General features: G+C 38.4%; 4 protein-coding genes across 5 annotated transcripts; 3 read left to right on the top strand and 1 right to left on the bottom strand.

The window, feature by feature from the left end:
• Positions 1–30863: 30863 nt before the first annotated feature.
• Positions 30864–33889, top strand: LOC104113880 (uncharacterized). Of its 2 annotated transcripts, none has more exons than XM_070196083.1 (4): positions 30864–30962; positions 31712–32577; positions 32671–32817; positions 33429–33889. In XM_070196083.1, exons 2-4 carry the CDS (start codon positions 32341–32343, stop codon positions 33738–33740), a joined length of 696 nt encoding a protein of 231 aa, XP_070052184.1. In that variant the 5' UTR covers positions 30864–30962; positions 31712–32340; the 3' UTR covers positions 33741–33889. The 2 variants fall into 2 exon arrangements, with proteins under 2 accessions (XP_070052184.1, XP_070052185.1); XM_070196084.1 differs by lacking the exon at positions 30864–30962 and adding an exon at positions 30997–31095.
• A 2408-nt stretch (positions 33890–36297) lies between these two features.
• LOC104103459 (uncharacterized) lies at positions 36298–39002 on the top strand. Its single transcript, XM_070196082.1, has 2 exons — positions 36298–36568; positions 37529–39002. Exon 2 carries the CDS (start codon positions 37556–37558, stop codon positions 38660–38662), a length of 1107 nt encoding a protein of 368 aa, XP_070052183.1. The 5' UTR covers positions 36298–36568; positions 37529–37555; the 3' UTR covers positions 38663–39002.
• A 1267-nt stretch (positions 39003–40269) lies between these two features.
• On the bottom strand, positions 40270–42321 carry LOC104103591 (probable galacturonosyltransferase 13). The gene is made up of 2 exons (XM_009611503.4): positions 41671–42321; positions 40270–41009 (listed from the first exon to the last, which is right to left on the bottom strand). The coding sequence occupies exons 1-2, from the start codon at positions 42151–42153 to the stop codon at positions 40728–40730; spliced, it is 765 nt and encodes a 254-aa protein (XP_009609798.1). The 5' UTR covers positions 42154–42321; the 3' UTR covers positions 40270–40727.
• Positions 42322–73116: 30795 nt separating this feature from the next.
• On the top strand, positions 73117–73854 carry LOC138905568 (uncharacterized). The gene has a single exon (XM_070194091.1). The coding sequence runs from the start codon at positions 73117–73119 to the stop codon at positions 73852–73854; it is 738 nt and encodes a 245-aa protein (XP_070050192.1).
• The last annotated feature ends 70325 nt before the right edge of the window (positions 73855–144179 follow it).

The raw sequence follows: 144179 nt of genomic DNA, 5'->3' as shown, positions 1-144179 counted from the left end.
TATATATATATATATATATATAACACGCTTCGTTGTACTACTTTAACTACATATATAGCATGTTATATATAATATATGTTAGTGTATTCATTATTTGTGTTACAAAAGTGTTAATAAATTATATTTATATTATCTAGATAGTAAATATGAAAGTAATTCGAAAGTTTGACCAATGTTGACGTAATAACCGACCAACTTTGGTCGGTTATTTTGCAGAAAATAACAATTACCGACCAAAGTTGGTCGGTAAATGCTTACCCTACATTAACCGACCAACGTTGGTCAGTAATTTTAAATATAAATTTTTAAATATTAAAAAACATTTTAAATAATAAAATAATTATTAAAATTTAAAAAATTGGGTCCAGATTAACGACCAACATTGATCGGTAATCCAAAATTTTCTTATCTGACCAGCTGGATCAATTTGTTGACCAATTTACCGACCAACGTTTGTCGGTATTTAGTTTTAAAAAATGTAAAAAAATATTTTTTCCAGTTTCCGTCCAAGCTGGACGGTTTTTGGTCGCTTTTTTTGACCGACCAATGTTGGTCGAAAATATTTGGTCAGTTTTTAGCAGATTTTTAGTAGTGATATACTAAATCCAAATAAAGGTCAAGTTTTAAGTCCAATTGTCACGACCCAAAATCCAAACCTGTCGTGATAGCGCCTATCTCGATACTAGGCAAGCCGACAACCTCATTAATCCACAATTTCTTTTAAGTTTGAAAATATAATATTTAAAGTCAATACAAAAAAACTTCATTAATATCGACATAAAATACTCCCAAAACCCGGTGTCACTGAGTACATGAGCATCTAAATGATAACAAAGTCTGACTAATAAAAACACTGTCTGAAAAATGTAGAACAATACAACAACCGAAAAGAAGAGAGTCAAGGTCTGCAGATACCAAGCAGCTACTCGATAGTCTCCACAAATAAAGCTCCGAAAAACTAGCAACCGTCGTGTCCGGAGGTACCTGGATCTGCACACGAGGTACAAGGTGTAGTATGAGTACAACCAACTCAGCAAGTAACAATAATAAATAAGGAACTAAAAGTAGTGACGAGCTTCACAGCTGAGTCCAATGGTAATTTCCAACGTAAGATTTAGGGCATGCTTTCATGTTCAACATTTAGCACTCAACATTTATTTCATATCAAGTTCGACTGAAAAAGAAGATAATATCTTTCAGAAATCTCCAACACAATAATATATGACAATTGTAGTGCAATAAGAATGAAATCATAAGCATCCTCCCAGGACCACAGTCACTCAACCATTTCATTCTCTCAGCACTCATCACTCGCACTCAGTAGGTACCTGCACTCACTTGGGTGTGTACAGACTCCGGAGGGGCTCCTACAGCCCAAGCTCTATAATTCGCACGGACAACTCACGTGCTGCAAGGACAACTCATGTGCTATAGTATCAATATCTAGATCCGCACGGACAACTCACATGATGAACGGATAACTCATGTGCTGCACGGACAACACACGTGCTATAGTATAATATCTCGCAATCAGGCCCTCGGCCTCACTCAGTCATAAATCTCTCCAGTCTCTCGGGCTCTCAATAATCATGAAATCATCCCAAACAACAATGATATGATGCATCAATAATGAACAATAGAGACTGGGATAAAATAAACAAGTAAATTGTGACTGAGTACAAAATAATAATTAAGCAGATAGTTCAACATGTACATGACCTCTGTGGGTCCCTACAATGCCAACACATAATCTAAACATGATTTGTAGTTCAATTTCTCTATTACATGGAAAATGTACAGATAACAACAGATTATTCAATTACACAGTTCCATGGAATTTGACCAAGTCACAATTCCTACGGTGCACACCCACACGCCCGTCACCTAGTATATGCGTCACCTCAAAACCGATCACATAACACATAAATCCGGGGTTTCATACCCTCAAGACCAAATTTAGCACTGTTACTTATCTCAAACCGTGTAATTCTTTATTCCGCTATATCTTTGCCTCGTGAATTGGCCTCCGAAAGCCTCGTATCTAACCACAATTAATTCGACTCAGTCAATGCCAATTATTGAAATTAATTCCATAAGGAAATACTAATTTTCTAATAAAATCCGAAATTTAACTCAAAAATTGCCCGTTGGCCCCACGTCTCGGAATATGACGAAAGTTATAAAATATGAACGTCCATCCAATCACGAGTCCAACCATACAAATTTTACCAAATTCCGACATCAACTCGACCCTCAAATCTTCAATTAAAATCTTTAAAGATTTCTATCATTTTCAACCCAATCTTTACCCATTTGAACTCAACAATCTTTCCAACACCTTATTGGTATGTGTATGTATAAATAATACTCTCAATTACCCAAGAATCATACTCTTAATCACCCATCATTTACTCCAAACTCGAAATTAAAGAATTGGGGAAAGAAATTCTTACCTTTTTGAAGCCCTAGCAAGATTTTTGTGAAATCTTCAAGCCTTGAACAAAAATTGATGGATAAATGACTAAATCTTCACTTTATCTCTCTAAAATGCTCTCACCTCTCTCTAAAATATCAGATGAAACCCTTCAAAATGACCCCAATAGTGTTTTATAAGAATAGGGTCGGGTTTATAAAACCAGAAAAATGAAGCCCCGAAATACACTCTACGGTCGCATATGCGATCGCAGAATTGATATGCGGTCTGCATATCGGCCGCAAAAATTGGTGCCCAAAACTGGGGGGTCGCCTGCCTGGGTCTGCGGTAGTTATGCGGCCAGCAGACCTGTTCTGCAGTCGCATAATGCACCGCAGAACTGATCTGTGGTCGCATAATGCACCACATATCTTCCTCCAAGCTGCCCCGTCTCTGATTCACTCTGCGACCATTATGCGATTCGCAGAGTGATCCTGCGACCGCATAGTGGGCCGTAGAAATGACTTTTTATGGCAAAAATTTTCCTTTACTCCCTAGTTCATTGTTCAACCCAAAAAAGTCCGAGCCGCGGCGAGCTCTACAACCTTTGTACTAATTAATCTACCTCGACACCACAACACCTTTTCAACTTAAGTTCTAAACCTTGGAACTAAGTGTTCCACATCATTCCAAAATCTCACCGGACCCCAGCCGATTACTCCGGCAAGTCGAATAACAACTGTAAGGCATAATTTGAGTAGCAAATAGAGGAACAGGGTTATAATACTCAAAACAACCGGTCGGGTCATTACACCAATATGAATTCAAATTAAAGGCTAATTGTATTTGGGGTACTCTATTTGATGGACTCCAAATTTAATCTCATTTCACTAGGTCAAGGACCAAGTGGCAACTACTTCATATTAAAGCCCAATCTAATGCGATATGTCAAATTACATGGCACCAAGTCAATTGAGGTAGCCAATAGAATCCTGCCATATGTCGAGCGACGTGGAATCCCAAGTCAAGTCAAATGGCTAATCCAAGCACGCCAATTATAGATACAAGTGATTGATTCATAATTAAACAAATCAATCAATCAAAATAAATGTTGTTGACTTTATCACAGCTTTCTATAAATACCGAAGGACACCATAAATGCATCAAGGAAGTTGAAAGAAAGCTGGAGAAGCTTTGAAGGAAGCATTCAAATCTTCATGTACATCAGCGATCTTCGTCCGTAATCAAATCCAACAACAAAGTGCAAGTCAATAATCCAGGCGAGCGGTTCTGAGTTTTTCGTTTGTGGCAACTAAATCTCAAATCTAGGTTCATGATTGACCTATGCTAAACCTTATTATCATGTCTGTGTAAAAACATAAAAGCAATCCATATTCTTAGGCAAACGAGGCTAGTTAAATAATAATACAATATTGAAGTATTCCAGGTGTCGAATTCATATAGATCAGGATGTAATCACATCTAGGGTTAAAACCTTTTTAACCTAAAACCAAATAGAGCAAAGGTTAATTATTGTTGAAGACTAATTTAGCAAGTAGAAAATTATCAATATTAAAAGGATAATCTAGGTCATGAAACATGATGGGGGAAGATTCAAGTCATGCACTTGAAAAGCTTCGTGAGGCGCAAGATAAATGAGATTCCTTTATAAGGCAAGTGCTTATTGCCAAAGATCTGCAAGTATCATCCGAACTATTGATTTTTATAAATTGATTAAAGAAGTTCAATGAGGGATTAATTAAATATAAGTACGAAGTTGCTACAAAGTTTTTCCTTATATATGTGAAACCATACACTTCAAGAATTGACAGCTTGAAGATGCCGTTAGGCTATTAACTTCCAAAGTTTCAACAATTTGATGGAAAAGGTAATACTAAACAACATGTTGTGCACTTCGTAGAAATATACAAATATTCTGGGACTTATGGATATTACCCTATCAAGTAATTTGTCTGCTCCTTAAAAGAAATTGCCTTTGGTTATTACACGGATCTCGAGTCTGGTTCCATTAATAGCTGGGAGAAACTTGAACATGAATTTCTCAACTTCTTCTATAGCATAAGGTATACTATCAGAATTATTAAACTCATAAACACACATAAATACAAGGATGCACCAGTCATTAATTTCATCAATCGATGGAGGAATACAAGCCTAAACTACAAAGACAAACTTAGTGAAGCTTCTGGAATAGAAATGTACTTCCAAGGAACGCATTAGAGACTTTGCTATATCCTACATGGAATCAATCCTAAGTAATTTGAAGAATTAGCTACACGTGCACATAATATGAAGTTAACCATGTCTTCAAGTGAAAATCAAGAACCGCCTATTTATGAACCTCGCAAAGGGAAGGATAAACAAAAAGTAAAGAAAGGGAAAAAGTTTGTGCCAAAGTCTGGGATCAAAGAATCAATGAATGTTAACGCCTCATCACTGAAGGCCACTACAAAATTGAGCAAGACTCAATGTGTAGAGACAATATCCTTGCAGTGTAAGCCCGAATGAAGTTAACTTTTAAGGAAATGCAAGGGAAGGAATAACTGTTCTTAGACTCTAATGTTCTGGCAATTTTTGAAGAACTCCCTGAGTTGAACTAATTGAGTCACCTGAAATGAAGTAGCCAAATAAAGCTGGGAAGGTTGATGATCTAATTTTTTGCAAATATCATCGGTTGATTGGCCACCCTATTGAAAAGTGATTCATATTAAAAAGTCATGGACTTCGCTGGTGAAGGAAAATCTTCCTCGATGATGAGAAGGAAAGTTGGAATCAAGTTTCTCTCACCTTTGGTTTGCTTGATCCCATAGTTCTTTGCAACATTGCCAAAGACATGAATAGGAAGACATCATAACTGCATAACCACCAAAGATGATTAGATTTGTTGGATTTAAACTATGGATGTTAGCATATCATTGTTCGTTCCTATGATGAATGAAGTAATAGTGGGAATAAAAATCTTAGAGGATAGTGAATTTCATATTGATCAAATTGATGAAGAAGGTTAGATTCTAGTGAGTCGATCTTATTGAGAATAAATCACCCATAGTAATAATATTCACGGTAATAAAAATAGAATAATAACGTAGAACCGAGATACGGAAATTAACAATAATAAAAGAGTGACAATGATACCAAGATTTTTACGTGAAAAACCATTTTGAATAAGGGAAAAAACCACGGCCCCGGGACGAGCAACTGATATCACTATAGCAAGAAATTTTACACTTTGTAGGTCTGAGTAAAATACTTCAAAGACTACTACAACACTCAAAAGAAATAACCCTCTTTTGATATTCCCACCTTCCTACAATATCGCTCACTTTTTATTTTTCTCACATATTATTTTCTTATACCATGTCTGTAAAACCTCACTCTTTCTTTCTCTCTTTGTTGGTGTGTAGAAATGAGAGTTGAAGCTCTCCTTTTATAGCCGAAGCCTCACTCTCTAAATTCTACTATATTTGATAATTTGCACACACTTTTTCTTTTTTTCTTCAATGTTGACAATTCAACAAAGTTGGCTACCAAACCAAAGAAATTCAACAAAGTTAGCTACCAAACCAAAGAAATTTTCTTTAGGCACATGCCTATTACTTTGGCTATTGAATGAGATGGACCTCATTAATCTCCCCCTCCAGTCTCATTCATCTAGAGGAGGTAGCACTGTCTTCTAGTTTGAGTGCATGCTGACAAGATCTTTGCATAGCTCGAACTTGTCTCTTGGTACCACCTTGATTAACATATCAGCATGATTTTCACTCATGTGAATCTTTTTGACCTGTAAAGATTCGTTTTCCACCTGCTCACGAATCCAATGATATCTCACATCTATATGCTTTGTTCTTACATGGTACATGGAGTTATTGCTCAAGTCTATTGTACTTTGACTGTCACAATAGACGACATACTCATTTTGATGCAATTCCAGCTCTTGAAGAAACCGCTTGAGCCATACCATCTCCTTGCCAATCTTAGTAGCGGCAATATACTCCGCTTCAGTTGTAGAGAGTACGACACACTTCTGCAACCTCGACTGTTATGATATAGCTCCCCCTGAAAATGTAAACAAATATCCAGTAATGGATTTTCTGTTATCAATGTCATCTGCCATATCAGCATTTGTATAGCCCTTCAAGATTGGATCAGATCCTCCAAAGCACAAACAACCTCCCGTGATACCTCTCAGGTACCTGAGTATCCACTTGACTGCTTCCAATGTTCTTTTCCAGAATTTTCAAGAAACCTGCTAACAACACTAGCTGCATGAGCAATATCTGGTCTAGTGCATACCATTGAATACATCAAACTTCCAACAGTAGAGGAATAAGGAAATTTGGTCATGCTTTCCTTTTCCTCCATTGTTGTAGGATACATCTTCTTGCTTAATTTCAGATGACTAGCAAGAAATGTGCTGACTGGCTTAGCATTCTTCATGTTGGAGCGTTCCAGTACACGTTCATTATACTTCTCCTGAGACAGCCATAACTTTCTGCTTGTTCGCTCTCGAAACTATCTTCATACCCAGAATTTATTGAGTTGGGCCAAAGTCCTTCATATCAAATGACTTGGACAAATCTCCCTTCAACTTTGTGATCAGCCCCTTATTGTTTCCTACAATTAACATGTCATCCACATACAACAACAAAATAATAAAGTTGTTGTCAGAAAATCTTTTGAAGTATACACATGGATTAGAATATGTCTTTGTGTAAGTTTAACTTTTCGTGAATGAGTCAAACTTCCTATACCACTGCCTTGGTGCCTGCTTCAACCCATAAGGACTCTTATTCAGTTTGCACACCATCTGTTTCCTTTCAGCTACTTCAAATCCTTCTGGATGCTCCATATAAATCTCCATGAAGAAATGCAGTTTTCATGCCCAACTGCTTCACTTCATGATCTAGGCTAGCGTTTTTCTGTTCGAAGCCTTTAACCACCAATCGAGCTTTGTATCTAACCATCTTGCCATTTCTATCTTTCTTGAGTTTAAAGACCCACTTACATTTGAGTGGTCTTTTACATTTTGGAAGTTCAACCAGCTTGTACGTGTTATTTTTCTGCAAAGATTCCATCTCATCTTGCATGGCTTTCATCAACTGGTTCTTTTCTGGATTAGACAGCACCTCCTTAAAACTTTTTGGCCCCCCTTCATTATTGATGAGGACATACTCTATGGAAGGGTACTTACATGACTCTACCCTTGGCCTCTCTGATCTCCTCAGAGGTTGAGGTTGTTCTTCTTCCTCAGTGGGGTACTCCACTTGCTCGACATCATCATCAAGTTGCTCCCCCTGCTCAATAACCTCACCAGGTTGCTCCCCCTACTCGGCAACCTCGTCGGTCCTACTTTCTACACTTGTGGGATTGTTAGAAGTAGAAAGAATAGTAACAAGGTTAGGAATTATACCATTCTTGGCCTTCTCTAGCATATCATCAGCAGTTCTAATTTTACTTTCTCGGGAGACTACATCTCTACTTCTGATAACCTTCTTCTTTACAGGATCCCACAATTTGTATCCAAACTCTTCATCTCCATATCCGATGAATACGCAGGGAACAGATTTATCATCTAGCTTTGTTCTCTGCTCCTTTGGTACATGTGAAAATGCTCTGCAACCGATATCTCCCTATTGGTCCAAACTCTCTCTGGGATGTCAAATGCCAACGGAACTGATGGACTCCTATTGATCAGGTAACAGGTTGTCTGAACTGCTTCACCCCAGAATGACGTGGGTAGTTTAGCCATTCTGATCATGCTTCTCACCTTCTCCACAATGGTGCGGTTTGTCCTTTTGGCTACGCCATTGTGTTGTGGGGTTCCAGGAACTGTCTTTTCATGTTTGATCCCAAGGCTCGAACAATACTCTTCAAATTCACTTGAAGTGTACTCACCTTCATTGTCACTATTGCGCCCCATTTTTCTCGCGAAAAAGTGGGCTTTGTCATCTTGACAACTCCTTTTTAGAATGGGAGATAGAGTGCTAAAGGAGAAGAGTCGCCACCTAACGATATTTAAGGTGCGTTAGGGCACCTATTATGCAGATAACTTTGTTTTACTAGTCAACGCCACTAAAGATCGGGTAAGGGCTCAAGTTACCTCAAAGAGAAGGTGTTAGGCAATCCTTGAGGTCCACAACTGTGGGTCCCAGTCGAACTTAAGATTATGTGGATTACGAATAAGCTAGGTGATCAATAAACAAAGGGAGTTTAGAAGTCACAGAACTTTATTACAACATGATTAATACAGATCTTGGTGTGAATATAGGGATACAACTATTTAGATCTAATAACAACATATAAAGAAGAAGGGGGTCCTAAGTTTTTTAGCCTAAAGGATCACCCCGTACAACATAAATAATACTTTGTAACTCCCTTAAGATGGGGTGTTACTCATATTATTCAGCGGGCACACACTATCATCTCCTGCTACCCAATTACTATGTTAAAGTTGTTATCTAAAAGCATTCTAATTGAATTATAGGTCGTACCCTATGCGTGCACTACCCGTCCCATACCTATGGTCCAGGAGAGCATTAGACCTCTATTTAGGGTGGTTCTGGACTTAAACTTAGGCTGCTCAAAATGATAAAACTAGGCGACATACAAAATACAATGGACTTTAAATATGGCAGTTAAGGGGGCTCAAGTTTGCCTCCGCACTTAAGTAGTAAATGCACGCCAACACATATGCCAATCAGGAATCTGCAGAATCCTATAGACATGCTTTCTAGGCGATCAAAGTATGTAGGTAATTTCAGATACAGGATATAGCTTATAGACAGAATCATGCGGGTATTATAAGTAATTATTAAGAGTTTTAAGTAACCAATCCTATATGTATGATGCCTAGGTGATCTACGCAGTTGGGTATAACGGAATCTGCTGGGAAAAGCCTCAAAATTATCCAGATTTTCCTAACGGTGATGATCAGGAACATTGTTTAAGTAGTCTAATATTAACCAATTAACAAGCAATTATTTCCTATAGGCAGGATCTCTAACAGTTGATGATTAAAACTCATTTTATTTATACTTAGTCCTATAAACATGATTTCTAGTGATCAATGCGATACAATAACGAATGAAGTGATGAACATCCTATAGGCATGATTTCTAGTAAATAACTAAAATAAATTGATAGAAAGCTCGTTACCATTTGTTCCTATAGGCAGGTTTCTAATGCATTTGAAAGTAGTCATGCAAAGTGAATGAGTGCTCGCTTCCTATAGGCATGCTTCTAATACATTTTGAAAGTAGTCATGCAAAGTGATTACTTCTTATAGTCATGCTATAAACACGCAACAGTAAACGTAGCATCTGAACTGATGATTAATATCAAACAAGTAGTGTGTGTGCTTCTCCTAATATCATGATTTCTACAGTGCTCATATAATCGAACAACACATATAGCAAACACATTGCCAAGTCCTATAGGCATGTTATCTACCTAATTTGCATGTAGATATTGAATACTACCCATTCGCTTCTTACTAACAACCCCAGTTGTTTATACAAAGATTATTACAGGCCCAATAATGAATAAAGTAACAATATTACATAACCGTGAACAATCCCACAATAGGCCCAAATAAAGCAAATAAATACTCAGCATTGCTGGCCCTCTATATCTCTTACACAGCGTACCCAGGTTTTCAACAAAGAGCCACATTCAATACATGACTCAGAGATTCATAGAGGAGTCCAGAACCAGTTTTTCCAACCATGGCACCAAGTGTTGCGCCATTTAAATCAGCCAATTCAAGTACACAACACATAACAGGGGAAGTAGAGTGAATAGGAACAGTTTGAGATTGAGGGAGTGACTAAGGACCAAGCCCTAGTGTTTCAGAGTTCACAGGGGTCTTAATTGGACCCCAGACAGTGCTCACACTAGGGAGGCCAATAATGGAACCTAGATAACCTTGGCTTTCAGCCGGCTAAGAATAGAAATTCAGAATATCAGGATAGCAAGTAAGGAAAATGGACAGAAATCAAGTAATATACCAAATTGAGCATACAGTACAACTGGTCAAGCAGGCCAGTAGATTCAACAGGGTTTATATAGCAAAGTACCACATAGACAACCTCATTGCACTTAGGGGAAGAAAGCAGATTTGCAGACATACATATGTTATCATGTATAGATGCATGAAGTTGAACTAGTTGAAACCTAAAGATCCCAATTAAGTTAAGTCTAACCTAATGCCATATTAATCAGTTTTTAGACATGATGGAGGGACACACATGGTGATAATCACAGAAAGGATAGGGTAGCAAATGAACCAAGGCATATTGGAAAACATATTAGCAAAGGAGCAAAGTCATAGTTAATAGAAAATGGTCTTAATACAAATTGAAACATATTGTACATGCAGGACAAACATTGCAGAGATTCAGAGCAGTAAAAGATAGAAAGCTCATACCAAATAGCACATGTAGATATTCTGGGATTGACACAATAAATTAATTAACTAAGAAGGTATAAGTTATGCCATAAAACAAAATGGTTCAAGTAGGGCATGGAAGATAAGTTGTTGTAACTGTTAAAATCTCAGTCAATAACTAATGGGTATGGGGCTAATATTGAGTGACACAATAGCAGGGGAACATGTTATAATCAATACAGGAAGTTCTAGCACAAGTGTGAAGCATTCATTATAGAGATTAAGGACAAGGCAAGCAAGCAAGTTTAAGGGAATGTCCAGGCACCAATACACCGGTTAAATGAACTTAAGAGAATCAGATTATCCAAATTAGACTCAGCCAATCTCAAAACTAGCAGCAATAGGTGTAAGTTAGATGCTAAAGAGACTTAGAATACAGTAGACTTAACAGAATCGCGCACCAAATAATCTAGAAAATACATTAAGCTATGCATTTCAGAGGTAAGAACACATTTGAATCAAAGACACATAGGGATGAAATTGCAAAGTCAAGTAGCTTACCAGTTAAATGGACAACAATAAAGAACAAAAAATTCACAAGAACCCAGAAATATCAACGCGTCATAATTCCCAAGAGCTTCAAAAGAAACCCGGGCAAAGCTCGCAGAAATAGAAAGTTCGAACAGTAGACTCCCAGTGGCCTTGGCTTTCAGCCGGCCAACACAAAGCACAGAACAAGATAATGAAGAAATTAACAGAAGAAGCCTCAAATTTTAGTGAGATTATCGTGACCAAAAAGGGTCTCCCTCAAAGGGGAATGAGGAGGGGTTCATATAGCAGTAAAATTGGATGGACAAACAAGGAAAATAACTGATTGAACGTAGATAAGGAAAGAAATCAAGTAAACATGAACGAAGAAATGGGAAAAATCTTGCATGAGAGCCACTAGAGTAATAGGAAAGGAAAAGTATCAAACTCCAAACCCTAGTTAGTGTTTTAAACTCAAAGTCGGCCAACTGGTATGAAGAATCCAGTTCATTTCGTGTATATGGATGGTATATCATCCAAATCTTCAAGATTGAGTTGATTCTCGTTCGATATAGAGGTGGTGTTTTGCCAAAATTAGGCAAATACCTAAGTAATACCAAAATCGCATAACCAGTACCCAAAGGATCCATATATGGTAAACAAACAACGATCGAATCCCATTATTAGTGGGGTTAGGGGAGGGAATTAAAGGGAGGCGGCTAGGGTTTCTGTGGAGAGGAGAAGACAGGGTGTGAAGGCGGATGCAAAGAGACGAATTGGGTCTCTAGGGTTTAGGTGGGGAAGTAATTAAGAGTGGGGGAAGAACGAGGACCGTTGATCTTGAAAGATCAACGGCTGGGATTTACAATGAACGGGGCGGGTCGATTGAAACGGGTACCGACCGGGTCAAATTTAAAGGGTAGTTTGGTTTTAGGCTTGGGGTAATTGGGCTAAGCTTCTAGGTTAATTTGGGTTCGAAAATAGGTTACAATTGGGCTATTATTTAAATATCCCAAAATTTATCAAAATAATTTATAAAAAATATTTAATAAATAAATGAAAATATTATTTATACACTAAAATGATCAAAATAATAACTTTGTATTATAAAAATATAAATATGTTATTTTGACACAAATAATATAAAAATAAACAGCAATTGTGTATGAATATAGGTTATTATTGCAAAATTAGATAAATAGCTTTAAAATGCTAATGTAATTATATGAAATAAAATAAAAATATTTGATACATATATTATAGGTGAAAAATAATAATTTAGGTAACTAAGTCATCAAAAAATAATTTAAAGGTAAAATTAATAAATATTTATATAATTTAAATGGAAGAAAATTCATTTAAGAGCTCTAAAAAATATGAAAAATAATAGGAAATGCTTGTATGGATTTGTAAACTAAATAATGATGCATAAAATACTATTTTGAAGGCATGTATATATTTTGAAAAATACGAGGGCAAAATTGGGTATCAACAGCCATTTCGGAGACACTTTAGCTTTTGGCTTATCTCCCTTTCCACCGTAGCATGAAACTTTTGAAAAACTTGAAACACCTGATCTTTGATTTTCAAAATATAAACCCATAATTTTCGTGAAACATCATCAATAAAAGTAACAAAATATTTATTACCGCCCATCGATTCAATTTCCATAGGACTACAAACATCAGAATATACCAAATCAAGTATATTCAATTTTCTTTCAGACAATATCTGAAATGAGACTCTATGCTGCTAACCAAATAAATAGTAGTCACAAGGTTTTACCGTTGTACCTTTGGCATAAGAAATGAGTGATTTCTTGGCAAGAATCTGCAATCCCTTCTCGCTCATATGACCCATCCTTTTGTGCCACAAATCTACAGAAATCTCATCTTGTGCCGCGTTCAATTCACCTTGGCATATTTCTGCATTTGTCCTGTACAACATGCCACGAGCAACTCCCTTTGCAATCACCGATGATCCCTTGGTGAGTCTCCACTTTTGATTTGCAAAATAGTTCTTGTATCTATCTCGGTCTAAAGCAATTCCCGAGATCAAGTTCATCCGCAAATAAGGTACATGTCACACGTCCTTTAGAACCAATGTGCATCTGACATTTGTCTTGATACAAATGTCACTAATCCCCGCAATCTTTGTGTAACTTGTGTTACCAATTCACATAGTGCCGAAATAAGCTGCTACGTAACTACAAAAAAGATCTCTTACCGGTATGGCATGGTAAGATGTTGTTGTATCAACCACCCATTCTGACTCTGGACCTGATAAGTGCATGCATTCCTCATCCTCATTTATAAAGAGGACAACATTATCATTGTTTTGCACCATAGCGGTTGTGTTGTCGTCATTCTTCTGGCCACTGCTTTCACCTTTGCCCTTCCTTGGATTTGGGAAATCTCTTTTGAAGTGACCTGGTTGATTACAATTGTAGCAATTTCTAGTTTTTGATTTGGATCGATTCTTAGACTTCCCACGAATTCCGGATCTACCACAGTTGCTCGAACTCCTTTGATAACTCCTGCCTCTGCCTTCTGTGATGAGATCATGTCCTTGATTTTCATGATTCTTTCTCATCTTCTCATTGAGTAGAAGAGACGATGTGACATCTTTCAACTCAATGGTAGTCTTACCATGAAGGATGGTTGTTGCTAAATTATCGTATGAAGATGGCAACGAGTTCAATAGCAAGATGGTTTTGTCTTCTTCCTCGATTTTCACTTCGAGATTGGCAAGCTGTGTGATTAGTCTGTTAAACATATTTAAATGTGACAAAAAATTTATACCTTCACCCATGTGTAGGGCGTATAGCTGCTTCTTCAGGTACAATTTATTTTTTAGCGTTTTGGACATGTATAGGCTTTCCAACCTTGTCCAAATGCCACATGTAGTGTTTTCATCAATGATGTTATTTACCATATCATCTGATAAGTGTAACCTGATTGCACTAGCAGCTATTTCATCCAAGTCAGCCCAATCCTCAGCTTTCATGGTATCAGGCTTTTTGGCATCAGCATCTAGTACTTTGTGTAAACCTTGTTAGATGAGGAGATCTCTCATCCTTCTTCATCATGTTGAGAAACCACTATCTCCGTTAAATTTTTCTACATCGTACTTTACTCCGTATATTTTTGTTTTTCACCGAGTATAGTACTACCAATAGTGAATAGTATTTATGTGAACGAGCAAAACTTGGCTCTGATACTAGTTGTTGGGAATAAATCTCCCATAGTAATAATAATCACGATAATAAAAACGGAATAATAACGTAGCACCGAGATACGGTAATTAACAAGAATAAAAGAGTGACAATGAAACCAAGATTTTTACGTGAAAAACTATTTTGAATAAGGGAAAAAATCATAGCCCCAGGACGAGCAACTGATATCACTATAGCAAGAAATTTTACACTTTGTAGGTCCGAGTAAAATACTCCAAAGACTACTACAACACTCAAAAGAAATAATCCTCTTTTGATATTCCCACCTTCCTACAATATCACTCACTCTCTATTTTTCTCACAGACTATTTTCTTATACCTTGTCTATGAAACCTCACTCTTTCTTTCTCTCTTTGTTGGTGTGTAGATATGAGAGTTGAAGCTCTCCTTTTATAGCTGAAGCCTCACTCTCTAAAGCCTACTATATTTGACAATTTGCACACACTTTTTCTTCTTTTTCTTTAATGTTGACAATTTAACAAAGTTGGCTATCAAACCAAAGAAATTCAATAAAATTGGCTATCAAACCAAAGAAATTTCCTTAGGCACATGCCTATTACTTTGGCTATTGAATGAGATGGACCTCGTTAGATATGAGGTCATGTCCCTAGAAGACTTGAGTAGTGGGAGATTTGCAACTGGTCCTGAAGTGGTAGAACCTCGTGAGGAGATACAGAATAAAGAGCTCACATAAAGTATCAAATAAATAGGTGATAAGAATAATAATGGTAAAAAGACCCAAGAAGCACATAGAAAAGAAGCACTTACAGAAGGTAAAAATAGAGGAAAATGATCTTCAAAAGCCACATCATCCAATGTCATTGGGAGAATTCTTGAAAATATGATTGCACGTGAAAATATTTCATGATAGCATTAACTATTGATGGATCTAGAGTCAACATTCTCCCAATTCGCATTGTGAAAGAACTTGGCATCTTGACATTTTATCTTGACGGATGAATTATCTAAAAGTCATATGTTAATTCAAGTATTTAATAAAAGGGTAAAGAGACATAAGTGATGTCAAATTGGATGCCGCCATAGGAAATATGCATTCGAGTACATAGATGCACATGATTGACGCAAAGACATCATATAATATTTTTCTTGGTAGGCTATGAATGCACGAGAAAAAAGTGGTCCCATAAACCTTATTAAATTGAGGGCCCATAAAATTTTCCTAAAGACCCTTGCTCTTTAGCTTGTGTAGTTTAAATAAGATAAATTAAAATGTTGATAAGTAAAGAACATAAAAAAGGTGAAAAATTATCCGGCTCAAAAGTGCAAAAACCACGACCTACCCCGCAAGATTTAACTTCAACTTCACTAAGAATAAATAAGCTAAAATAATTCAGAATATAACTCTTATAATCTAAGACTAACCACCAAGCCTTCTCGTAAACAGTTCCACGACTATTACACAGTTCTAAGTTAACTCTAACTTAGAAATATAGAAATTTCACAAACTTAACACCATTAAAATTTTCAATAGATCAGAGATTACAACTCAAAAGCTTGTCATAATTGAACTAGGACACGACTCAAGTTACACATATGACTGCTAAGAACCAACTACTCCAGCCTTATTCTTTACGCACTCTGGGATGAACAGAACTGAACTCTCCAAGAATTAAATTTCTTGAATTTGTTCTTTCTGAATGCACAATCTTTTGTTGTGTCAAAAAGTATTCCTGCAAGGCATATGAGAACGATATATATGTAACGACCCGACTGATCGCTTTGAGGATTTGCATTCAGTTCGGTGATTTGAGGTCATGAGCAGCTTCGTACGGTATATTATGACTTGTGTGTATGGTCGGTTTTGGTCTTCGAATTGTTCGAAATTGATTTGGAAGAATGATTCTTAAATATGAAGCTTTACGTTAAAACTGTTAACCAAGTTTGACTTTTGTGAATTTAACCTTGGATTGGAGTTTTAATAGCTCCATTAGGTCCGGATAATGATTTTAGACTTGGGTGTATGCCTGGATTTGCATTTGTCTATTTCTAGAAGATTTTGGCTCAAATTGGCAAAAAATGACAATTTGAAGGTTTGAAAAGTTCATAAGTTTGACCGGGAGTTGATTTCGATGTTATCGGATTCGGATTGTTGTTTCAGGCATTGGAATAGGTTCGTTTTGTCATTTGGAACTTGTATGCAAAGTTTGGTTTCATTTCGAGTTGATTTGGTAGGATTTGGATGCATTCGACGAAGTTTGAAGGTTTGAAAGTTAATAGAATAATCTTGATCTTCAATTCTGTCACAGCCCGAAATCCACAAGTCGTGATGGCACATATCCCAACCCGTTAGGTAAGCCAACATTCACATAATAACAATAAAATTGAATAAACATGGTCTAACAACTCAACAGCGGAAGAATATCAAAAAGTATCTGAGAATAAAACTATAATACTACTACAACAAATCCCAAAATCTGGTGTCAATGAGTGCACGAGCACTACTGAATAACAAGATACAAGTAAAATCCTCTAACATAACTGTCTGAACAATAGAACAGTAAAGATAGAGATAACTGAAAGAGAACTTCAAGGACTGCATACGACATAGAAGTTACCTCATAGTCTCCCGAAAGCTGGTAGAAACTCAAGTCTGAAAATCACCCCGACCAGATGTACCTGGATCTGCACACAAAATGCAGAGTGTAGTATGAGTGCAATCGACCCTATGTACTCGATAAGTAACAATACTAACCCTGGACTGAAAGTAGTGACGAGCTCAGAACAATAGTCAAATGTCAATATCAATAACCGGTAACAATTCATAATATATAAGACATTCCATAGAAAATAAGTAGATCAATGATATCATGTTCAGCTTGTTCACATTTTAGACATTTAGACATGTTTTCAAGTATAACAGTTAAAGCGCAACACGGGTAAAGCATTTTATTTAACAGTTAGCATGTGGAAGGTACATCTCTATGTATATATGCCAATTAACAATGTCACAGTGGATTCATCAATACTCACACTAAGCATTGTACGGGTGCCTGGCATAACTACCCATCATCAAAGCACGTATATAAAATATTGTGCATGTGCCCACTACTGGCATGTCAGGCTCCGGAAGGGCGGATCCTGCTCAAGTACTAATCATAATCATTGAGCCCAATAGTGAGGCCTCGTGCACGCGTCGCCCCAAAACAATAACACTTAGCCCAATATGGGCATGTCGTACGCGTCACCTCAAAATCAACACCAAACCGGCTCTCTGGCCCAAAATCAGTCATTTACCATTCAAGTCTCACATAAACACATCTCTTAATACTCGGTTTAACAGTGTTACCCCCAAGCAGTATTAACAACATGTGAGGGATCAAATAAGAAATACAGAGATAGGGATATCATATACTGATATAGTATCATGACGGAGAACATATGTACAAATAAGGTATATAACTCGAAAACAGTAACAATAGTCCTATCAAGTCTCAAACTGTTAGCACTTAACCTAGACATGATGTCTAACATGAATCACAGTTCAAATAACCAAACAAGTAGAGGAAACGCGGGGGATAACAAGGTATAATAAAAAAGCCTGGTAATAGCCTAAAGGCCTCTCCAAACCATGAACACACCAGTGCACCTACACACGTCTGTCATCTAGTACGTACGTCACCCCAATATCTTTTATATAACGTAGTTCTCAGGGTTAAATACCCTCAAATCCAAGTTTAGGTATGTTACTTAACTCAAAGCGCGCAACGCAACCCTCCATAAAGCCCTTGCCTCGCGAATCAACCTCCGAACGACTCGAATCTAGTGATAAATAACTTAATACCATCAATAATAGCTATAGGAAACAATTCCAAAAGATAAAGCTAAGGTATTGAATCAAATACGCAAAGTCATCCCCGGGCCCACACCTCAAAACCCGATAAATTCACAAATTTCGAATACCCATTCAATTACGATTCCAACCATACTAATTTCATCCAATTTCATCCACAAATCGACCCCCAAATCACTCAATCTCACTCTCCAACCACATTGTCTAAAATCCCCAATTTTTACCTCAAATACACATAAACTAGGTGTAATAATCATTGGGTAATCAATATTTATCAATAATAATGTTGAATCTTCACTTATCTCTTCAATTGTAGCAAAATCCCTCACAAAAATTGCTCTTAGTCGAGTCCAAAAACTCTCCAAATGAGAAAAACTAAAAACTTCGAAATATAATATTGCCAGTGAAACTGCACCTACGGTCACTTATCTTCATCTGCGGTCCCGCTTTTATGGAAAAGTGGCCGCATATTTGGTCCCAGACCTTCCAGCCATTATCCGCTTCTGTGGTCACAATAATGCCTCTGCGCATGCGCACCTGCGCCTCAACGCCCGCATCTGCGGAAACCCTTGAACACACTCACTCTACTTCTGCTCTCTACGCCCGTATCTGCAAGCTCACAGATGCGGACTAACCTTCGCACCTGCGCATTCCCCATCCCCCAGCATCTTCCGCCCCTGCGATGGCCTGACCGCTTCTGCGGTCTCGCACCTGCGACCAAATCCTCGCAGGTGCGATTGCTCCAGACTTGCAAATCTTTAGCATTTCACTTGAGACCCTCGAGACCCTATCCAAACATACAAACAAGTACTAAAATATAATACGAACTTAGTCGAAAACTCAAATCGCGTCAAACAACATCAAAATCACGAATCGCACCCTAATTAAAGCTTAATGAAACTAATGAATTTCCAACTTCTAAAACCAATGCCAAACTATATCAAATCAACTCTGGATGACCTATACTTGTTCATACTAGTCCCAAAAGACACAATGGACCTATTCTAACTCCCGAAACCAAAATCGGAATCCGGTATCTATAAATCAACTCTCGGTCAAACCTTTCAACATTCCAAACCTTTAACTTTCCAACTTCTGCCAAAAAGCTTCAAATTAATCTACGGACCTCCAAATAAATATCCGGACATATGCCTAAATCAAAATCACCATACAAACCTATTGGAACCATCAAAATTCTATTATGGAGTAGTCTACGGAAAAGTTAAACTCCGGTCAACCTTTCAACTTAAACCTTCAACCTTGGGACTAGGTGTCCCAATTCACTCCAAAACATCATTCAAATCAAACCAACTACCCCGGCAAGTCACATAACCACAAACTAGCATAGAAGAATCAATAATTAGGGGAACGGGGCTACAATACACAAAACTACTGGCCGGATCGTTACATTCTCCCTCTCTTAAACAAATATTCATCATCGAACGGGTCTAGAATCATATCTGGAGTCTCAAATAGGTGCTGATATCTGCTCTTCATCTCACGCTTGGTCTCCCAAGTAGCCCCCTTAACTAGTTTGTGTAGATTCGTCAGTATATGCTTGAAAGAATTAGAGATGTATAGTCTTATACTACTTGTCTACCATATGGCTTGCTTCTTTCACATATTCTTGAAGTGATGAAGGTGGATTTGTCAGTCTTTCAATCAAAAATCATCTCTAGCACTTATGACAAAACTGCCTTTACCATGACGGGATACACTCGGTTAACGATGCATGGGTAAGGCGAGTAAAAGCAATAGATACATCAATTCCACCAGCACAGGCAAAGGGAACTACTATTCTCGCTGCAAGAAAATTGACTACTCCTGTCCATCTATAGCAGATTCAACAAGGCTTGGAAGGACTAAGGGACATGCTCACCAACATGCAGGGTCAAGTTGACAAGATCAAGGAAGTAACCAAAGTCATAGGGATGGATGTTGCCAAGTTAAGGATGGATTTAGAAAACACCAAGAAGTAAGGAATTAAGGCTTTCCAGAGTGTACCTGAGAGGATTGACAAGTTCTCCAAAGAAATTGGAACCTCTTATGACAACTTCATCATCAAAGTCATCGACACCCTGAAGCACTTTCGAGGGAGAAACCAAAGTTGTGATTGTCTATTTGCTTGAAATATTTTCTTTTGCCAAAATAATTTTTTGGGTATGTATAATCTGTAAAATGTTATGTCTCTGATATGGGCATGAAACTATCTGCTTCTCCTTCTTTAATTAGAACTTATATATTAATTTGTCTGTATATATGCGTATTCTTTGTTTTGCATATCTATGCTTGTCTATATGTATATTTTCCTTTTTGATTGATGTCAAAGAGGAGAAAAATAAGAGTTTTCCAAGGCGTAAGACAGGGAGGTGCTGTAGAGTTTTGCAAGGTATAAGAAATGGGGAGCATAAAAGCACATTTTTGTCAGGGAAGTACCATCTATATAATTAAACCTTTTTTGTGATTATCATAAAAAGGGAAAGAATGTTAAGTCCATATTTTATAAGTTTTAAAGATGACAAAAGAATCTTGAGTGATACTAATTTCATGGCTAACTTGTAGGAAGAATGGAGCAAGAAAAGAGCCCAAAGGAGATATCCAAGGAAGATCTAGAGAAGGAAAAAGGAAAAGATATCAAAGAAGAAATTAAAGAAAGTTTGGAAAACAAGAAGGAATAAAAAAAAGTACTAATCAGACAACTCAGCGCACAAGAAAGTCTGGATGCCTAGAAGGAAAGATCGAGCAATCAACTCACATGTTTGACTTGTAAAGAATCCAACTTGGAAGATCTAAAGAACATCATGAGCATAGGAAAAAGAAGTAGGGAGCACAAGGAAGGAGATTAAGTTTATGATATCAATCATGAATCCAACTCACATATACTAACTAGATTCATAGGCATCTGTCACGATCCAAAATCCCACAAATAGTCGTGATGGCACCTAACCTCTAAGACTAGGTAAGCCAATCACACTATGATACAAAATATAGAAATAAGATATAATAAGTTTGAATTTAACATAAACTGCAGAATAAAGCCTCAACAAAGCCAAAACATAGGTACATAGACCGAACTTCCCAAAACTAAGTAATACAGAGTCATGAGCTCTAAACAAAATACATAACGAGTCTCAGTGAGTACAAAATTTGTTTAAAAGTATTACAATGGTATGAAAATAAGAGAGAGGGGACTCCAAGGGTCTCGACGTCCATGAAGCACTACCTTGCATCCTCCCGAGCAGTCAAAGCTCACTCTCGAGGACCGCTACCTCCAACACCCTGATCTGCACAGAAATATACAAAAGTGTAGTATGAGTATGGAAAGATATGTACTCAGTAAGTATCTAAACTAACCCCGTAAAAGTTGTAACGAGGTTCAAATCATGTGATATTCACTAACCAGAGAACTTGTGCAATAAGTCAAATAATTGGCAACAATAATATGACGAGATGTAGTACTATTTATACAACAAAACAAGAGTTATCAACTCATCATGGGTAAATCACATTTGAAAAAGAATTTATCAGTGAATATCGGAGGCATATAGTAGCATGTTAAAAATAACGTGAAATCATGTAAAGTGCATAACAAGCATGAAGAATTCACTTTCTTATACAGCCACATATGCATAATCAATAATGGTACCCTTATTCTTCCACATGTGCATAGTCACGAACGCCACCCTTATTATGTCATATGTGCATAGTCATAATCACAATCGCACGGCAAAAAACCTTGTGCCAACACCCAATCAATTCGCCCAACATGTCCACGTGTGTCATAATCATAACAATATAATGTGGAAAATTACCATCAAAGACATATGCTTATAATTTTTCTACCAGGTAAACAAGGACATGATAATAATAAAACACGGATGACTGTTCAACATATAAAGAATGACTACGGCTAAATAATTTAGCAATGATTCAACGAATACCCATTTTGGCTAATTAGGAAATAATAATCCTACACACTAGCATGAGAGGATAAGCTCGTGGAGTCACACAAAGAATAACACATGTATCATAAAGAGAATACAATCACATCAAGGCACAGTAGAAGCTTAGAGTCTGCTCCGGTTATTTTTCATAGATAGCACCGGCATATACGCTCATCAACTCGCATATACATCGCATCACATACACTACATTTAGATAAATAAGGTCCAAGCCCAAGGGTTATTCCCTCACACAAGGTTAGGCAAGATATTTATCTCAAACAAGTCAAAGTAGTACTCTAAAAAGTCTTCCCATGCGAATCGACCTCCCAACGGCTCGAATCTAGAGAAAAACAACTCAATAACATTAAATAAAGCCATAGGAAAAAATCCAAATAATAAAATTTTGATCTTTATACAAATACATAAAGTTAACCCCGGCCGCCTCCCGGAACCCGACCAAACTCAAAAATCTTGGTTACCCATTCCAATAAAAGTCCAAAATATACAAGTTTTTTCCAAATTCGACTTCAAATTGGCTCCCAAATCTCCAATTATTACTCTCCAAAATTATGGTCAAAACCCCCCAAATTTCTCTTTTAAATCACATAATCTATGTGTAATAACTCATGGGGAAACAAAAAAAATCAAAATCAAGTAGAAATCACTTACCCTCTTGCATTGTGTGAAAATCCTCTTCAAAAATTGCCCATTTTAAAGTCTAGGGTTCAAAATATGAAATAATGGGTGTAAATCCCAAAATTACAACACTTATAAGTCTGCCCAGCGATACCCTTTGCGAACGCGACCACTGCCTCGCGTTTGCGAAGCACAAAAATTTATAGCCTTAAATTAACTCTTCACGAATGCGGCCCCCAGCCCGCAAACGTGATTCACAAACTCCACAGGCCTATGCAAATGCAGTCCCCTTCCCGCGAACGCGAAGACCAAGCACCTGACTACCCCAGCTTGCCTCACTTCTACGCGAACACGACGCCCAAGTCACAAACGTGAAGGCCAAACTGCCTTACCCATCGCGAATGTGACCCTACTGTTGCGAACGTGAAGAAGAAAAATCCTGCACATCTCAAAAGCACTCCACGTCGTGATCTAGCCTCCACAAACGCAAAGAAGGTCCTGACACCAGCAAAATCTACAACTTTTCAAAATGCCCCGGTTGGTTTGAAATACACCCGAGCCACCAGGGACCTCATCCAACCATACCAACAAGTATATAAACCATATATGAACTCGCTCGAAAGCTCAAAACATTAAAATAACACCCATAACCAAGAATCGAACACCAAAATACATAATGCATTCCTTCAAGTTCAATAACTTCAAACATTCACAACCAAGCGTCTGATTCAAGTCCAACTAACTCGGAATGAAACCAAACTTTGCACACAAGTTTCAAATGACAAAATGGACATATCCCAATCCTGGAGCAACAATCTGAACCCGATATCCTCAAAGTCAATCACGGTCAAACTTATAAATTTTCCAAACCTTCAAATTGCCAACTTTCGGCAAATTGAGTCAAATTAACCTAGGAGCTTCCAAATCTAAATCCAAATCCATACATACGCCTAAGTCCAAAATTATCATATGAATCTATTGGAACCAAAATACAAATTCGAGGTCGTTTACAACAAAGTCAAACCTCGGTAAACTCTTACAACTTAAGCTTCCAAAAATGAGACTGTGCGTCTCAATTCACTCCAAAACCTTTCCGAATCCACATCAACAAACCCTGTAAGTCATAAATTATCAAATACACATATGGGGGACATCAAATAAGAAAGTGGGATACGACTGGTTGGGTCGTTACAGCATCCCTTGCGTCATTCTCTTAGAATAAATCTGCCTAAAAAGGAACTATGATAATCTCGTCCTTCACATCAGGTGAAGACTTTTTGACTAAAGAACATCAAGCCAACGGTCAAGAATCGATGCCTATATAAAAAAACATGAAGACATGAAGAGAAACACACAACTTTATTACAAAAAAATTTCAATATCTTTCAAGTTCTTAGTCAACCACTGTATTCTTGAGTTTACAAGTGTCATAAAAGATAGAAAGAGAAAAGAAAATAGTTGAGAGGTTGTGTCATTAGACAAGAAGAAGCTATGAAAGATAACCAATGTGTGAACAAAAAGTTACCAGCCATTCTGTAACTCCAATCGTTGAAAGACCAAAGAGGACCCTTCTAACCAAAAGAAATTGGATGTAGGTGTCTATTGGTACACGAACCAGTATAAAAATTATGTGTCTCATTTATTGTTGTCATTTGTTTTATTGTCTTCATCACTAACATTATTCACCTGGAAAAAGAGTCAACTAAGTCTAATCTTAGACAACTAATTTTTAGTTTAACACAATTCACCCCTCCTCTTGTATTTCAAACTGCTATGTGGAGTTAGTAAAGTTTTGAGGCAAATCTTACAAGGGTAGGTCGTGATATTTACTCCCATAAGCAAGGAGGTTTTCACGTAAAAGAGATGTGTTGTTTCATTTTTGCACTTCACATTTTGTTTATGTTGGTTTAGGTTGTTCAAAGAACCATCACAAAAATCGGCCATGTCACGACCCAATTCCTACCATAGACCATGATGACACCTAACGTTACCGTCAAGTAAGCCAATAATATATTATCACAACAATCAATCACTCATAATACTTTTAAAATCAAGTAACGAAAATAAATAAGCGGAAGTAGATCTAGAAATCATGATAAAATGCCAACATCTTCGCCGAGATATGAAGCACAAACAAAAGAAAAAGTTGAATGACATAACATTAATACAACTATAAACATACGTCTAACATCGCAAAATCTGGTGTCACAAGTGCACCAACTTCTACTAGAATATATAAAACCAATATAACTATTGTCTGGAATGAAACTAAACAAAATACAATGAGTATAGGGGAAAGATATTTTGGGTGCTGCGGGTTGAAGCATAGAAGGCAGCTCACCACTAAGTATCCCAGTTGGTACGCCTACGCGCCCATGTGGCTACCAGATGTACCTATCTCAGTACCTGCACAATTAGCATAGAAGTGTAGCATGAGTACGTAAATCAATGCGTATCAGTAAGTATCCAATCTAACCTCGAATAAGTAGTAGCGAGAGGCTGACATTGACACTTACTAGTGGTCCAATAATCAATGTACATAAAAATTAGACAGGTAAGAAACATGGAAAATAGTAACAAACAGTTAAATATGTACAACATATATTCCAATAATAGAAGTAGGTACGTATCCATCAAAATACTTGGGTACACATAGACTACCGATCCCATAAGAATGATGTAACATAATCCGGCACAGGCGAACGATCTGATCCCATAAGAGTATTGTTGAGGCGAACATTCCGATCCCATAAAGGTGGTGAAACTTTCAACGGGTCACTAGCCCGACTCAGGAAGATAGCGGGTTAAGTAATCACGAAACTGCCGATCAAATAAGCACAACATGAGGATATGTACATAAGAGAAATTATAACTCTATGTATACTCCCCGCTAAGTTCTTAAAGTAGCGGAGCTCAGTAAACTATGCAAGTCCAATATCAAGCTAAGTCATAAATTGAAGCATTTAAAATGATAGGAATAACTCAAGTAGTACAACCAAAGCATGGTGTGAGTTTAAGTCTACCCGGACATAATCAAGAATCTAGCATAAGCATGGATGCTCGTCACTTCATACGTGCGTAGCTCCCAAAACATGTAGCACGTAGCAAATAGAATACCTAAGGGGATAAGTTCCCTCTTACAAGATTAGATAAGAGACCTACCTTATTTTCAAATTCGATAAGCGGCTCCAACCCCCTCTAACACCTCAAACTAATGCCAATTGATCCGAATCTAGCCAAAAAATGTTTAAACCAATCAAAACATACTCAAAATCCGTAATTTAACTATTAGGAACAATTCTCAATCCCACACTAAAAGTTTATAAAAGTCAACTTCAGGCCCACACGTCCAGATTTCAAAAATCTCGAAGATAAATATAACCCATAAAATCATGAACCTAAATATATAATTTATTTTCAATTTCATGTTCAATTTTGTGGTCAAACCTCCTTTTTACCAATTCTAGGTTTACCAACAAAATTCCATAATTTTTAATAATTTTCATGTACAAATCTATATATAACCCATGTATTTAGCACACAACAAGTAGGAATCGCTTACCTAGTAATACTTGATGAAAATGGCTCTTCAAGAAACCACAAATCACCCAAGCAAAGAGAGAATAAGATGAAATGAGCTAAGTCCCAAAATTTAAACTTATAATCTGCCCAGGCCTTCCTCTTTGTGTTCGCAGACACATATTTGCATTCGCAAAGGCCACCACCATCCAACCCTTCGCGTTCGTGGACCCTTAGTCACATTTGCAAAGGCCAAGTCCTGCCAGCCACTCCGTGCATGTACGCGTTCACGGAGTCACCATCACGTTTGCGAAGAGGAGTCGGGTCCTCCATCGCGTTTGCTAGACCTACTTCGCTTTCCCGAAGAGCAACAGCTACCCTCCTTCTTCACTATCGCGGGACCTCCTTCGCGATCGCAAAGCACACCAGAACTATCAAAAATTTGCCAATTTTGAACAAGCTCCAGGTAGTCCGAAACTCACCCGAGCCACCCAGTACCCCATCTAATCGTACCAACAAGTTCATAAACGTAATCTGAACCTATCGAGGTCTCGAAACACAAAAAATAATATCAAAACTAAGAATTGCGCCCCAAACCAAACTATTCAACTTTCTAAACTTCTAACTTCTTTCAACTAACTCCAAACGCGACTAATCGTACTTAGACAATTCAGAATGGAACTAAATTTTACACACAATTCTAATATGACAATACGAACGTATCCCCAGTCTTGGAATACCCAACGGGGTCTAATATCACTAAAGTTCACTCCAAGTCAAACTTAGCAAACTCTAAAACCTCTAAAATGCCAACTTCTAACAATAAGTGTTGAATCGCTCCCGGACTACACGAAACTCGATCCGAACATACTCTTAAGTCAAAAATTACTATACAAACTTATTGGGACCTTCAAATTCCGATTTCGAGGTTGTTTACTTAAAGTATTGACTTAAATCAAATTTGACCACCATAGGCCACTACAATGGAACTAAGTATTCTGAATTCAACCCGAACCCTTTCAAAACCAAACCAGTTATTCCCGCAAGTCATAAAACAGATTAAGCACATATGGAAAATCTTAAATAGGAAAACGGGATTCTAGGAAGCAAAACGACTGGTTGCGTTGTTACAGGACAAGACACAATTCAACCCCTCTTCTTGTGTCAGGAAGGTCTATGAGTGATATACATTTAACATATACAGTATCTATCACTTGTATGTGTATTTCACGTATATATCAATACGCGTTACATACACACAACATACAGTCACTAACAACCTTCGATATCCACCAAGGATATATTTTGTGAGAGTTAGAAGAAACAATTTTGAATTTCAAATTTTAAAAAGTTGTTGACTTTAATCATAAGCTAAATACCCTCACACTAAAAATATTTCAATATATATTTTGTTCTATCATATAGAAAACGCAGTATTTCAAGTAGGTATGGAGGTGTGATTGAATAGGTTAGAGTTTCTGTTGATCCAGATATTTTAGAGGATGACTGAGATGAGAGTAGAGTATGAGGTGGGGACGATAACGATGTGCGGGGTAGGGATAGTGGAGGCATTGTTACATATTGTTTTGAGCCATGGTGCAAAGTAGTCATGTTGGGTAAAGAGATATTAAAGAAGGACCATAGGTGGCTGAATTTGGGGCAGTGGAAGATTATATATGAGGAATGCCGTCCGTATATAATACATAGGTCGGGGCATGATGCTAATGAAATTTGTTATATATAGTAATCTATAGGCGCATAATATCTTTGTAAATAAAGTTTCAGGTATAGAGTCAAATAAAACTAGCTTATTTTTCTAATCATTGATCTACACAAGAATGATTAATAACTTTGGAGAGTATTGCTTAATAAAAATTAGCAAAAATCAAGGTATATGATATCATGAATACTCGTAGGAAGTAACAAAGGGAAAAAATTACCTGGAAAAGAAGCAAATTTTCTCTACCATTTCTTCTAATGGTAAAGGTTATGCATATTACTAATTCGTAATTTATTATATAAGCTTATCAGACAATTGTCTTTAACAAATAAGACAATTAATTTGCAACAAAATTTGGTAATAGTTGGCTTTATTAACCTCACAGTAGAATCATTATTGCAGATTGAGAAAGCATGGGAAACCAAAAGCTTACTAACACCACTTTGTAGCTAATGCTAATGGTAGGGGTTGAACATGCTAAGTGGTGCTATGAAATTTATTTCAGTTTCAACATTTTGTAGCCATCATTTATTATAGGATCCCAATTAATTAGCCAACTTCATTGTGCATTTATACTGGTAGGAGTTAGAAACGCTTAAGTGATGATAAAAAATTCATTCCAATTCTCACATTTTGTAGCCATCATTTACTATTTAATAGGATTTCAAATTAATTAGCCAACTTCATTCTACATAAACAATAGACTACACTAAATACTTGGCAGATAGATACATGAAACTTCACGTCACTTCTCATTTTAATAGATTTATTTATTGGAAGATAACTTTACTATTGGTACAAAAATATTAGTGAAGTAGAGGGGTAAAAATATCATTCAGTTTTTATGAATATTTTAGTAAATTAATTTTATAACTTAGGTTTTTTTTATTTTTTATTTTTTATTTTTTTTTGCTTTTCCCTTCATTTTTTTCTTTGGATTCCAATGGCGGCTATTAGAAGCGACATTTCACAATCCTATCGATCCAAGTTGTATATGTCTAGGAGGATTCAAGGCCAGGCTTCTCTTTTTAAATTAATCATAATTGAAATACCTGTTATTTATTTATTTATTCATTTATTTATTTATTTATTATGTATTTCACTTTTTGAGCATGCATAAAAAGGGAAAATTCAATCTGCTTCTAGGTTTTCACTTCCCAAATGACTACTTTATTTTTCTCAGTAACTTTTCGTGATAATAAACAAATGTTCGTGATTCATGTGTTCTTGAGAAAACATAAATAAGAAGATAAAATACATGAGTTGTAAAAATTAATTTTTAAAAACTAAAATACAACATAAACACAAAAAATAATACACTCAAAACCCTTTCCGGAACAATTGCAATACTCAAAAGTACTGAACAAATAAAATTATACATACATAGCAATAAAAGTGATAACTTCAAAAAAGTACTCAAGAGCATAACATAGCATATAATCACACAATTAACCGACTTCTACGAAGACTTTTTTAGATAAAAAAAATTATTTGAGTCTAAACGAACACAAATAAAATAATAAAATTCACAAACCGCTTTACAAAGTATTTCCCACATTTCAAGGCAAAACAAAGAACATAAAATTTACTAACAAAAAATAGAAACTTGAAAAGACATACATCAAGACAAAAAGTGCCACATAGTAACATCAAAACCAACAAAATTCACAAAAAAATCAAAATAATTAAAACAAACTTTCAAGGCTAAACCGACATAACACAAAATTTAAAGAAGAAAATTGGGACTTGAAAGGAAAAAAAACTAAAGAACAGAAAAGAGCATACCCTCTACTTCAAAAGAAACAAAGAACATAGAGGACTTGACCATGTCCCTTTTTAATTCCACTAATTCAATACAAATAATGAGACTATAATAGTGTCTTTGCTCTCCGGATTAGACAACTGACTTTCAAAATAAAATGAATTAACCCGAGAGACAATGAAAGGACATTGCTCCTTGTAATTCTCATTTATTCAACATAAATTCTAAGATTATAGAGTAATAATAGTAGCTTTTTCATTTACTATTTAAGGTACTTATTCTTAAAATGCACACTTCTTCAAAGACTACATTAATGATAGGTACGGAATAGACTATTATTTATCGTGAAATGTATTTTGATTTGCCGTACAGTAATATCAATAGCTTAATTACTTATTTAATGGAATATATTTGTTATCCTCTTTACTATATGCTCCATATATAATCACACACACATTTCATAATAGTAGTTAATGCTCAAATTTATTGTACAATATTTATTTTTAGTGAGGTAACACTTATTAGAATGTATAGTTACATTTTTGTACAAAAAAACATAGCAAGAATAACATTTGAATGATGGGCAAAATGGTCGATCGATTTGTGATGGATATATTTGTCTTTTACCTTATACTTAGTGGTTTCACACTTATAATATAGTATGATTCTTTGTGGTTACCACAAAATTTTAATTTTAAAGAAAAATAAAAGATTTACTTATTGATCTACGTAATTAATTTATGTACACGCCTAACACTTTAATGTAATTTATTTACTTACCTTATTTGGTCACAAATTTATATTACAATAAATAATTACCTTAAGTTAGCTTTAAGAATCTTTACACGACTAGGGTGAATAGATTGCCATAAATTTCCCCAACGGCCTAATAAATATCCTTTTCTTTTTAGTCTTGTCACAGCTAGTAAAACGATTGGCGTCTCATTCTCTCTGTCAAAGACGATTAGCGCGAAAAGCTTTATGGAGGTAAAATAATATAGTAAATTTCCTTTTCGTCTGGGCTTACTTTTTTCTTTCTTTCTGAAGTCCGATTATGCTATTTTATTTGAGTGTTGTGAATAATTTCATGAATCCCTCCCCATAATTGAGGTGTCAGTAGGTATTCTAGATCTGTAAAACCCAGCAAATAATTTATCGAACTATTGTGAATGATTTCAGCAAATTCTTGATGTTCTATGATTACTTATTCATTTATGTTGAAAATACATGTTCATTGAGTTACTCTTTTAGTTGTAACACCATTCTACTCTGGGATTTTCGAATTTTCCTTTAATTTTTGTTGTTTTAGTTTCTCACTCCCGCTTTGAGGTCCAAATAATCCCGAGTCATGCCGGAAGTCCCACTGTGAGGACTAACACGCTCCCTACCAAAGGATACCACTAGGAGGGGGGATGGGTGTGGGATGGACAAAATCATTAAATTTTAAAAATATTAGAATGACCTAATTAATGAGTATAAGATTTTCTTTTACAAATTTGAAAAGATCTTTTATGGTAGCGGGAAAAGTTGTGTTTGGTTGGGGGTTGGGGGGAGACGGGAATATGGAGAAATTTTCCAGAACCACTTGAGTTGACTGTTGTTCGTGCATAAAACCAGATTCTGCTTGCACTATCTAAATTAAGACATACTCTTAAATTAACAATACCAAAAGAGCAAGTCCAACAACTTAATTTTCAACTATGGTCCATGTTAATGTATTTTCTCAAATTTTGCAGCCTAAAAGGGAAGATAAGGATGGGATCAGTGAACTACCGAGTCGTATGCTTGGTCCCCACCTAGTATTTGATTGTGCTAGTATCTTGGGTGATGGTAAAAAACATAAGAGGTTCACTCTTTCTAATTTTGAGGATTTCGAGAAGGAAAGGCGTGAATTTGTTAGGCGGGTAGATGAATTGATGCAACAAATGCAAGAAAGAATCATAAGTTCCTTGACAGTGAGTTTCTTCTTAGATAGTAGATACTCATTTCGCATAAATGGATGGTTGAAAGTTGCACTTGCATCTGGGTTGACCAAACTTGAACTCTTGCTATATCACGAGCAGCATTTCTTGACAAACTTCGGTGTTCTAGAGCATAGAGGTACTATTTTCCATATTGGCTCTTGTCGGAAAATAGTACATCATCAGTTCTGTTGAGCCATTTACATTTAGAAGAATGCGTTATCAGGGCTCCAGGCGACTTTAAGGGCTTCAGAAACTTGACAACTCTTATACTGAAACATGTGATTTTGGGTGACAGCTTTGTCTCGGAAGTTCTCCCTAGTTGTTTGCTACTTGAAAGGTTTTCCTTAATTTGGTGTAAGGTAACCTCAACCTTGTGCTTTGAACATCCGTCTCTGTGAATAATGCATCTGAAGGTTCTTCATTGTTTTGGTGGAGCAGCTATTAGAATTTCTTCCATGAATCTCACAACTTTTGAGTACGACGATTTAACAATAAATATTGCACATCTTTATGCTCCTCAGCTAAAAGAAATCTTTTTAATGGACCTTGGGAGACCTTTTCCACTTGCCCGTCTTTCTGGACTTCTTAACCTTGAAATCTTACGTCTACACATGAGTCTAGAAATGGACCTTTACCAGGTAACTAATTAAGTCTCATATTCCTTGGCCTTTTTTAACTATTAATTATGGCGTGAAATTTTTGTTCCTTATTATATTCTTGTTCAACTTCAGATACAAAAGATGCCAAGAAATAATACTTGTTTCACAAGTCTTAAGCAGCTGGATTTGTTTGTGAGCTGCTCGGATGATGATTTTGATCTGTTATGGCTTTTATCTTTCTTGAAGACCTCACCCCTTCTTCAGAAGCTAGTCCTAACTGTAAGTCATCCTTTCGTGTGAAACTTTCTCAATTCTGAATCAATAAGAACTATTTGTAATGCTAAAGAGAGAGACGTATTCTGGAACTGTTACATATATACGAACATATATATTCTGTCCTGTATTTAATGTTTCATAAGATAAGTACCATTCCTAATTCAACTCCAATTAAGTTGCTGTTGGTCCTAGGATAGTAGGTATTCAATGAATAGTTGAGGTGTGTGCAAGTTGGCTGGACACCGCCGTAGTTTTTTTTTTTTAAAAGTTTCTGTTGGTCCTAGGAATGGAATTTCTTTTTGGCTACTCCTCACCTTATATCATGTAAAGATTGCTGCCTCGGATATGGATTCAAATTTGTGGGTTTAGCTCTGTTGTTGAAAGCTTCTTTGTCAAGTTGTAGTAAAGTTTGTTATACAACCAATCAAGTTCTTTACTGTGTCTGAGAAAGTCGCAATCTTTGATCCATTTCAACATCTTTTTCACTTGTGTTTGGGCAGTGATCGACATTTCCAGTTAATGTCATGTCATGCTAAGAACAAGAAGGTGGATGTGCCTTTAATCTCTGTATTAGTTACTCTACTTTTACCTCAAGTTATTGATTTTTGTTGCAGTTAACTTTTGGCAAATTCAATGAGAATCAAAAAGAGATCCGGAAAGTGGATGCTATCCACCATCACAATGAACTGAAGGTGTTAGAGATGCATGGATGTGTTGGTAATTGGTATGAAATTGAGTTTCAGTTGTTAATACTGAGTATTGCAAAGGGATTGGAGCGATTAATTATCAGTAATTCAACAAGCATATACGCTGGAGATGAAAAATGGGTCGATCTTCCTAGGGAAGAGGAAGATTGTAATCAAGAGATGGTCCAGAAGCAACTCCAGGGTCACGTTCCTCAAGGTGTTGAGTTAATGTTTCTCTAATCTAATCAGCCATGGTTTTCAAGTTATTGGTTTTAGTTTTACAAATATATATGAGTTAATGGAGGAATAGTACGTCATGGGTAATTTAGAGTTCATTACTTGGATATGAGAATTCCTCAATAGTTAATTCTCCTTCTCTTCCGCTTTAATTGATATTTTTTTGCCCTTTTTTTATGATCCACTATTTCAAATATCAAGGAGTTAACATCTTTTTTCCAAAGTTGTCCTTGGAGTAAAGAGTCTAGAAGTATTTGTTATATTTTCAATGAACAAATTAAGGTTAATATGGTTAATTTTATTATTAATTAATACTAAAAGATGAGTTCCTTAATATGTGTACCGAAAACAGCCAAAAAATCAATTAGAGTAAACCGAAGGGAGTGAAGAAATATTGTATTTTGTGCAGAAAAACAGACTAATCAATGGCTAGTTTGATTGTGAGGCAATGTTAAATCATATTATCCTCACATACAAATGAAACACAAAACAGATGCTCCATATAGCAAATGGGATTAAGACTCCAAAGCAGTTTGTAATTACAAGCGTTTTGAGGGGGTTATGTTATGGCATGATATTATCTGTAATAGAGCTACGCCTAAATACACTTCAATTGCTATTGCAGCCTATCGCTGAACTACTATTGCTATTATTCATATACAAAAATGATAAAAATGTATATTTTTTATATATATTTTGTATAGATATGCATTTTGTATGTTATATACAAAAATTATATAAATTTTATATATTTTTTAGATTACCGAATTTAATTAATTTTTTGTACGGGCTAAAAGTGAAAAAGCCCTGTTCATTTTAGTATTGTCAGTTGGCCTTTTCTTATTATGAGTTGCCATGTTCTATGCCACGACTGAAATATAATTTATTGTAATGAGATGATGGAAGTGACATAAGTCATATAAATGTTCAAGTAATTTTAACATCTAAAATGTTATATATTCATTAATACATACGAAAAAAATTGGTAAATTGTTTCACTTTTAAAAGTTCTTAACATTAATATGTTGGTAGTAATTAAACTCAATTTCTTGGGTTGGTTAGATGAGAATAAAGGTAATAGGTTAAATAGATTTTATTATTAAAATTTTAAAAGTTAAATATGTAGTTTTTATTTTCTAAGTCAAAAGGCAATTGTTGGGTCAATTTATTGTCCTGAAATAAACAAAAGTGACTTTGGTAGGATATTCTTATAAGTTGGTTATTCAATGAATTAACATTTAACTCTACCATGGAGGCCCTTAACATTTGGATAATCTTCATACTCGACTTTCATAGTACTGCACATACAACGATATTACAATAAACGATAAACAAAATATGATAGCAAAAATAAATAATAAAGAAAAAAATCCTTTTTTTATACTCGATGTGGAGGATATTCAAATAAATTAACCAAAAGATTTATCTAAATATGCTAGTGCAACAGGCATATAAAGGAGAAAAGGAAAAAAAAACATATTATAATAAACAATAAACTAAATATAATTGCAAAGATAACTAATAAAGAAAAATCCTAATTAAAGTATAAAACAGTATACTTGACGATGGAATATGTTAAAATTCAAAGAAGATAGTGGATCGAAAAAGAAGAAAATAACCATATCTGCAAATCTACGTTAACTCTAAGCGCTTAAGTTTGTGTGAAAGATACAGTATTTGCCATATCAGCTTCAGGTGCTTAATTGACACATTTTTTTATTAAGATTAAGTATTCAGATAAAAAAATCTTGACAACTTTAGAAGGCTACATACGTATTTCAGGTTAGTAATTTTGTGTTGGGAGTTAGGGCAAACTAATCAGGATTCAATTTTCAAATCCACCTTACTTTGTGCTTAGCTTCGGCTCATTCTTCAAATTTTACTTATTATAGAATTCTTTTTTGGAAAATTCCCAGAGAAAGTTTTAATTATATTATATTTCAGCTGATTTAATATAGTAATAATAACTTAACAATGGCATTCGATAGGGCTAATTCTTCAAATTCTGTTCCCTATTTTTAAGGGATCATTAATGGCTCTTTACTTATCATAATGTGACTTTTTTTAAAGGCTTTACCCCCAAAAGGAAGTCCTTTCAAAAATTCTCAATGGCCAGAGAAAAACCCAGGCCAAAGAGGGGTTTTGAAAATAGTGTATAATATGAAACTGAGGCACTTACACCTATGTAATATTCCCCTTGCTCTCTCCTCCCCCTAAATAGCAATAAATTTAGAAATAAATAAAAAGAATATTAACTCTTCTAGGCTTGAGTCACTATTTTATATGGTTTAAAAGTGTATTTCAAGTAAATAGTATTTTTTATATTCATAAATCTTCTGGTTTCACAATTTTTTGTCCAAATAAAGTCATTATATAAACAGCATTTCAACTTTCAAAACTTTTTAATTATTTTTCAACTTCAATTATTATTATTTTCAACTCAACTCGAATACTTCACAACGTCAATTATATTTAATGCCAATTTTTTTTCCCGCATCATTTAATGCCTACTTTTAAGATGGTGTTATTTCATGTCAATTTTTGAATTGCGAACCTCCCACCGTATCCTCTCCGTAGAGTTGTAGACAGACTCTGCTAATAAAGATTGCCCAGTGAATGAATGTGATGACCTGATTTTCAGTTATTTCCCCAAACCCAAATTCAGATTGTTTATACATTGACCAGATATTTAACTCTTTCTTTTCCAGTTTGAGTACTCCACTCTTCACAATTTCTCACCTTTCACCTCATTTGAATCTCTCAGACTAAAGACGTTGCTTGCACGACCTCTGCTTATATTATTATTAAAAAAAGGAGTCAGCAGAGAAAAGGTGGGATTTTTCTATCTTTCTGTTCTTTGTTTAAAGTTTTTTTCTTTTCTTGAGACACTGTTAAGAAACGGAAAAGAGGACCCGATTCCTAAGAATATTGGTTGCTTTTTGTATGTGTTTTATATAGGAAATATTTTTTCCTTAGGCTTGTATCTATTTGTTTTTGTCACCTTCGTTCTACATTGTTTTGTGTAATTCTATTCCCAAGTCCCCTCCCTTATTACCTTCTGATTGATAGGAATTCACGAGAGAGAAAAATACACCAGGTATGTACTTAATCTTTTTATTTTTCAACTTCTAATTTAGTTATTTCATCAGTGAAGAAGCAAACTTTTTTTGTTTTCCTTGTTTTTAACGTTTTGGATTACTTGTTGCATGTAATCATGTACTGGTTCTGCTTTAAAATACAAATTATTTAGTCCAAAATAGTTTGGGAATAAGGAGTAAGTACTTGTTATTATAAACATAGAATGATTGCTTGCTTTATTTTCATTTTGTAAGGGTAAGTTTATTCACAGTATAGTACCGAGAAGGTGCAAAGATGTGCGTAAAATATTTGTCTTAAATAGATCTGTTAGCTGGCACAATGCGAAAAATATTGTCATGTTTACCACTAGTAATAATAGCGAATTATTGACATATAAAAGGAATGTTCAGTTTACCTTCAACAAATCAGTGCATAGAATCCTCTAACTATTGATGACTCAGAATTATTCCAAATTTTTTGTAACATTCTGAGAATGCATACTAGAAACCTTGAATCTCAAAAGAGCATTTGGTGGTGTGATCTCGTCCTGTTTTTCGACTTTCTCTGCCTGTTTTACAAAAATAATGAAAAGATGCTTTTGGGAGTTTGAAACTCAAAGGATTACTATGAACGGAACTCACTTCATCTGCACTTTAATTATTGCTGCATTTTCATGTCCTTTTTACTACTAATCTATATTCTCATGCTTACAGGGTTTTGGAATTTTTTCGTTGTGCCTGATGATCGAGGATAAGACCAATTTACCAGTGAGCTCAGTACTTCCTGTTAGAAAAGGCTCAGCTGGAAGAAAACCAGATAATATCAGCAGAGGGAAACCTAGAGTTTCGACTAACGAGCACAGAGTTCTTCCCTGCTATCGCAACCCTTTTATGCATTCATCTAATAATGGAAGTATTTCGACTGGAACTGTAGAGAAAGGTCAAGATATTCTCCCTCATTATCTGAGGGCTTCAGCTGGTTCTTGCCACGACTTGTGTAAATATGGAAGGAAACATTCTTTTGAAGAAGAGTCAAAGTATCCTCTATCAAAAAGAACTAACAAACCACCTGCCGATGAGCCAATAAAACTTACATTAATGGTGAAACGACCATCTTTGCCTAGGACTCTAGAAAGCGTTGTTGCAAGAAGCAGGAGAAATAGTGATGTTAGTCTTAGAAAAGAAAAGATGGTACCAAAAGCATCTGCAATTAAGTCTTTGAAGTCCCAAGCTGGTTTATCGGCTCCTCTGAAGAACCCAAACAAGATACAGAAAGATGGAACCGATAAATTGAATGCTGAAAAGGTATCATCTAAGAAAACCATGCATTTGGAAACTGAGAAAAATCTTTTAGAGCCTGAACAAGATGGTAACATCATGTTGTCACTTCAACAGCCATCAATTTCATTTCCCGAATCATACTTTCCTTTGTTATCTAATGATGAAGAAAAAGAAGAGGAGATTGACTGCTCGGAAGATGTGTACACATCTTGTGAAGCGTTAAACAAAGCTGAAGTAGAAACTGTAGATCAGAAAAAGATCTTTAGCAAGGGCAATGCAGGTGTTTCCAAAAGTAATGATCCTTCAGTTGTGAAACTGAAGTTCAAGAGGGGGAAGGTAATTGATGGCAAAGAAAGTTGTAGCAATCCTAACTCAGGAAAAGTTGTTTTGAGACATCAAGATTTGCAGGAGAAGAAAGATGCTCAGGTTTTGCTCAATGATGTGATTGAAGAGACGGCAAGCAAGCTCGTCGAAAGCAAGAAGAGCAAGGTTAAAGCTTTGGTTGGTGCTTTTGAAACCTTAATTTCCCTACAAGAGAATAAGCCTTCTGCACTGACAGTTTCTTGATTAACAAACAGAATTTCTATAAAGCCTGTAGTTACAGATACCTATAGAACTAATTTCAATGGTAATGTATGATAATGAGCTTTTCTGACATGGCTGGGCACTATTTCTCCAGCTACTGTTTCTGACTAAGTTCTTACCCATTTCTTAACGGGTATTTCGGTATTTTCTTCAAGACTGAATAAAATCCAATGTCTCAGGATGTTCTAGGAAAAGAAAATTGAAGCAAGAGTACCATATGTCTTCTAAATATGTGGTGTTTGAATGTAATATATATCTTCTGAGGTTGGATACTCAGTATAACAAAGTAACAAGTATTGACTATGTAAGTCATTTTATCAAGGATCTGTCCATTTTATTTGGAATAGAAGTGCATTGAAGATGACACAGCATGTCAAAAAAATACTTGAAAGCAAATTATTGGAACTCATGTGAGATCTCTTTTACTGTTTTCTGCTTGTTCTCTGCTTTCCGTGGCTGTTTACCTTTATTAGATTATCTCACATTGGTTGAGAGGATAATTGTTGACTTCTTGTATAGTCTTGAACATTTCTTACATCATGAATTAGCTTTTGGGTTTGAGTCAGGACTTAGGTTCAAGGTATATTTTCTTAACCTCTTACTCTCTATAGGCCAGCTTGGTTTTAAGTTCTGCATCTTGTCATCTACTCGCAAAAGCGTTTATATGTTGAACCCCTCTAAGGCTCCTGCGTCCATAAAACTAACACTAAAATCGTTGCAATGTCACTGTTATGGAAACATATAATTCCTCTTTACACATGACGTGTTTTTTACATAAACTATTCATCTCAACTTTATCTCTAATCGGTAAGTTTTTTCGTACACCAACACCCTCGCCTCCTCCAAGTGAAAAAGGTGAAAAAAGTTTTTTCGAACACCAACTTTATCTCTAATCGATAACGAGTTTGCGTTGCCAGACATCAGATTTCCTAGTTAGAAAATAAAGAAAATAATTGAACGGAAATGAAAGAAAAAGTCAGTAACTAATTTCCCGAAAAAAGGCCAAAATCAATCATAAGCAGCTGTTTATTCTAATCAATCAATCAACATTTCCTTATATTGTTTTAATCGACTGTAAAATACCTTCACGGCTATCATCACTGATAATTGATCAGGAGGAACTTGAGAATCAAAGGTTACATTGAGTAAATCCCACAATTTGATAAGTAATACTAGCTCGAAAATTCATCATGTAGAAGAGAGCAAAAGGTACAGCACTGAAAAAGGTTGAAAAAAAATACTACAACTACACCTCAATCTTAAACAAGTTAAGGTCAGTTATACGAATCTATCACTTTTACATTGAAATACAAAACATTGAAAAAATGAAGTCTCTAAAATAATCACATCCCCCGTGTATGCTAAAAACATGGAACACATAAGCAAAGGTCAGTGAGTGGAAACTTGATAAAAAGAATTGTGTCTGATCCTATCTAAATATCTCTCAATCATACAAAACGTACCAATATGTATTACCTACGTAGTTCCCCAACTAGGGACTTAAAATTTTCCTATAATCTACAGTCTAAAATGATCGACATGATTTAGTCAAGAAACACAAGGGAAATGTGGGGGTGATGGCAACCAAATTGACAAGAGAAAAAATGAAATTAACTGAAAAGAATCATCTCAAACCTCTAACTGGGCCAAAGGGGCAGCCTTCAAACAGCGTCAACATCCTAGCTTTGCTTATCAGGATGTCCTAATTCATCACTGATAGTAATGGTGCGCATTTTATGCCACGCCCCAGTATAGACCTATGCTACATCCAGCTAAACGGAAATACAATGTACTTTGACCCATCAACAAACTAGGCGACGAATTTTTGTTTTACAGATGGGAAGAATGAATCTCATATCCATGCTAGTGATGCAGGTTCTCTTCGTAGAAGTGCGCAGCACTCCAATACCTGAATATATCCAACCAATTCTGCGAAGTATCAGAATCTCCATCTCAATTGGACTTGAAGTTCCCCACAAATATTCAGCACAACTTGTGCCATTTAAATTTCTTTTGTGTGTGTTGTCCTTGCAGCACAACCAATTAACTACTCCAATATGTGGCAACTCCTAATAAAATCATTGGAGCAATTAACATACTTGGTCCAAAAAGGACGGAGATGCTCAAAGCCTATGTCTAGCCAAGGCTTGGATTGGCCATTGTAATGAATTACAGCAGCCTTCTTCACATTCTCAATGTTGGTCTTATTCTGATAGCCCAAGCCAAGCATGTGCCACGAGGGATCAATTGGATGAACATGACCCTTGAATGCAATCAAAGCAGGAGGCAGCGTTCCAAGTTTCCACATTGTCAAGTTTGACTTCAGATTCTACAATGACCAAAAAGTTTCAGAACGCCAATTAGTAGCACATTTATTTCTGCTTAATAGAAAATTAAGATAATGCCAAGGACTACTTATCACATGATTTCAAGTTGAATAGCAATATATAAGCAGTTCAGATTATTCAACTCTTCTCCGAATAGAAATAATTGATCAATCCTTCGACTATCAATAAGTGGCATGATACAACAAAATTTAGGGACCTAACATCAAATCTACACCAACCCCAGGGGGAATAGAAGGTAAAGCAAAGATTCCATGCCCCACTTTCTATACTTCGTCTATTTAAGAATGGAAATAACAAAAGACAATGAAGACCTCTAGAACCTTTAAACTTCTTAATCACAATATTCGTGATGTCTCAAGCGGGACCAAGATCGTAAAGCTTATCTCATATAACAAGTGACAATGCTGAACTAGGACGTACTTGTGTCTCCTAGATGAACATGTCAATAGAAAAGTTAAACGAGCCACAAAGTGGTCAAGGATTATGGAGATATAAGCAGGAATCCTAGAAGATTTGCAGATGTTGAAAGATTTAAAAGAAGGTAATCTCCAGCTCTTGAAAGATAACAAAAAATAATCTCATAAATTTCAGAAAACTCACATATTTAAAGATTAGGTTAAAGAATCATGGAGATCTGAGTACCTCTTTAAGCCATGTATGATAAGTATCTCTTATACTTGTCTTTCTCCATGCACGCAAGTCAAAGATATTCATCCCATAAGCCCATGCACACTCGTCGGGGTTCAAATTCTTTGCTATCAGATGATGAGAAAAATTGAAGTAATTTCTGAATCGCTTGGACATCACCCACTTATCTTCACCTTTACAGGTCTCAACAGCTCCATTCACCTTTCCATTCAGGTCAATTTCCCACAAGGGAGATAGGTCACGTTGAATTACGACATCATCATCCAAGAAAACCACTTTGTCAAGATTTGGGAAGAGCTGCAAAATACAACACAAAAATCTCAAACTTGTACTGGAAAGAGAGTGTTCATATCCAGACAATGCAAAAGTTGGAATACAAAAACATGTGAAAGAATAAAGAGCAGAAAAATGGCAAAATGTAAATTTTAAATCCAACCAAAAGCAAGAAGGAGAAAATAGAAGAAAATATTTCTGCATAAAGTGGGATTCTTGCTGAAATGAGAGAACACGGGGCTAACACATTTGTAGTCTTTATGGGACATCTTCAAAATGGCAGAACAAGAAGAATAAAATGAGGAATGAAGAACTGCTAATATACACACTTCACGCTCCAAATTAAGTATTTTAACACCTATTAATGCACAGTAGGGGGTGCAATGGTTTGTTCATTTGGACTAGAAGCTGATATAAGCTTGAAAATTGTGAGCAGATATGTTCCAAGCAGTGGTACATAAGACTCGACCATTCCATTCTATTGGCGTATAAATGGAAAATGATTGTGGAGCTCAAAAATCCGTGCTCTTTAGGTAATAATTAAAAGCGGTCAAAGGTAAAATGCACAATAGGTTTAAAATAAGTAATAAATCAGATAATTAAAAAGTAAAAAAAAAATAAAAAATAAAAAATAAGATAATTAGGCCAAATATTAATTGTTAAGCGACCGTGCTAAAATCACGGAACTCGGGAGTGTCTCACACCTTCTCCCGGGTTAACAGAATTCCTTACCCGGTCTTCTGTGTTCGCGGACCATAAATAGAGTCAATTTCCTTGATTTGGGATTTTAAAATAAATCGGTGACTTGAGACACCATAAATTATTCAAAGTGGCGACTCTGAATAAATAAATAATCTCATTTCGAATAATGTCACTTAAATTGAAAAAACTCCCTATCCCTTATCCCCTCGGGAAAAAGAAAGTGTGACAGTATGTACGGAGACCTTACCCCTACCGCTTCTTCTTTTGTATCCCGTACCAGATTCAAATCTAATAATTATATTTTTTTCTTCTTATTTACCCTATATAAAGGCTTAAACACCACTCCTCTCCATCATTGTATTCAGACACCATTCTCTCTTCTCCCTCTTGAAAAATAATAGTCTTACTTTTTGTTATCAAAGGTCAAAATTAGTAATTATATTTTTCGCTTAGACTATGTATAATCAAACTTTTAAAAGCTTATTTCTTAAACAACATACAAAATTATAATGAAGGGAAACGGGATGGTGAGTATTTGTCAAGGGAAGAAGAAGAAAGAGATAAATGTGGGATCTGAATGTTTCAGCAATTTGTGAACTCAATAGCAATGAGACTGACCCCCCGGAAAATACCATTTCTCCAAAGATGAAATAGTCGAGATTGAAGATGACAACAATGGTGATTCATTGATTTGCTGATGCAACAACTTTTTCCGGTGAAAAGGAATTGCTGGGCAGTTAATGAGGATTCAGGGTTAATCTCAGTTGTGGATGAGCTTGTTTGTGCCGGTGTCAGTGAGATGATAATTTGGTAACATAGAAAACGTAGTTCCGGCAGGTATTGTCTCTTTTTTTCACCGGAATTCTTCTGTTTGCAATTAAATAAGTAGCATTGTTTACCCGAAAAATGGATAACAATTGAATTTATATGCGGTTCTAAAGATATGTAGTATAAATTGGTACAAATTGAGAAAATATACAAATGGGTAGCGAAAATAACTGTAAAGGTAATGAAGGCAAACCAAACAGATGAATTAGCCTTGGCCCTCGAGTTCGATCACTCTCGAACCAAATGAAAATTCTACTGATGTATAAACAGAGTAACAAGATATTGAAAGCTGAAAGAAGGTAGTGTAATGCATTGTATTGTGTCAATGATGTCTTTTACAAATAATCAAACCCCACTTATATAGTAGGGAAGTCATACTCTTAATATAATACTAAATATAGTAGGGAATATCATGATAGATATTCTGGCTTGATTCGGGCCCCATTACGGATATTCTAGCTTTTTGTCTTTTGGCTTGATAAACCTTCCTCGGTCTCGCTCGATCTCTATTTTGTCTGGTCTTGATCTAGGCCAATCTCGGTCTCGATCGGTCCTTTCCTAGCTTGGTCTCGATCTTGGTCGATCTCGATCTTGTTTGGTCTCGATCTAGGACTTGGCCGATCTCGATCGGTCTGTGGGTCATGAGCTTGGCGATCTAACTTTGCATCATGGTTTGACATTACATGAGCCCGAACCGCGTTCAATTATTTTCCAGACTCGATCGGTCATACGAAAGGGCAAATTCTATTTTGACCGTATACAGATAGCCCCTTCGTTTCTCGGAAGAAAAATGATGAAAAACGATATGAATTTTCGAAACCCCGACTTGATGGGTGATGACGTCAGCGACGAGCCCGACTATGACGTATACGACAAAACGTCCCGTCATTCCAGTTACCAAGGCATTTAATGCCCATCAGTTGATGGTCGGCCACTACCGGTTTCGAACCGTCGCCATCAACCTATAAAAACCCTAGCTTTTCCATTCAATCTTCTACACTTCAAAGATTTCTTTATTCTTGTTTCTCCTTCGAAAACTCTCTTGGCTCCATAGTTTCTACATCCAAATTTCTCCTAACCAAACCACATATCATCTAAGTTCACTTTTCTTTGTTCATCAATTGCAAAAACCTCCAAAGTAGTGCCGCAAAAAGAGGCCTCTTCTTCATCACGACCCGCCGGCGGTGAGGCTGCGGTGGAGCCCCTCCCTGAGGAATTCGTTCCGGTGGGGTGCCCAACCGTCTCTGATTTTAAGGTCGAGAAGGCCTCCTCGGTACCGGACCGATGTGAGCCGGTTTCGAGGTACAGATGCTTAATCACCAAAAAAATCCTCGAAAAGGTTAAAGAGGAATGCAATTGGGCCAAAAAACATGTGGTAGTCCTATCGCCTGAGGAAGTGATTACTACCCACTTGGAGGGGTTCCTAAGTGTTTACACCTACCCTTTCACGATGGGTTCCTTAGACCCCGCCATCGTCACCTTCTGCAAGAGATAAGACACGACCCTCAGCCAGATCCATCCTTCCTTTTGGAGAATAGTGATTCTCCTCCGATTCTTCTCAAGCAAAATTGAGGGGTGACTTTTCACCCTCAATCACCTTATGCGTCTTTATAGTCCCCGACTTTATTGAGGGTGGCTGATCAAGCTTGCTCGCTAAGCTACCAAAGCCCCATTCTCATAGATGAAGCCCGTGACCTAGGTTGGATGAGCCGATTTGTCCGAATAAGGACTTCGGATCTGATCCCTGCCGAATATATGCCATTTCCTAAGAAATGGAACATGCATCGTAAGTATTACCCCACTTTGGATATTTCTTTTTGATGTTTTACTTCTTGCCTTTTTTTCTTAATTATGTTTTCGATGTTGCAGCTATGGCCCAAATGCCGGAACCGATTCCGGGACTCAAGCAATGGGTCGAGGGCCTGGTGTCGCAGAAAACATACTCCGAGCGTGCTTGGATAGAACTATAAAAAGGTCGATGAGAGGCCTGCAATCACGGTAAGTTTCTCCCTTAGATCAATTTATCGTTTAGGTTTCTTTCTCAAACTTGATTATCGTTTTTCTCTTGTAGGTCTCGGGAAGGACGTCGTGATGAGGCCACCATCTGGTGACGAAGAAGTCCTTCCCCAACTATCTGCTCCAAAGCAGTCCAAGGATAAAAATAGAAAAAGGGCTATGACCTCGGACTCCATTCGCCAGTTGAGGGATGAGTCCGAAGAAGAAGAGGAGGAAACTATTACTTCGCTTGTGGACTGTGTGGGGGCTAATGTTTTGATACAAAAATCCTCTGAATCGGAGGAGGCAGGTTAGCGGGCTCTGGCTGTAGTTCCTGAACCAGGAAGGGTTGAGGCCACTCCGTCCCAAGCCGAGATGGTTGAAGGGGAAATCGGGGGCAAGGCTTCTTGGACAGCGGAGAATATCTCGAGGGACGAGCTTGGGATGGTTGATATTTCGGGATCCCCTCAAATATCAGATGTTGTGATACGTAAGGCCAACATGTTGTTCAAGGGAGAGACTGATATTCATGGCTTTTTGGACGGGCTCGAGTCCGCTGCTTTGGAGGATATTAGCGGTTTTGGTGGATTATCGGTACCAAAGCAAGTACCTTCATCGGGCACTATCGGATCTTCATCGAGCCCCAAACTGGTAGACCAATTCCCGGCCCCTAGTGTCAACCCCGACCACAGGCGAAAGATAGTGCTTCTGGTCCCAGAGGATGCTCGAGTCTTTTTTCCCCCCGTGAGGATTGCTAGTTACCTTAGGTCCTTGGTGACCGGTAGGATCTGCTTGCCTTTTCAATGAGGCTTAACATGCTCTGAATCGGGAAACTTCGAGGGTACTTTTAATTATTTTTTCTATACTTAGAGCTATAGATAATTATTTCATCTTCTTCCTTGTTTGTAGGCTTCGGTGGTGCATCACGAGACTTTCCTCCGAGTTCGGGAGGAGCATGAGGTTGAGGTTCGGGGCCTTACTGAGAAGAGTGATATGTTCAAGCTCCTTAGTGAGAAGCTTCAGGCATATTTGGTAACGGCTCGGTATGAGCATGCCGAGATGGCTGAGCAGGTATTTCGAGTGCTTCACGATAGTGAAGATAAATCAGAGATAACTACTAATAATCTGATTCTGCAGGTCCGATAGAGGCTCAAACAAATCGGGCGGCTCCAAACGTAGGTGAATGCGATACAGGCCGAGGCCCAGCTCCAAACTGCAAAAGAGAAGGCCTTGGTGCAGGTCGAAAAGATCAATGAGCTTCAGCCTCGGTTAGATTTGGCCGTTTCTGACAAGGCGAGCTTGGCCAATGAACTCGAAGTAGCCAGATCCGAGGTGGTCATAGCCAACAAAAATGCTGACTCTAAAGTGGCCTAGTTTACGGTTGATGTCGAAGCCAATTAGGCCAAGGCCAAGGGCATAGTCTAACATGCGAAATAGCAAGCTCGAAGGGAAGCCCTTGAGGAAGTTGAGGATCAGGGCTTCGATGTCATGGCTAAGATCGAAAATGCCAGAGTAGAGGAAGCCAGGGCCCGGAAGCTAGCCTTCCCTGAGGAAGACTCCGACAGTTCGAGTGACTCTGAAGACGGAGAAGGTTCCGAGGATGGAGATGCAAGCTCCGATGAATACCAAGCCTCTTAATATTTTTCGTTTTTCTTTTGAATTTTTTCCAAGGCCATTTTTTGGCCGTTGTAAATTTTTGTTTTTAGGCCGATTTAGACTTTGTAAAAAATTATTGTGCATAAATATAAGACTTTTCTTTCTCGTTCGACTCTCGTATTTTTCCCTTATTTTATTTGTATTTACAAAGGTTAAAAAATGCCTTAATATGAAATAATAAGGTTGTGTTTGAGGGTTCGAACAAACCTTGCTTTTATTTCCTTTCTGGTGAAGCAATAAGGTTGTGTTCGAGGGTTTGAACAAACCTTGCATTTATTTCATTTCTGGGTTAAGGCGTTATTGGGGTTCGATGTTATTGAAGTTTTCCCAAAACATCTTAAGTTTGAGATTATGCCGAGGATAGCCTTTAGAACCGGTTGTGAAAGAATATGTTTTGAAGGCTTAATTTTGTTACGGATATCATACGTCTCCGAGCCGTGTTAGATTATCTGTAGCCTTTTAGTTCGGGAGTTACCCATTGGGCTTGTTGTCCCATTTTATCCGGGCTTGCCCGAGATAATAGTCCCCGAGTGGGGTGGCCATGACTTTTTAGAAATCGGGGATTTGCCTATTAAGTCTTTTGCTCCCGAGGCTCGATGACTTGGGCCGTTTGAGTCGGACGACAATCCTCGAGTGAGGGGATGTTTATTCGTACTATTCGTACTGTACTTTTGTATTTGCCCTTGGGCTTGTTATTTTCGGAAGTATGTAACCTTTTGAGGTGTAAAGATAAAAGACTTTTACACATAAGATGATTGCAAGAAAATACTTCTCTTTATTCTCGATCGAGATAATCATACATGCGTATATGTTTTACGTCAGGGTTCGAATGATCTACATGGGCACGACTCGTTTTGACTGTTTGGCCCATACAATAAATTCTGTCAATCGAGACCCTTCCTTTATGACGTAGTTTTCTTGCTAGTGCATATCCGGGGGTAGCCCCCCAATATTCGAGGTTGATTGCAAATGAACCTTGGATATTGTTGTATTGATCTTTGGTGCCGATTCGTAATCGGGTTCGATTCTAAGTTAGTACGTCTTTATTGTTGCCTCGTTAAAAACCTCGCCGAAAAGCCCATTTGGGACGAAATCGGTCTGAGGGAAAAGGAGTGCAACACGTTCTTTCAGACCTAAAAGACTTCATCCTATTCACTAAAGAATCCATTGTCGTTTCATGTCGACCACCTGCAAATATCAATCTGCAATAAAAAAGGAATAGAAAAGGAGTGTACATTAACAGTGGTACCGTTTTAGGTGAGATATGTTCCAATTACTCGACAGTTGTTCCCCATTCATCATTCCGAGCTTGTATGACCCTTTTTCCGATGATTTCGAAGATTTGGTACGGTCCCTCCCAATTCGGGCTCAATTTTCCTTCATTGGGGTTTTAGGTGTTGAGGTTGACTTTCCTTAACACTAAATCCCCGATGTTAAAATATCGAATATTGGTTCTTCAATTGTAGTATCTCTCGATCCGTTACTTTTGGGCGGCCAATCGAACGAGGGTGGCTTCACGCCTTTTGTCCAATAATTCTAGGATCGTATTCATAGCCTCATTATTTGATTAATTTGTCACGTATCGGAACCGGATACTCGGTTCCCCGACTTTGACAGGTATTAGGGCTTCGACTCCATAAACTAATAAGAATGGGGTAGCCCCAATACTGAACTTCGAAGTTGTAACGACCCGTCCAGTCGTTTTGAATATTATAACCCCGTTCCCATATTTACTGCTCAATTTATGTCTTGTAATTAATTTATGACTTATTGGGTTAGTTGGTTCGGGTCCGGAAGAAACTCGGAGTGAAATGAGACACTTAGTCTCAAAATGGAAAAAACAAAGGTCAACCGGAAGTTGACTTATGAGTAAACGAATTTGGATTTGAATTTTTATGATTTCAATAGATCCGTATTGAAATTTTGGAGCCATAGCAAAAAGAATCGTCGAATTCGGATATCGTATGAGAGAGTTATGCTCATTTCTGTATCAGAGGAGATTTCCCATCGCCGCGAGCGTCCAGGGTAGCGTGGGGCGCTAGCCCTAGCGCTGGGAATTTTTGGGTACTGGAAACTGCGCCACAGACAGCGCCCCATGCTACCTGTGACGCTCGAAAATACCAGAGGCTCTATAAACGGGTTTTTTGGCCATTTTTGACATAAAAATAGTTGGGGAGCTCGGTTTAGGAGATTTTTGGACGATTTTCACGGGTAAACATTGGGGTAAGTATTCCTTATCCTATATTGATTATATTTCATGATTCCATACTCATTTACATCACGAATCCGTGAATTTATGGAAGCAAAATCAGATTTTTTGTAAAATCTTCCAAAAATGTAAAATGAAGATTTGAAGGTCAATCCGATATCGGAATTTGATAAAATTGGTATGGGTGAACTCATAATTGAATGGGTTGTTGGATTTTGTGAGTTTTTTCGGATTCCGAGACATGGGTCCCACGGGCGATTTTTGAGTTAAATTTTGAATTTTGTTGGAAAATTCGTATTCTCGTATGGAATTAATTCCTACGATTTGTGTTGAGTATATTGAATTAATTGTGAATAGATTTGGAGCTTTTAGAGACCGAGTCCAGAGACGAGGGCATCCCGGAGTAGGATTTTACGCTGTTTAGGTAAGTAACAGTTTTAACTCTGGCTTTGAGGATATAAACCTGGAGATTTGACATCATGTGATTGTTTGGAAGTGATATCCACGCTAGGTGACGAGCGTGTAAGTGTGCACCGCGAGGGATTGAGACTTGGTCCGTCCCGTGAGGCTAGGAGGCCTAATGGCTCTTATCTGTGGTTATGTGTTTATTTGTTGTTGAACTTGTTTGCCTTCATGTTAGAGATCATGCTTAGGCTTTATTAATGCTCACATTATTTGTACTCAGTCATAGAAATTATTGATCCTATTTATGTCTCTATTAATTGCTAATATGCGGTGATACTTGATGTGGGCTGTGTTCCCTTATTTATTGGTGATGATGAGGCTAGTGAGGTACATGAGTGAGTGAGGCCGAGGGCCTGGTTGTGAGAATATTAATACCATAGCGCATGAGTTGTCCGCGTATCACATGAGTTGATCGTGCGGATCCAGGTATTGGTACCATAGCGCGTGAGTTGTCCGCGTAGCACGTGAGTTGACCGTGCGGATCCAGGTATTGATATTGATTGAGTGAGGCAGAGGACCTGGTTGTGAGGATATTAATGCCATAGCGCGTGAGTTGTCCGCGTAGCACGTGAGTTGACCGTGCGGGTCCAGGTATTGATACCATAGCGCGTGAGTTGTCCGCGTAGCACGTGAGTTGACCGTGCGGATCCAGGTATTGATATGATGGCACGTGAGTTGTCCGTGCTTAGCGCTTGGGCTTTGGGAGCCCCTCCGGAGTCTGTACACACCCCCAGTGAGCGCAGAGTGTTGAGTGTTTTGAGTATTGAGTGTTGAGTGAGAGTGATGAGTGATAGTGTGGCACTGCTGTGAGGTTGTATTTATTTGTTTTGTTGCTGCATTTATCTGTTAAACTTCTTTGTGGCATCTACAGAGTTATGGAATTTACCTGTTTATTTCTGTTTATTTTTAAATTGTGAAAATAAATAACTGAACTGTTTTAGTTAGCTCGTCACTATTGCTCAGTTCCTTAGTTATTTTTGTTACTTGCTGAGGTGGTTGTACTCATGCTACAACCTGCACTTTATGTGCAGATTCACGTGAGTTAGAGCGCGGCGATCGTTGAATTCTGTGGAGATTGCAAGGTAGTTGCTAGCGTCCGCAGGACCTTGTTACGCCTTTTATCATTTCTTCTTTTGGATTGTATTGACAGTTAGACAGTTTTATTTTTTAGTTCATAGATTTAGACGCTCACGACTTAGTGACACCCTGATATTTGGGGCTCGTTTCCGTATTTCTAAAAATATATTTAGAGTTGATTTAGTTATGAGAAATTCAAGTGTTGAAATATTTTATTAAATTCTTATAATCGGTTTAGTAGAAATATTTTAGGAAGTAGGCTTGTCTTGTAACACGATAGGCGCCATCACGACCATGGTCAGATTTTGGATCGTAACAAGTTGGTATCAGAGCACTAGGTTACATAGGTCTCACGAGTCATGAACGGGTTTAGTAGAGTCTTGCGGATCGGTACGGAGACGTCTGTACTTATCTTTGAGAGGCTTTAGAACCTTTAGGAAAACTTCACATTCTTGAATTCATTTCGTGCGGTATTGATTCAGCTTGAAGTGTAACTCTTTGAATTCCTTCCATGCATTCGTATACGCACATGAGCGCTCGGTATCGGTTGTGCAACGACGGCTTGTGATTCCCTGGATGAGGTGCGAGATGTAATTTTTATGTGTTGATGTCGGGACAGTCTAGAGGACATGAGGCCGGGTTTTGACTGTAGCTTGAGCACTGAGGTATTGATTGTGTGAGCACGTGCTTGTGGTACTTTTGGGGATATTTAAGAGAGTATTCAGCGGCTTATAGGGCGGTGTGGTTTTAATCTTGGGTCTCGTGTGATGAGTCTGGGTTGAGGATTGTGGTGTTATGGCGGGGCAAAGTATCAATTTGAAGGTAATTCAGAAGGAACTCGGATAGATAAGACATCTTGGTAGTAGGTTGGATCGGCATGGTAATGGGTATGATTAGTTCTTTGGGTGTGTATGAGGTAATGAGTTCTACAGGTGTTTTGTGGCAATGTCCTTGGGTTTTTGGTAGTCTTCGTAGCTTGGTTGAGTTAGAAGGATTCAGTCCTAACAGATTGGTTTTGTGCCATTGGGGTTCGGAGAGAGTTCTTGATGGTTTTGAGAACAACTCTTGGCATGTTCGAGGATGAACGTTTGTTTAAGAGGGGGAGAATGTAACGACCCGTCCAGTCGTTTTGAATATTATAACCCCGTTCCCATATTTACTGCTCAATTTATGTCTTGCAATTAATTTATAACTTATTGGGTTAGTTGGTTCGGGTCCGGAAGAAACTCGGAGTGAAATGAGACACTTAGTCTCATAATGGAAAAAAAAAGGTCAACCGGAAGTTGACTTATGAGTAAACGAATTCGGATTTGAATTTTTATGATTTCAATAGATCCGTATTGAAATTTTGGAGCCATAGCAAAAAGAATCGTCGAATTCGGACATCGTGTGAGAGAATTATGCTCATTTCTGTATCAGAGGAGATTTCCCGTCGCCGCGAGCGTCCAGGGTAGCGTGGGGCGCTAGCCCTAGCGCTGGAAATTTTTGGGTACTGGAAACTGCGCCACAGGCAGAGCCCCATGCTACCTGTGACGCTCGAAAATACCAGAGGCTCTATAAACGGGTTTTTTGGGCTATTTTTGACATAAAAATAGTTGGGGAGCTCGGTTTGGGAGATTTTTGGACGATTTTTACGGGTAAACATTAGGGTAAGTATTCCTTATCCTATATTAATAATATTTCATGATTCCATACTCATTTACATCACGAATCCGTGAATTTATGGAAGCAAAATCAGATTTTTTGTAAAATCTTCTAAAAATGTAAAATGAAGATTTGAAGGTCAATCCGATATCGGAATTTGATAAAATTGGTATGGGTGAACTCATAATTGAATTGTCGGATTTTATGAGTTTCATCGGATTCCGAGACATGGGTCTCACAAGTAATTTTTGAGTTAAATTTCGGATTTTGTTGGAAAATTTATATTCTCGTATGGAATTAATTCCTACGATTTGTGTTGAGTATATTGAATTAATTGTGAATAGATTTGGAGCTTTTGGAGACCGAGTCCAGAGACGAGGGCATCCCGGAGTAGGATTTTACGCTGTTTAGGTAAGTAAAAGTTTTAACTCTGGCTTTGAGGATATAAACCTGGAGATTTGACATCACGTGATTGCTTGGAAGTGATATCCACGCTAGGTGACGAGCGTGTAAGTGTGCACCGTGAGAGATTGAGACTTGGTCCGTCCCGTGAGGCTGGGAGGCCTAATGGCTCTTATCTGTGGTTATGTGTTTATTTGTTGTTGAACTTGTTTGCCTTCATGTTAGAGATCATGCCTAGGCTTTATTAATGCTCACATTATTTGTACTCAGTCATAGAAATTATTGTACCTATTTACCTCAGTCTCTATTAATTGCTAATATGCAGTGATACTTGATGTGGGCTGTGTTCCCTTATTTGTTGGTGATGATGAGGCTAGTGAGGTATATGAGTGAGTGAGGCCGCGGGCCTATTTGTGAGAATATTAATACCATAGCGCGTGAGTTGTCCGCATAGCACGTGAGTTGACCGTGCGGATCCAGGTATTGATACCATAGCGCATGAGTTGTCCGCGTAGTACGTGAGTTGACCGTGTGGATCCAGGTATTGATATTGATTGAGTGAGGCCGAGGGCCTGGTTGTGAGGATATTAATACCATAGCGCATGAGTTGTCCGCGTAGTACGTGAGTTGACAGTGCAGGTCCAAGTATTGATACCATAGCGCGTGAGTTGTCCGCGTAGCACGTGAGTTGACCGTGCGGATCCAGGTATTGATATGATGGCATGTGAGTTGTCCGTGCTTAGCGCTTGGGCTTTGGGAGCCCCTCCGGAGTCTGTACACACCCCCAGTGAGCGCAGAGTGTTGAGTGTTTTGAGTATTGAGTGGTGAGTGCGAGTGATGAGTGATGGAGTGACACTGCTGTGAGGTTGTATTTATTTGTTTTATTGCTGCATTTATCTGTTAAACTTCTTTGTGGCATCTACAGAGTTATGGAATTTACCTGTTTATTTCTGTTTATTTTTAAATTGTGAAAATAAATAACTGAACTGTTTTAGTTAGCTCATCACTATTGCTCAGTTCCTTAGTTATTTTTGTTACTTGCTGAGGTGGTTGTACTCATGCTACACCCTGCACTTTATGTGCAGATTCACGTGAGTTATGTTACGCGGCGCCTTCCTGAAGTTCCTTGGAAGGGCGACGTAAGGCTAGGCAACCGATGTCAGTACGGTTGCTGTCCGCCAACTGAGGTCCCCTCCGTACGCTAGACTAGATTGTCAGTGCCGTACGGGAAAACCAATGTCATGAGCAATTGAAAGAGAGCAGAAAAGAGAATTGAGAATGAAAGAAAGCTTGATTGCATTGAATGAAAGCTATTACAGAAAACAAGACGGTGTCGGGGGGGAGAGACACCAGTACAGAGAATTGTTTGCTTGCTTGAAAGTTTTGATTGCTTGGTCCCCCTTAATAATGCTTAAAAAAAATAAACCAAAGTTACATGACTAGACCTATGAAAGCTGGAAAATCACACTTAAAGAAAATGCAGCAAAACTACTCTATATTTACAATGAAAAGGACTTAGTCTTCTACAAAGCAGCAGCAAGTCCGTTGGCAGCAACTTTGTCTTTAGCATCAGGGTCTGCGCGCGCGGCGCTGTTGGCTTTTGCCTGTGGCTGGGCGCTGGCGATGGCTATCGGTGGGGCGACAGAGGCACATGCGCGCTTGTCACTTGGAGCTGCCGAGACCACGGGGCCGACCGTGGCGACGGGCGTTGGGAGGCTGGCCAGGACGCCACGGGGCGCGTCCAAGGGATCATGGGGCATGGCTGGAAAGCCGCCCATGACATTCTCCCCCACCTGAGTTGGCGACGTCCTCGGCGCCTTCCTTGCAAGGTAATCATCAATCAGGCTCTTGTAGGCTTTGAGGTTTGTTCCCCTCTCCCAAGTATTCTCCTCTGCATCACATCCCTGCCATTTCACCAAGAACTCCTGGTGATCTTTTCTTGAGGCGTGAATCACTCGATCATCAAGAATAGCTTCAGCACGCCTTTTTCCGGTTGAATTGGGGCCTCGAATACTTGGTATTGTGAGTTGGCTTCGTGAAGGATCCTCCATATCTTCCCAAAAAGGTTTCAGGAGACTGACATGGAAAACAGGATGGATTTTCCACCAAGCTGGGGTATCCACCCGGTATGCAACTTTCCCAATGCGCCTTTCAATGGACAAGGGTCCAATATATTTTTGCAATAGGCGAGGGTCATGGACCCCTGCAAACAAGTACCGCTTTGGGATTTTGACCATCACTTTGTCTCCCACCTGGTATTCCACAAAGCGGCGATTCTGATCAGCATGCCTCTTCATCCGCTTTTGGGCTTTGACAAGATAGCTCCGCACTATCTCCAAATTTTGCTTCCATTCTTTTGAGAAGCTGGCAGCCCGAGGAGATTTTGACATGTTTGGTGCGTTCACTGTGTGTGGGAGTAGCGGTTGCTGTCCGGTAACAATTTCAAAAGCGCTTTTGTTGGTACTTGAGCTCTTTTGTGAATTGAAACACAGTTGAGCAGCATCCAGAAGCTTCACCCAATTCTTCTGCGATCCGGTCACAAAGTGCCGGAGATATTCCTCTAGCATGCCATTGAATCGCTCCGTCTGGCCATCAGATTGCGGATGAAAACTTGAGCTATGACTCAATTTTGACCCGAGGCACTTAAAGAGTTGGGTCCAAAAATTGCTAGTGAAGCGTGAGTCGCGATCACTAACAATGTCTTTAGGTAAGCCCCAATACTTGACGACATGAGAGAAGAATAGTCGAGCTGTATCTTCTGCTGATATATATTGTGGGGCTGCTATAAAGGTAGCATACTTGGAAAACCGATCCACCACAACCAAGATAGTTGTGAGATCTCCGACCTTGGGCAATCCGGTGATGAAGTCCAGGGAAACGCTTTCCCAAGGTCTTTTTGGTACAGCTAGTGGTTCCAAGAGCCCTGCCTGCGTCAAGCGGTCTGACTTATCTTTCTGGCATACTAGACAAGTCTTCACATACTGAGCGACGTCATCGACCATTTGAGGCCAATAATATGCACGGCGAAGCAATGCCATGGTGCGTTCCTCGCCGGGATGACCGGCCCACAAAGTATCGTGGCATTCTGCAAGAAGAGTCCGTCGCAGATCTCCTCCTTTAGGAACATAAAGTCGGTTCCCTTTCACCTTCAGGAACCCATCTTCGGTGTAGAACTGGCGAGTCTTGCCCTGTCCTACCAAATCAACCAAATACTGTGCAGCAGGATCCTTGATGAGTAGATCCTGTATCTGGTCTTTTATGGTGGTGGTTACTTCGCTTCCCTTTAGGGCGGCGAGTACACACATCGATGCTAGATCAGCTCTCCGACTGAGTGCATCAGCAACATGATTGGTCTTTCCACTTCGGTACTCCAGGTTGAAGTGAAATTCCGCTAGGAGTTCCTGCCACCTAGCCTGTCGTCCATTCAGCTTTGGCTGGGTCATGAAATGGCTAACGGCTGTATTGTCTGTCTTGACCACGAATGGGGCTCCCAGTAGATAATGCCTCCAAAGGCGTAAGCAATGAACGACAGCCAATAATTCTTTCTCATGGGCGGCATAGCGTCGCTCTGCATCCTTCAGTTTCCGGCTCTCGTACGCTACGGGATGCCCTTCTTGTAGCAATACTCCACCAAGTGCATAGTCGGAGGCATCCGTTTGCACTTCGAATGGCTTGGCCAAGTCAGGGAGGGCCAAGACTGGGCTACTGGACATAGCCATCTTCAATGCGTCGAAGGCCTTTGCCCGCTTGGGGCCCCAATCCCACGGGGTGGCCTTCTTGAGAAGTTCTGTCAGCGGCACTGCAATGAGGGAGTAACTTTTCACAAACCGCCGATAGAAGTTGCATAGGCCAAGGAACGACCTCAAGGCATGTATATCCTTAGGAGGCGGCCATTCTGTAATGGCCTGAATCTTCTGCTGGTCCATCTTGATCCTCCCTTCCTCGATGACATGTCCGAGGAAGTCAATTTGTTTCTGAGCAAAGGAGCACTTGGATAGCTTCGCATATAGTTCGTGCTCCCGCAATCGGGCTAGGACCTTCCGCAAATGCTCCAGGTGTTCTTCTAGTGTCTGGCTATATACCACAATGTCATCCAAATAAACCACGACGAATTCATCAATGTATTCTCGGAAGACTTGGTTCATCAAGGTGCAAAATGTGGCTGGCGCGTTAGTCAAGCCAAAGGGCATAACCAGGAAGTCGTACGACCCATATCTTGTCACACAGGTCGTCTTGTGCTCATCACCATCGGCAATCCGAACTTGCCAATAACCTGTCCTCAGGTCTATTTTGGTGAATACCGTCGCACCACCCAGTCTATCAAACAAGTCTGCCATTAGCGGAATAGGGTACTTGTTTTTCACGGTGATTTTGTTTAGAGCCCGGTAATCCACGCAGAGTCGCAAACTACCATCATGTTTCTTTTGGAATAGCACAGGGGACCCGTATGGGGACTTAGAGGGCACAATGATCCCTGTGTCTAGCATTTCCGTCAATTGTCTCCGAAGCTCGGCGAGTTCGGGTTGTGACATTCTGTATGGCGCCCGGGCAGGTGGCTTCGCACCCGGCACCAACTCAATCTCATGGTCCACAGTTCGCCTAGGCGGAAGACGCTTTGGCATGTCTTGTGGCATGATGTCTTCAAATTCCAGAAGTAACTCCTTCACGGGTGCAGGAATGGGACCCGAGGAGCGTTCTATATCTTCCATGCAGAGGGTAGCCAGGAACGTGGGTTCATGTCTTTTTACCCCCTTCTTCAACTGCAAGGCCGAGATGTTCTCGGCTGCCATCTTCATGGGAATGCACGGAATAATGCAGGGCTTGGCCCCATTTGCCCCCATCATCAGCAGCATGTCTGCATACGGTGCGGGCATGGTATTGGTCTGTCTCAGGAATTCCAACCCCACGATTAACTCAAAGTCATCTATGATCACTACGCGCAGGTTGAACTTTCCTTCATAAGGGCCAAGCTTCACTGGTACTTCTTTGGCTATTCCACCCACTGGTTGAGGTGGTGAGTTGATAGCCTTCACACGACCTTTGCCCTTTCCTACGACTAGTCCAAGACGCTCCACCTGAGTCGAGGCTAAGTAGTTGTGGGTGGCACCTGTGTCTATCATTGCCCGAATGGGCTTGCCATTTACCTTCATGTCAACGAACATTAGGGTCCTCTCTTGATGAGGAGGAGTCCTCAAATTCGCCTTCTTATTTCCTTTCCTGGCAATTGGACAGGGGTCCTTCTTCTTGCGGATACCGGCACTGGTACCCGCTAAGGGCTCAGAAATGGAGCCAACAATTGCATTGAATGCACCTACTGGCTCGGTCTGGTCCGCATCATCGGCGTCGTCATCCGTCCCATCCTCAAAAGCTTGATGGGCATTCATCTGTGCATGTGGACATTCATTATTCCAATGTGGTCCGCCGCAATGGCGACATCCTGAGGGGGGCTTCCTCCCCCGATCATTGTTGTTAGATGCAGCACTAGTACTGCCGGAAGAGGGAGTCTTGGATTTGGGTGCACTCCGGTCTCCTCCACTTCTGCTAGGGCCACTAGTGTTTGGTTGGCCCCCTTTGTATCCTCCTCGGACAGGCTGTTGAGGCCTATCCTTCCGGGCTTCCACTTGGTAATCCCCAAGGCACTCTGCTGCTTGGATTGCCTTAGGCAACGTGTCTACCCTTTGTCTCTGCAACTCCATCCGGGCATAAGGTTTCAACCCTTCCAGAAAGGTGAAGAGTTTGTCTTTGTCCCCCATGTCACGGATGTTCAGCATGAGCGCGGAGAATTCCCGCACGTAATCTCGCACTGATTTGGTCTGGCGGAGCTCCCGCAACTTTCTCCTGGCATTGTACTCAACATTTTCGGGGAAGAACTGTAGGCGTATGGCTGCCTTCAGTTCCGCCCATGTGTCGAGGGCATCTTCACCTGCCTTGATGGCTTCGTACTTCACCCGCCACCAGAGTTTGGCATCACCCTGAAGATACATGGCAGCAGTTGCTACCTTCTTAGCTTCTTCCAGGCTTCCCACGGCATCGAAGTATTGCTCGATGTCGAAAATGAAATTTTCCACTTCTTTGGCATTCCGAGCTCCACTGTATGGCTTTGGCTCAGGAATTTTCAGCTTTTGTGCCATGGGGGCGAGGTTCACACCACCCCCAAATTGGTTTCCGCCTCCTCGAAGTAGGCCTTGTAAAGCAGCATTGACAACATTGAGCTGGCCTGTCAAGTTGTCAATGGTTTGTTGCATGGCAGTCACCCTGTCTGCCTCTTGTTCCCTGTTGGCTAAATCCTCGGCACGCTCCTGCTGGAGGACCTCAAATTTACCAAAAATTTCAGCTGCCTCTGTGGCTGCTGTTTGCCGGTCTCCTTCAGAGTCGCGGCTGATGTTTTCTATGTCAACTTCGGCCTGGATGAGTCTGCGGTCCAGGTCGTCCAACCTTTGCACTAGGCTGGTTTTTAGATCGGGCACCATTTCCACGATGGGCCGTAATGCGTCAACCGTTCCCTCAAGGGTCGCGATGCGATCCCCATAATTCACCATGGTCAGAAATGGTGGTAATTGCAATGTGATCCCTCGTCCGATGTCGAGCCTAGGCTCTGATACCAACTGTTACGCGGCGCCTTCCTGAAGTTCCTTGGAAGGGCGACGTAAGGCTAGGCAACCGATGTCAGTACGGTTGCTGTCCGCCAACTGAGGTCCCCTCCGTACGCTAGACTAGATTGTCAGTGCCGTACGGGAAAACCAATGTCATGAGCAATTGAAAGAGAGCAGAAAAGAGAATTGAGAATGAAAGAAAGCTTGATTGCATTGAATGAAAGCTATTACAGAAAACAAGACGGTGTCGGGGGGAGAGACACCAGTACAGAGAATTGTTTTGCTTGCTTGAAAGTTTTGATTGCTTGGTCCCCCTTAATAATGCTTAAAAAAAATAAACCAAAGTTACATGACTAGACCTATGAAAGCTGGAAAATCACACTTAAAGAAAATGCAGCAAAACTACTCTATATTTACAATGAAAAGGACTTAGTCTTCTACAAAGCAGCAGCAAGTCCGTTGGCAGCAACTTTGTCTTTAGCATCAGGGTTTGCGCGCGCGGCATTGTCTGCGCGCGCGGCGCTGTTGGCTTTTGCATGTGGCTGGGCGCTGGCGATGGCTATCGGTGGGGCGACAGAGGCACATGCGCGCTTGTCACTTGGAGCTGCCGAGACCACGGGGCCGACCGTGGCGACAGGCGTTGGGAGGCTGGCCAGGACGCCACGGGGCGCGTCCAAGGGATCATGGGGCATGGCTGGAAAGCCGCCCATGACAGTTAGAGCGCGGCGATCATTGAATTCTATGGAGATTGCAAGGTAGCTGCTAGCGTCCGCAGGACCTTGTTACGCCTTTTTTCATTTCTTCTTTTGGATTGTATTGACAGTTAGACAGTTTCATTTTTTAGTTCATAGATTTAGACGCTCACGACTTAGTGACACCCTAATATTTGGGGCTCGTTTCCGTATTTCTACAAATATATTTAGAGTTGATTTAGTTATGAGAAATTCAAGTATTGAAATATTTTATTAAATTCTTATAATCGGTTTAGTAGAAGTATTTTGGGAAGTAGGCTTGCCTTGTAACACGATAGGTGCCATCACGACCATGGTCAGATTTTGGGTCGTGACAGAAGTTGTGCGGTATGCCCAAAGAACTTCGGGCAGAATTTCTTTCCACCTCCCTTTGGCGTCGGTTAGCCTCTTCTTAAGATTTTTGATGATGGTTTTTTGGTTGATTCGGCTTGTCCGTTCCCGCTAGGATGATAAGGCGTTGATAGGATTCTTTTAATCTTATGATCTTCGAGGAATTTGGTCACTTTACTGCCGACGAACTGCTTTCCGTTATCACACACAATTTCGGATGGCATCCCGAATCGACATATGATATGATCCCAAATGAAGTCGATGACTTCTTTCTCCCTAACTTTCTTGAAGGCCTGTACTTCAACCTATTTAGAAAAATAGTCAGTCATAAATAAAATATTTGAGCTTTACCTGGTGCCTGTGGGAGAGGGCCGACGATGTCCATCCCCCACTTTATGTTCGACCATGGTGACAAGACCGAATGAAGAGGTTCCCCGGTTTGATGAATCATTGGTGCATGCCTTTGGCATTTGTCATATTTTCGAACAAACTCTTTTACATCCTTTCCCATATCGATCTGGTAATAGCCGGCTCTAATTACCTTTTGAACTAATGATTCGGCACTAGAATGATTTCCGAAAGTGCCCTCATGAACTTCCCTCAGAACATACTCGGTGTCTCCCGATCCCAGACATATCGCTAATGGATTATCGAACATTCTTCAAAATAAGGTTCCATCTTCGGACAAGGTGAATCGTGTTGCGTTTGTGCGCAGGGCCATCGATTTCTTCGGATCTGAAGGAAGCTTTCCGGCTTTCAAATATTCTATGTATTTATTTCTCCAATCCCAAGTCAAGCATGTGGAATTTATCTCGGTGTGGCCTTCTTCAATTACCAACCTCATGAGTTGCACGACGACCCCCGAATTGAGCTCGTTGTCCTTGACCGATGACCCTAAGCTTGCGAGGGCATCTGCCTCATTATTTTGATCTCGAGGAACATGTTTCAAAGCCCACTCATTAAATCGGTGTAAAGTTACTTGTAACTTATCTAAATATCTTGACATTCGTTCTTCCATAACTTCGAAGGTTCCTTTAACCTGATTCACCACGAGGAGGGAGTCATATTTGGCTTCGATCACCTCCGCTCCTAAGCCTTTGGCAAGTTCGAGACCTGCAATTATGGCTTCATATTCGGACTCATTGTTAGTCAACTTCACAGTTCTAATAGATTATCTAACCACGTTGCCTGTGGGTGGTTTTAGTACGATGCTGAGCCCGGACCCTTTCGCGTTCGAAGCACCATCCGTGAAGAGGGTCCAGACTCCTGAGGTCGTACCCGAATGTATCATCAGCTCTCTCTCGACTTCGGTTACTAGGGCCGGCGTGAAGTCAGCTACGAAGTCTATCAAAATTTGAGACTTAATTGATGTTCGGGGTCAATATTCAATATCATACCCGCTTATTTCTATGGCCCATTTGGCCAACCGTCCCGAAAGCTCGGGTTTATGCAAGATATTTCGAAATGGATAAGTTATTATAACACATATGGGGTGACATTGGAAGTATGGTTTTAGTTTCCTAGAGGCGCTTATCAAAACGAGCGCTAATTTTTCTAGGTGGGGATATCTAGTTTCGACTCACCTTTGTAAAAGTTTCTTCTTTGAAATGAGTCTAAAATATCACCAAACCTTTAGGATAAGCTTGCCTGAACAATTTTACCAATATTAATCTAACACCCATTTGATTTTCTTCAATAAATTATCCAAGAGTTGGGTTGCAGAAAACGAACACCGTTTGATTGAGATACCTAGCGTCACCAAAATAAAAGCACGTCAGGGGAACCAAGTGATTGAAATACGAAACCGTAGAGGCGAACCAAGGGAGGTTAATTAATATAGTAGTTACTACTCCCCGGCCAATAATAAGTAGACTTTTTAGTCTTTGGCATACCCCTTAAAAAAACTATGCACTCCTAAAACAATGATGTATTCACTATTAATTATTATCTTGACACATTGGTATATATAAATAAGAGCAAAGTTTAAAAAAATAAAATTCTTAATTATGTAAAATGACATTTATTTTGGACCAAAATAAAAAGATCAAAATGTCACTTATTATGGACCGGACGAAGTACTAAACTTGGATGAAACCAGATGTGAAATTCAACTGGGTGTTTATTTCCTTTGGAGAGATTAAATTTTTTTGAGTAATTGAAATGTTTATTTTCACACTCTTTGACTAATAGTGAAAACACCAAAAGGTCAGAAATTTTTAACCAGATGTATGAACATAGTAACGAGATATTGAAAGCTGAAAGAAGGTAGTGTATTTCTTTGTATTGTGTTAATGATGTATTTTACAAATGATCAAACCCCTCTTATATAGTAAAGAAGTCCTACTCTTAATATAATACTAAATATAGTAGGGAATCTCATGATAGATTAATTAATTGGTCTTTTTTTGATATGTGCCGGGATTTTCGCCGTGATTCGAGCCCCATTACGGATATTCCGTGTTTTGTCTTTTGGCTCGATATACCTTCCTCGGTCTTGCTCGATCTCTATTTTGTCTGGTCTTGATCTAGGCCGATCTCGGTCTCGATCGATCCTTTCCTAGCATGGTCTCGATCTTGATCGATCTCGGTCTTGTTCGGTCTCGATCTAGGACTTGGCCGATCTCGATCGGTTTATGGGTCATGAGCTTGGAGATCTAACTTTGCATCATGGTTTGACATTACATGAGTTTCAACCTCGTTCAATTATTTTTCAATCTTGATCGGTTATACGAAAGGACAAATTCTATTTTGACCGTATACAAGTATCTCTAATATTGTGACGAAGCCCTACCACATTCTCTTGTGAAAGTTTCTTCTTTGAAATGAGTCTAATATGTCACCAAACCTTTAGGATAAGCTTGCCCGAACAATTTCACCAATATTAATCCAACACACATATGATTTCCTTCAATAAATTATCCAAGCGTTGGGTTGCTGAAAAAGAACACCGCTTGATTGAGATACCTTGCGTCACCAAAATAAAAGCACGTCAGGGGAACCAAGTGATTGAAATATGAAACCGTAGAGGCGAACCAAGGGAAGGTTAATTAATATAGTCGTTACTACTCCCCGGCCAATAAGTAGACTTTTTAGTCTTTGGCATACCTCTTAAAAAATTACGTCACTCCTAAAAATAACGATGTATTCACTATTAATTATTATCTTGACACATTGGTATATATAAATAAGAGCAAAGTTTAGAAAAATAAAATTTTTAATTATGTAAAATGATACTTATTTTGGACCAAAATAAAAAGGTCAAAATACCACTTATTATGGATTGGACGAAATACTAAACTTGGATGAAACCGGATGTGAAATTCAACTGGGTGTTTATTTCCTTTGGAGAGATTACAAAATTTTGAGGAATTGAAATGTTTATTTTCATACTCTTTGACTAATAGTGAAAACGCCAAAAGGTCAGAAATGTTTAACAAGATGTATGAACAGAGTATCAAGATATTGAAAGTTGAAAGAAGGTAGTGTATTGCTTTGTATTGTGTCAATGATGTCTTTTACAAATGATCAAACCCCTCCTTATATAGTAGGGAAGTCCTACTCTTAATATAATACTAAATATAGTATGGAATCTCATGATAGATTAATTAATTGGTCTTTTATTGATATGTGCTGGGATTTCCGCCGTGATTCGGGCCCCATTACGGATATTCCGTCTTTTGTATTTTGGCTTGATAAACCTTCCTCGGTCTTGCACGATCTCTATTTTGTCTGGTCTTGATCTAGGCAGATCTCGGTCTCAATCGGTCTTTTCCTAGCTTGATCTCGATCTTGGTCGATCTCGGTCTTGTTCGATCTCGATCTAGGACTTGGCCGATCTCGATCGGTCTATGGGTCATGAGCTTGGCGATCTAACTTTGCATCATGGTTTGACATTACATGAGCCCGAACCTCGTTCAATTATTTTTCAGTCACGATCAATCATACGAAATGACAAATTCTATTTTGACCGTATACAAATATCTCTAATATTGTGATGAAGCCCTACCACATTCTCTTGTGAAAGTTTCTTCTTTGAAATGAGTCTAAAATGTCACCAAACCTTTAGGATAAGAACAATTTCACCAATATTAATCCAACCGACATTTGATTTCCTTCAATAAATTATCCAAGCGTTGGGTTGCAGAAAAAGAACACCGTTTGATTGAGATACCTAGCGTCACCAAAATAAAAGCACGTCAGGGGAACCAAGTGATTGAAATACGAAACCGTAGAGGCGAACCAAAGGAAGGTTAATTAATATAGTAGTTACTACTCCCCGGCCAATACTACGTAGACTTTTTAGTCTTTGGCATATCCCTTAAAAAAATTATGCACTCCTAAAAAAATGACTATTAATTATTATTTTGACACATTAGTATATATAAATAAGAGCAAAGTTTAGAAAAATAAAATTCTTATTTATATAAAATGACACCTATTTTGGACCAAAATAAAGAGGTCAAAATGTCACTTACTATGGACCGGACAAAGTACTAAACTTGGATGAAACCTGATGTGAAATTCAACTGGGTGTTTATTTCCTTTGGAGAGATTACAACATTTTGAGGAATTGAAATGTTTATTTTCACACTCTTTGACTAATAGTGAAAACGCCAAAAGGTCAGAAATTTTTAACCTCAAGCCCCAGCTATAATGTTCGATGTTCCTTACTCCAACTATAGAGTCAACTCCCATTGTTGATTCCCAGAAGATTACCAAACAGATATGGTCCGCAACGTGAAAATTACAAAACCCTTATGTAGATTAGTGTTTGGAGCAGATGCTGCTGTAGCCGGCGGCGGCTAAACCGGGTAATAACCTCAAATAGGGGTTAAACCGGGTTAGTTTTTTCTCTTAGATGTATTATTATATTGTAATTAGTATAGCATAGGCGCGATGCATAGAGAATATAAATCATGTTGTATGATTTAATTTGTTTGACCACATTATATCATAATGTTTGAAATTAAATTTCAATTCTCTTTTTCTTATCCAGTAAAACATGCCAAATAAAAAAATCTTATTAAATTGGAAAAAGATTCATATGGTCGAATTACTTTTTAGTTCCTCACCTTTCTTTATTACATAATCTACTATATTTAGTATTATTCCATTTGTTATTATGACAGTTTTATTAACTTGTTACTTGACTTAATATTTTTGTTAATTCTCTTTTTTTTTAAAAATTTAATATAGATATAAATGTATATTTTTCTTACTCCTAAAACTTTTTCTTGAAACTTTTATTCCATTGTACATCTTCATTTGAATTCGTCCAAAACTTTTTGTTTGTTATGTATTGGTCGGGTTGCTTATCGTGCAGATTAGGCGAATATTTATGTTTAATGATTCGGCTTTTCGGATAACGGCTAATAAATATAATATTCCTTTAGTCAACCAATAAGATATCAGGGGGGATTGGTATCATATTAATGTTGATCGGACAATTTATCGGCTAAATCAAATAAACAATAAAAATGAAGTATATGGACTATAACTCAATAGAGATCAGGGGAAACTTATTACATATTCCAAATTCATGAAAGGGAAAGGCCGAAGAGTGAACATAAACAATTGTCTGAACAATTGTAAGAACAATTGTAAGACTCTAAATTACTAAACATAAACAATTGTATAAAATACAAGGGAAAGACTATAGCACTGCCACTCACGGTTTATCAAAATAAGAAGGGAAAGGTTTATATACTTGGGCGTCAAAATGTAAATATAATAATTCTTAACGGGTTAACGGTTTATCCGATAAGAAAATTAAGTAATTCACCCCTAAATCGATAAATCGATAATTATAAAATTTTAATCTGTTTGCCAACCGTTAATCCGATAACCTGATGCCAATAAGCAAATAAACTAATTTTATGATAAGCGAATAAACTAATTTTACGATTCGATTATCGGTTATTGTTCGATTTTAAACGTCCTATGTTATGTACCTCTATATATGGCGGAGATTTCACCTCAGAAAATGAGAGGAGTCCGTGGGTACATTAATATTTAACAACGTTAGTATTGTTATGTGCTTTATTTCACTTCACGCTAATCCATGGTCTTTCAATTATATCTTGATAAATTAATATTTAACGGTTCATTTCTTTAATGTTTCTTTTTTGGCGCCTATCTGTGTTTCACAGTTGGGACAATGTTGGCATACCTAATGGGACAAAAAAAACTCAAGTCATCTGATGCATAATTATTGACAAATAGATTGTTTTTCTCCTGTTTTGGTAGTAGAATTTACTGGAGGTTTTTGTGACATTCATCAAAGTTATGCCGTACCATTAACTGAAATAGTACCTTATCTGAAAAGCGGATTTTCCAAAACACAATTAACATCATATACGTTATTTGAAGTTCACTAGGATACATATTGATGTGATGTTATGTATTCTCAAGTTAATTGAAGTAGCATGTTTGAATTAGAATAGGATGTAATGCTTCTATCTTTATCAAATAGAATTTGTGTTTTTTTTTCTTCTCATTTTTGAGCAGTTGAACTGTGACATCACGTCACTCATTTTCTTGAATCGAACATATGGTTTCAGTCTTTCTAATAGTGAATTTATTCTCAACTTACAATTCCACTCTGCAGGAATATTACCACGCACATTTTTGATGCCTGGTCTATTATTTATGCCGGAATCTCCTCGTTGGTTGGCATGATGAGTAACAAACTTGGGTTTTGTTCCTACTTGGTCATTCGTTTTTTGTTACGCTGATGTTCAGTAGTGCTATGCATAGGCTAAAATGGGGAATGTTGAAACTTCTTTGCAAGTTCTAAGGGGATTTGACCCTAATATATCCTTAGAAGTGGATGAGATCAAGGTATTAATTGAACTCGTAAACTGTTTGATGTTCAACTATTTTGTTATTTTCCCAGAATCTTTTGTTATTATGATAGTATTAGTGTGATGACCCAAAATGTCATCTTTAAATTTAATAATTATTTTTGTATTATGAGACCTCAAATAGTACCATTCAACCTTTTTCGATTTGCGTGCGTAATCCGTAAAATTTTCCGGAAAGTTTTTATATGAAAACAAAATGATTAAAATGTGAAATAGAGGTTTAAAACACAACTAAGTTAACTTTGGTCAATATTTTGAGCAAACGGATCCGAATCAGTGTTTTGACAGTTCTGGTAGGTCCGTATCGTGATTTGGGACTTGGGCGTATGTCCGGAATTTAATGTGGAGGTCCCTAACTTGAGTTATCGCCATTTGTTGAAATTTTGGAAGTTTGAAGGCTAAAAACTTGCAAAGTTTGACCGCGGGGTTGACTTTATTGATATCGAACTCGGATTGAGATTCCGAAAATTGGAATAGCTCTGTTATGTCATTTATCACTTGTGTGCCAAATTTGAAGTCATTCCGGATTCATTCAACATGTTTCGGCATAAGTTTTGTAAATTGAAAAGTTTGAAATTCATAAGTCCGAATCGAGATGTGAATTGTAATTTCGATGTTATTTGATGTGATTTGAGACCCCGAGTAAGTCAATATTATATTATGGGACTTGTTCGAATATTCGGATGAGGTCCCGAGAGGCTCGGATGAATTTCGGACGTGCCACAGACCATTTGGAACATGCTGTCTACGGACCTTATCATTTATTTCGGATTTAGATGGAAGAAATTGGAATTTTTGTAAAACTTTTCAAAAATGAAAATTAAGATTTGAAGGTCCATTTGACGTCGGAACTAGATAAATTTTATATGATTGGACTCGTCTCGGAACGGGTGTACGAATTTCGTATGTTTTTCAGAGATTCGAGACGTGGGCCCCACTATTTATTTTTAGATGAATTTCGGATTTTAATCCGAAAAATTTATAAATTCATATGGAATTAATTCCTACAATTTATATTGAGTATATTGAATTGTTTATGATTAGATTTGAGGATTTCGGACACGAATTCGCGAGGCAAAGGTTTATTTGAATCTTGAATTTGGTTGCAAAGCGAGGTAAGTGTCGTGGTTAACCTTGACTTGAGGGAGTAGGATTTATTTGTCTATTTGCTACGTGATTTAATGTGCGGGTACACCGTATATGTGAGGTGACGAATACTTATGCGTTGTGGTTGATTCAAAGCATGCTAGATGAATTTATTTCATTTTGAATAATTATTTATTTAATTAAGATATTCCTGTTTAAGTTCATTATTGATTATTTGATCATTATTCATGAAATTTTTATTGATTTAATTATTGTTGAATATGGTGCGAAAGTGTATAAAAGCATGAAGGGTGATGTAGTGCCATTTTTATTATTTATACTATCATTGTCATGGTGAGAAAGAGTGTAAAAGCACGAAGGGTGTTGCCGTGTCATAAAAGAGAGTTAAAGCGCAAAGGGTGATACCGTATCATTTTCAGAGAGTGTAAAAGCATGAAGGGTGAGGCCGTGCCAAAAGAGAGTTAAAGCACGAAAGGTGATGCTGTGCCAATTATTATTATTATTATTATTATTATTATTATTATTATTATTATTATTATTATTATTATTATTATTATTATTATTTATTTATCAGTTTATGGGAAGAATGAGAGTAAAAGCACGAAGGGTGGTGCCGTGCCGTTTTCATATTATCAGTTGCTCATTTTATTGTTGATGAATTAATTGGCTGCTAAGTGATATTTCTCTTGCTGAAATTATTACATCATTTCCCTCCGCATGTTCCCTCCAAATTTATAAATTGTTATTTATTGTATTATTGTTGCTTCGTATTTGTATATATTTGCACAGGTTGTTTACGTACGTGTCTTGTCATAGCCTCGTCACTATTTCGTCGAGGTTAGGCTCGACACTTACGGAGTGCATGGGGTCGGTTGTACTCATACTACACTCTACACTTGTGCAGATTTTGGAGTTGGTTCTAGTGGCGTACCATAGACGTGCTCGGATTCAGCTACTTAGAGGAGACTTGAGGTATAACTGCACAACGTTCGCAGTTTTGAAGTCCCCTTCTATCTTATCTTAGCTGTTTATTATTTTTCAAACAGTTTGAATTTTATTCAGACCTTTATTTGTATTATTTTAGTAGCTCGTGCACTTGTGACACCAGATTCGAGGATGTATTATGATGATTCGGTATTTATGGTCTTCCGCACTTTATTTCATTAATTGACTTCTGTTTAATTTAATTTGCATAAAAACGGTTAAGATTATTTTAATGTTGACTTGCTTAGCAAGTGAAATGTTAAGCGCCATCACGATCCTGAAGATAGGAATTTCGGATTACGACAATTAATATCATCCTTTGCATCGAAAGTGCTTTCATTAAATATGTGATGAGGATGGGGGGTGGATTAATATGGTAATTTCTTTTACATTTCATTGTTTTCTTGTTTAAGTGCTATGTTTTAGCTCTTTGCAAGAAATCAGAATTCCAAAACCTTACTGAGAAGTGAGAAGTGTATTTAAAGTCAATGAACAACTCCGTTACGGAACAAAGCTGAAGGGAGTTTAAAGTTACCAAATGTAATTCAAATGACAATTTTGACTATGGATTGAAATAAGATCCTAGATAAAACATGCAAGTGCTGAAGCCCCCTTTTCTGCGAGTTAGTGGAAGTAGAGCTCTGTTGCAGCTGTCTTTCTGATGAACGTCACTGGGGTGCAACTTATTTTTGTCGTAAATACGAATTTCCAGTAATACTTTATTTCTAATCACTTTCGAAATTTTATTGGCATCTTCATAGTTCATACGACCTTTGAAATATGAGGCTTCTTGCTTTAGCTTGAACATTTTTGGGAAGCTCCGGTTGATGTAAGTGTGGGGTCCAGTCCCATGATGAAAAAAAAAAAAAAAAGGGAGATTGTGGGGTGGATCTAGAAAGAAGAAAAAGATTGCAGGTCCATCCCCATGATAAAGAAGAAAAATCGCTAATATGCCAAAATTAGTAGTTGGCATCGAAACGCGTTTTTGACCAAAATTGGTTTTGGTTACGATACTTCTTCCTATAAATAGAAGCCTTCAGCGTCTCATTTTATATACCAATCTCAGAGAAAAAATATATCTGAGAGTTAGAAAGAAAGAGTGAGGTTTCACAGACAGGGTATAAGAAAATAGTGTGTGAGAAAAATAGAGAGTGAACGATATTGTAGTGAGGTGTGAATATCAAAAGAGGGTTATTTCTTTTGAGTGTTGTAGTGGTCTTTGGAGTATTTTACTCGTACCTACAAAGTATAAAATTTCTTGCCATAGTGATATCAGTTGCTCGTCTCGGGGCCGTGGTTTTTTCCCTTATTCAAAAGGGTTTTCCACGTAAAAAATCTTGGTGTCGCTGTCAATATTTTATTCTTGTTAATTACCGAATCTCGATGCTACTTTATTATTCAGCTTTTATTACCGTGAATATTATTTATGTAGGGGATTTATTCCCAACAACTGGTATCAGAGCACAGGTTTTGCTCGTTCACAGAAATACTATTCACTGTCGGTAGTACTATACTCGGTGAAAAATAAAAATATCCGGAGTAAGGTACAAGGTAGCAAAATTTTACGGAGATAGTAGTTTCTCAACATGGCAAAGAAGGATGAGGGATCTGCCCATTCAACAAGGATTACACAAGGTACTAGATGTTGATGTCAAAAAACCTGATACCATGAAAGCTGAGGATTGGGCTGACTTGGATGAAAGGGCTGCTAGTGCAATTAGGTTGCACTTATCAGATGATGTGGTCAATAACATCATTGATGAAGACACCGCATGTGGCATTTGGACAAGGTTGGAAAGCCTATACATGTCCAAAACAGTGACAAATAAATTGTATCTGAAGAAGCAGCTATATGCCCTACACATGGGTGAAAGTACAAATTTTTTGTCACATTTAAATGTGTTTAATGGACTAATCACACAGCTCTTCAATCTCGGAGTGAAAATCGAGGAAGAAGATAAAGCCATCTTGCTGTTGAACTCGTTGCCATCTTCGTATGATAATTTGGCAACAACCATCCTGCACGGTAAGACTACTTCAGTTAAAAGATGTCACATCAGCTCTTCTACTCAATGAGAAGATGAGAAAGAAGCCTGAAAATCAAGGACATGCTCTCATCATAAAAGGTAGAGGCAGGAGTTATCAAAGGAGTTCGAACAACTATGGTAGATCCGGAGCTCGTGGAAAGTCTAAGAACCGATCCAAATCAAGAGCCAGAAATTGCTACAATTGTAATCAACCAGGTCACTTCAAAAGAGATTTTCCAAATCCAAGGAAGGGCAAAGGTGAAACTAGTGGCCAGAAGAATGACGACAACACAACCGCCATGGTGCAAAACAATGATAATGTTGTTGCACCGCCCCGCCATCGCACCTATTAATTTTCAGCAATTCCAACGATGGCGTGGCTTGTCCGAGCTCAAATCTCGGACTGCCATCAGTGGGAAAACATATAGGGCCATACAAAAATGATGAGATGCCAACTTAAAGCACCTTTGGTAGAAAGTTAGCAGACCAAGAGACAAGCAGCCATCAGTGGGAAGGCATCTTTGACCTTCTGGGCCATGGTTGAAAGCAGAATCCACTAAGTCTGCCTTTCCAGCTTTCCATGCTGGAATGCACCAGGCAGCTTTCCATGTTGGAATGCACCAGGCTGCTGTAACAGCCTTACCAGCCCTGCCAACCACCCTCTTTGTATAGCCATTTTCGTTTCTATAAATAGACTTTATACTCATTCTTTGTAAGAATCAGATATTGCATAATACAATAGAAAATTGGCACTTGACTCCCAATTTCGAGTCTCTTTCTTTCATAGCTTTCTTGCTTGTTTCGTGTGATTGCCATCGCTTTAGCACGATTGTGCTATTTATTGTCTAAGGGCTGAAGCTAAGTAGCAGTCAGGCTAACTTCGCTGCCCTCGCCGAACCTACAGAAAAATGATTCCGCGACAATTGGTACCATAGCCTAGGTTCTTGCATGGCTAAGAACTCACAGCGTAACATTGAAGAAACCCACATTGAAGAAAATCCAGAACCACAAAGAGGTATGGGTCGAAAGCGCGACAAAAGTAGGTCCAGGGATGCATCTCCGCCTGAAAGCGAGTTGCTGCCCTATGTAGAACCCGAAACTTCCGAAGCTACATCTCTCGATGAGAGAGTTGGTATGATAGAAAAGGGTCTGAAGGTCGTACACCATCGTATTTCCGCTGTATAAAACAATATCTATTCACTTGAGTCAGTTGCCCTTGATGGACTTGAAGAAGTCAAAGGGAACGTTCAGGAGCAAGACGAAGGGCTAACCAACCTTGAACTCAAGCTCACTGAGGCTTTGTCTTCCTTACAGGCAGAAGTTGAAACTTTAAAACTGCGTCTAGAGGAGACAGCAGGAACCACTGGGCGAGGTCCCATCACTATCTGAGAAACACGTATTGAGGCTCCTAAACCCAAAGAATTTCGGGGTGAAAGAAGCGCTCAAGATGTGGAGAACTTCTTATGGCAGCTGGATGCTTATTTTGAACATGTATGCATTACCAACGATGATGCCAAAATTCGAACGGCAGCTATGTACTTATCAGAAACCACCATACTTTGGTGGCACAGAAAGAAGGCAGATATGGAGAAAGGAACGTGCTCCATTGACACTTGGAAGCAGTTCAAAGAGGAGCTAAAACGGCAGTTTTATCCTCAAAACGTTATTCACGAGGCTCGCCGACAGTTGAGGGAGCTTAGGCAAACATCCTCCATCCGTGAGTACGTAAAGGATTTTACAAAACTCACCCTTCAGATCCCCAACTTGACCCGTGAGGATCTATTGTTCCATTTCTTGGATGGCTTACAGTATTGGGCCAAACAAGAATTACAAAGGCGACAGATCGACAACATCGATGAGGCTATTGTAATAGCCGAATCATTGTCAGATTTCCGGACAGGAGCGTCCAAGGGAAATAACAATCGGAGCCAAGCTGCTGCTGCTCCAAAGACGGACACCAACCGAGGCAAAGGCAAATTTGTTTCCAATCGGAACAACGATAACAGAGGCAACCGCAACCACTCTTCTAATTACCGCAAGGATTATGATGAGAAGAGGAAAAGAGGCGCACAGAAGGCTGCTCAGCGAGATGTTTGCTATCTTTGTGGTGACCCTTCTCATGCTGCTCGAAATTGCCCTACACTGAACAAATTAGGAGCAATTGTTTTAGCCACCAGCAGCAGGGACAAACTGCTGCGCCTACTGATAGGCAACCCGAGGAGCGAAGAGCACCAGCTGATGGTGCAGGACAAGGGAAGAACAAGGTCGTAGGCTTGTTTAATCATATGGCCTTGATAAACCATATGACCATTGCCGCTATTGCTGCCCAACCGCTTCGTGTGAGGCCCCGTGAATCATTATTTGTCGATGCCAAGATAAACGGCAAAGACGTGCGCATCATGGTGGACACAGGTGCGACACATAATTTTGTGACAGAGGAATGAGCTAGGGAGCTTGGACTTGTCTTTATATCCAGCGACACGCTGATGAAGACTGTCAATGCCCTTCTCACTACCGTTCATGGCTTTGCTCCTAACGTACACATTGCTTTAGGAGGCTGGCAGGGATTGACGGACTTCACCGTTGCTCCCATGGACGTCTTTGACATCATTCTGGGATTGGACTTTTGGTACGAGGTCAACGCACTTATTGCACCACGTATCAACCAGCTTCACATAAGCGATCCCGGAGGCTTGTGTATTGTGCCCCTTGTTCGGGTACCACAAACTGGAATGCATCTGTCAGCGATGCAACTTGTGAAAGGTTTCAAGAAAGGGGAACCAACATTTCTTGCAACCTTGACGGGAATCGTTGAGCATTCCCTTGAGGCAGTAGCATTGCCTCCCCGCATTGAGAAAGTCCTTGATGATAATAAGGACGTGATGCCGGAAGAACTTTCCAAATAATTGCCACCACGAAGGGAAGTTGATCATCAGATCGAGCTGGTTCTAGGGGCAAAGCCACCTGCCATGTCACCTTATCGCATGGCGCCCACGGAATTGGAGGAATTGAGGAAGCAACTCAAGGAGTTGCTAGAGGCTGGCCACATATGACCATCCAAGGCACCTTATGGAGCTCCTGTCTTATTTCAGAAGAAGAAGGAGGGTACCATGCGCTTATATATTGATTATCGGGCCCTTAACAAGGTCACTATGAAGAATAAGTACCCTATCCCTCTCATTGCTGATTTATTTGACCGCTTGGGGCATGCCAAGGTATTCACCAAGATGGATTTGAGGAAAGGTTACTATTAAGTGCGGATTGCCGACGGAGACGAGCCCAAGACAACTTGTGTTACACGCTATGGGGCTTTTGAATGGTTAGTAATGCCATTCGGTTTGACCAACGCTCCAGCAACCTTCTTCACTTTGATGAACAAATTATTCCATCCCTTCTTGCATCAGTTCGTTGTCATCTATTTAGATGATATTGTGGTTTACAACAACAATATGGAAGACCATGCGGAACACCTTCGCAAGGTATTCAAGGTACCTAGGGAAAATGATCTATGCGTAAAACGTGAGAAATGCATCTTTGCACTGCCCATAGTACAATTCCTCGGGCATACAATCAGCCATAGGGAAATCCGAATGGATAGGGACAAGGTGGAAGCTATCAAGGACTGGGAAGCTCCAACAAAGGTACTGGAATTTCGGTCCTTTCTCGGCTTAGCCAACTATTATCGGAGATTCATCTTCGGTTACTCAGCTATTGCATCCCCCCCTCACTGACTTGCTGAAGAAGGACAGAGAGTGGGAATGGAGCGACATCTGCCAGAAGGCATTCGAGAAACTCAAGGCAGCAATCACCAAGGAACCCGTATTGGCACTGCCGGATTTCTCGAAAGTTTTTGAAGTTCAGACTGATGCGTCTGACTTTTCTATAGGAGGCGTACTGATGCAAGAGCGCCATCCTATAGCCTTTGAGAGTTGAAAGCTGAATGACGATGAGAGGCGTTACACGGTCCAAGAGAAAGAAATGACTATTGTAGTCCACTGCCTAAGGACTTGGCATCATTACTTGTTGGGGGCACATTTTGTTGTCAAGACTAACAACATTGCAACAAGCTACTTCCAAACACATAAGAAGCTATCTGCCAAGCAGGCCCGTTGGCAAGATTTCTTGGCCGAATTCGACTACACCCTGGAATATAAAACCAGGGAAAGCTAACGTAGTTGCTGATGCTTTGAGTCGCAAGACAGTACTAGCAACCATGGTTAACTCAGCAAGCAGTGGCATCATCAAGACCATCAAAGAGGGCATGCAACATGACCCCGTGGCGAAACAGCTTCTTGCCTTGTCCAGTCAAGGCAAAACTCAGAGATTTTGGGAAGAAGATGGTCTCTTGTACACCACTGGCAAAAGAGTTTACGTGCCCAAATGGGCGAATCTCAGGCGTACTCTGCTGAAAGAAGGTCATGACTCTGCATGGGCAGGTCATCCAGGGCAAAAATGCACATTGGCCCTGATTGAGTCTTCTTATTATTGGCCTCGGATGCGGGACGACATCGAGGTATATGTACGCACTTGGCTAGTTTGTCAACAAGACAAGGTGGAATCTAAGCTTCCTGGGGATTTACTTGAGCCGCTGCCAGTTGCGGCGAAGCCATGGGACAACATAACCATGGACTTCATCACGTGTTTGCCAAATTCAGAGGGATTCAGCACCATTATGGTGGTTGTCGATAGATTCACCAAGTATGCAATATTTTCGGCCACCACTGCCGGTTGCAAAGCTAAAGAGGAAGCACGTATATTCTTGAGGGACATCGTGAAATATTGGGGCGTGCCTAAGCACATCATAAGCGATCGAGACCCTCGTTTCACCGGCGCATTCTGGAAAGAATTGTTCAGCTTGTTGGGAACTCAACTACACTTCTCAACAAGTTTCCATCCACAAACAGATGGACAAACGGAAAGGATTAATGCTTTGCTTGAATGCTATCTGAGGCATTATGTCAGCGCCAATCAAAGAGACTGGGCTAAGCTACTGGATATAGCTCAATTCTCTTACAATTTGCAATGCAGCGAGGCGACTGGGAAGAGTCCCTTTGAGCTTGCAACTGGGCAACAACCCAACACTCCTCAATCATTGCCCGTTAACGTCGGATTGAAAAATCTGGGGGATTTTCACATGGCCAAGTTTTGGGAGGAACAAGCCGATCTAGCTAGGTCATATCTTGACAAGGCTGCCCGCAAAATGAAGAAATTTGCGGACCGGAAGCGTCGTCCAGTCAACTATAGGATTGGGGACAAGGTCATGGTGAAATTAAATCCACGGCAGTTCAAATTACTGCGAGGCGTACATCATAGTCTGATTCGCCGATATGAGGGCCCATTCGAAATTGTTGCCAAAGTGGGTATAATATCTTACCGACTGGACATGCCGCGTCATCTGAAAATCTATCTAGTCTTCCAAGCTAGCCAATTGAAACCATACTTCGAAGACATGGAAGACAAAGATCGGGCACAGTCCAGCCGAAGCCAAATTTTTGCTACTCCACTAGCAACAGACAAGCAAGTGGAAGCCATCATCGACCATCAGTTGGTCCGTGAAAAAGGATGGGGAAATTCAAGCGCACAGTTCCTTGTTCACTGGAAAGGAACTTCGCCAGAGGAGGCATCATGGGAGAAGTACGAAGATTTGTGGCAGTTCAAGGAACAAGTCCACAATTATCTTCAGTTGTGGGGGCGCCGGGGTCGTCGCCATTTCAAGTGGGGGAGCGTGCACCGCCCCGCCATCGCACCTATTAATTTTCAGCAATTTCAGCGATGGCGTGGCTTGTCCGAGCTTAAATCTCGGACTGCCATCAGTGGGAAAATACATAGGGCCACACAGAAATGATGAGATGCCAACTGAAAGCACCTTTGACAGAAAGTCAGCAGACCAAGAGACAAGCAGCCATCAGTGGGAAGGCATTTTTGACCTTCTGGGCCATGGTTGACAGCAGAATCCACAAAGTCTGCCTTTCCAGCTTTCTATGCTGGAATGCACCAGGCTGCTGTAACAGCCTTACCATCCCTGCCAACCACCCCCTTTGTATAGCCATTTTCATTCTATAAATATGCTTTATACTCATTCTTTGTAAGCATCAGATATTGCATAATACAACAGAAAATTGGCACTTGCCTCCCAATTTCGAGTCTCTTTCTTTTATAGCTTTCTTGCTTGTTTCGTGTGATTGCCATCGCTTTAGCACGATTGTGCTATTTATTGTCTAAGGGATGAAGCTAAGTAGCAGTCAGGCTAACTTCGCTGCCCTCGCCAAACCCACAGAAAAACGGTTCCGCGACAGTTGTCCTCTATATAAGTGAGGAAAAGGAATACATGCACTTATCAGGTCCAGAGTCGGAATGGGTGGTTGATATATCAGCATCTTACCATGCCAGTCCGATAAGAGATCTTTTTTGCAGATATATAGTAGGTGATTCTGGCCTTGTGAGAATGGGTAACACAAGTTACTCAAAGATTGCAGGGATTGGTGACATTTGTATCAAGACAAATGTCGGATGCACATTGGCTCTGAAAGACGTGCGACATGTACCTGATTTGCGGATGAACTTGATCTCGGAAATTGCAGACCGAGATGGATATGAGAACTATTTTGCAAATCAAAAGTGGAGATTCACCAAGGGATCATTGGTGATTGTAAAGGGAGTTGCTCATGGCACGTTGTACAGGACAAATGCAGAAATATGCCAAGGTGAATTGAACGCGGCACAAAATGAGATTTCTGCAGATATGTGGCACAAAATGATGGGTCATATGAGCGAGAAGGTATTGTGTGAACACGTAATATTTGTCCGACTGAAAATACTCCTATAAAATTCACAAAAAATAGATTTTTTCTAATTATTTTAATTTTTATAGAATATTTTAGGATTTTCTGATTAATTTTTGTTTGCATTTAGTTGCATTTTAATATTTAAAATTATGAAAAATACCAAAAATATTTAAAGTATTTCTTTGTATAGCATCTTAGGTTTAATTGCATTTAGGATTTAATTGCATGAGTTAATTGTATTATTAAACGAAAATCACAAAAAATATGGGTCATTTTTACATTTTAGCATTTAATTGCAAATTAGTAATTTTTCTTTCATTAGTTTAAATTAATTAATTATGGTAAAATAGATAACTAAGTTTATTTCTACAAATTAGATTGACTTAGGACTTAATTTAGGTTTTTAATTAATTTTATTAGGATTTAAAATCAAGAAAAAAAAGAAGAAAAAAAAGAAAGAAAATTTTGTTTGGTCCCGAATTTGGGCCAAAACGATTTCTGGGCCCAAACAATCACCCCAAATCCGCCTAACCCAACACCTACACACCCCTGAACCCATCGACCCGACCCATTACCCCCTCTTAATCTCAACCATTCATCTTCCTAAATCGGACGGCCCAGAACTCCTCACACCCCCCTTTTAAACTGTCCTAAACACCCTCTAACCCCCAAACCCTCAAAACTAAACACCTCTCTCACCCTCCGTCCATCACCACCGCTCGCCGCCGCCGAAAATCGCCCCAAGGCGGCGGACCACCTCCAAACACCCCCAAATTTTTATCACACAACCCCCAGACCCTCCTAAATTGTACCTCCTTATCAATTTTCCCAAAATCCCCACCCATTTCCCTCAATTTCGAATCTGGAAATAAATTTAAAAAAAATCAGTTTTGTACTTTGTGGATTTCTGCACTATTTGCGTTCTTTTTGGTTTGAAGCTCACCCAAATCGATTGCTCTTGACAAGAGCAATCGTTTTGGGTCAGTTTTGATCCATTTCGAAATATAACCGGAGTCCGTCCAGAATTTCGCCACTGTTTTATTCGCCATGTTCTTCAATCTTTGTTTCTTAAGGTTCAATCGATATTCCTACTCATCTTTCCTATTTTCTGGATTGATTGTGTTTTTCTTTGTTTGATTAATTAAGTGTTAAATTTTGTTTGCATGATCAATTAGAATAGTTTATAGGTAGATTTAGTTTAATAAAAAGTCAGTGTTTAGTGAAGTCTTTTATAATTGGAATTCAAATATGGCATGTGTTGTTTGATTCTCTTTGTGGGCTGTTTCTTTAAGGTCGGGTTTGGGTTTGGTCTTGGGCCATTTAGGTCATAGCATTTGGCCCAAACCTAAGCAGATAGTTTGCTTCTAGAAGTGACAGCTAGCATTTTTCAGTTAGAAAAAGATTCCCTCCCCTCGGTCATTTTTCCTGAATCCACGCTGACATATTCCCTCTCCCAACAGACTTTCTTTGATTTTATATAGCCTATATATACACCCTTCACACACACACAAAAGGGGGAAGAAAAAAAAATACGGATTTTGACTCAGCATTCCTCTAAAAATACAAGAACACACACTGGTTTTTTTAACATTAATCCTCTGAGAAAATCCAGAATTCCATTATGAAATTGAAGAAAAGTTGTTAAACTTCGCTTTGGAAATCTAGAGTTCATATTGATTTTGTGATGCTGTTTCTGTTGCTGTTATTCTGATATTGCTGACTGCTTCATTCAAATTTGAGAGACTTATTTTCTACTTTGTTGATCTTGCTGTAATCAGGTACTTATCTGAATTTTGACTACCAGCTGGATAAAAGATGTGCTTGTATGGAAGAGATGTGTATATTGTGGAAGTTGATGAAATCAATTATGTTCAGCTTTAATTTTTGTGTTATTTCAAGACATTTAGCCTTCTTTGCGGTGATTTTTATTCCAGTTCCATGTTCTGCTTAGAATCGTTTGGGCCTAGGTTTGATATCAACACATGCGAGTGTGTTCATACTATTCAGAATGATGAATTTACTGCTATGTTCTTTGTGGGTTTTGATGCGAATGATTAGCAGTTCTTTATTTTACACTCAGCATGTTTAGAGGTGTACTTGTCTAGTTCAAATAATTTTATTTAGCTTAGTAAGATCTGCTTGAGTTCTTTCAAGCATGATCACTGTTTTATCAATAGTCTTTTTTTGTATTGTTTTATCAATATCAGCGTTTTTTTTTCTTTCCCTTCTTTTCTCTTCTTTTATCATATTTTATTCGAAGGTTGGCTTTAAAGTGTGTCTTTGAATGAACATGATCAAGGTTCTGCATAGAACATTAGCTCTTTTATTTAACTTGTTTTTTTTTGTTTTTGGTTCAATTGAAGTTTCTTATTTTTCGGCCTGTAAATATAAGGATCTTTGCTTAATGTGAATTGAAAGCGTACTACTGGAAGGATCAAAGATTTAAACTAAGAAGTGTTATCAAGTTATATAAACTCGTCATTTGAGTTGGATCCAATTCTGGTTATCCAGCATGCTATTCCTATTTGTAATGGTTTCTCTTTGGTAGTCCTAGGAATTATCTCTGATGTAGCTGAGTAAGAAATTTTCCATAGTTACTTTAAATCTCATGTTAACTTTTAGCCATACACACCGAAGTAATATTCTTGTGGTAAAAACTGATTAAACATGTGCTCTGTCTTGTTAAAAATTCTAAAGTCGGTGAAATAATTATGTGCAGGGAATCTGTACTTTTCCTTAAATTTTGAACACCAATGCTCAAGTGTGTTTTGTTTTGTTTGACCGAATGTAAACGCTAATTGGACAATATGTTATCGTATGTCCTCGGTTGGTTAATCGGTAAACATGGGAGTGAAGGAAGATTTATATGATGTTCTAAGGGATTAGATTTAGGGGCTTTAGGATCTGATATATCTAAAGGTTAGGAAAATTGGGGTGGTTAGAAATATTTTAAGGGCTTTTCTTAATGGCTTTGATTCACTTTTCCTTTATTATATTTCAGGTCTTCCTAAGTTCTTACTTACCGTATGTTTTTCTTTTGCATGCTTCATTGTTTGATTCTATTGGATGTGAAATTGTATGCGTGATGATCGGGGCATTAGGAAGATTTACAGCTCTATCTCCATAAATTCGTGACCTGGCAATAATCTCAACTTAGATTAAGAGATAAATCTCTTTTGCCAATAAATATCGTAGTGTGCTTTAGGCGCGTAATTAAATCATCACAGCTATGGGTATGGCTCTCGTGACATAGTCGTGATACGTAATCTCCAATTTGGGTGCACATTTCATGTGACCCGATCATAACTCCAAACAATAATAAAATAAGCATGTGTAACTCGCGGGTGCATTTCATGTGGCGCGATTTGCGACGAGCGCCAAAACGACAAGTGTACGATATCGTGACTTGTTCCAGAAATAATTTCATACATAATTAAAAGCGGTTGAAAAGTAAAAATGCACAATAGGTTTTAAATATGTAATAAATCAGATAATTGGGCCAAGTGTAATTGTTAAGCGACCGTGCTAAAACCACGGAACTCGGGAGTGCCTCACACCTTCTCCCGTATTAACAGAATTCCTAACCCGGTCTTCTGTGTTCGCAGACCATAAAAATAGAGTCAATTTCCTCGATCTGGGATTTTAAAATAAACCGGTGACTTGGGACACCATAAATTATTCCAAGTGGCGACTCTGAATAAATAAATAATCCCATTTCGGATTATGTCACTTAAATTGAAAAAATTCCCTTACCCCCTCGAGAAAAAAGGAGGTGTGACAGATTGCAGATTCTTGCCAAGAAACCACTCATTTTTTATGCCAAAGGTACAACGGTAATACCTTGTGACTACTGTTTATTTGGTAAGCAACATAGAGTCTCATTTCAGACATTGTCTGAAAGAAAATTGAATATACTTGATTTGGTATATTCTGATGTTTGTGGTCCAATGAAAATTGAATCGATGGGCAGTAACAAATATTTTGTTACCTTTATTGATGATGTTTCACGAAAATTATGGGTTTATATTTTGAAAGCCAAAGATTAGGTGTTTCAAGTTTTTCGGAAGTTTCATGCTCTGGTGGAAAATGAGACAGGCCAAAAGCTAAAGCGTCTTCGAAGTGAAAATGGAGGTGAGCAAACTTCAAGGGAATTTGAAGAGTACTTTTTGAGCCACGAGATCAGACATGAAAAGACAGTTCTTGAAATCCCACAACACAATAGCGTAGCCAAAAGGATGAACCACACCATTGTGGAGAAGGTGAGAAGCATGCTCAGAATGGCTAAATTGCCTAAGTCATTCTGGGGTGAAGCAGTACAGACAACCTGTTACCTGATCAATAGGAGTCCATCAATTCCGTTAGTGTTTGACATCCCAGAGAGAGTTTGGACCAACAAGGAGGTGTCCTACTCGCATCTGAAGGTGTTCAGTTGCAGAGTTTTTGCGCATGTACCAAAGGAGCAGAGAACAAAGCTAGATGATAAATCTGTTCCATGTATATTCATCGGATACAGAGATGAAGAGTTTGAATACAGATTGTGGGATCCTGTAAAGAAGAAGGTCATCAGAAGCAGAAATGTAGTCTTCCGAGAAAGTGAAGTTGGAACTGTTGATGATATGCCAGAGAAGGCCAAGAATGGTATAATTCCTAACCTTGTTACTATTCCTTCTACTTCTAACAATCCCTCAAGTGCATAAAGTACGACCGACAAGGTTTCCGAGCAGGGGGAGCAACCTAGTGAGGTTATTGAGCAGGGGGAGCAACTTGATGATGATGTCGAGCAAGTGGATCACCCCACCCAGGAAGAAGAACAACCTCAACCTCTGAGGAGATCAGAGAGGCCAAGGGTAGAGTCATGCAAGTACCTTGCCACAGAGTATTTCCTCATCAGTGATGAAGGGGAGCCAGAAAGTCTTAAGGAGGTGCTGTCCCATCCAGAAAAGAACCAGCGGATTAAAGACATGCAAGAAGAGATGGAATCTCTACAGAAAAATGGCACGTATAAGCCGGTTGAACTTCCAAAGGGAAAAAGACCACTCAAATGCAAATGGGTCTTTAAACTCAAGAAAGATGGAAATGACAAGCTGGTCAGATATAAAGCTCGATTGGTGGTAAAAGGCTTCGAACAAAAGAAAGGTATTGATTTTGATGAAATTTTCTCACCTGTTGTCAAAATGACTTCTATTCGAACAATTTTGCACTTAGCAGCTAGCCTAGATCTTGAAGTGGAGCAGTTGGACGTGAAAACTGCATTTCTTCATGGAGATTTGGAAGATGAGATTTATATGGAGCAGCTAGAAGGATTTGAAGTAGCTACAAAGAAACACATGGTGTGCAAATTGAATAAGAGTCTTTATGGATTGAAGCAGGCACCAAGGTAGTGGTACATGAAGTTTGACTTATTCATGAAAAGTCAAACTTATACAAAGACATATTCTCATCCATGTGTATACTTCAAAAGCTTTTCTAAGAATAAATTTATTATATTATTGTTGTATGCGGATGACATGCTAATTGTTGGAAAAGACAAGGGGCTGATCGCAAAGTTAAAGTAAGATTGTCCAAGTAATTTGATATGAAGGACTTGGGCCTAGCACAATAAATTCTAGGTACGAAGATAGTTCGAGAGCGAACAAGCAGAAAGTTGTGTCTGTCTCAGGAGAAGTACATTGAACGTGTACTGGAACGCTTCAACATGAAGAATGGTAAGCCAGTCAGCACACCTCTTGTTAGTCATGTAAAGTTGATCAAGAAGATGTATCCTACAACAGTGGAGGAGAAAGGGAACATGACTAGAGTTCCTTATTCTTCAGCAGTCGGAAGCTTGATGTATGCAATGGTATGCACCAGACTTGATATTGCTCATGAAGTTAGTGTTGTCAGCAGATTTTTTGAAAATCTAGGAAAAGAACATTGGGAAACAGTCAAGTGGATATTGAGGTAAGTGAGAGGTACCATAGGAGATTGCTTGTGTTTTGGAGGATGTGATCCAATCTTGAAGGGCTACACAAGTGCTGATATGGTAGGTGATCTTGATAATCATAAATCTACTACAGAATATCACATTTTCAGGGGGAGCTATATCATGGCAGTCGAAGTTACAGAAGTGTGTCGCACTCTCTACAACTGAAGCAAAGTATATTGCCGCTACTAAAGCTGGCAAGGAGATGGTTTGGCTGAAATGGTTTCTTCGAGAGCTTAGATTGCACCAAAACGAGTATGTCGTCTATTATGACAGTTAAAGTGCAATAAACCTGAGCAAAAACACCATGTATCACGCAAGGATGGAGCATATCGACATGAGATATCATTGGATTCGAGAAATAATAGAGGATGGATCTATACAGGTCAAGAAGATCCATACAAGTGAGAATTCTTCGGATATACTGACTAAGATGGTACCAAGAGGCAAGTTCGAGCTATGCAAAGAACTTGTTGGCATGCACTCAAGCTAGAAGTCCGGTGTTACCTCCTTCAGGTGAATGGGTCTGGAGGGGGAGATTTGTGGGGTCTAGTCCCATTATGAAACAAAGAAAAAAAGGAGATTGTGGGGTGGATCCCTATAACGAAGAAAGAAGAAAGAGATTGTGGGGTCCATTCTCGTGATGAAGAAGAAAAATCAACAAGATGCCAAAATTAGTAGTTGGCACCGAAACGCGTTTTTTGACCAAAATTGGTTTTGGTTGCGACACTTCTTCCTATAAATAGAAGCATTCAGCTTCTCATTTTATATACCAATCTCAGAGGAAAAATATATCTGAGAGTTAGAAAGAAAGAGTGAGGTTTCACAGACAGGGTATAAGAAAATAGTCTGTGAGAAAAATAGAGAGTGAACAATATTGTAGTGAAGTGGGAATATCAAAAGAGGGTTATTTCTTTTGAGTGTTGTAGTGGTCTTTGGAGTATTTTACTCGGACCTACAAAGTGTAAAATTCCTTGCTATAGTGATATCAGTTGCTCGTCTCGGGGCCGTGATTTTTTTACTTATTCAAAAGGGTTTTCCACATAAAAAGTCTTGGTGTCGTTGTCACTATTTTATTCTTGTTAATTACCGTATCTCGGTGCTACTTTATCATTCAGCTTTTATTGCCGTGAATATTATTTTTGTTGGGGATTTATTCCCAACAGTAAGCAAATTGAGAAATTGATCTTCTCACTCTGTTTGTCTGCGTGTGCATAAAGGCATCATATAGTCCAGGGAAGTGAATGAATCTTCTTGCTCAAATTGTTTTATGAGCAAAGCTTCCTATATTATGCATCATACAACTTAGTTGATTCTTAAGTAAATAGGTTAAAAATGCATGCATCATGTAACATTATCTCTCGACCTATCTTAATATGGTAAAAGGATTTATGCTCATTCTCCAGAACCACATACATCATAGTTTTGTTCGGGTGCGAAAATCTGGCATGAAACTGCACCAAACACGCCAGCTAGAAACTCTAAATTAAACTTCGTCAAAGTTAGTGGTGCCCATCCTACTCTCTGGTGTTCTATTATTTTTCTTCAATATATAGACATAACCATGAAAATGTGAAAATTGAACAAGAAAGTAGACAGTTTGATTATATCCCACCATGTAATTAAGTTATAAAATACTGAATTCACCAATTCGAACTATGATCTTTCTTGAACATCTTGTGTGCAGATTGCTCTAAGAAAGTACCATTGTAACTTCTCGTTTATTTGCCTTATTATTTCAATGTCATGTCATTAGATTATACTCACAGCTCTTAGGTTATAGAGAAGCTATGTAATGAGCGATTTGTTCAACACATGGGTTTTAATTGCAAATCTCTTAAACTAACAGGAGTTTCATCGAGTAAAGCTGCAACATTTGGAAATGAGGCTATTCACGTAAATCCACTCTTGGATATATATCATGTTATAGGTCATTGTTACTGCATCACTTGTGGACAAGGCGAGTCGCAGGATACTTCTTATTGTATGTCTAGCCAGAAATTTCACATTGATATTTACTAAATATAAAAGAATAAAACTGCAAGCAAAAGATAATGACACATTTTTTCAGATGTCCTCGTCGTTAATGACAGTTAATTAGTAGCTTCCTTGTTGCAATAGCATTTTAACTGAAGGTCAGTAACTTAAATTTTACATGTAAGAGAACTCATCAAGCAATTATCAGAATCGAAAAGATTTCTTGCTTAACATTGCGGTTTACCCTTCTTTTTATATTCTCACTCTAATTCTTTTCTACTTTATGCAGGATTGTACGCCCAAAAATTGGCATCCTGCTTTAGGAATATTGTCTCCCTTCTCCGCCGTTATGAGTGCTTTTTGGACTTGTGGTATATATATACCAATGAATTTCCAGGTTTTGGTGATGGCATTTGATCTAGGCTTGGAATCCATTCCATGGATCATAATGTCTGAGGTATGGCGAAGCTAACTCATAGGTCGTAAAATAAGAATAAAAAAATAAACTTTTTGTACATGTAACAAAATGTAGAACATGAATTATTAACACCTACCAACACAATAACATTTTCAGAAGAGGGAGAAACAAAAATGTCATTTACAACTACTAAGCAAAACTAGCAATCACGATTCGAGCAATTCAAGTCTTGGGGTTTATATTTTATGACCTTATAGTTTCTAAAATCATTCATGCAGATTCTACGAGTGAACATTAAAAGTCTTGGAGGCAGTGTGGCTACACTGGCCAATTGGTTAGCATCATGGTTTGTTACAATAACAGCAAACTTGCTTTTGAATTGGGGTGAAATGCTACTGTAAAACGGGTTCGTTCAAACCTAATAATTTCTGCTTAAATAGTGTATTTAATTTTTTTTATTAAATATGTATAAATTTTAAATTTAGAACCCAGTCATTAATACTTGGAGTCCCAATTCTAAAATCCATAAACCCATATGATTGAAATTCTGACTTCCCCTTTGGCTGCACCAAAATCTGAATTAAATAAGAAATTTTAAGTTGCTTTGTGAAATATTCTTATTCGTTACAAAAACCTCAACTATCCCATTTAAAATTTTGATTTTAAATGTAAAAACAAAAATTATACAAGTTCAGTCCTGAACCGTCTTAGACTCTTGGTGTCATTTTGAATGCTCTCACACAATATTAAAAGTATCTTTGAGCCGTTTTACCTCAGCAACTGATATCAGAGCCAATGGTTTGGCGGGATTATGGAGATGGTGGAGTGTGGCGTGGGAGCCCGACTTAGTGCCTTTGCCGTCTACGAGTAACTACGAGGTTTACGATCTTTAGCGGTAGCTTTGAAGACGCATACACAACCTTTGGGTTTCGGTGACCGTAAATACTCGGATCATGTGGGTGGCACACAGTTAATCTCCAAATTAGCCCATAAACGGTGATGGCCATGTGGAACTTAGTTCAAGGGGAAGATTGTTGGGAGTGTGAATAAAGTCCCACATGAAAAGTAGAAAAGAAAAATAAACTACTTATAAGGAGTTGAATACTCTTAATAGTGTGGGGTCTTTTGGGAAAAACCGTGCAGATTTAATTTAAAGTGGAAAATATTACACCATGATAAGAATATTTTTGGAACGTTTGAGCTCTGACACGATCAACTACACTATCTTTGCAGTTTCAATCACAATCCATGTCATGATGGGATTCATGCTCATTGCCCTCATCTGGGAAGTTTGACTTTCCTCCCTGCATGGCCTCGTAGTTGCCATCCTTAACGAAGAAACCATCTCTAAAGACAATTAAGGTGAAGCCATCTCCTTTGCCCGACTCAACGAAATCTTTGCCACTGGAATCGTCATTGGAACCTATCAAGCTATCTTGCAGCTGATACTGATTTCTGTACATTAATTTCTTTCCCTTTCAATTTCTCATAAAACGTACTATTGGGACTCGATAAACAAAGTTATTTAGACCAATGGTCTAAGAATTAATTTAACTATAAAAACAATATATTACCCAAATCCTAAGTCGTCTCAAAGGTCTCACACAAGTTCACTAGAAACTTTTAGACCAATAGTCTAGAAATTGAACTACCTAATAAAATTATGATCAAACTTTAGACGTTAATCTAAAGTTGTCTGAAAAGTTTCACACAAGTTCAGTAGAATTTTTAAACCAATAGTTTAGAAATTGAATTACCTATATAAAAACGGGAAACTGCCGGCTATGTCCTTTTAGAAATAGCTTATTACAAAAATTGGCCAATTTATTAAATATTACTAATATTAGCCAAATGTTACCAATATTAGCCATTAGCTATTTATAACAAAAAAAAGGGCCAAATCTTTACTTTTTTGAGTGAATGTTATTAGAGTAGATTGGGTATATCTTAAAGAGTTTGAATCTCAGTTTTGGGATAATTTGGTGGAGTTTTGAGGTGGTTTGAATTGAATATTCGAAGTAAAAGATGAAATATGAAAAAAATGACGTGTATATCACACCGTGTATCGAATGTGTATCACTTATGTATCATATTTGTATCAAATGTGTATCACATGTATATCCATATATACCTCTGTGTGTGATACATGAGTGATCCATGTGTCATAGAAGAATTTTTTGAACTCGATTTTAACTACGAATTTTGATACCAAATCAGTCCAAATCACCTCTAATCTTTCTCAAAATTTATATATTAACTCATCTACATAATTTTAATGAATTTCAACCATGCCTATTGAAAAATGACATTTTTTGCTTAGATATTTGGAATCTTGGATAGATAATTTTTGTATTTCATTATATTGTTTGCTATTTCATCCATGAAATTTTCCTTCCGTCTTGCATCTAATGTTGTAATCATGCTTAAAAATATGGAAGGAAATCTTTGCGTGTGATTCTTGGAGAGAAAGAACCTTATTTATTTGGGTTTTCAATTTTTATATGTGTTTGGCTAATTTTGGTAAGTCTATGATTAATGGCTAAAGGTTGATAAGTTGAAACTTATTTGAGATATTTATGTAAAATTCCCTAAACAACATTATACGATCTAAAGTTGTTTTGGAAAATTTACACCAAGTCCATTGGGAACTTTTAGATTAATGGTCTAGAAATTAACTTACCTTAAACAATTATGACAAAACTTTAGATGACTTGATCTAAAAGTTGCCTGGAAACGTTAGCGTAGATTTTTCATTCTTGCGGTTGTCTATGAGTTATTGCAAAACTTTTTAAAACAAGGATAAAATATAATCGGTGGCCACTAAAGGGGTTATTTGAGAAAACTAGTATTTATAAACGTGCGTTGCACGTTAATAATGACACGTGATGATTTAAATATTTATTTATATGAAAGAATAATAAAATTTAATTAATGAGAGAAAATTTATGTATAATAATACAACAATCATCTAAATACCAAAAAATATTATTACATTAGCATAATACATGAATTTAAAATAAAAGGACATCGTCAAAACTTACACAAATGATCAATTTTGTCATGTTAGTTAGATAATTATATATTATAGTTTAAAAGTATTTAATGTGATGGTATCTTAACGAACACTTCTTTGTGGACAATATTTTTTTGTATATGTTTCCTCCTAATGCGTTAATTACTCTGCCTTAACCAAAACTCTTGTTGTCGATCTTTATATCAAGTTCCGCATACAGTTGTTCGTGCAAGAAAATATATTGCTGTAAATATAGTTCAATATTTAGGATGTTTGTCCTTGTGCTTTACTTATTATATTATTAAAAAATATAAATATAATAAAAATTATTTTCACACAAATTTTAAAGGATATTCCTTAGTTTCAGAAGACGAAAGTTGAATTCAGGATAAGAATATACTTAGAAGTACATTAACCAGTATCATAATTTTTGCATGTATGACGTTATTGTCAAAACTTCTATATACCATCTGTGTGCTATTATATAAGATATTCGGCGTATCTAAGTTTTTTCAGTAGCATGACGGACATATTTTTCTTTAAAATTAACCTATATATAGTGGAAGATCAATTTTAACTTAGTCTATTATATATACCGTGACACTAACATACGTAAGAAATAACAAAAACTTGACAACAAACGTGTATGGTAGAAGGCCATTTGGTATTAAAGTATTTAAGTATTCTTCTTCGTAGTAATTATTGATATCATTTTCTGCTGAGTCAAAAACTGAAAAATATTTTATTTTTACTATAACATTTTGCAATCAACCTTTTATTTAGTTGATCAACATACTCATCTCTGCTAGCTAAGATATCTTTTTAATTCTATCATGCGATTTGCAAAAATCGCGTTTTAATCTAATGATAGAAATATTTCTTTTATTAAATGCACTACTATTACCATTCCAATTGATAACCAAATGTTTAGGAAGAACCAAATCATCTTTTATTGGATGATCTTCTTCGTTTCCGGCACAAAGCAAGAAGACATTGAATACTGGATCTGTTCTTACTTTATATTTCTTGTCAGTTGAATCTTTTTCGTTTGAGGCTAGAAGTATAACTTTGACAACCTAGCTTTTACAGTCTCCACTTTTGTCGATTTTAGAACTATTGGTAGTACTTGACAGAAATTACCTCCTGACCCATTAATCTTTCACCAAACGGTTCGATAATATCCAATATATCTCTAGAACTCTAGGCAATTATTTCGATAGTTTGACACTTAGCCATAAGTGCTTCATCCCATATTATCAATTTTGCTTTCCTTATAAATTTAGCACCATTGCCCTGCTTTGATATATTTGTGATAGTTATTTAAGTTGTTTGAAAAGGTATAACAAATCTAAAGTGGGTGGCCTCATAATAAAATTGTTGTTGGTACACCACTTGCTATTATTGCTAATAGTGTCATGCCTCTTGATATGATATTTGCAAGCAATGCATGACATAGAAATATTATTTCTATTCCGTCGGAGGCATCTACAAAGAATAATCCCGTTATACTAGAGTCGACTCTTTATAATAGTCTTGAAAGCTTGTTCTTGTTTAGAGTTTATCTTTAATTGTACTTTCTCAGATATTTTTATAGCATTTTGATTCTTAATAATATATTAACCTTTTTTACTTTGTGTTCTAACGCTTTTTTATGGAATAAATTTATGTACCCTAAAATTATTTTTTAAACTTGAGTAAGAATTTTACTTATATGATGAATTTGAAAAATAATTGAATTGGATTCTCTTGCTAAATAATTAATTATAATATTTAATTATTTGATTTTAACATAAAAATAATTTATTCTATGTTGATTCAATGCTTAATATTAGTTCATCTCTTGTTTTGTATATTTAATCTTAATTATAATTTTATCCACCATAAATTTTATTTTCAAAGAGTAAAAGATTGATCTGATATTTCACTTTTAGATCTTTATGTTTGTATAATCATTAGTGGTATTGACTCTTACCAACTATTTTTTCTCTTTCTCACACATTTATATTCTTAAATATTTTCTTAGTTGTTGTTTAATATTTGGGTATTTTTTAATATTACACGAAAAATTAATAAAAAAATATTATTTGAGCAACAAAATAGTTCAAATATAATATAAAAATATATTATCGTGGGGGTATTGTTTTTCTAATTTTAACTCTTTATGCAGTCCATTTAATATTACTTTTATTCTTTCTTCGTATTGGGCATTATGGAGTGGCAATGTATTGCCAATACAAAGGATTCTTATGAAATTGATTTTATTAAACCTTCCTACATATTTTTAGTATGAATTTAATAGACACAATTTTATTAATTTTAAAATTTTAAATATTAAAAATTAGCATAGAAGTTACTGTAGTCCAAAAAATAAGTTATTGCAGTTATGTTCTTTCCCTATGAGTTTTTTCGTTCAATATTTTAAGGCTATTTTGATGTATTAATATTATATTTATGCTTTTATAATAATATAGGCTCTCATTTTTCTAAATGGATTTAGACAATATAATATATTCTCAAATTAAATTAGTAACATGACATTAAAATATGTTTTCAAATTAAATTAGTAATAGAATTTTTAAGAAGTATATCCTAAAAGTAATAGAATTACATGACTAAAGATATTTACTTATTCAATTTTATATGAATTAGAAAGCTCGAAAGTAATTATAATAATAGGATTCCTAAAGGTAATCATGGTATTATGTCCTAAAACTAATCGGATTATAAGGCTAATATCTAGAATTTCGGTTATGTCCTTTTATTATGAGTTATTATGCTTAATATTATAAGGTTATTTTTGTAAACCGATATTGTATTCATGCTTTTATAATAACTAGTATCTATGAACGTGTGTTGCACGTTAATAATGGCACGTGATGATTTAAACATTTATTTATACGAAGGAACAATCAAATTTAAATAATGAGAGAAATCTTATGTATAATAATACAACAATCATTTAAATACTGAAAATATTACTACATTAGAATAATACATGAATTTAAAATAAAACGACATCTTCAAAACTTACACAAATGATAAATTTTGTCATGTTAGTTGGATAATTATGTATTATAGTGTCACGACCCGAAATTCCCACATTAGGACCGTGATGGCGCCTAACATTTCTTGCTAGGCAAGCCAACGTTAGAATAATATTAGCCATTTTAAAATAATTTTTAAATTTATTAATAACAAAGAAATAAATGCGGAAGTTAAGTATGAAATTTAGTGAATAATCCATAACAATAACGGTGTCTAAATACCATCCCAGAATTAGTGTCACAAGTGCACGAGCTTCTAGAATAATACAAATAAAGGTCTGAATAAAATAAAGTTGTCTGGAATAAACACACAGTGAAAGTAAAGTAGACGGAGACTTCAGAACTGCGGACGCCGTGCAGTTATACCTCAAGTCTCCTCTGGTAGCTGAAATCCGAGCAAGTCTATGGTACGCCGCTGGGACCAACTCCGAAATCTGCACAAGAAGTGAAGAGTGTAGTATCAGTACAACCGACCCCATGTACTGGTAAGTGCTGAGTCTAACCTCAACGAAGTAGTGACGAGGCTAAGGGGGGTCACTTACTTTAACATGTACGCAATATTAGTAACAACAACAAATAATAGAAATAAATCAGGCAACTCATTTAATATAATTGAATCCAACTCAACAGTCATAACCAATTATCATTTCCATCAATTCTGTTGCAGCGTGCAACCCGCTGCTCCAATATATTCGTTTAAATCAAGTCTATTGCGGCGTACAACCCGATCCCCCAATATATATATATATATATATATATATATATATATTTTAAATAAGTCTGTTGCGGCGTGCAACCCGATCCTCCAATATGGACTTTTAATAAGTCTGTTGCGGCGTGCAACCCGATCCTACAATATGGACTTTTAATAAGTCTGTTGCGGCATGTAACCCGATCCTCCAATATATTCATTTCAATCAATTCTTATAGAAGAAATTACTCCAATTAATGCAATAATTAACATACAGTGTTTAAGACAACAAGCATACAATAATTATGATTTAATGATGAAACAAACAATAACAAATAGCAATTTATTTAGGACATCAGGGAGAAAATATACAGTTTAATGTTAAATATGCTAAATGTCAAGTAGCAATTAATACACATAAATCAAATAGCATGTAACAATTATTGCAGGAATTCTAAAATTTATATTTGTCAAAGAATAGGAAAGAAACAATTATTATAAAAATTAATTCATGATTAAAACAATTTATGATTTTCAAGTAAACATGCAAACAATTAATTTGACGACGTATAGACACTCATCACCTCGCCTATACGTCGTTCACATGCATTTCACATAACAAATAGTTTAAGGGTTCTATTCCCTCAAGTCAAGGTTAACCACGACACCTACCTCACTTTTCAATCAAATTTCAAGTTTCCAATATACCCCTGCCTCGCGAATTAGTATCCAAAATCCTCAAATCTAGTCATAAACAATTCAATATATTCAATACAATTTGTAGGAATTAATTTCATATAAATTTACTAATTTTTCGGATTAAAATCCAAAATTTATTTAAATATTCGACAGTGGGACCCACGTCTCAAATCTCGAAAAAACTTACGAAGTCCGAACACCCATTCCGAGACGAGTCCAACCATACAAAATTGATCAAATTCCGATGTCGAATGGACCTTCAAATCTAAATTATTCATTTTTGGAAAGTTTTACAAAAATTCCAATTTCTTGCATCTAAATCCGAAATAAAGGATGATTATAGACATGAATTTATGAAATATAAATATTTTTGGTTATAGAACACTTACCCAATTCAAAATCGTGAAAAAACCCCTTTGGAATCGCCAAAATCCGAGACTTAAAACTCAAAAATGAGTAAACATGGCTAAGACCCGATTTTATGTATTCTGCCCAGTATTTTCGCATATGCGGGCTATATTTTCACACATGCGGCCTCGCATTTGCGAGACAAAGCTTGCATTTGCGGAACAAGGCAGCTTGTCTAGTGGCCGCATTTGCGCCCAAAAATGTCGCACCTGCGACATCGCAGAAGCGCACTAGTGACCGCAGAAGCGGTTCATCCATCGCGGATGCAGTTTCGCACCTGCGCTCATTTCTCCACAGAAGCGGATCTCAGCAGGACTGTCCAATGTCGCAGAAGCGACTGGAATTCCACAGGAGCGACCACACAACTGCGCACAAAATGTCACAGGTGCGACACACCAGAACCAGCACTAGGCAACAAGTTTCAATTGCTCTGTGGCTTGTCCGAAACTCATCCGACCACTCAGGACCTCGTCAGAATATTTTAACAAGTCCCAAAACATAATACGAACTTACTCGGGGTTTCAATTCACGTCAAACAACATCAAAATTACAATTCACACCTCGATTCGAACTTTTAAGTTTCAAACTTTTTAATTTACAAAACTTGTGCCAAAACATATTAAATGAATCCGGAATGGCTTCAAATTTTGCACACAAGTCATAAATGACATAAATGAGCTATTCAAATTTTCAGAATCGGATTCCGGCTCCGATATCAAAAAGTTAACCCCGTGGTCAAACTTGGAAATCTTTAACCTTTAAATTACTAATTTCCGTTAAATGGTCATAACTTGAGCTAGGGACCTCCAAATTAAATTCTGGGCATATGCCCAAGTCCCAAATCACGATACGGACCTACCGAAACTGGAAAAACACTGATCCGGGTCTGTTTTCTCATAATGTTGACCAAAGTCATCTCAATTGAGTTTTAAGGCTCTATTTCACATTTTAATCTATTTTTCACATAAAAACTTTATGGAATATTTTACGGACTGCGCACGCAAATTGAGGAATAATAAATAGTGCTTTTCGAGGTTTTAGAATACAGAATTAATAATTAAATTTAAATATAATATTTTGGGTCATCACATATAGTTTAAAAGTATTTAATGTGGTGGTATCTTAACGGACACTTCTGTGTGGATAGCATTTTTTTGTGTATGTTTTCTCCTAATGCTTTGGTTGCTCTACCTTAATCAGAACTCTTGTTGTCGATCTTGAAGTCTCTATTGAAAGTGAAACATACAATTGTTCGTGCAAGAAAATATACTGCGGTAAATATAGTCTAATATTTAAGATGTTTGTCCTTGTGCTTTATTTATTCTATTTATAAAATACAAACATACTAAAAATTATTTTCACACAAATTTAAAAGGATATTCCTTAGTTTCGGAATACGAAAGTTGATTTCAGAGATAAGAATATACTTAGATACACATTGACATGTATCATAATTTTTGCATGTATGACGTTATTGTCAAAACTTCTATATACCATTTGCGTGCTATTACATAAGCTATTCGGCGTATCTAAGTTTTTCAGTAGCATGATGGGTATATGTTTCTTCAAAATCAACCTATATACAATGGAAGATTAATTTTAACTTAGTCTATTATATAAACGATAACACTAACATACGTAAGAAATAATAAACTTGTCAACAAACATGTATGGTAGAAGGTTAGTTGGTATTAAAGTATTTAAGTATTCTTCTTGGTAGTAATTATTGATATCATTTTCTGCTGAGTCAAAAATAGAAAAATATTTTATTTTTACTATCAAATTTTGCAATCAACCTTTTATTTAGTTGATCAACATATTCATTTCTGCTAGCTAAGATATCTTTTTAATGTTATAATGCGATTTGCACAAATTGCGTTTTAATCTAATGATAAAAATATGTCTCTTATTAAATGCACTACTTGTCACGACCAAAAACCCAACTAGTCGTGATGAAACCTAACCCATCCCGCTAGGTTATCCAAATACCCTCTATACAATTTCAATATAATTTAATGAAACAATAAAGGAAAGAAAATACCTTAATCTTATACATTTCCCAAGGACTGATAGTACAAATCATGAGCTTCTAAGAATAGAATTTACAAAGATGGTACGAAATAAATACATCATATGTCCGAAAAGTACATAAACAGATTTTATGAATCTAAGGCTACCATGAACAAGAGGCAGCTACAACCGGAACACAGGTACGTCTTCAAGTCCAGCTCTCGTCGAACACAGTAACATCATCAGCCTACTTCTGCACGCAAGGTACAAAAGTGTAGTGTGAGTACAATCGACCCCATGTACTCAATAAGTAACAAACCTAACCTTATGTTGAAAGTAGTGACGAGCTGGAATAAAGGTCGGGTCCAACACCAACAACCAACAACAGTTCATAACAACGTAAAGCAAATAAATAAAGAAGTAACTCAGAGATAAAATGCTCATCATTTTCATAATTTTCCGAAAATAATTCCGATTTGCAAGTATATCAGTGAAAACCCAACTCTTTTATCGAAATCGTCGAAAATACGAGTAAGTTTGAAAACTATGAGTTTTCCCAAAAATCCTTTCAACAGTAAATATGATGTTTCACTTTCTCTCCAGATAGCAATTGTAAAATACCTCTCGATGCCCATATGTCAGTATATGTGAGAAGTCATGAATGACGTGATACCGTACAACATGAGGAAAAAAGCATCTCTATGCCTGTGTGTCATGTGCATATCAAATGCGATGCGACTCAGTGATAAAACCATATGCATACTCTCAGAGTATCAATTCACTCAGTCCTCCCAGTCACTTAGTCCTCACAACCACTCAATCCTCACAGCCACTCAATCTTCACAGTCACTGACTCCTCACAGTCACTCAGTCCTCACAGTCACTCAGTCCTCACAATAACTCGGCACTCGACAGGTACCTGCGCTCACTAGGGGTGTGTACAGACTTCAGAGGGGCTCTGTGACGACCCAACCAGTCATTTTGGGAATTTAAGTTCCGTTCGAGCATAAGGTCTTGATCAACTTCATATTATATGTATCAACTTGCGTGCATGGTTGAATTCAGTTACCAGATAATTCAGAGTCAAATCGGGAGAAGGATTCAAGTTTTGGAAGCATAAGTAGTAAGAGTTGACCGGAATTTGACTTTTATGTAAACGTCTCCGGAATGGGTTTTGGATAATTTCAACAGCTTTGTATGGTAATTTTGGACTTAGATGTATGTCCAGATTTAGATTTGGAGGTCCGTAGGGTGATTTGAAGCATTTCAGCGAAAGTTGAAAAAGTTGAAGTTTAGAAGGTGGAAAGGTTTGACCAATAGTTGACGTTGATGATATCGGGGTCGGAATACGATTCTGAGAGTTGGAACAACTCAGTTATGTCATTTGGGACTTCCCTGCAAATTTTGACGTCATTTCGGGTTGGTTTGGTAGGTTTCGGCACGCGTTTTAGAAGTTGGAAGATTTGGAAGTTCATAAGTTCGATTCATGGCGTGATTTGTATTTTTGGCATTGTTTGATGTGATTCGAGACCCCGAGCGAGTCCGTGTTAGGTTATATGTCACGACCCAAAATCCCACCACAGGCGTCGTGATGGCACTTCGTCTCTAAGACTAAGTAAGCCGATTTTAATTACAATTCATGCCATTTTTTAAAAATGAAACCAACAACGGAAATAATTATAACACCTTCCCAAGACTAGTAATATTGAGTCACAAACTCTAACTGAATACATAGAATGATCACGAGGACCAATTATACAATACTGTTTGATTAAAAATTAACAGTACAATGAAATAAACAGACTCCAAGGGACTGCAACGACCAAACAGCTCTACCTTGAATCCTTGCGATCACACTCTAACTCTGTCCGGGTCCGATACCTCCAATACCTGGCTCTGCACAAAAATGTGCAGAAGTGTAGTATGAGTACATCACTGTCGGTGCCCAGTAAGTATCAAGACTAACCTCAGTGGAGTAGAGACGAGATACAGTCAAGACACTCACTAGTCTAATAACCTGTGCAATATAGTATACAAAATAATACTGAAAAATAACTAGCAATGATAACAACAAAATCAACCAGTGATATAACAACAATGCAACAAGAACATCATAGTTATTGCTGAGACGAATAAGGAACACAAGTACAACCAATTAATCAAGTCCTTCAAATATAAATTCTTTCGCCTATATGTTTTTCAAATAATAATATTCAGTTTATAATACTTTCCAATAAATATATTTTCAAGTAAAAGTCACCATGTGACACCTCATTTCACAATCATAAAAATTACGGGTCTCAGCCCACTTTCATATTTTCCACGGCACCTCGTGCCCATATTTCTATCACCATCACAGATACAACTCACGTGTCAATAATAAAATCATCATATTTTTCCCGGCACCTCTTGCCCATATTATTTTTATAACTGCACGCACAACTCACGTACCAAAATATCAATATATATAAGATCCGCAGGATCAATTTCTTTTCAATAAAGTAAGGTTAAAATCTTTAAATCAAGTAAGAAATCAACAAAGGAATGAATTTATTTTTGAAATCATTTGGGTGGAGAAAATAACATTTCAATTAAAATGAAATATCAGATAAACTACTGATTTGGATATAAAATTTATTAAATTAAAACATACTAGAATTGTTCTTTTTTTAAAACAACTCAATCATTATAAAAAACAAGTATAACCCAAAAATACAAATCCTCAAAGTCTCGTACGAAAAAGTCAAGGTCAACACAATATATCAAGAAATACAAAACACTTAATATTAAGTGAAATAATACATCACGGAAAACACAAGAATTTACAAATTATGGAAAAACAAAATAACCAAAGGCAAGTGCAACCATAGAGAAATATCAACAAAAGGGCACTCCCGAGGTACCTACTCGCAGTCCCAAATCATAAATAAATTCACAATCTTTCATTTTCTTATAACAAAAGGGCACTCCCGAGGTACCACATCGTAGTCCCAAATCATAAATAAATTCACAATCTTTCATTTTCTTATAACAAAAGGGCACTCCCGAGGTACCGCCTCGTGGTCCCAAATCATAAATAAATTCACAATCTTTCATTTCTTTATAACAAAAGGGCACTCCCGAGGTACCGCCTCGTAGTCCCAAATCATAAATAAATTCAGAATCTTTCATTTCCTTATATCACCACGGGAACCTTCACATTAAATTTTAAAGAAATCATTTGTTTTCCCGAAATAACATCCCGCGTTTTAGCCACCCTTATCACACTGCATGACTTTTAGTAGTTCCCCTACTAGCCATGCGTTTCAAGCCACCCTTATCACACCGCATGACTTCTAGTAGTTCCCCTACTAGCCACGCGTTTCAAGCCACCCTTATCTTACCGCATGCGTTTCAACACCCTGACCTTATATCACCGCATGATTTCTAGTAGTTCCCCTACTAGCCACGCATTTCAAGCCACCCTTATCTCACCGCTTGCGTATCAATATCACAATATTTCATAAATTGCACCTCAAGTGCCCAAATATCACAACATAATACAACTTGCACCTCAAGTACCCAAATATTACAACATATCACAAATTGCACATCAAGTGCTCAAATATTACAACATATCACAGATTGTACATCAACTGCTCAAATATTACAAATTATCACAAATTGCACATCAAGTGCTCAAATCTTATAACATATCACAAATTGTACATCAAGTGCTCAAATATTACAACATATCATAAATTGCACATCAAGTGCTCAAATATTACAACTTGCCACAGAAAACAACAACACATTATTTTTTCACAATAAGGAGCCACGACTCGATTATAATGTGCACAACATCTTAACAAAATGTTCGGGAGTGAACAACTCAACCCAATAATATTTCACAATTTGACACTTTGCCTTAATATGATTCACCGCCTTTATAATTCAATACCAAATTTTCAACAACGTGAACTGAAAAGTAATTCATCTTATTAACTAAATTTTCCATTTAAATTATTTGTAGGTAAAATCAATAATGAAAGTGTTTTCCATAAAAATGGCAACTCAAACAAACATAGAGTTCACATAAAAGTCAAGTGACAATCACACCAAATTATCATATAAAAACAACCTCAACAAACAAAGAATAAGGCATGACAAATAAGAGATTTAATAAGTTACAACAATTTTCCAACTTAATAATTAACGGCGTCTACGAATTTCATCCGACATAATTTTCACATATAAACCAAGTATGTACTCGTCACCTCGCGTACATGGTTTCCAATTCCATAATTTCCACATAAGACTCAATGCTTAAGAGGTAATTTCCCCACTCGAGGTTAGGCAAGATACTTACCTCGTTTCACAACCAATTTCAAGATTCCAATAAACTTTTGCCTTGCGAATTCGTGTCCGAAAGCTTCAAATCTAGTCACACACAATTCAATATACTCAACACGAATCGTAGGAATTAATTCCATATGAAAATACTAATTTTCTAATAAAATCTGAAATTTAACTCAAAAATCGCCCGTGGGACCAACATCTCGGAATCCAACGAAACTCACAAAAAATGACAACCCATTTAATTACGAGTTCACCCATACCAATTTTATCAATTTCCGATATCAGATTGACCTTCAAATCTTCATTTTATATTTTTGGAAGATTTTACAAAAATCTGATTTTTCTTCCATAAATTCACGGATTCATGATGTAAATGAGTATTAAATCATGAAATATAATCAATATAGGATAAGGAACACTTACCCCAATGTTTTTCCATGAAAATCGCCCAAATATCGCCCAAACCGAGCTCCCCAACTATATTTTTGTCAAAAATAGTAGAAAACCCTCATTTATAGGGTCTCAGTTGTTTCGAGCGCCACAGGTAGCGTGGGGCGCTGACGGCGACGGAAAATTATTTTTGACACGAAAATGTGCTTAAGTTTCTCATACGATGTCCGAATTTGATGATTCTTTTTGCTATGGCTCAAATATTTCCATACGGATCTAATGCTTCAATAAAAACCGAATTTGGAACTAATTTGCTTAATGTGATACCACGTATTCTTGAAGAATCGATGTCGAAATATAGCAAATCAAGTCCGATTGACCTCAAATTTTTCACACAAGTCATAATACATCATATGTAGCTATTCAAGACTTCAAATAGTAGAAAGGAGAGTAATAACTCAAATAGACAAGTCGGGTCGTTACATTATAGAACTTGTTTGTGTGTTTAGACGTGGTCCCGGGGGCCACGGGTGTGTTCCGGGTGGGCTACGGGTCATTTTCCACCTATTTTGAACTGCTGTTTCTATCTTCTGGTGTTCTTCTTCGCGATCGCGAAGAGCCTTTCGCGTTCGCAAAGTGTTACTGCTGACTACCTCATAATTCTCCTTCGCGTCCGTGTTCAACTGCTCGCATTCACGGAGGTTTGCCTTTCCCTTCACAGCGTTCGCGTTTAGTCACCCGAGTTCGCGAAGCGCTTCCTGGCAGCCTCACATTCCTTCTTCGCATTTGCATCCATCCTTCCGTGTTCGTGTAGGTCCTCGTTCCCTCTTCTTAGCGTTCGCGAAGGGTTTTCTTGGCAGCCTCAATTTTCTTCTTCGCGAACGCGACCCTTTCTTCGCATTCGCGATGCATACAGACCCGAGCAGAATATAAAATCTCCAAATCGAGGGTTAGGCCATTTTTATCATATTTTCACTTGTAGAGCTCAGTTTTGAGCGATTCATTATGGGGTTTTCAAGCAAATCAATTGGGTAAGTGTTCTTCACCTAGAATTTAATATATTACATGATTTTATCTTTATTATTAACATTTAATTTGTGTTTTGAGTTGATGAAAATGGCGGTTTTTAAAGAAACTTTTCAAAATAAAAAATCATGATTTGAGGGACGAAATGGGATCGGAATTTGATAATTTTGTGAAATTTGTCGGGTTCCGAGGTGCGGGCTCGGTGGTCGACTTTTGGGTAAATATTTATATTTTGATAAAGATTGAGGCTTTATGATCGAGAATTGTTTCTTATGAGTTTTATTTGTGCTTTGAAGTTATTTTGGTTAGATTTGAGCCGTCCGGAGGCCATTTCACCTGAGAATTTTATTTTTGAGTATCAGTCTGTCTGCTTTGAGGTAAGTATCTTGCCTAACCTTGTGTGGGGGAATTACCCCTTAGGATTTGAGTCTTCTATGCTGATTGTAGTCCGTGTACGCGAGGTGACGAGTACGTACTCGGAATTATGCATGAAAATTGGCCTTTTAGGGTTCTTAGGTCCTTGTGTTCACTGAACATGCATTTGTTTTGTTACAAATACATTCCTTAATGACTGCCTTCTCCTCTACCTGCTTTAATTAGAACTAATTGCTTCATGATCCGCTCTTATTATTTATTTGATTCATATGTGCCTTAATTGGAACTGTTAACTCTTCTATTGCCATGCTATCATTCCCCTTAACTTCTTATCTTTATTTGAAGTTATAGTTATCTCTTTTGTAATTGTTCATCCTTAATTGAGGTTATGGTTTTCTTTCCGCTGTCTACCTTTAATGGAATTTGTCGTATCTCTTTCGTAATTGCCCAACCTTAAAAGAAGCTTAGATATCCTATGCCTTAGTTGACCTACCCTTATTTGGAATTATTTGACTCGTGTTAGTTTCCTTGTTGTTGAACCATACATTGTGGAACCGTTATTACATATTATTTCCTTCCCTGTTAAGGTATTCTTACTATGCCTAATATTCTTTATTATGGTTATTCCTTGTGAACTAGTTCTACAATTTCTCGTGATCGAAGATTATTGAGTTGATTTATTTGTCGTACCTTGTATTATTGTCATTGTTGATGTTTTACTTGTTGTGCTGATGCACGAGGTTTCTGTTGTGCGGTTGTTGTTATTGTGATGCATGAAGTTTATGTTGTACGGTTGTTGTTATGGGGTTGCACGAGGTTTCTGCCGTGCTATTATTACTATTGATATTTTCATATGCGGCGTGACAAGGCGGGCTATATATATGTGGGTTGCGCATATTGTGAGACAAGGTGGGAACATTATTATGCACGTGTGGCGAGAAAAGGCGTGCATATACTTTATTATTGCACACGTGGCGAGACAAGGTAGGCTATGTCAGAGATTGATTTGTGATAACTTGTGATGGCGTGGGTGCATTCTTGTTGTTGATATTTGTGTAGTGGTACACTAACCTGTGTGAGATTTATCTTGTGAATGTTGTGAGAAAACATTCTACGTGCTGTCCGTTTCTTTTCTTATGCTTACTATCTGGAATGAACTATGCTAGAACACTTGCACTAGCATACACATAGTTAAGCACTCTTATCGGTTAAGAGGATTTCTTGATATTTCTGAGTATAGATGTACACCCTTGTTTACTTGCCTTCTATGTGAGAATCATTCTATTTAGCTCGTGAGTCGTCAGTGTGGTTATGAAGTGTAATGAGGGCACATGATGCAAAATTTTAGGGTTCAGATATTGGGACCCATGAGTGTGAATAGTCTAAAGTTTGGTACCTCGTGGAGTTTATTGACTAAAATCTGATGTGAAAGCGATCATTTTGTTGAGTTATTACTTGTCCTTTCCTTATTTGTGATTACTATATTTAGGTTGTGTTGCCGTTTATTCTTCTATGTCATTATTATTTTATTTCCACTGATAGTTGTTGTTTCCTTTTCTTACTGCGATTATTATATTATTTGCCATTTCACGTAGTCTTTATGTAGATATCATACTCTGTTGTTCCTATACTTACACTTGTTCAGGTTATTTTGTCTAGTAGGTGTTTTGACTGTTCCTCGTCACTACTCCACTGAGGTTAGTCTTGATACTTACTCGGTACCGCTGTGGTGTACTCATACTACACTTCTGCATATTTTTGTGCAGATCCAGGTATTTCAAAGTTAGTTAATCATTAGCTAATTATGCGGATTGTTGCTGTAGAGACTCAAGGTAAACCTACTGCTGAGTTCGCAGGCTTCAGAGTCACCTTCTGATTTGTATTCATACTGTTTACTTTACTTCAAACAATTGTATTTAGAAAATTGTAGCAAAATTCTATAGAGCTTATGACTTTTTCTACCGGTTTTGAGAATTGTAAATTGTATAGAGAATTCCATTTCAGAAATTATTAGATGTTACTTTATTATTGTTGTTATTCATACGATATTAGGCTTAACTAGTCCCTAAGACTAGGTGCCATCACGATACCCAACAGAGGGGAAATTGGGTCGTGACAAGTTGGTATCAGAGCTCTAGGTTCATAGGTGCTACAAGTCATAAGCGAGTTTAGTAGAGTCTTGCGGATCGGTACAGAGACGTCTGTACTTATCTTTGAGAGGTTACAGAACTATTAGGACAGTTTCACTTCCTTCATTCCTATCGTGCAAGTTTATTGATCTCAAATTTTGAAGCTTTTATCATTCAATTCTCTCACAGATGGTGAGGACACGAACTACAGTTTCTGATGACGCTGCCCCCGGAGCAAGTGTCGCTAGGGGAAGAGGCAGAGGCCGAAGAGGAGCACGCGCCACAGCTAGAGCATCTACCAGAGTTGTATTTGAGGAGCCGCCAGTAGCTCCGGTTGGGGGACAGATACCAGAGGCGCCTTTTGTTACCCTCGGACTTCAGGAGACCTTAGCACAACTCCTGAGCATGTTTGGTACATTGGATCAAGCGGGGTTGATTCCGGTTGCACCAGCTACTTCACAGACCGGGGGAGGAGCTCAGACTCCCGCCGCCCACACTACAGAGCAGCGAGTTCATATTGGTTAGGTTTTAGGTATCATGGCGACACGGCCTGTGATTCCAGTTTAGCCCGTGGTTATGGCAACAACATCTGAGGAAGAACAACTTAGACTTGAGAGGTAAAAGAAGTACCACCCTCCTACCTTCACTGGATTGGTGACAGATGATACCCACGGTTTTTTGGAGGAGTGTCACTGTATTCTCCGTACTATGGGTATTGTGGAGACGAGCAATGTTGCTTTTACTTCGTTCGAGATCAGGGGAGCGGCTTATTCGTTGTGGAGGGCGTATGAGTTGGGTAGCCTGGAAGAGTCAGCTTTACTCACATGGGTTTTGTTTTTAGAGATGTTCCTGAGAGAGTTTGTACCTCAGTCCCTTCGGGGAGGCATGGTGCACGGAGTTTGAGAAGCTATGCTAGGGCATTATGTCAGTATTAGAGTATGCCATTAGATTCAGTGATTTGGCCAGACATGTACCTACTTTGGTCGCTACAGTTAGAGAGTATGTCCTTAGATTCATTGAGGGGCTCGAGCATGATATTCGGTTCAGCATGTCTCGGGAGTTAGAGTCGGATGTTTCATTTCACCAGGTGGTAGGGATCGCGCGCCGAGTAGACGATATGTGGGACTAGGAGAGAGAGGAAAAGAGAGGTCAGGAGAGAGAGGACAGGGAGGCGAGGAGGCCTCGTAGACCGGAGAGATCTACTGGTCCTTATTTTGGAGGCAGGGTACGACATGGTAGAGGTTTTGTGGGTTAGCAAGTTCAGTTTTTCACTTCTAGCTTCGCATCGTGTTTCAGGTGCTCATGGGTCTCAGAGTACCCGTGCCGCACAGTTCCCACAGCCACGTCAGCAGAGAGGTTGCTTCGAGTGTGGATATACCAGCCATATGGCGAGAGATTGTCCTAGACTCCGGACAAGTGTGTCATAACAGGGTATTCAGAAGAGTAGGGGTGCCCAAGAGGGGGAGGCCCGACCCGTTGATGTGTTTCATATAGTAGGCTTGAGGTCGCTGCGTCAGATAATGTCATATAGGTATGTTTTTTATTTATCTTGGAGGAGCACCACCCATATTTTATTTTGGTTCTGCTTATCAGGGTGAGTCCTCCTATTTGTTGCCCCACCTATGGGAGAGTTCATGATTTAGTATTTTGCTTATGTGTTTACCCTATCGGAAGATTCTATGAGTGGTAGACCGTGTCTACCATTGTTTTTATTCATTATTTAGAGTTACGAGATGCGAAGTGAATTCTTGTTGTCCATTACGGTAGGTTTTGATGTGATTCCTGAGTAATTTGGTTACAGGTTTTGATTTATATGCTCTACCGGGGTGAGAGTTCAGTAAAGTGTTGTGACTTTATTGGCAGAATTGAATTAGTGGAAGGTTTCAATTGGTATGATATGTATTCGACTTGTGATTCAGAGTTAAGGGTGAGACCCTCGCGATTTCACGTGATTTGATATGTTTTAGCAGGGCTGCGTGCCGCAGTGGAGAGTTATACCAGGATGAGATCCTTATGATTTGTTCATGCACTTTGATTTTTCCTATTTAAATTGATTCGTAGCATGGTACTGATAGAGAGTTGTGCATGTCGTGCTTGTTTGATATTTCTCTTATGTGTTTCTCTTTACATATTCAGTCATTTTCATTCTGTGCTTCTTGAGTTTTAGCTTGCGAGGTGTGTGCCCAGTGGTGTTAGTTGTGACTTATTGATTCAGGTGTATAGTTATGAGGTCTTCGTGGTTCTTGTATCATCATCAGTGTTGTGGAGGTTTGAAATGGGCTCCTATCAGATATGAGGCTAATTGTCAGTGCTGGTTTTGATTACGGGCAGCTATTGTGATCAGGAGTGTTATTATGGGCCTATGTGTGGTGTGTTATGTTTTGTGTCCGTACCTTGTGGGTGTAGGCATGAGTTGTTGCAGCTTGTTGAGACTAATACCGGGTATGGATTAGAATCGATTCTTTTGGAAATGAATGGAAGGTGAGAATTTTGGCTATAAGGCTTATTAGTTTTGGTAGAAAGAGTAAATTATAGTTGAGATGGTGTAGTCAGGCTTATGTCGATTGGGGTGACATGGGATCACCCGCGGGTGTATGTTGGAGGTATGTATTCAGTGATTTGAGGACTTCGAGGTGTTTCTTGGGACGTTCGAGGACAAACGTTTGTTTTAAGAGGGGGAAGATGTGACGACCCGGCCGGTTATTTTGAGAAATTAAGTTTCGTTCAGCAGCATAAGGTCTTAAGCAGCTTCATATTATGTGTATCGACTTACGTGCGTGGTTGAATTCAGTTACCGGATGATTCAGAATAAAATCGGGAGAAGGATTCAAGTTTTGGAAACATAAGTAGTAAGAGTTAGCCGGAATTGGACTTTTGTGTAAACGGATCTGAAATGGTTTTTGGATGATTTAAACAGCTTCGTATGGTGATTTTGGACTTAGGCGTGCGTCCAGATTTGGATTTGGAGGTCCGTAGGGTAATTTGAAGAATTTCGGCGAAAGTTGTAAAAGTTGAAGTTTAGAAGATGGAGAGGTTTGACCAATAGTTGACCTTGATGATATCGGGGTTGGAATGCGATTCCGAGAATTAGAACAACTCAGTTATTCATTTGGGACTTGCCTGCAAAATTTGATGTCATTCCAGGTTGGTTTGGTAGGTTTCGGCACGAGTTTTAGAAGTTGAAAGACTTTGAAGTTCATAAGTTCGATTCAAGGCGCGATTTGTATTTTCGGCGTTGTTTGATGTGATTTGAGACCACGATCGAGTCCGTGTTAGGTTATAGAACTTGTTTGTGTGTTTAGACGGGGTCCCGGGGGCCTCGGGTGTGTTCCGGTTGGGCTACAGGTCATTTTCCTCCTATCTTGAATTGCTGTTTCTGTCTTCTGGTGTTCTTCTTCGCGATTGCGAAGAGCCTTTTGTGTTCGCGATGCATACAGACCTGGGCAGAATATAAAATCTCCTAATCGAGGGTTAGGCCATTTTATCATATTTTAATTTGTAGAGCTCGATTTTGAGCGATACTCTGTGGAAATTTCAAAAAAATCGATTGGGTAAGTGTTCTTCACCTAGAATTAATATATTCCATGATTTTATCTTTATTTTTAGCATTTAATTTGTGTTTTGAGTTGAGGAAAATGGTGGTTTTTTAAGAAAATTTTCAAAATGAAAAATCATGATTTGAGGAACGAAATAGTATCGGAATTTGATAATTTTAGTATGGTTGAACTCATATTGGAATGGGTGTTCGGGTTTTGTGAAATTTGTCGGGTTCTGAGGTGCGGGCCCGGGGGTCGACTTTTGGGTCGAATTTTAGATTTTGATAAAGATTGAGGCTTCATGATCCGGAATAATTTCTTATGAGTTTTATTTATGCTTTGAAGTTATTTTGGTTAGATTTGAGTCGTCCGGAGGCTATTTCACCCAAGAAATTCATTTTTGAGTATCGGTCTGTCTGCTTTGAGGTAAGTATCTTTCCTAACCTTGTGTGGGGGAACTACCCCTTAGGATTTGAGTCTTCTATGCCAATTGTAGTCCGTGTACGTGAGGTGATGAGTACGTACTCAGACTTATGTGTGGAAATTGGCTTTTTAGGGTTATTAGGTCCTTGTGTTCACTGAACATGTAGTTGTTTTGTTACAAATACATTCCTTAATGACTGGCTTCACCTCTACCTGCTTTAATTAGAACTAATTGCTTCATGATCCACTTTTATTGTTTATTTGATTCATATGTGCCTTAATTAGAACTTTTAACTCTTCTACTGCCATGTTATCATTCCCCCTAACTGCTTATCTTTATTTGAAGTTATAGTTATCTCTTTTGTAATTGTTCATCCTTAATTGAGGTTATGTTTATCTTCCCGCTGTCTACCTTTAATGGAATTTGTTGTATCTCTTTCGTAATTGCCCAACCTTAAAAGAAGCTTAGATATCCTATGCCTTAGTTGACCTACCCTTATTTTGAATTATTTGACTCGTGTTAGTTTCCTTGTTGTTGAACCGTACATTGTGGAACCGTTATTACATATTGATTCCTTCCCAGTTGAGCTATTCTTACTACACCTAGTACTCTTTATTTTGGTTATTCCTTGTGAGCTAGTTCTACCGTTTCTCGTGATCGAAGGTTATTAAGTTGATTTACTTTTCGTACCTTGTATTATTGTCATTGTTGATGTTTTACTTGTTGTGGTGATGCACCATGTTTCTGCCGTGCGGTTGTTGTTATTGTGATGCATGAGGTTATGCCGTGCAGTTGTTGTTATGGGGTTGCACGAGGTTTCTGCCGTGTAGTTATTACCATTGATATTTACACATGCGGAGTGACAAGGCGGGATATATATATATATATATATATATATGGGTTACACATGTGGCGAGACAAGGTGGGAACATTATTATGCATGTGTGGCGAGACAAGGCGGGCATATACTGTTTTATTGCACATGTGGCGAGACGTGGTGGGCTATGTTAGGGATTGATTTGTGATGACTTATGATGGCCTGGGGGCATTCTTGTTGTTGATATTTGTGTAGTGGTACACTCACCTGTGTGCGCTTTATCTTGTGAAAGTTGTGAGAAAGCATTCTATGTGTTGTCCGTTTCTTTTCTTATGCTTACTAGCTGAAATGAACTATGTTAGAACACTTGTACAAGCATACACATAGTTAAGCACTCTTATCGGTTAAGAGGATTCTTGATATTTCTGAGTATAGATGTACACCCTTGTTTACTTGCCTTCTATGTGAGAATGAATCTATTTAGCACGTGAGTCGTCAGTGTGGTTATGAAGTGTAATGAGGGCACATGATGCCAAATATTAGGGTTCAGATATTTGGACCCATTAGTGTGAATAGTCTGAGGTTTGGTACCTCGTGGAGTTTATTGACTAAAATCTTATGTGAAAGCGGTCATTTTATTGAGTTATTACTTGTCCTTTCCTTATCTGTGATTACCGGATTTAGGCTGCATTGCCGTTCATTCTTCTATGCCATTATTATTTTATTTCCGCTGATAATTGTTGTTTTCTTTTCTTACTGCGATTACTGTATTATTTGACATTTCGTGTAGTCTTTATGTAGATATCATACTTTGTTGTTCCTATACTTACACTTGTTCAGGTTATTTAGTCCAGTAGGTATCTTGACTGTTCCTCGTCACTACTCCACTGAGGTTAGTCTTGATACTTGCTGGGTACCGTTGTGGTGTACTCATACTACACTGTTGCACATTTTTGTGCAGATCCAGGTATTTCGAAGTCTGTTGATCATTAGCTAACTGTGCGGATTGTTGCTGCGGAGACTCAAGGTAAACCTACTGCTGAGTTCGCAGGCTTAGAAGTCACCTTCTGATTTGTATTCATACTGTTTACTTTACTTCAAACAGTTGTATTTAGAAAATTGTAGCAAAATTCTATAGAGCTTATGACTTGTACTACCAGTTTTGGGAATTTTAAATTGTATAGAGAATTCCATTTCAGAAATTATTAGATGTTATTAGGCTTACCTAGTCCCTAAGACCAGGTTCCATCACGATACCCAACGGTGGAGAAATTGGGCCGTGATAGGCTCCTTCTACCCAAGCGCTATAACAAGCCAATCATGACATAAATCAGTAAGATATACTGCGGCGTGCATCCCGATCCCATAAAATCCTTACCATCAGGCCCTCGGCCTCACTAAGCTCTATAACAAGCCAATCATGGCATAAATAGTAACAGAGACTAAGATATGATATGCATATGAATGCGTATGACTGAGTATGTAATGTAATGAAAGCACATAGCTCAACAGCATAAATGACCTCAGTGGGCTCCAACAGGATAAACATGTAGCCTAGACATGGATTCTAGCATGAATCACTGCTCAATAGCTCAAGTACGTAGAAATTTCATGGTTATAGGTAAGATCAGGTAAGTACACATAGTACCACAGAAATAACGGAGTCACAATTCACACGGTGCACAGCCACACGCCCGTCACCTAGCATGTGCGTCACTCACCTCAATACCAATAACATAACACGTAATTTAGGGTTTGATACCCTCAACACCAAGTTTAGAAGTGTTACTTACCTCGAACAAGCCAATTCCGATATCGAACAAGCCAAGCGATGCTCCAAAAAATGCCATCTCGCGCGGACCGACCTCCGAATGGCTCAAAACTAGGCAAAAGCAACTCAAATACATCAAATAATGCCAAAGGATACAAACCCAATCGATAAAAGTCGAATATTTAATCAAAGCCCAAATATCGCCCAAAAGGTCCAACCCGGGCCCGCACCTCGGAACCCAACAAAACTCACAAAATCAGATAACCCATTCAATTACGTGTCCAACCATACTAGTTTCATTCAAATCCGACTCAAAATCGATGTTCAAAACTCAAAACTTCACTTTATGAAACTTTAGGCTAAAACCCCCAATATTTCTCTTTTGGAACCCTCAATCAAATTCCAAAAACGAATATAGATCCATGATATAAAATCAAAAATGAGTAGCGAACATTTACCCCAGTCCACATGGCGAAAATTGCTTCAAGAATCACCTCAATCCGATCTCCATAGCTCCCAAAATGTAAAAATGGTCGAAACCCTCAAAATAGAGTACTTTATACTTCTGCCCAGGCATCCTCTTACGAAAACGCGGAAAATTCATCGCGTTCACGATGAAAACAATCACACAACACAAAAAGTCTTTACACGTTCGCGATACACCCCACGCGAACGCGGTGACGACTGATGCAAAAGCTTCGCGAACGCGACTCACATTTTGTGATCGCGTTGAAGAATTCTCCCATTTCTATCTTCCCAACCTCAACACTACGTGAACACATGGCAATGGACGCGGGCGCGAAGACAAAAATCTTCAACCAAGTGCGAACGCGACCTCAGAAGCACGAACGCGAAGAACAAATAACTCCATTGACCAAAACACCTTTTGCGATCGCGGCCACACCTTCGTGATCGCGAAGAACGCCAGAAGCAACATGTGACAACAGAAAAACCAGCAATGCAAAGCCATTTGAAATAATTCGAACTACGTCCGAAATTCACCCGAGCCCCTCAGGGCCCTGTTCGAACATACCAACAAGTCCCATAACACAAAACGGACCAACTCGAGGCTGCAAATCACACATAACAACATTAAAACGATGAATTGCACCCCAAATCAAAATCTATGAACTTTGAACTTTTCAACTTCCATATCTTTTGCCGAAACATAGCAAATCAACCTGGAATGAACCCAAATTTTGCACACAAGTCCCGAATAACATAACAAAGCTATTCCGATTCCCGAAACCATAATCCAGATCCGATATCAAAAAGTCCACTCCCGATCAAACTTTCCAAAAATCCAACTTTCCGCCATTTCAAGCCAAATTCCACTACGAACCTCCAAATAGCAATCCGGACACGCTCCTAAGTCCAAAATTATCCAACGGAACCATCAAAACTCCAATCCGAGGTAAAATACTAAAAATTCAAACTCGGTCAACTCATTCAATTTAAAGCTTCCTAGTTGAGAATCATTCTTCCAAATCGATTTCGAATAACCTAAAAACCAAAACCGACGATTCACATAAGTTGTAATATATCATACGGAGCTACTCATGCCCTCAAACCACCAAACGGAATGTAAATACGCAAAATGACTGGCCGGGTCGTTACATCCTCCCCCACTTAAACATACGTTTGTCCTCGAACGTGCCCAGAGTTGTTCTCAAAGTCATCAAACCACCGTGTAACCTTACTTTGCACATACCCTAGGGTGATCCCACGTCACCCTATTCCATATAGGCTCGACAACACAACATAACTGAAGATCATTACTTCAACCTTCGCCCATAAGCCTTAGAATCCAATTTCCAACATCCGAAATTTCTATAAGATCAGAATCTCGCATCTACATACTGTATAAGTCTGAACAAGCTGTATCAAAACTTCACCATAACCCAAGATATAATCACATAATATACCGCATAAAACAAATACTCATAGCGATAATTTCTAATCACAGTAGCTGCTTAAAACAACTCAATACCGGTAATAAACCTCATATCAAACAAAACCTCATTCTAAAACTTTCATACACTACCGATGCTGAAAGAAACACGTAGAACTCATAACCATTCATCAGATCAACCAGTCATGGAACTCCCTCTCCTTCGACAAGGACTATAGCTAAATTCTAAGCCGACTTTCGATATTATCCTTCCAAATATACCGCAATCAAATCCGATAGCACCCATCCTAGATCCAACAACCTCATCTTATCAAATACCAACTACTCTACAGACATGCCACACCAATACACCCTTAAGCCACAAACCGTGCAATCTGTGCACCAATACGCAACAATTCAAATATACTCAAACATGAAAAATGACTCAAACGAGAGAACCGTCCCGCAATCTCGACAAGTACCGCCACAAAGAAATGCTGGAAATACATCATACACCATAGAACCATAACACATGAATCTATCACAAAAGAGAATACCTCAACATAACTTTGGTATAATGCGTGACCCCATTTAAACACCGGTCTATATGAAATACCTCAAGCCACTCTGCTCAAAATCAGTAACCGCGCGCAACTCGACATCAAGTACCCAAGGTGTATGGCCATTACCACGGAGAAGAAAATGACACAATGCCATACAAGCCCGAAAGAACATAACTAATGCGCAATCAATCATGCATTACCCAAATACCTATCTCGCTCAAATTTCATTGTAAGATGTTACAACCCAAATTCGCGTACCTTAGATCACGTCGTAAGTTAGTCGACGTAAATCCAAGAAAAGATTATCTTTGAGATGATAAGAAGTTAATCCTATTGGTCTTAAACAATACAAGGGTGTATAAGAGTGGTTAACAAGTATTTGAAGTTAAACTAATCAAGGATGTTGTAACCCGTATTTTCGGGTAACACTAGAGGTGATTAATTGTCCCAAGAGGTAATGTTTTAATGTATTTAAATCATATAATATCCGTATCATAAGTCTTGAAGTCAAGCGAGTTATGAAACAAAAGTCGATAAAAGTTGTCGCAACTTATGTTTATAATTTTACTTAAACTTTAGGTCAAATGTTACTACATTTTTCTCCCAATGTACTTGGAATTATGGGGTGATCTACCTATTAAATTGAATATCTATGAGTCTAGTTTCCAACACATTAAACCGTGTATCGATACGATCTCGAAATAGAGAGATATTCATATTTGTACGAGAGTGCGCCAAGCAACTCTCTATGGGGCCTACATAGGCGGTTTAAGACATATGGATATATATAAGATACCTCAACCCCGTTTTAAATCATTATTTTTCAGTATATTCAGACCTTAGGACCCTTAAAACAGTCTCTCAAGGTTCTCTCATGATCCAAGACTCAAACAAAGGGCAAACAACACAAATCAAATGTCGGGAATCCCGTGGCGCTAGTAAGTTTCTTGTTCTTCTTGTTGTTGCTGATTTTTTTGTTGTTCCAGCTCGTGTGGGAGGTTTGTTTAAGTGTTTTATGTTCTGTAAATACTCCTTCAAGTTTTTAATATCAACCCTAGGTGATTTCAAGTCTTCTAAAGTAATTCTAGTGCCGAAACACCCGAATTAATTGCTAGTTTCGCTTCCTTGTTCTTGTGAAAGAATTGGAGGGATATTTCGTGGAAAATTAAGGTCAAATTGGAGTTGTTCTTTCTGTTTAAAGGTAAGGAACCTCTTACTCTATATATATTTAAGATTATTCAAGTTGCGGCTAAGTCGTTGAAGCTAGAACTTGTGAAATATATATCGAAAGGCTTGGTAGTAATGTTGTTGGTTGGTGGACTGTTTTGGGAGGCTCAATATGATTATTAATTATGTTGTTTGGGCTGTTTGGAGATTGTATTGACTTGTGGGAATTCATATAAATAGGGGAGGTGCTGTCCGTTTCATCGTAAAATAGGTTGCGGTCGATACATAATAGTTACGATGCTTAAACGATAATGATAGTGTCATTTCTCTTATTGTAGACTAAGGAGTCGTGACATTTGCATAGCTTGAGGTTGGGCAGTATATACAAGGTATGTGAGGCTATCCCCTTCATTCTTTTGCACGACTCCGATTGTACATAATGTAATGAACGAGCTCCCAAAGATACTCTACTCTTAGAAGCTAGCAGTACTTATATTGCTGCCCTTCTTATGAAACGATTGATATTGATGTTACTTCTCTTATTCTTATATTATCAATGTTGTTGGTAGTTCCTGATTCTTATAAGATTCTTGATGAAGAGTTAATCCTAATAACGTGTACGAAGGATACCGACCTTACGTCACTCCGAAAGGTTCAAAATGTGATTCCAATGAGTCCAGCATGCATCATATATATGTATCTATTTTACTCTACCGAGCCGCGCTATAGTTGGCCGGGTATGGCACCTATTGTGCAACCACTGATCAGTTGGGTTTTACCGAGCTCCACGTGGCCGGGTACGATTCTACCGAGCCCTATGATGGCCGGGTACGTTTTACCGAGCCTATTATGGCCGGGTACGATATGATGATGGTGATGCCCACAAAGGCGTATGTTTTAAAAGTTTATGTATATATATGTATGTATCATGTATTTCATGTCAGTAGCCCTCAGAGGTACCCAGATGTCACAGGTTGTATATTCTCTATCCCTGTTTACATTACTGTTCTCACTTATGCTTTCCTGCCTTACATACTCAGTACTTTATTCGTACTGACGTCCTTTTTATTTATGGATGCTGCATGTCATGCTGCAGGTCCTGATAGACGGGTAGACATAGCTCCCCCACCATAGTAGGCTGTCCAGTTCAGCGGTTATTGGCGAGATCCCTTCTCCGGACTTGCCGTGGTCTTGGTATGCATTTTTGTTATAGACATTATGGGTATGTCAGGGCCCTGTTCCGGCAATGTTGTAGCACTTATGTTCCTTTAGAGGCTCATAGACATGTGTCGACTCATGTATGGTTTGGAATACGTTGTCGGCTGATTTTTGTTGTATAGTCTTTCATGGCAGCATGGTAGCTTGTACCTTATATATAGTTTCTTGACAGTCTTGTCGTCCCATGTTATGTATGTTCATGACATTATCTTTCATTGTTGGATGTTCATGATCCATGTCTACCATTTATATTGATCTTGTCGGCCCTTAAAGATAATAAGAAAGGTTAGATAAAATGTAAGTTGGTGCTCGGCAAGTATGGCCCGGGTGCTAGTCATGACCCTCTAGTTGGGTCGTGACAAACTTGGTATCAGAGCAAGTCTGTCCTAGGGGTTGTCTATTAGCCGTGTCTAGTAGAGTTTTGATTATGGATGTGTAGCGCGCCACATTTATAATCAGGAGGCTACATGACATCTAGTGTTGTTACCTTCTTCCTAAATCTAGATCGTGCGTAGAGTTGAGTCGTAAGTGTTCATATCTAATATTCACCTTGTTTTCTTTCAGCGATGCCTTCGACTAGGAAGCAAGCGATTAGTAAACGGCTTGATACAGCTGTGGGAGAGGGTAACATTCAGGTGCCTCCAGCCAGAGCAGGCCAAAGTGAGGCTCAGAGTGAGATGCCGTCTCATACCTCTCCGTCTCCTCTAGAGGAAATTAGGAGGCACCCAGTACATCCAGTTCCTCCGTCTGGCACTACGGACCACGATATGTGCAGTGCGGTGCAGTTGTTGACTAGCTTGGTAGCTGCTCAAGCTCAGAGGCAAAATACCGGTGCTGCTGATAAATCGGTTAGTGCGAGAGTTCGTGATTTTATTAATCTAGACCCTTCAGTGTTTACCGGATCAGACCCCAAGGAGGACCCGTAAACATTTATTGATCTGGTTCATCGTACATTGCGGGTTATGCATGCTAGTGATACGGAGGCAGTAGAGTTGGCTTCTTATCAGTTACGGGATTTAGCGGTTTTCTGCTATGATAGTTGGGAGAGATCTAGGGGTCTGAACGCTCCTCCAGCCGTGTGGAAGGAATTTTCTGAGGCCTTTCTTCGACACTACTTGCCAGTTGAGATACGATGAGCTAGAGCTGATAAGTTCTTGAACCTTCGACAGGGTAATATGAGTGTACGAGAGTATAGTATACAGTTTGATTCTTTAGCAAGGTATGCTCCCCATATGGTGGCCTAGATGAGTGATAGGGTGCACTTGTTTGTGAACGGGTTGGGACCACATCTGATAAATGAGTGCACAATAGCCTCCTTGGTAGAGGGCATGGATATTTTCCGTATTCAGGCTTATGCCTAGACCCTAGAGGATCGTAAGTGCCAGCAAAGGGCAGATAGGGAGCAGGATAGGGGCCAACATAAGAGGGCGAGATTTGCAGGGTATTCTAATGAGTTCAGAGGCAGTATCAAGCCCCAGTCTTCGAGGAGTTCGGTGCCACCTGTAGCTAGAGCTCCTCCACCGTTTCAAAGGCCTCGGTATGATCGATTTACCTATTCTAGTTCAGGTCATAGTTCGAGGGCATCAGGCTCACAATTTCATAGAGATACTAATCAGATGAGACCCCCAACACCTCGTTGTGATCAGTGCGGCAAGGTCCACTTTGGATTGTGCCGTCGAGGTTCCGATGCGTGCTATTCTTGCGGACAACTGGGCCATATGATGCGGGATTGTCCTAATAGAGGAGGTGGTGGTATGGCTCAGCCGACTGGATCTATGTCTGGTTCCTCCTCATCAGTTCGACCTCCAGCACAAGTTTTTCAATAGTCGACAGGTCGTGGTAGAGGTAGAGGTTCAGTGCCGAGTTCGAGTGGTGCTCAAAATCGAACCTATGCTCTAGTAGGTCGACAAGATCTTAAGTCGTCTCCGGATGTTGTTACAGGTATATTGTCTGTGTTTTCTTATGATGTATATGCGCTAACTGATCCGGGATCTACCTTATCATATGTTACACCCTTTGTGGCTAATAAGTTTGGCATTGAACCTGAATTGATAAGTAAACCACTTGCGGTATCCACTCCGATAGGAGATTCTGTGATTGCTAGAAGGGTATATAGAGGTTGCACTGTGATGATTTGTAGTCGTCAAACCTCGGCAAATTTATTTGAGTTAGAAATGGTTGATTTCGATGTGATAATGGGAATGGACTGGTTGGCCACATGCTATACAAATGTTGACTATCGTACGAAGATGGTTAGGTTTCAGTTTCCTGGTGAACCCACCATTGAATGGAAGGGGAACATTGCTACGCCGAAAGGTAGGTTTATTTCCTATCTTAAGGCAAGGAAGATGATCTCAAAAGGTTACATTTATCATCTTGTTCGTGTTAGGGATGCGGAGGTGAAGCCGCCTACTCTACAATCAATCCCCGTGGTCAATGAATTTCCAGATGTTTTCCCAGATGAACTCCCAGGCCTTCCTCCTGAAAGGGAGATTGAGTTTAGCATTGATGCGTTGCCTGACACTCAACCGATCTCTATCCCTCCATACAGGATGGCCCCGGTAGAGTTGCGAGAGTTGAAGGCACAGTTGAAGGACTTGCTGGATAAGGGTTTCATTAGGCCTAGCACTTCACCTTGGGGTGCGCCAGTCTTGTTCGTGCGGAAGAAAGATGGGTCGTTAAGGATGTGTATCGATTATCGACAGTTGAATAAGTTTACAATAAAGAACAAGTATCCACTTCCAAGGATTGATGACCTGTTTGACCAACTCCAGGGTGCCAAGTATTTCTCCAAGATTGACTTGCGTTCAGGGTATCATCAGGTAAGGGTTAAGGATAAGGATATTCCAAAGACGGCCTTCCGGACAAGATATGGGCATTTTGAGTTCTTGGTGATGTCGTTCGGGCTAACAAATGCCCCAGCAGCTTTTATGGATCTCATGAATAGTGTATTCAGGCCCTATCTTGATGTGTTCGTGATCGTATTCATTGATGACATTCTGGTGTATTCTCGTTCGGAGGCGGAACATGCGGGCCACTTGCGGATAGTATTACAGACCCTTCAGGATCATAAGTTATATGCTAAGCTCTCTAAATGTGAATTCTGGATGAACTCAGTAGCATTCCTTGGCCATGTGATATCTGATGAGGGTATTAATGTTGACATTCAGAAGATCGATGCAGTGAAGAATTGGCCGAGACCTACAACACCGTCAGAAGTCCACAGCTTCCTGGGGCTAGCAGGATATTATAGGCGGTTTGTAGAAGGGTTTTCCTCTATATCAGCACCATTGACTAAGTTAACACAGAAAGCTACCAAGTTCCAGTGGTCTGATGCTTGTGAACATAGTTTTCAGGAGCTAAAGAATCGATTGACATCCGCGCCAGTGCTCACTCTCCCAGAAGGAACAGAAGGTTATGTGGTATATTGTGATGCCTCAGGTATAGGTTTGGGGTGCGTATTGATGCAACGTGGGAAGGTGATTGCTTATGCATCAAGACAATTGAAGAAGCATGAAAAGAATTACCCGACTCATGATTTGGAATTGGCTGCAGTAATATATGCTTTGAAGATATGGCGGCACTACTTATACGGCGTCCATGTTGACATCTACACAGATCACAAGAGTTTACAATACATCTTCAAGCAGAAGGAGTTGAATTTGAGGCAGCGTAGGTGGCTTGAATTACTGAAAGACTACGACGTCGAGATATTGTACCATCCCGGTAAAGCCAATATTGTGGCAGATGCTTTCAGCCGTAAGTCAATGGGAAGCTTAATACATATTGAGGCAGGTAGACAAGGGTTGACCAAAGAGCTTCACCAGTTGGCCAATATGAGAATCAGATTGTTGGACTCTGATGACAGAGGTGTTACTGTACAGAATACAGCAGAATCATCTCTGGTAGCCGAGGTAAAAGCACGGCAATATGAAGATCCTACCTTAGTAAGATTGAGAGAGGGAATTCAGCAGTGTAAGATTACAGCTTTCAAGATCGGAGGAGATGGGACACTGAGATACCAGGGCCGATTATATGTGCCTAGTGTGGCAGGGTTGCGAGAGAAGATTATGATTGAGATTCATCAGTCCCGATATTCTATCCATCCTGGCTCGACAAAGATGTATCATGACATTAAGGAGCAGTATTGGTGGGATAACATGAAGAAGTCTATTGCAGAATTTGTAGCCCAGTGTCCTAATTGTCAACAAGTAAAGATCGAGCATCAGAAACCCAGTGGATTGATTCAGAATATAGAGATTCCGACCTGGAAATGGGAGGTGATTAATATGGACTTCATTATTGGATTACCTCGCTCTTATCATAAGTTTGACTCCATCTGGGTGATAGTTGATCGACTTACAAAATCTGCCCATTTTCTACCAGTTAAGACAACTTACACGGCTGAAGATTATGCGAAGTTGTATATCAAGGAGATTGTTAGGCTTCATGGTGTGCCGGTATCTATTATATCAGACCGAGGAGCTCAATTTACGGCTAACTTTTGGAGGTCTTTTCAGAAGGGTTTAGGCACACAAGTAAATCTCAGCACTGCATTCCATCCGCAGACTGACGGACAGGCTGAACGTACCATTCAGACGCTTGAAGATATGCTACGAGCATGTGTTCTAGATTTCAAGGGGAATTGGGATGACCATCTGGCACTTATAGAATTTGCCTACAATAATAGCTACCATTCCAGTATTAAAATGGCCCCGTATGAGGCACTGTACGGGAGGAGATGTAGATCACCAGTTGGATGGTTCGAAGTCGGTGAGACAGAATTATATGGGCCAGATTTGATTCACCAAGCCATTGAGAAGGTGAAAGTGATACAAGAGCGACTGAGGATGGCACAAAGCAGGCAAAAGTCTTATTCTGATGTCCGACGTCGTGATCTGGAATTTGAGGTTGGTGATTGGGTTTTCCTGAAGATCTCGCCGATGAAGGGTGTTATGCGTTTTGGGAAGAAGGGTAAGTTGAGTCCACGGTATATTGGGCCGTACAAAATTCTTCGACGAATTGGACAGGTTGCTTATAAGTTAGAATTGCCATCCGAATTGGAATTTGTCCACCCGGTATTCCATGTATCTATGTTGAGGAAATGTATTGGAGACCCTTCTCGGGTCGTCCCTATCAAAGATGTACAAGTTACAGAGGATCTATCATATGATGAAGTGCCAGTGGCTATATTAGATCGACAAGTCCGCAAGCTGAGAACAAAGGATGTAGCTTCCGTGAAAGTATTATGGAGGAACAAGAATATAGAAGAAATGACATGGGAAGCAGAAGAGGAGATGAAGTTTAAATACCCTTATTGATGCAAACGCTTCGCGAACGCGACTCACATTTTGTGATCGCGTTGAAGAATTCTCCCATTTCCATCTTCCCAACCTCAACACTATGTGAACACATGGCAATGGATGCGGACTCGAAGACAAAAATCTTCAACCAAGTGCGAACGCGACCTCAGAAGCGCGAACGCGAAGAACAAATAACTCCACTGACCAAAACACCTTTTGCGATCGCGGCCACACCTTCACGATCGCGAAGAACGCCAGAAGCAACATGTGCCAACAGAAAAACCAGCAATGCAAAGCCATTTGAAATAATTCGAACTACGTCCGAAATTCACCCGAGCCCCTCAGGGCCCTGTTCGAACATACCAACAAGTCCCATAACACAACACGGACCAACTCGAGGCCGCAAATCACACATAACAACATCAAAACGACGAATCGCACCCCAAATTTTGCCGAAACATAGCAAATCAACCTGGAATGAACCCAAATTTTGCACACAAGTCCCGAATAATATAACAAAGCTATTCCGATTCCCGAAACCACAATCCGGATCCGATATCAAAAAGTCCACTCCCGATCAAACTTTTCAAAAATCCAACTTTCCGCCATTTCAAGCCAAATTCCACTACGAACCTCCAAATAGCAATCCGGTCATGCTCCTAAGTCCAAAATTATCCAACGGAGCTTACGGAACCATCAAAACTCCAATCCGAGGTAAAATACTAAAAATTCAAACTCGGTCAACTCATTCAATTTAAAGCTTCCTAGTTGAGAATCATTCTTCCAAATCGATTCCGAATAACCTAAAAATCAAAACCGACGATTCACATAAGTTGTAATATATCATACAGAGCTACTCATGCCCTCAAACCACCAAACGGAATGTAAATACGCAAAATGACTAGCCGGGTCGTTACATCCTCCCCCACTTAAACATACGTTTGTCCTCGAACGTGCCCAGAGTTGTTCTCAAAGCCATCAAACTGCCGTGTAACCTTACTTTGCACATACCCTAGGGTGATCCCACGTTACCCTATTCCATATAGGCTCGACAACACAACATAACTGAAGATCATTACTTCAACCTTCGCCCATAAGCCTTAGAATCCAATTTTCAACATCCGAAATTTCTATAAGATCAGAATCTCGCATCTACATACTATATAAGTCTGAACAAGCTGTATCAAGACTTCACCATAACCCAAGATGTAATCACATAATATACCTCATAAAACAAATACTCATAGCGATAATTTCTAATCACAGTAGCTGCTTAAAATAACTCAATACCGGTAATAAACCTCATATCAAACAAAACCTTATTCTAAAACTTTCATACACTACCGATGCTGAAAGAAACACGTAGAACTCATAACCATTCATCAGATCAACCAGTCATGGAACTCCCTCTCCTTCGACAAGGACTATAGCTAAATTCTAAGCCGACTTTCGATATTATCCTTCAAAATATACCGCAATCAAATTCGATAGCACCCATCCTAGATCCAACGACCTCATCTTATCAAATACCAACTACTCTACAGACATGCCACACCAATACACCCTTAAGCCACAAACCGTGCAATCTGTGCACCAATACGCAATAATTCAAATATACTCAAACATGAAAAATGACTCAAATGAGAGAACCATCCCGCAAGCTCGACAAGTACCGCCACAAAGAAATGCTGGAAATCCATCATACACCATAGAACCATAACACATGAATCTATCACAAAAGAGCATACCTCAACATAACTCTGGTATAATGCGTGACCCCATTTAAACACCGGTCCATATGAAATACCTCAAGCCACTCTGCTCAAAATCAGTAACCGCGCGCAACTCGACATCAAGTACCCAAGGTGTACGGCCATTACCACAGAGAATAAAATGACACAATGCCATACAAGCCCGAAAGAACATAACTAATGCGCAATCAATCATGCATTACCCAAATACCTATCTCGCTCAAATTTCATTGTAAGATGTTACAACCCAAATTCGCGTACCTTAGATCACGTCGTAAGTTAGTCGACGTAAATCCAAGAAGAGATTATCTTTGAGATGATAAGAATTTAATCCTATTGGTCTTAAACAATACAAGGGTGTATAAGAGTGGTTAACAAGTATTTGAAGTTAAACTAATCAAGGATGTTGTAACCCGTATTTTCGGGTAACACTAGAGGTGATTAATTGTCCCAAGAGGTAATGTTTTAATGTATTTAAATCATATAATATCCGTATCATAAGTCTTGAAGTCAAGCGAGTTATGAAACAAAAGTCGATAAAAGTTGTCGCAACTTACGTTTATAATTTTACTTAAACTTTAGGTCAAATGTTACTACATTTTTCTTCCAATGTACTTGGAATTATGGGGTGATCTACCTATAAAATTGAAGATATATGAGTCTAGTTTCCAACACATTAAACCGTTTATCGATACGATCTCAGAATAGAGAGATATTTGCATTTTTGCGAGAGTGCGCCAAGCAACTCTCTATGGGGCCTACATAGGCGGTTTAAGACATATGGATATATATAAGATACCTCAACCCCGTTTTAAATCATTATTTTTCAGTATATTCAGACCTTAGGACCCTAAAAACAGTCTCTCAAGGTTCTCTCATGATCCAAGACTCAAACAAAGGGCAAACAACACAAATCAAATGTCGGGAATCCCGTGGCGCTAGTAAGTTTCTTGTTCTTCTTGTTGTTGCTGATTTTTGTGTTGTTCCAGCTCGTGTGGGAGGTTTGTTTAAGTGTTTTATGTTCTGTAAATACTCCTTCAAGTTTTTAATATCAACCCTAGGTGATTTCAAGTCTTCTAAAGTAATTCTAGTGCCGAAACACCCGAATTAATTGCTAGTTTCGCTTCCTTGTTCTTGTGAAAGAATTGGAGGGATATTTCGTGGAAAATTAAGGTCAAATTGGAGTTTTTCTTTCTGTTTAAAGGTAAGGAACCTCTTACTCTATATATATTTAAGATTATCCAAGTTGCGGCTAAGTTGTTGAAGCTAGAACTTGTGAAATATATATCGAAAGGCTTGGTAGTAATGTTGTTGGTTGGTGGACTATTTTGGGAGGCTCAATATGATTATTAATTATGTTGTTTGGGCTGTTTGGATATTGTATTGACTTGTGGGAATTCATATAAATAGGGGAGGTGCTGTCCGTTTCATCGTAAAATAGGTTGCGGTTGATACATAATAGTTACGATGCTTAAACGATAATGATAGTGTCATTTCTCTTATTGTAGACTAAGGAGTCGTGACATTTGCATAGCTTGAGGTTGGGCAGTATATACAAGGTATGTGAGGCTATCCCCTTCATTCTTTTGCACGACTCCGATTGTACATAATGTAATGAACGAGCTCCCAAAGATACTCTACTCTTAGAAGCTAGCAGTACTTACATTGCTGCCCTTCTTATAAAACGATTGATATTGATGTTACTTCTCTTATTCTTATATTATCAATGTTGTTGGTAGTTCCTGATTCTTATAAGATTCTTGATGAAGAGTTAATCCTAATAACGTGTACGAAGGATACCGACCTTACGTCACTCCGAAAGGTTCAAAATGTGATTCCAATGAGTCCAGCATGCATCATATATATGTATCTATTTTACTCTACCGAGCCGCGCTATAGTTGGCCGGGTATGGCACCTATTGTGCAACCACTGATCAGTTGGGTTTTACCGAGCTCCACGTGGCCGGGTACGATTCTACCGAGCCCTATGATGGCCGGGTACGTTTTACCGAGCCTATTATGGCCGGGTACGATATGATGATGGTGATGCCCACAAAGGCGTATGTTTTAAAAGTTTATGTATATATATGTATGTATCATGTATTTCATGTCAGTAGCCCTCAGAGGTACCCAGATGTCACAGGTTGTATATTCTCTATCCCTGTTTACATTACTGTTCTCACTTATGCTTTCCTGCCTTACATACTCAGTACTTTATTCGTACTGACGTCCTTTTTATTTGTGGACGCTGCATGTCGTGCTGCAGGTCCTGATAGACGGGTAGACGCAGCTCCCCCATCACAGTAGGCTGTCCAGTTCAGTGGTTATTGGCGAGATCCCTTCTCCAGACTTGCCGTGGTCTTGGTATGCATTTTTGTTATAGACATTATGGGTATGTCGGGGCCCTGTTCCGGCAATGTTGTAGCACTTATGTTCCTTTAGAGGCTCATAGACAGGTGTCGACTCATGTATGGTTTGGAATGCCTTGTCGGCTGATTTTTGTTGTATAGTCTTTCATGGCAGCATGGTAGCTTGTACCTTATATATAGTTTCTTGACAGTCTTGTTGTCCCATGTTATGTATGTTCATGACATTATCTTTCATTGTTGGATGTTCATGATCCATGTCTACCATTTATATTGATCTTGTCGGCCCTTAAAGATAATAAGAAAGGTTAGATAAAATGTAAGTTGGTGCTCGGCAAGTATGGCCCGGGTGCTAGTCATGACCCTCCAGTTGGGTCGTGACATAAGACCCCAATGGAACCATTCCATGTGTGCATATAACCACGAATTACAGCTCCTCGTAGCATAGAAGAGATACTCACAGATCACATCAGAACATGAATAAGCTCAACAACAACCGAATGGCACATCCCTCAACAACAGCAGTATGGCGCCAACCAATCTGACTATATGTAGAATACACTTCATAATTGGGCCTACCAATGGACCCCTAATCAACTCTGGTCATCCACAAGTATATAATTAACCCTCCGAAGGTCAACAATGACCTAACAAAACACATATTATCATATGGCTAGCTTTGGCTACATTTTCACAGTCCACAACCATGAAACAATCTGCTTTTGAGAATTCCCAGTCTCCAGATCCATAGAACACACGAATCATCTTATCTGATCCCAATTCCACCGCCTGATTGTCTAACACATCCCTCATACACGATCATCCCACGAGGAATAAATTTTTTTAATTCTCCCATGCCACCTAGAAAATTTTGAGTATCATCAGTCGATCAACCAGGAGAGCGCCGCCATACCAATGAAGTATCCATAAATCAAAACACAATTCGCATTCTGAAATGCGCACCTTTATCAGGCAATACCAAGTAGCAACATCATTCCTCAAGTCATCTGAAACCGTCCATGCTGCCTAATAATTCATAACCTTTCTTCCAAGATTGAACCGTGACCTTGCACACCCAGATCTTAATCCCAGTCCACACACTGCATCAATCATGCCATCATATGCAAAGTAAGTGAATCTCTTCATCAACTCTGAGTCACAAGAAAACTACATATTCAATTAGCCAGGAACCTTCCGTTTGATCTCATATAGGAGAAAATCACAATACGCAACATGCTCCTCACGCCAGTAGGAAATACCCATATCTAATCATGGTAGAAATCATCGAGAAATCTTTGGAATCCATTTGCACATAACCAAGTTATCATAACCGAATCTCTCTAACTCACCCAAGCCATGCAGGTCACCAAAACCCAAGAGCATTGCCATGAAACACTTATGGAGACTCACCACATCATAAGTACCCAAAGTTCCGATCATACCCATTACTGTGCTGATCCAACCTATTTTCAAATGTCCTATTTCTCTTAGTTCCTTCCGAATTACCCTCAAGTTGACACTTCTCCTTGTCAGAACAACAAGATTCTCAACTAAAACTCACCATGCAAGAGATCCTAGCATAAAACCACAACGCCCTAAGGCCTATAGCCACTGAATTCTCTCTTAAGCACCCCAAAAATACCACAACTAAGATATCCAATCTGAAGAGACCTTCTGCGAATCTAAAGTCGTTTATTTCACCTTCCTGATACTGAAATGTAGAATCCATTAGGATATAGAAATATCGCGAGTCTCGACACCATCCAATGTAAATCTCAGTTTCTAGCCATATACAAATCCTGAAAATTCCAAATTGCTACATATAAATCTTGAATCCATTAGAACTCTTCTCGAGAGTCTTCCATTATGTTCAAATCTCAATTAAACCCACCAAACGGATCGAACAACTTGTACCCCATTAACACGACAACACCCAAAGAAGTAATCCCATCTTAACGTGACCAAGAAAACTCCTACTCCATGCACACTACATCCTTCACGAATAACCACTCAATCATTTTATGCTTTCCATATACCTATAGAGTGTAATACAACCTGTATCCAGAAATTCCCTTATCAGAGTCATCCTCGATTTCAACCTCTACAAGTCATAACTAATTCACAGGTATACCTCAAATCAAAACCAATACAACACATAACCGTGAAATCAACTCGTCGATAGCAGACTCCCCCACTTGGCTCAAAGCCATGGAATAAAATATTCGATAACTTACAATAACCATACCCCATTATTGCCACAATAACGCAGTGAGATTCAATTAAATCCTTCATAAACTCACACAACACAAACCACATAATACCTCAAATCATCTGCTAAGATCGCATTCATCCTCGTGACGGTCAGGTTAACTATTACAACCGATCCAAACTCAAATTGCACAAATACAACCCACCGATAGATAAGGAAGCCTCCACACAACATCATAAAAATCACATATCCGTATATTACCTTGCAGGTTATAACCCACCTGCTTAGCCTCAAGCTGACATCTCTTTATATACCCTTTCACATCCACAACTCCTACGCAATCACCTAATCTTCCTGAGTATGAACTCGCAACAAGACATAAAAATCTACTTCACTCCGCAATTAAACAACATGAAAGATTCTTTAACACACCCATAACTCGAGACTATATGGCAAATCAAGACAGAAATCAAGCACCCAATAGTCCTTTCTGCATCCCAAGCAAACTCTTCTCGTCACATTCGAGCAATCTGAACACTTTTCGCATATACATCATACTCGTTATGTGGCCATCCAACTAATCATCTAGTCACAATTTCCACTCATAGGGACATTATCAAACATATAAGACCAAAATCATTTTCTCACATAACCGATATCCCCATGCTCAAGCTACAGTCAAAACCTGGCCTCAAATCCTCCAGACTGGCCCATCATCAGCACACAGAAATCACATCTTGCACCCTATCCATGGAGTCACAAGTCGTCGATGCTCAGTGGATACCAAGCGCTCATGTGTGCATACGAATGCATGGAAGGAATTCTAAGAGTTACGCTTCAAGCTGAATCAATGCCGCACGACAAGGAAATACATATGGGAAGTATATTTCCTAAATGTCCTGTAGCCTCTTGAAGATAGGTATGGACGTCATCATACCGATCCGCAAGACTTTACTAGACACTTGCTCATGACTTGTAGAACCTATGAACCTAGAGCTCTGATACCAATCTGAACTAGTCGTGATGGCACTTAACCCGACATGCTAGGTAAGCCAATTACCCTCTATCCAATTTCAATACATTTAATGAAACAATAAATGAGAGAAAATACCTTAATCTTATACATTTCCCAAGGACTGGTAGTACAAATCATTAGCTTCTAAGAATAGAATTTATAAAGTCGGTATGAAATAAATACATCATATGTCCGAAAAGTACATAAACAAAATTTTATGAATCTAAGGCTACCATGAACAAAAGGCACCTACAACCAGAACTTAGGTACGTCTTCAATTCCAGCTCCCATTGAACACAACAACATCATTAGTTAACATCTGCACGCAAGGTGCAGAAGTGTAGTATGAGTACAACTAATCCCATATACTCAATAAGTAACAAGCCTAACCTTAGATTAAAAGTAGTGACGAGCTGGAACAAGGTCGGGTCCAACACCAATAGCCAACAACAGTTCATAACAACATAAAGCAAATAAATAAAGAGGTAACTCAGAGATAAAATACTCAATTTTTTCATAGTTTTCCGAAAATAGTCCCTCTTTTCAAGTATATACCGAAATCGTCGAAAATACCAGTAAGTTTGAAAACTGTGAGTTTTCCCAAAAATCCTTTCAACAGTAAATATGATGTTTCACTTTCTCTCGAGATAGCAATTGTAAAATACCTCTCAATGCCCATATGTCAGTATATGGGAGAAGCCATGAATGACGTTATACCGTACAACATGAGGAAAAAAGCATCTCTATGCATGTATGTCATATGCATGCCAAATGTGATGCGACTCAGTGATAAAACCATATACATACTCTCAGAGTATCAATTCACTCAGTCCTCCCAGTCACTCAGTCCTCACAGCCACTCAATCCTCACAGTCACTCAATCCTCTCAATCACTCGGCACTCGATAGGTACCTGCACTCACTGGGGATTTATACAGACTCTTGAGGGGCTCCTTTAGCTGAAGCACTATAACATGCCAATCATGGCTTAAATCAGTAAGACATACTGCAGCGTGCAACCAGATCCCATAAAAACCTCACCATAAGGCCCCCGGCCTCACTCAGTCATCAATCTTTCCAGTTACTCAGGCTCTCAATGTCATGAAATATCAGCCCAAAACAATAGTGATATGATGTATCAATAAATAGTAACAGAGACTGAGATAGGATATGCATATAAATGCATATGACTGAGTATGTAATGCAATGAAAGCAGATAGCTCAACAACAGAAATGATCTCAGTGGTTCCAACAGAATAAGCATGTAGCCTATACACAAATTTTAACATGAATCACAGCTCAATAGTTCAAGTACGTAGAAATTTCATGGTTACAGGTAAGATCAGGTAACTACACAGTACCACAGAAATAACGGAGTCACAATTCACACGGTGCATGCCCACATGCCTGTCACCTAGCATGTGAGTCACCTCAATACCAATCACATAACATGTAATTTGGGGTTTTATACCCTCAGCACCAAGTTTAGATGTGTTACTTACCTCGAACAAGGCAATTCCAATACCGAGCAAGCCAAGCAATGCTCCAAGAAATGACATCTCGCGCGTACCGACCTTTGAACGGCTCAAAACTAGCCAAAAGCAACTCAAATACATCAAATAATGCCAAATGAAACAAACCCAATCAATAAAAGTCGAATATTTAATCTAAGCCCAAAAATCACCCAAAAGGTCCAACCCGGACCCGCACCTCGGAACCCAAAAAAACTCATAACATCTGACAACCCATTTAATTACGAGTCCAATCATACTAGTTTCACTCAACTCCGACTCCAAATCGATGTTCAAAACTCAAAAATTCACTTTATGAAACTTTAGGCTAAACCCCCCAATTTTTCTCTTTTGGAACCCTCAATCAAATTCCAAAAACAAATATAGATCCATGATATAAAATCAAAAATGAGTAGAGAACATTTACCCCAGTCCACATGGTGAAAATTGCTTCAAGAATCACCTCAATCCGAGCTCCATAGCTCCCAAAATGTAAAAATGGTCGAAACCCTCAAAATAGAGTACTTTATACTTTTGCCCAGGCATCCTCTTACGAAAACATGAAAAATTCATCGCGTTCACGATGAAAACAATCACACAACACAAAAAGACTCTACACGTTCGCGATACACCCCACGCGAACGCGATGACCACTTATACAAAAGCTTCGCGAACGCGACTCACATTTTGCGATCGCGTTGAAGAATTATCCCACTTCCAGCTTCCAAACCTCAACACTACGTGAACACATGGCAATGGAAGCGGACGCAAAGACAAAAATCTTTAATCAAGTGCGAACGCGACCTCAGAAGCACGAACACGAAGAACAATTACCTCCACTGACCAAAACACCTTTCGCGATCGGGGCCACACTTTTGCGATTGCGAAAAATGCCAAAAGCAACATGTAACAACAGAAAAAAGAGCAATGCAAAGACATTTGAAATAATTCGAACTACGTCTGAAATTCACCCGAGCCCCTCGGGACCCCGTCCGAATATACCAACAAGTCCCATTTTAATGCACCGTAAATACTTGCCAAGAAATTTAAGGTTTCGTGGTGCCAAGGTAGGCAAATGTATTGTATTTTCTGACTTTTTGGGTTGAACAATGCGTTGGGGAGTTGAATCATTTTGACCTCGCGAAGCCAGGTTCGTAGCGTACTAGACCGTGCTATACCCCTCGCGAAGCCAGGTCTGTAGCGTGCTAGACCGTACTATATCCCTCGCGAAGCCTGGTATTTAACTCACCACAGAACTCGCGAAGCCTGGTCTGTTGCTCGCTACAGAGCGTGCCTAGCCTGGTTTATTGCCCGGTCTGGAATTTGGTGGGTCCATTCTTCTATCTTTGTAACCCGACCCTATCTTGTTAAATAGACACAAGAGACCATTTTTGAAGAGAATGTATGATATCTTTAGAGAGAGGAAGTGACCTAAAGTGAGAGGAGAAATTCCTAAGCTAATTGTTCATCAAAATCTTTCTTAAGCCTTGAAATACAACAAAAAGATTACAAGATCTTCACCCAAGAGGTAAGGTTCTAACCCTAGTCTTCAATTTCGAGTTTGTCATGCCTTGATTTGTCATGCCTCATTCCTTGTTTGTTGAGTTTATATGTTATATGATAAATTGGTGTGATTGCCACTTGGATTTTTGTGTGAAATTTCGTGTGTTTATTGATTTGATATTTTTTTGAAATAATTTCATTATGGATTATCCATATGCAACTAATTAATTAAATAAGCTTAAAAAGAGGCGTTAATATATTTATAAAAAATTTATTAAAGAAGGTGGTGTCCTATGCTGAGTTGCTTTTCCATCTTTGTTGTTGTTTTGAGATTTTATATACGTGGTGTGGAGCCTTGGGCTATTTGCTTTGAAATTAATTGATTTTTGTTGTATCTTTGGAGTTGGTTGTGGACGGTGGGCAAATTGTGATATGAATTGTTGTATTGCATTGTCGTTTAAACACTCTCCATGATGTTATTTATGCTTCCTACCTTGTTTGTTGATGATATATAAGTTCTTGGTAAGGAAGAGTGTAAAGCACGAAGGGTGATGCCATGCCATTTCATATACATTATCATGTAAGGGAGAGTATAAAGCATGAAGGGTGATGCCGTGCTATTTCTTATACATTATCATGTAAGGGAGAGTGTAAAGCACGAAGGGTGATGCAGTGCCATTTCAATTATATTATCACGTGAGGATGAGTGTAAAATCACGAAGGGTGATGCCATGCCATTATTTTTATATTATCATATGTTCATGGCACGAAGGGTGTTTCCGTGCAGGCGAGGACAAGAGACATACATTATATTGTGATATCTTTTCGTTGTGTATACATTCATGCCTTTATCTTGAGATGTTATTGTGCACCTATGTTTTCTATGTGACTTTTAGTCGGTGTTGCTTCCTATGTGCATCCCACTTTATTTCTTTTATTGTTATTGGAATTTCCCCACCTTGTTGGTACTATTATATGTATGCACGGTGAGAAAGAGATAAATGCACGAAGGGTGTTGCCGTGCCAATTGATTTTATCTACATATATATATTGGGTGAGAATGAGATAAGTACACGGAGGTATTGCTGTGCCATTTGATGTGATATGCTGAATATATTTCTCATACCAGGAAAGATAAATGAGGTGTTACACAGTGACTTTGACTTGAAAGAATTGTATTCGAAAGGTATTTACTTGAAAGAATTATATTCGAAAGATATTTACTTGAAAGGATTATATTTGAAAGAAGTATATTAGTAAGATATTTATTTGAAGGAAGTATATTCGGGATATATTTAATTGTACGGATTACATTCTAAAGATTTTTATTTGAAAAACTTATAGATAAAAAGATGTATATTTTGAAGGACTTGATTAATTGGTTGTACTTGTGTTCATTATTCGTTTGAGCAATATTTATGGTGTTCTTGCTACCTTGATTTTTAAATCACTAGTTGATAGGTGTTGCTATCATTGCTATTTATTTTCTATTATTTGTTTGTATGCTATATTGCACAAGTTATTTAACTAGTGAGTGTCTTGACCGTACCTCGTCACTACTCCACTGAGGTTATTCTTGATACTTACTGGGTACCGACTGTGGTGTACTCATACTACACTTCTGCACATTTTTTTGCAGAGCCAAGTATTGGAGATATCGGACTCGGACAGAGCTAGAGTGGGATCACAAGGATTCAAGGTAGAGCTGCTTGGTCGTCGCAGTCACTTGGAGTCTTTCCATTTTATTGTACTGTTAATTTCTTATTTGAACAGTATTGTATATTTGACCCTCGAGATAATTCCATGTATTCAGTTAGAGTACGTGACTCAATATTACCAGTCTTGGGAGGTTGTATTAAATTATATGTTTTAAAAAAATGATTTGAATTGTTATTAAAATCGGCTTACCTAGTCTTAGAGACTAAGTGCATCACGACGCCTGTGGTGGGATTTTGGGTCGTTACAAGTTGGTATCGGAGCTCTAGGTTCATAGGTTCTACGAGTCACGAACGAGTTTAGTAGAGTCTTGCAGATCGGTACTGAGATGTCTGTACTTATCTTCGAGAGGCTACAAAGCTAGTAGGAAAATTTCCACTTCTTTCATTCCTTATCGTGTGCCATTTATTCATCTTGTAGCATATATCTTATGTTCTTTTGCATTCACTCATGTGTGAAATTGCGCATTCGGTATCAACTATGTGTCACCGGTTCTTGATACGACTGAGGGTCTATAAGGGAGCCAGGGTTACTCAACCATTGTTACAACATGTCGTCTAGATCGGGGATGTGGAAGTATTGAGAGATCATTCAGTGTTGCACATGGGGGTGCTGCAAGTTAGACATCTGGTTGATAAGTACGATCTTAAGAAGGTTTAATTAGTTTCCTAATCGTCACAATCGTGGTAGGGTCACGAGGTGGATGTAGATCTGAAGATAGTTGGTGGTATTAGAGATTATGTGGTTCATATGGGATTTCTATTTAGCGAAGGGTACATACTAGCAGCTAAGGCACTGGAGGAAGCGAGTTTTACTGTCACGAGGATGACATGCGCCAAATAAAGGGCTTGAGGTGTCTTATAACTGGTGTCGTACGAGCGATGAATGTTAGTATTGTGGATCATTGGACTATGTCCTATGGCTTCGCACCAAGTGAAGGGAGTCCACTATCAATGATAAGATTGCAGGGTCATGTATTATATCGGTTTTAGCCTGAGATGTATATATGTGGTATTGAAAGGTTCTCCGAAACTTGTATATGATTAAGTGCTGAGATTTGTATGGGATGATGTTGGGACTTTCCGTATTGCCGCATCCTTAATAATTCTACATTTCAGTATCAGCGGGGACACGAAAATAATTTCAAAATACTCGGGGTGCTCCGGTAAGTTCTTTTAATGTACCACCGGCACAGGGTTCCTATAATGGTTATTCCAATTATCCGGCACAGGCTCGGTATGACTAGCCGGACCCGTAGAGAGGTTGTTATCAGTGTGGTGATACCAGGCATATCATGAGAGATTGACCCAGATTTGAGAGAGGCGGATTTCATTAGAATACTCAGGCTACAAGAACTATTCCAGTTACTACCCCACATGCACAATCAATTGGGGAAGAGGACATGCGGGTAGAGGGAGCCCTAGAGGGGAGGCCCGACCCGTTGATATAATTGGTATGGTATGGCTGAGGCCTCTACACCAGATGGTGTCATTATAGGTACGATCCTAATTTGTTATAAAGGAATATTTTCCTTAGTTTGATTCGATTCTAAGTATCGAGGCGAGTCCTCCTATTATACTCCACTTATGGGTGAGCTTCGTAATTCCGAAACCTATTTATGTGTTTAACCCTATTGGGAGATTTGATGGTGTTAGCCCGTGTCTAGCACAGTGGGTTTTAATATAAATTCGGGATAGTTTGGTAAAAACATTGTGAATTATATGCCCTACCGGTATGGGGGTTCACTTTGTGTTGTGAAATTGTTTCATTGAATTTATTAAAAAGAAGAAAGAAAGGGAATGGAAAATTTTAGTTGGCAGAATGTGCAAAATACTTGTGATTCAGAGTTGAGGACGAGATCCTCATATTTTTATATATGATGTAAAATATTTAAACTGGGATACAAGCCGTTGTGGAAGTTATATAAGGAAAAGGTCCTTGTGGTGTAAAAATAAAATAAAAAATTATGTGTTTAAATTCTCCCTTTGTGAAACTAAAATTTGTATGTATTAATAGGGAGTCATGCCTGTTAGGCTTATTTGATAAATTCTTGTATGTATTTTTGTGTGCATATTTAGCCATATCCGTGCTGTGAATATTGAGTGTTAGCCTACGAGGTGAGTGCCCAAGTGGCGTTAAACATGACTCGTTAATTCAGATAAATAATTATAAGGTCTTCATGCCTCGTTGTTAGTAAAGTGAAGGTTTGAAAAGAGATTTTAGTTAACATGAGTTAATTGGCGATGTTATAATTGATTATGAACAACTATTAAGGCCAAAGATGTGATTATGGGCATACATATGATGTGTGCGTATGCACGAGTTGCTACAACCGGTTGAAGGCTCAAACATGTCAAAGAATCATCATCATTCAATGGTCAAATATATTGGGTAGGAAATTTTATGTTTATATTCATGCTAGCACATCTTAAGGTAATTGTTAAAGATAGCCAAAGGTCTAGTTTGGGTGTTAGTCGTAGAGATTTAGAGTTGAAAAAAATGAAAGGGGTATTCTCACGATTTTCTCTATGGATATATTGGGTGAATTTATAATAAAGGTGAAATATGTGTAGTCACATTAGGCCTTATGAAATCTAGAGGAAATAGGCCAAACTATGATCATGATGTTTCTCCCATCATTGTCCTTCATGTACCCGGTGTTTCATGTGTCTATGTCTAAGAAGGTAGCTGGAAATCCTTTATCTATCGTTCTGGTGGAAGCTAGTGGAGGTGAAGTAAATGGATAATTGGCCTATGAGAGGTACTTAATTGTCATCTTTGTTAGATTAGCCTGGAAGTTGAGATTTGCCTCTGTCGAGTGTTATGGAGAAGTATGTGAGTCGAGGAGGCCACCTCGAAGGCAGAAATTGTTAAGGAAAGAAAATGCTCACGCTTGATTGTATAGTCAAATGATTGTGGATCAAAAGGTACTTCTATGTGTTATGATTCAAATAAATACAGTTTGTGTCCAAATGCCACTTTTGCTAATATACTGTCGATAATGTTAAAATTTATGTTATTGGTAAGTTGTGATGCTTTATCGAGTTGTGGATGTGTTGTTAGAAGTGGTTTTGGTATTTCTCTGACAGGTGGATAGGCCCAAATACAGAGGAGACTCTGCCAAAATTTCTGAAATTTTTTGGAGTTAGTCAAATTTAGGAGCCTGAGATGTGTAAGAGAAGAGATGTGTTATGTTAGGTGTTCGAGAACGAATGATCCTAAGCGGGAGAGAATGTAATGACCTGTAAATTTTTGCCAAGAAATTTAAGGTTTCATGGTTTACCAAGGTAGGCTAATGTATTGTATTTTCGGGTTTTTTGGGTTGAACAGTGCGTTGGGGAGTTGAATCATTTCGACCTCGAGAAGCCAGGTTTGTAGCGCGCTAGCCTGTGTTATATCCCTCGCGAAACCTAGTATTTATCTCTCTATAGAGCTCGTGAAGCCTAGTATTTATCTCGCTACAGAGCTCGCGAACCTGGTCTGTAGCTCTCTACAGAGCGTGCCTAGCCTGGTCTGTAGCCCGGTCCGGAATTTGGAGGGTCCATTCTTCTATCTTTGTAACCCGACCCTATCTTGTTAAATAGACGTAAGAGACCATTTTTGAAGAGAATGTCTGATATTTTTAGAGAGAGGAAGTTCCCTAAAGTGAGAGTAGAAATTCCTAAGCTAATTGTTCATCAAAATCTTTCTCAAGCCTTGAAATACAACAAGAAAGCTTACAAGATCTTCATCCAAGAGGTAAGGTTGTAACCCTAGTCTTCAATTTTGAGTTTGGGTAGAAGATGGGTGATTGAGAGTATGATTTTTGGGTATGAGAATATTATTTATACATGCATGTACTAATAAAAATTTTGATAATAATTTTGAGCTCAAATGGGCAAAGAGTGGGTTGTGGAGTGAAGGAAATCTTATGGAAGAAACTTGTAATCAAATTTGCACACCTACTGTTTGATGAAATGCTTAAATGAGGTGAACCCACAAATATCTTCCTAATTATGGTTCACTTTTGTTATGTTTCTAAATAGATTGAAGTTCCTAGGATTTCCAGAACATCATAGTAATGTAAGGAAAGCTCAAGAAAGATTAGAATATCAAAAAGGTAAGTATCTTGCCTAGCCTTGAGTAGTGGAAATTCCCCTTAGGCATTGAGTCTTATGTGGAAATTGTGTGATTGAAAACCAAGTACGCGAGGTGACGAGTACTTACTTGGTTTATATGTGCAAATTATATCGGTTTGAATTCGTAGACACCCTTATGTATTAAATTGGAAAATTGTTGGAACTTACTAAATCCTTGATTTGTCATGCCTCATTCCTTGTTTGTTGAGTGTGTATTTTATATGATAAATTGGTGTGATTGCCACTTGGATTTTTAAATGAATTTCGTGTGTTTATTGATTTGATATTTCTTGGAGTAAATTTCATTATGGATTATCCATCTGCAACTAATTATTAAAGAAGGTGTTGTCCTATGCTGAATTGATTTTCCATCTCTGTTGTTTTTTTAAGGTTTTATATACGTGGTGTGGAGCCTTGGGCTATTTGCCTTGAAATTAATTGATTTTTGTTGTATCTTTGGAGTTGGTTGTGGCCAGTGGGCAAATTTGGATTAAAGAAGGTGTTGTCCTATGTTGAGTTGCTTTTCCATCTCTGTTGTTGTTTTGAGGTTTTATATATGTGGTATGGAGCCTTGGGGTATTTGCCTTGAAATTAATTGATTTTTGTTGTATATTTGGAGTTGGTTGTGGCCGGTGGGCAAATTGTGATATGAATTGTTATATGGTGTTGTCGTTTAAACACTCTCCATGATGTTATTTATGCTTCCTACCTTTCTTGTTGATGATATAAATGTTCCTGGTAAGGAAGAGGGTAAAGCAAGAAGGGTGATACCGTGCTATTTCATATACATTATCATGTGAGGGAGAGTGTAAAGCACGAAGGGTGATGCCGTGCCATTTGAGAGTGTAAAGAACGAAGGGTGATGCCATGCCATTTCAATTATATTATCACGTGAGGATGAGAGTAAAAGAACGAAGGGTGATGCCGTGCCATTATTTTTATATTATCATATGTTCATGGCACGAAGGGTGTTTCCGTGCATGCGAGGACAAGAGACATACATTATATTGTGATATCTTTCGTTGTGTATACATTCATGCCTTTATCTTGAAATGTTATTGTGCACCTATGTTTTCTATGTGACTTTTAGTCATTGTTGCTTCCTATGTGCCTCCCACTTTATTTCTTTTATTGTTATTGGCATTTCTCCCACCTTGTTGGTACTGTTATATGTATGCATGGTGAGAAAGAGATAAATGCACGAAGGGTGTTGCCGTGCCAATTGATTTTATCTATCTATCTATCTATCTATATATATATATATATATATATATATATATATATATATATATATATATATATATATATATATATATATATATTAGGTGAGAATAAGACAAGTGCATGAAGGTATTGCCGTGCCATTTGATGTGATATGTTGAATATATTTCTTACACCAGGAAAGATAAATGAGGTGTCACACAGTAACTTTTACTTGAAAGAATTATATTCGAAAGGTATTTACTAGAAAGAATCATATTCGAAAGATATTTAATTGAAAGGATTATATTTGAAAGAAGTATATTTGTAAGATATTTATTTGAAGGAAGTATATTCGGGATATATTTAATTGTACAGATTACATTCTAAAGATTTTTATTTGAAAAACTTATACATAAAAGATGTATATTTTGAAGGACTTGATTAATTGGTTGTACTTGTGTTCATTATTCATTTGAGCAATATTTATGGTGTTCTTGCTACCTTGCTGTTTAAATCACTAGTTGATAGGTGTTGCTATCATTGCTATTTGTTTTCTATTATTTGTTTGTATGCTATATTGCACATGTTATTTGATTAGTGAGTGTCTTGACCGTACCTCGTCACTACTCCACTGAGGTTAGTCTTGATACTTACTGGGTACCGACTGTGGTGTACTCATACTATACTTCTTCACATTTTTGTGCAGAGCCAGGTATTGGAGATATCAGACTCGGACAGAGCTAGTGTGGGATCGCAAGGATTCAAGATAGAGCTGCTTGGTCGTCGCAGTCACTTGGAGTCTTTCCATTTTATTGTACTGTTAATTTTTTATTCGAACAATATTGTATATTCGACCCTCGAGATAATTCCATGTATTCAGTTAGAGTTTGTGACTCAGTATTACTAGTCTTGGGAGGTTGTATTAAATTATATGTTTTAAAAAAATGGATTGAATTGTTATTAAAATCGGCTTACCTAGTCTTAGAGGCTAAGTGCCATCACCACGCCTATAGTGGGATTTTGGTCGTGACACCCATAACACAATACAGACCTACTCGAGGCCTCAAATCACACATAATAATAACAAAATGATGAATCGCACCCCAAATCAAAATCTATAAATGTAATGACCCAACCTGTCATTTTGACTTTTAGAACCCCGTTCCCCTAAATAAAACTTCCCTAATGTGCTTTTAATAATTTATTACTTGCGAGAATGGATGGTTCAGAATTTTGAAGTGATCGGGTTGAAATCAGAATAATTGGTTCCTTAGTTTGTCTTTTGTCACGACACAAAATTATAACCTGTCGTGATGTCGCCTATCTTAATACTAGGCAAGCCGACAATCTCAATAAGCCACGATTTCTTTTAAGTTTGAAAATATAATATTTAAATATAATCCACAAATCTCGCAAATACCGATACAAATACTCCCAAAACTTAGTGTCACTGAGTACATGAGCATCTAGTATGAATACAAGTCTGGAAAACACGGTCTATAATAGTCTAACACCAAATACAGTAAATAAGGAGATAGGGAAGGAGAGACAAGGTCTGCGAAATACGACAGCTACCTCTGAATCTCCAGAAAATTGGTTGTGCGAGAGAATCAACACCCGCTATGTCCGAAAATACCTGGATCTGCACACGAAGTGCATGGTGTAGTATGAGTACAACCAACTCAGCAAGTAACAATAATAACTAAAGAACTGAAGATAATGACGAGCTACACAATTATAGTTCATTTTCAGTAATTCCAGCAGAGAGTAGACATGCTATCAATTCCAGCAGTCTAAGTCAAATCCGTTTTATACAGTTCAAGTTCATGTAATTCGGATATAAAAATCTTTCAGAGAATTTCACAACAATGACAGATAACAACTAAATGCAACAACAAATAAAAAACAAGTACAACCTCTCAGGAAAACAATCACGCACTGGGCTCCCAACCCTCAACACTCACACTCAAAGGGTACCCACGCTCACTTGGGTGTACAGACTCCGGAGGGGCTCCTACATCCCAAGCGCTATAATCTGCACGGACAACTCACGTGATGCACGGACAACTCACGTGCTATAATATCCTGCACGGACAACTCATGTTCCATAGTATCCTTACCTCACTGACAGGCCCTCGAACTTACTCAGTCCTCAACCTCCCTAGTCTCTCGGCTCTCGGAAATCACAAAGATCAACCCAAACAAAGATAACATAGTGTATCAACAAATCAAGAAAGACTGAGGTATGATACACAAGTAAAATCATGACTGAGTACAAGATAGCAATTAGCAAATAATTCAACAAGTAACGGCCTCTACGGGTCCCCACAGTACTATCACATAGCCTAAGCATGATTTATAACATGATTTATAGTCAAATTTCTTCAATACATAGAGAGAATATAACTATCAACAAGTTATTCAACTTTACAGTTCCACGAGACGGACCATGTCACAATCCCCTCGGTGCACGCCCACACGCCCGTCACCTAGCATGTGCGTCACCTCGAAAATAAGCATATGATACAAAAATTCGGGGTTTCATACCCTCAGGACCAGATTTATAACTATTACTTACCTCAAACCGTGAAATTCTTATTCTGCAATGTCTTTTCCTCGTGAATTGGCCTCCAAACGCCTCGAATCTAGCCATAAATAATTTGATTCAGTCAATAAAATTTATTGGAATTAATTTCGTAAGAAAATGCTAATTTTCCATAAAAATCTGAAATTTAGCTCAAAGATCACCCTTGGGGCCCACGTCTCGGAAATTTCAACATACCAATTTTATCAAATTCCGATAACAACTCGACCTCCAAATCTTAAATGTTCGTTTTTGGAAGATTTTGCAAAAAGCTTGATTTCTTCCATTTAAATCCGAAATAAATGATGAATATAACCATATAATCACTTTCAGATGTAGAACACTTACCCCAATTCATATGGTGAAAATCGCCTCAAAAAGCGCTTCAATTCGAGCTCTATAGCTCCAAATATGTTAAAAATGGCCAAAATCTCAAAATATAGCTACTGCCCAGTTATTTACTCTTCGCGATCGCGAAGCACAAAATTTTTCAGCCCCAAAATTGCTCTTTGCGATCGCGGAAAACCAATCGCGATCGTGAAGAACAAACTCCCCAACTCTTCCAGACAGCCTCTAGTACAATGGTCATAACTCTTTGTACAAAATTTCAAATTGCAAATCGTTTAACTTTCTGAAAATTAGACGCCAATGGCTATAACTTTTATTTGTTTCTCACTTTACAATTCCTTATAGATTTCTAGATATAATCTCCCAAAGTCAGCCCTGTGCAACCGAAATTTCCAAACTCTTCCTAGATAGCGTATAGTGTATCTACCATAAATTTTTGTAAAGAGCTCCAAATTACAAATAGTTTATCCTGCTGAAAACTAGACACAAAGGGATACAACTTTCATTTTTGGATGATCTCCAAATTCCTTATAGATTGCGAGATATGAGCTTCCAAAGTCGAGTCAGTGCAGCAGGATTTTCCTCTACACGATCGCGAAAAGGCTTCCGTGATCGTGATTCACAGTGCTCAAACAGCAAAATTGCTCTTCGCGATCGCGACCATTTGTCCGCGATCGCGATGCATACCTTTGTGGCCAAAAACCAGCAACTAAGAATGGCCTAGAAATGGTCCAAAACCACCCTGAAACTCACCCGAGCCCCTCGGGACCTCCACCAAATATACCAACAAGTCCTAAAACATCATACAAACTTAGTCGAAGCCTCAAATCACATCAAACAACGCTAAAACCACGAATCGCACCTCAATTCAAGCCTAATGAACTTTGAACTTTCATATTCTATATCTTGTGCCGAAATACATCAAATCAATCCGGAATGACTTCAAATTTTACACACAAGTAATAAATGACATAACGAAGCTATTCCAATTTCAAGAATCGGATTTCGACCTCGATATCAAAAAGTCAACCCCTGGTCAAACTTCCCAAAATTCAACTTTCGGCATTTCAAGCCTAATTCCACTGCGGACCTCCAAATAATTTTTCAGACACGCTCCTAAGTCCAAAATCACCATACAGAGCTATTGGAATTATCAGAATTAAATTCCGAGGTCGTTTACACATAAGTCAATATCCGGTCAACTATTTCAACTTAAGCTTCCAACATGAAAATTCATTCTTCCAAGCTAATTCTGAAATACCTTAAAACCAAAACCGACAATTCACACAAGTCATAATACCTCGTAGGAAGTTATTCAAGACAAATAGTTGAAAGGAGCTTAAATGCTCAAAACGACCGGTTGGGTCGTTACAATCTCCCTCACTTAAACATACGTTCGTCCTCGAACGTGCCAAGAGTTGTTCTTAACCTTCAAATATCTGTCCCACCTTACTACTCACATACCCGGGGTGATCTCATGTCACCCTATTCTATATATGCCTGACCGCACAACATAACTGAGAACTATTAATTTAATTTTAGCCCAAAAACCTTGGAGCCAACTTTCTAACACCCAGAATTCTTTTCAAGACCCGAATCTCACATCTACACACTGTATAAGCCTGAACAAGATGTATCCAGCCATAACTGTAATCCCAGATATAATCGCATAACATACTACACAACTCGCAAACTCGTAACACCATTTCTGATCACAATAACTACTCAAAACCAACCAAGTCTCCAAATTCATCGAGCACACGAATCACCGTAACTGATCCCAACTCCAGCACTAAAATGACTAACACATCCTCCATTCCCGATAATCCCATTAGGAATACTTTCATAATTCTTCCTTGCCATATAGAAATAATTTGAATATCGGCAATCTATCAACCAGGTGAGTATTGCAATACCAATGAATATCCTTAAATCAAAACACAATGCGCCTTATGAACTGTGCACCCTTCTCAGGAATTACCGAGCATTTATAACATTAATCAAAATATCTGAAACTGACCATGATGTCCAACATTATTTACCTTCTCTTCAAGACCGAACTGTCATTTTGTACATGTAAATCCTAATCCCGCACAACACACCACATCTATTATGCCATCATGTGACAAGCACAAGAATCCCATTATCAACTCTGAGTCACCAGCAAATTACATACCTTATTAGTTAGAAACCTCTTACTTACTTCTTTCCAGGAGAAAATTAAAATACATAACACGTTCCCTACACCGGTAGAAAATATCAGGTTCAAACCATGGTAGAAACCATCATGAACACTTTGAATTCCTTCCACACATTTG

The sequence above is a fragment of the Nicotiana tomentosiformis genome, chromosome 2 (assembly GCF_000390325.3).
Source record: "Nicotiana tomentosiformis chromosome 2, ASM39032v3, whole genome shotgun sequence".
Taxonomy (NCBI): Eukaryota; Viridiplantae; Streptophyta; class Magnoliopsida; order Solanales; family Solanaceae; genus Nicotiana; species Nicotiana tomentosiformis.
Note: the sequence above shows the minus strand (reverse complement) of the source record. Positions and strands in the feature narration are given on the sequence as shown.

Coding starts and splice junctions, on each gene's coding strand:
- LOC138905568 (XM_070194091.1), top strand. CDS start 73,117: ATGTACTTATCAGAAACCACCATACTTTGGTGGCACAGAAAGAAGGCA.
- LOC104113880 (XM_070196083.1), top strand. CDS start 32,341: ATGCATCTGAAGGTTCTTCATTGTTTTGGTGGAGCAGCTATTAGAATT. Junction 32,578..32,670: donor TAGAAATGGACCTTTACCAG/GTAACTAATTAA, acceptor GTTCAACTTCAG/ATACAAAAGATGCCAAGAAA. Junction 32,818..33,428: donor TTCAGAAGCTAGTCCTAACT/GTAAGTCATCCT, acceptor TTTTTGTTGCAG/TTAACTTTTGGCAAATTCAA.
- LOC104103459 (XM_070196082.1), top strand. CDS start 37,556: ATGATCGAGGATAAGACCAATTTACCAGTGAGCTCAGTACTTCCTGTT.
- LOC104103591 (XM_009611503.4), bottom strand. CDS start 42,153: ATGCAGAAATATTTTCTTCTATTTTCTCCTTCTTGCTTTTGGTTGGAT. Junction 41,010..41,670: donor ATCATACATGGCTTAAAGAG/GTACTCAGATCT, acceptor TGGTCATTGTAG/AATCTGAAGTCAAACTTGAC.